Genomic DNA, 144,179 nt, shown 5'->3' on the forward strand with positions numbered 1-144,179 from the left:
AAATGCTTTGATGCATCGTGAAATTCAAGCCTAGCCTATTAATATTTTAAAAAGGCCTGCATAAAAATCAACATTTTTGTTACATTAAATTAACATGTGTTCTTCTCCAGTTGTGCATGTTTAATTAGCCTGCACTCTTCTGTCAAAGGAAATATGGAGGCTGCCATATGATTTGCTGTGATTACTTGAGAACTAGCAAACAACACTTCACAAATATATTTGTCTGGTAGATTCGAATGCCTCACAGAGGATGTGCATACGAGAGGCCTCTATTAAAACCTCATTTGAGACATTTCCATATCTGCAGGAGCCATGGAAATACGTCTGATGTGTTTAATTAATGAGCGATACATTTTTAGCCGAAATCTAAAGAACCGTGTCTGTGTTGCTCCATGAGATTTAACACCAGATGAAGAATCAGCAAAACATCTTCTTTTTAAACCATGCACGAAACAGCCCCATTGTAAAGTCCAGAGGGTTTCAGCATCACTGCAGGGTCGGCGTAAAAAAAGAGAAAATGACATACTGCAAACCATTATGTGGCAGGAAACAGAGGATGAGGTATTTTAAATGTCAGTGGTTGGAAAACCCAATCCATTATTACCTTTTGAAGAGTTTATGAGCATTTTAATTAAATATGTAAGTATTGTAGAGCAGACATGTGCATAGGATTTGTTCTAAATAACATAAGAATGCTCTGCAATATTAATACCTTAAGATTTCAAACTCTTTGGAGTTAAATGGTCCACTGAATCATTATCTTGCATCTCCAAATCGAAAGATCAGAACAATTACACCTTTAAATAGTTAGTTCACACCAAAATACCAATTGTGAAATCATCACTGTCAGGTCATTCGAAACCTGTATGTGTGGAACACAAAAGAAGATGTACTGTACCGTTGCACTGTAATAAATCTGTAAAATAACAGAAAAGGTACTGGCTGCTTATTACCTGAACATTATCCATTCATTTTAATTAGCAAAATTCAAAATACAGGTAAAACACCAATAAAAATAAACAAAGGTCCTTTAAATTAATACAGTACATTAATTACATTTATTACAGTGCCCTATTTGTTCTTTTTTAATATTACAAATTAAATTGGCACTAAACAACATCGGACCCCAGTGACTCTATTTTAGTTTATGGAGGGAAAAACTCTTATGAAAAAAAGTAAGCAAAGTGACATCGTTATACACACACACACTTGTCTTGTATGATCACTCATAAAAGGAACAAAGAGAGTGTATTATAACTATTTTTATTTAATTTTTTAAGATAGAAAGTGTTTCAAAACTGTTATATCAGAAAATTTATGTGATTTGAATAATGCACGAGTTGTAAAACCTATGATGTTTGGTGAGAGCACGTAAGATACATCCACAAGATTTTTCAAACATTCAGTTGCTCTCAAAAAAGACTGTGTTTTGTTCTGTAAGCACAATCTTTCTCTAAGCTTACAAAGCGAGAGAAGAATGCCAGAAGAGGCTTGTGAGAGCAGTCATTATAAACTGGGCATGTTCCACAAGGTCAAACATAAAACGGTTTTGTCACTTTGAATAGGATGACAAAGCTCTCCATCTTCCACATACTCCAAAATACAGTTAGCACCATAATCTCTGACAGGCCCCTTATAAGAAGCAAGAACAGCCAAGAAAGCACTGCACTTTTACAGTAAAGTTATGTAATTAATACATGACTCATTTGCATACATGCAAATCAACCCCGGTCCCATTTGGATCTGCAAAGTGGGACGCTCTGTTCTCATTTGCTGACCTAAATATCACTTGTCACTCTACATTTCATCAGAGTTTTTATTAGTATTATCATTTATATTTCCTTTTAAGTTAAGAAGGAACAGTTGATTGATTAAATGTTTAAATCAAAGAAAGCTACATGCTCTTAATTGCATCACGACTGAGGGCTTCGGCTTCTTTACTCTACGACGGTTTATGAATATGTTCTTTCCAATTAGTGTAAATCTACATAAATGCAAATCTAAATGACGGCGTGCCAGATCCCCTGTCGAGACTTTCGAATTTGATCCGACTTTGATCAAACACCAGTGGTGCAAGACTTTGTCCAAGTTTTACATTGGGACAAATCAACTTGCCCTGTGTCTCTGATCTGACAAATGCAGATTCATGGTTCAAACACAGCAATAACACAACATTTCTGGTCAAATTTGACTAATGTTTCTTAATTGTGCTTTTTCAAACTGAAGCTAACTTTAGGCTTTTAATATTGACCCTGGAAGACAATTTTCAATACAGCAACTTTTGAGAGTCTTTGTTAATGGAGGGTAAATATGCATATATGAACTTCCCATCCCTTCTGAAAACCCCCTTGAGTAACATCTAGCGCAGAGCTGGTGCAGAACACTAGAAGCTTTAGGTGAGCCTCATTAAATGGTTTCATCAATGATTAATTGGCAGGTTTCGCAAACACAGCAAGAAAACGAAGCCGAAGTGTTGTGTTTTTCTGCCTTGAGACAGTGCTTTGCTTTAATTTGATGTGAGAGGTGCAGCAAAAAGGCTTCCTGAAGTTAAAAGAACTGTTGGATCGACTGAAAAGCCCAAGGACATTTACCTCATTTATGTTTACAAAAAGCCCAATTCACTGTAGGTATTGTAAATGCCGGGCATTTAGGGAAAATGTCTCATTGCTTTGTTGCAAACAGCACTTTTTACACATGCAGGAGTAATCGTTTGTCTGAAACGGTTGCGTTTTCCCTCTCATCTTGTTCGCTTGTTTGAATCAGAAAGCCGAGACGTTAGGCTCGGTGAATGGTAACATCTTTATTGTTGTCGAGAACAAACAAAGACGGCTTGACATTTCAGATCGCGGGTAAATCTTTGCTCTGCTGTACTACTGAAGCTGTGGCGGGACTGTTCTAGTTTCATCTATTCTTCTGTTAGATATGCAGGCATGTGTATAAAAGAACACTGAATGCTGTTGAGCCGACCTCCTCAATTATTCAGCACCTCTCTCCCAAAATATAGATAGTAAATCAATGGTGATAAAAGAGCATAAGATACCATTTTAGATTCAAAGTACCTTTTGTATTAGAATCTCAGCCTCCCTTAGGTGAATGCATAAGTCAGATGCAGGCGTTATGAGAAACCCTGCAGTGTTGGGAACGCCATGTCGAGACAACACGAAGTCTTAAAACACCGTAATTGTGTGCCTTTGAATTATTAGTGCCCGAAGAGACGTGGCTGGATCCAGAGAGGAGTGAATTTGTGATTTCATTGCTTGATTTGTTGGGTGCACACAATGGATATCGCAGTGATTTCTAAGAGTAAGGGAAAGAAACTTATTGAGTGTAGAACAGGTGCATGAAAAATCATTAACGAGCATATGTTACTCGCCTTGGATGTATAACGTGGCGGCTTGTCCAACTCTATATGCATCCATACAGGTTTGGCTACAGTGTGACTCCTTCCACAGTCTGGAGGAGCTTCAGGGACTGGAGAGAAACTGAAACTAGTTCAGAGACACCAGACAGGGATTCTTCATCCTCACAGAAGTTCTCAGAACATGAGTCCCTCCTCAATAAAATACTTTATATGTATCAGTTACATGTAACCGTGTGCGCAAGAGAACGATTGAACAGTGAATGATTGTCATTATTTGAAAAATATGAGCTGACCTCCCACTTAAGTTTAATATTTACCCACTACAATATGCATTATGATAGCATTTCACGAAAGAAAAAATATACAATTCAACCATTCAAAAGTTTGATGCAGTAAGACTTTTATATTGTTCCCAAAAACAAAAAATAAAAACAAAAAAGATGCTCAAAAATATAAAGCAGCACAACTGTTTTCAACTGTGATAAGAAATGTCACCTGGGCATCAGATCAGTCCATTAGAATAATTTCTGAAGGAACATTTGACATTAAAAAGTGGAGTAATGACTGCTGAAAATTCAGTCCATCACAGAAATTTATTACACTGTAAAATAGAAAAAAGTCATTTTAAATTGTAATAAATGCAGTCTTGGTGAGTAGAAGAGTCTTCTTTTAAAACATCTTACTGACCCAACACTTTTGAGTGTATATATATGTTAGTTCTGTTTTAATGATTACGTTATTAATTAATATCTTAAAAAAAAAATAATAATAATAACTGTATATATTTTACTGGAAAAGGAATAAACTATACCTAAATCTATGTAATACTATATTATAAACTGTTTCTAATATAAAATGAATGTATTTAAAAATAAAAAAACAAATTTGATCAATCCTTAAACATCTAGGCTTCCATTATTTTTTTATGGCTTCTGATAAAAAAAAAAAAATATAAAAAAAAAGACTCTTGAATTACATATTGCATTTTATCCCAATGAGCCAAATTTTGTCATTTTGCCAAAATGCAACATCAGAGTACTGCAAAGTCAGACCTTATTTTGTGTAAACTTTACGGCATGGTTGCATCCACATATTAGGTTCATGGATTCATTGTGCCTTTGACCTCACTGGGGCCATCTGTAGTGTCTCACTACTAAATGCTCTTTGGCTTTCTTTGTGCACTGTTTATTCCACAGCTGAGCAGCAGTTTTCTGAAGCTTTGTCAGGCTCGATTCAAGAAAGCAAAGAACAGAGCTTTTTGTCAAGCTGTCAAACGTCAGGGTCAACATAGCTTTCATTCCTGAGACAAGGTCGGAACAGTTCAAAATCGCTCCGGCCGCTCAGATTTCACTTTGAAACAGGTGGCCATTTGCAGAATGCAATCATTTGAGCCACTCCAAAACACATCACGTTTTGACAAATTTATGGAGACTCGTAGAGAAATGCTGCACACAGTCTTACGCTAATTAATTCAGTCACTTCTAGACATTTAGTAAACAGTCGCCTCCAATTCACCAGAGAGCATTTGGAGTAGTCCTGTGGAGAGAACACCACCCAGATTCATGTCAATATTGACAAATAGTCTATACTCAACTGCATATTTGTAAATGATTCTTGGCATAGACTACAGCTCTTGCCATGGACATTATTGCTGAAAATCCCCACAATCCTCCTGAGAGTTATCACATTTGGTTGGGCGGTGAATAAAGAGCAATGTTTTTTTTCCCCTCCAATCTTTTCAGTCTATCATTCATTCATTCAAATGAAGGACATTTATAATATTCGACTTTAAATACAGCATTCCTTCTGTGTTTCCAAGGAACTTCTATTCTATGCTAAATAACCACGTATTCATCCAAGAATTGAATTTCATCGCGGACACAATAGGACCTGTGACGCGCCACAACTTTGATATGGAATAATGCAGTAGATACTCAAATGAATTGGATTGAACAAAGGTTAAATGTTTTTCAAGCACTCAATGTCGCAAAAGCCTTGGACGACAAAGCGTCTAAATACAGTTGTAGGCGTACATACATTTAATTTTCTTTGAACGAGGGTGAAATATTTTGTGCCGCATTAGTGCCTGAGACATTCAGTGCATTTAACAGAACAGGGCAGAATTTGCATAATGGGTTTTTTCTTATTCTCTTTGAAATCCAGAGTGCGGAATAACAAATGTATATGAAATAGCAGCCAAACATCAATAAATGGAAATGCCACAATTCTCTGTGGATGGTCTTGGGTGGATTTCTGCTGGAGGAGGAAAAACAGCCCGCTTATTGCAAAATAAGCAGAAAAGCGGATGTGATCAAACTCATGCCCACCAGGCTCGCTAATGCACGCACACACACACACACACCGTATAGCCCACCTCTCACTTCTTCTAATCAGATGCAGTGAGATGTGGCAGCTCCTGCTGTGGAGCTATGGGAGGAGCAGCATGTCTCACAGGTGCTTTCAAAGAACAAGACATAGCAGTGGAGAGACTGTAATTACTCTCCAATTACAGATAAAGATCTCACTTGAGGGCTGCAACATAAAGTATCCTAACAGCCGTGCAGACCCACTTACACTACGACTTAAAAAAGTCCAATCAAGAGTGTCTAGGAAATGCCCTTTGCAGGTACAATGGTAATCACCATCACGAAAAGGACGCTTTTTAATTGCTGTGGTTTTCGAACTGACTCACTAACACATAGACAAAAGTGCCACTGAATCAGTCAGCAAAATGTGTAGTCGAGAAAAAAAAAAAAGCATTCTTATACTGTACGTACTTTTTTGGTCAGCATTTAATATATATACTGTATATACACAATACACACACACATGCATGTTCGTATATGTAAATATTGTGTGTGTGTGTGTGTGTGTGTGTGTGTGAGCGAGAGAGAGAGAGAATACAGTCTATAAATATCTTAAAATACATAATCATATAAATATTAAATATAATTTATTTTGACTATATTCAATAAATTAATGTATAAAGATGCGTACAGGTATGTGTATTTAAGTATGCATATATGTATGTGTGTGTGTGTGGACATACATTAAAAAGTGTAAAAAGCTGTGCAATTAAAATGCTTTATCTTTATAGCGTCTTACAACATAAAGAGGTCAAAACACTTAATGCACATTTTAAAGGAAATCCTTGAAGCAATGACAAGAGCACATTTCACATTCATGGGCAAAAGCCTTTGTTCTTTATAAAAAATAAGAGGTTGTTACAGAACATACGTGGAAAAGGAATTTCCAAATGAGGTTCTCTCTTCATGTCCTTATATTTTAGTCTTTTATTCTTTTAACCGAATATGTATAGAAGGAATAAAACACAAGGTGAGATCAGAAAATATTCACAAAACGTGTCATTTGGAATTACTTTGTGAGACTGAAGTTGACGACTGCTTATAATGCGATGCAAATGTAAAACCTTCAAATCATTGCATAAATTCCTTATTTGACATCATTTTTTTCTTCTGAAGCTGAAATTCTTTTCTCTCTTTCCTTCATTCTTTGAGAACACAAAAAGAAGACAAAAAGCGTGTTAATATCTTTAATATTTACAGTTTCTTTAAAAAAGTATGTGGCATTTCCCTCCCCAACCCCTTCCCCACAAATCCTGTCTGAAAATATTATTTCATGTTATTTTTTCCTTAACTTTTGTCAACAAAAATAAAATGCATTTAGCAAGCTAACTGGAAACTGGCAGTGCTGGATACATAAAAATAATATTTCAAGTGATTTGGTGTAAGAATATCATCTGAATTGACAAAATACAATCGACATGACATTTTTGTACCCTTCATGTTCTTAATGTATTACACATGTATAATACTTTTTTCTTTTTTTTAAGCTATAACGTTACCATTGTTTTCAAACTGAACTCCATCCAAACATATGTCTTGCCTTGAGAAGTAAAACATGAGCTTTGAATGTTCTCTACAATACGGTGCATATTAAAAGTGCAGTAATGTATACAGTATAAAATGGCTATCTGGGTTATCATGGTTAGATTTTGTACAGCATATGCACAGCAGTTTCCACGGCAAAAAGTCCTCTACAAAAATGCATTTCAGAAGTGAGTTCCCATGTGAGTCCAAAAGTGCGCTAACGTCATCTCTAAATGTGAGCGATGGGATTCGATAAGCTGAGTTTAAGTTTGTCCACCGCTAGTGGGGTTTTCAGAATGTGACAGCACCTCAATACCCAGACACAGCTTTGGCTGGAAAAGAGATAAAGAGAAAGAGATGTGAAATGTGAAGAAATAAAGCAAAACAAAACAATACAATAAACTGAAAAAAGACCCATACATTAGAGTGTACTAAAGTAATACATTCCTCATTGCTGAAACAAAATAAAGGTTCATTAAAACCCATATGGTGAAAGCACCTACACTGCAAAATTTTAAATACAATTTATAGTTTAATTTAATGTTACTAACTTCTTTGTAATTATTTGTGAAACATACAAGCAATTTATTAGAACTCTGTTTTGACACTACTTTTTCCCCAGTGTAGTCTCTTCAACTCAACTGCCTTTTTTTTTTTATAACCCAAGAATTACCTTACTTAAATGTAGACAGGTAAACACTCTCCACCCTCCTTCTCTCTGTGCAGCATGTTACATAGAGAAAATGCTGCGTTAAACACACTTTAACACATGCATGTGCGTGACACATGCAGCATGCAGTTCACTTTCATACATTTCATACAAATGCTGCTGAAACAGCAGAATAACTCGGCCAGCTCAGGCATTCAGTGATGAAATGGATTGGCTAATAAACATGTACAGCTAAATGTAAAGATATGCACTGACTCAAATCTTTCGTATAGTATAATACAGTACAATCATGTCACTGTCCAACAGAATATGGTACAAACAATGGCAGAAGATCTTTAATATATATATATATATATATATATATATATATATATATATATATATATATATATATATATATTTATATATATATATATATATATATATATTTTTTTTTTACTCAGTGGGTCAAACTTAGTATTGTTGTTAATGAGGAGTTTCATTTTCTATTCAATTAAAAAAATCCTCCTATATTTGGGGCATGTCTGAATATAGTTTAAAACACAAATTATTTTATTTTCTAGCAAGATTTTTTTTTTCTTGTTTTATATTATTATTCTTATATATATATGTGTTTGACCCTGGACCACAGGGTCAAAGTCGCTGGGGTATTTTTTTAGCAATAGCCAAAACAGAAAAAAAGAAAAGAAAAAACCTTGTACGTGTCAAAATTTATACCAAAAAACATTACCGTAATTATGTGTACGGAAGTTAACCGTAACTACCGTAAATATATCAAAACTTTATTTTTGATTAGTGATATGCATTGCTAAGATCATCATGTGGACAACTTTAAAATAAATTTTCTCAGTGTTTACATTTTTTTGCATCCTCAGATAGGAATATTCAAATAGTTGTATCTCGGCCAAAGATTGTCCGATCCTAATAAACCATACATCACGTAAAGCTTATTTATTCAGCTTTCAGATGATGTAACAACTAAATTTTTAACAAACTTAGACTTTAAGGTTCAGGGACACAAATATATACAGTAATGTTCTGTCAACTCAGTAGGAGATCTATAGTTATATTTATTTATTTAGTTATTTATTTTTCAGTATATATACATAACCGGGATCAGGATTTCTAAAGGTAAGACTAGCTAACTTTTCATGATGGGGTTATTTACATGTTAGATAATGATTTACAATCTAAAAATCATGAAAAAAAAAATTGTGCCTTTAAGACCTAATGGGGCCAAAAGTGTACTGTATTTTTGGACAGTGACTCAGATACTGCACATAATAGCTCGTAATTTGCATGTGTCAAATGGGAAATCATGGCAGTTCACTGATTTGGGGCATGCTGAGAAGCAGAACACACAATGCAGGTGGAGGTCATGCTCTTTTTAATGAACTGCCCTAAAATAGCTTTGGAGAGATGCGCACACATATAAAGTGTCCAAAGACGAAGTGCCACGTTTTTCCTTTTTTCCCCACAAAACCTTGATAGTAGTTCGGCTGTTTATTTCAGCGAGTCACAGACATTGAAACACAAAAGCTCTTTACAGATTACAGATGGCAAAGCAAGTGGTGTTTGGCAACACAACAGCATGTGCTGCCTTAGCGATGCCCTGAGTCTTTGGTAATTACAAACAATTAACAAAAGACAGCATTTGTTTATGGCTTTTTAGGCTTATCGGCAAACAAAAAGCCAATTTGCACACAATTCACACACCTCTCCATCTCCAGATGTGGAGGCAGTTGTGTAGAGGGGGGCCAATCTACACTACTCATGAAGTTCCTCGATACTACAGCACAAGCCCTGATGAAGCACAATCATGCAGCATGCAGTCAGAAAAGGTGCCAAAACACACAGGGAACAATTAGCAAAAGCGCATTTCCGTGCTAAACGGTTAGCAGTTAGTTCTTACTTTGTTGTTCTCTGATTAGACAAAGGTGTAGTGAAATCCATTGCTCAGGGGAGGGGGGGCAGACTGAGCCGTAGAGACGGCAACAGGAGCGGGGGGAGGAAGAGGAGGAGGTGGTGGAGGTGGAGGGAGTGAGGTGGGACTGTTAACCGGCGGTGAAGCTGAAGCAGAAACAGGAACAGGGGAGTGTAGAAACACACAGGGAGCTAGTGACAATGTTACAGTAACTGCTACTACCACACACTACAAAGTGCTACATGTGAGTACATAACTACAAGAGCGATCGGAGGACATCAAGGTAGTCAAACTTATAGGAATATTTAACAAAAACAATCAAACCAACAAAGAAATTGGTTTCCACTTTATATTAAGTGGCCTTAACTACAACATACTTGCATAACAAAATAAGTACAATGTACTTATTGTGTTTGTATTGTATTGCAAAACACTTGCTGCTATTGAGGTGGGATGGGGTAAGATTAGGGACAGGATTGGTGGTGAGGGTAGGTTTAAGGGTGGGTTAAGGTGTAAGGGATGGGTCAACAGTGTAATTATTAATGTAATTAGAGAAATTAATTACAGACGTAATTACATGCAAATATTCTTTTTATATATAAATTTATAAGTAAATGTAAAAACATGTTAATTGTACCTCTTTTAAATGGTAGTACAAAGTAGTTAAGGGCACTTAATATAAAGCAGGAACAAAAATTCTTTCATCACACATAACCTTCATGCCATTCCAAACCTGTGTGACTTCCATTCTTCAATGGAACAAAAAGAAGGACCTCTAAAAAAAAATTGTTTTCAAACAGGAAGAAAAAGCACTATAAAAGTATCATAAAAACGATATTCATGATTTGTTACATATAAAGCCATAAGAACCAGTAGCAATACAATAACTTTTGATGTGGACAACCTTTTCTTACCAAGCCCAATCTTTCGAACAGTGATTTATTTTCAGTGAATCAGAAGATCCAGTTCACAAATCTGAATGCTGTGGCTCTCAAGTTCAGCTCACGGACTCTGACTGATCCAGTTGCAGTGGTTAACAGCTCACTGAAGGAGATTATTCTCAGCTAATAAGGACTTTGGTCGGCTCTTCGTTTGACTTCAGAAAGGCTGCGTTTACACTTGGCATTAACATGCGACCTGTAACTGGATGTTGTCCACATACACATTGAAAAGACAAGTGTAAACGCTTCTGATCAGAATGTAATCCAATCAGTGATAGTCAGGTTTAGTGATAGTCAAGGAGACATTGTGAACAGAACGGATTGTAATTAGGAATATAGCACACAAGTCACATAGACCACCTTGATGGTGCTTTTGCATACGTTTAGAAGACTGAAATCCTCAGTGCTCTTAGGCACTATGTCCTCCTTTTTTCAAAATAAAAAAATCATAAAGTCACATGGGTTTGGAACAATATGAGGATGAGGAGTACATTTTCACTTCTGGGCAACCATTCCTTTAACCAAGGTGGTCTACCAGCTTAAACCAGGATGTCCTTGGCTCCTCCAGCTGGTAGTCCACCTAAACCAGTTTGGACCGGTTGGTATCAATTTTAGCTACATCTGGCCTTTTCTACCATTTTTATTCATAGAACAGACAAGACTGTGTTAGTGGAACCAGGCAGTGTCTCAAGCCAAGGTGCACTGCCCACATGAACACCACAATTCGCTATGTTACGAAAATGTGCTTACATCCCATAGTTCTGACTATTTTAGATGATTTCTGTCTGCACTCATAAACTCAAAATAAAGGCTCGAAGTGGTGCTGTGGTTGATCAAAACCCTGACCTGCCTTCACAGATGAGATCCCTCACATAAGGTATTCTGGCATGTCCTCCATTGGAAACACTGTGATAATTGTTGACTATGCCATACTGCCAGCCTCACACATTATGATCCATCACGTCAGGACGAACTGACTGTAAATCTGTGTGACTAAGAGAGACATGTTGCACCCTGTCTGAAGGTTAGACCTGGCAGAGCGAGTGAGGCCTCTGTAAGAAGTAAAGATGAAACGATGGTGTGCTTTTATGCCAGTTCAGAAAGATGTTCAAAGTGCTGCCACGGGATGCAGAGTGAACAAGCCCCAGTGCATATTCAACTGGGTCATTGATCGGCTCTGAAAAAAAAAAATGGCCTCATCAAGAGATTCCTCCCAGCCTGAAAGATCCGACATGTCTCCCAATTAGCAAGCATCTTTACTCGTCAGATCTGCGCTAATAAGGAATAATGTTCAGTTATTAACGTTGCAGCTGATAGGCTTGGCTTTGCTCTTTCTTTTTCCTCATCACGCCTCCAATGTCGATGTTTTGAAACAGGGAAGGCCGTTTCTCCCTATGTTCACAGTTAATCAGTAGTTGTCAGTTTGATTATTCAGGAACTTTTATCGACACTGTCAGATTTGCATTACAAATAACAATTTCTGAAGTGTTTTCTTCACATTTACCTTGATCTTTTCAGAGTATCTGAACCTGTCAAGGTGTGCCGCAGAGCATATGTGAAATTAATCTATTCAAATAGAGCTCTGGCAGTCATACAGGTGTGAACTGTTGATTGTATGTTATTATGGGACTCTCTCAAAGCGTCCTTAGCACTGACGTGGATTGTGCACACTGAACTCCCTGTCCTTACTCTTGCCATTTTAAATCTTTTGTGCTTTTTACAATAAGTTTTAACTGTGTTTTGTAAAAACCCAGTATATGCTTCCATAGAAAATGGAGTGTATTAACAAGATAATCTGAGGAATCAGTAAGAATTTAAGGAATCAGTTCAGGTAAGTAGTAATGCTGCTGGTTAGTTTACCTGCCACTTGTTTGCTCTTGAGCGAGGCCTCTGATGCTAAGGCATAGGACATGGTGATGATTCTCTCTTGCTCCTGTAGAGCTGAGTCTATGCCCAGCAGCACTGGCTTGTCTACTGCTGCAGGAGGAGGTATATTCTGGACACTTACATGCACACAAGAAACAAGTACATTAGAGTAAACTCTCAGAGAAAACTGTAACAAATGTTCTCAGCATTTTGGGGTCGGTACATTTTTTTATTTTAAGAAAGAAATTAATACTTTTTATTTTAGTAAAGGATTCATTAAATTGATCAAAAGTGACAGCAAAGATATTTATAATGTTAGAAAATATATGGATGGACATAAGAAATCATTCTTGAGCACCAAATGCTTTGCCATAAACAAAATAAATTACATTTCAAATGCTATTTAAATATAAAACCTGCTGTATAAATTGTAATAATATTTCACAATATAAAATGTTACAATATTCTGATCAAATAATGATACTTCGAAACCTCAAACTTCTGAATGGTAGTATATATAATCAATAAAGATGATAATAAGAGCAGCTGGGTTGAACGAGACTGATCTGCCAGTACCTAGACTTAGCCAGGATGCTCTTGATTCGTTCCACTTTACGATGTCTGGCCTCCATTTCCTGTGGGCTGAGGGGCTCCTCTGGATCCATGTCCACATAGCGCTCAGGGATGGCCACCTTTTGTGGCTTTGCCAGCTATACAGACATTGAGACCAAACACACACCATCAAATCACTTAATTCTGAAATCTAACGTCCAGTCATTTAAGTTGAACATTTTCTTTAATTTGATAATTTTTTGTTCTCTTGAAATAAAAAGCCTATATTTTATATAATATTAAATGAACTCTTTTTATTTAATCCCTTTCATGTGAAAGAAAAGGTGAATTAAGGCAGTGTTTTAAGTACCGTCTCACTCAACATTAACATTTACCACATCTTTTCTCTATAAAGCAAAAGCACATAGGGACTGAGGCTTTTGTTCCACACAACAAGGAAATTATGTCAGAATCAGTTTTTTTGGGGGGGTGAACTATCCGTTTAAGCAGTGGGGTTACCTCTTTGCTGAGGTCCAGCTGGTAGTCCAGAGGCTCCAGATCTAGTTCTCTCATGGGTGTGCTGCTCAGGGTGAACCATTCGTCTGAGTGAGAGCGCTGTCTCTCTTTGTGCTCGACTGGTCTCCCTTCACCCTGCACGGCCCGCTCCAGAAGCTGCAAATCAAAGTCCTGCTCTCTCCTCCACTGAAGGCACACAAACACACAGAGCCCTGAGACGGCCGATCTAGACCTCACATACATACAACTCGGGATATGAAAATTTAATATTTTGGTTCTGTAATGGTCTTCACCTGAATTACAGGCCAGGTTAAGCGTAGAATAACATTTCCAATAACACTGGGACAAACCAAACTGAGTATTAAAGCCAAAATGACCTCTGTGCTCCACATATCAACTTACATCCAACATTCATTCTTTACATGAAATAAAAAGTTTAAAGAGGACAGCCTTGCACATAAACAACACACAAAACTGGGTTAAACTGCAACCTTGAGGGTAATGGTATATTGTCCCAGTGCGCTCCTGTACCTCTGTACCATGTACAAGTGATTGGACTGATTGTGTGTGAAGTGTCTCATGTTCAAGCTCTCAAACCGTAGCTTACAACACTCCTGCAAACCAAGAAAGACGCAATAAAACGCTCCATCTGTGACTTCATTTGCATGCTTCATTCCCAGGCTTTATTGTGCTTACTGAAAAGAAAAGAAACCAGTGTGTCGTGAAATAAACTGTGGTTTCACATTCACAGTCGAGAGAAAAAGAACAATTGCCTTTTTACCTTTTTTCCTAGCAAAGTGTTTATTTGCTTATATGCAAAAATCTACATAAAAGATAAAAAAAGCAGAGCAGTGCAATTGGTTTTCTTTTTGCAAATTATGCTACAGTCCGCTGTTATAATATTATGAACATACAAGTGATTAAAGAAAAACATGCTCCGTAAGTAGTACAATTATAAACAAATAAGTCATTCATATATTACCCAGGCCATTCACTGTGTACACATTCAATACATTTTGGTAAAACAAGGTGTAAAATTATAAAAGTATTCATTTAAAACAAGCCAGATAAGCTAAATCAAGTTATACAATCATGTTTTGTAGAATGACAGAATTGGTAAATAAAAAACAAACATAAAATGATCATGTCATAAATTCTGTGCACTCAAATCAGACCCAAATTGCAGGGGAAAATGATTTTGCAGGTTTCGCAAGACTTGCAAGATTATTAGAAAGCTGGATGTGAAAAGTGAAACCGGGTGAAATTAGTGTAAACCAAAAGAATAAATGAGTGAGGTAAACACAATAAAGTCTGGTTTCACACTTCAGTTATGCTATAATTATTGCGGTTGAGTGATGAACAGCTAAAAGGTTTGAGAGCTTGTGCTTGAAATTTAGTTTGGTTTAAGAGCCCACTAATACAGCAGACCCCGTTTCCAACAACTTAAAGCATTAGGTTATTGTTATAGAGATGTTAAAAGAGCAGTTTGATGTTAGTGTTGGCTTTTGCCTATTCAAAGAACCCCAAGTAAAAGCAAACTACTTTGATTCACTATCCCAGATGAACATGGGCGCCATGTCCCACGGTTAAAATGAAACACTCATACAAGTCATTAGAACATTTTGAAACTACATTAAGAGTGAGAATCAGTAGCATATCAACTTTCCTTATTAATCCTCTAAACACATTAGTCCACGTCTTTCATTGGCAAATAGCATAACTCTCATCCGTTCTTACTCTATAACCAATCCATGTGGCCCAACAACATATAATAAAATCTCTCACATCTCCTTCTGCAACACCTCCCACATACCCACTTACCTGCGGCAGACACTACTTCACTAAAACGCTGATCGTGTTAACGCCAAATCTTACAGTTCTCCATCAAAACAGTGTAAATAGCTGAATGTGCATTTATGTCAAGGCGACAGACGGTTCTCTCTGGAGGGTAATGTGTCATTGTGCTCTAACGTACTGATCCCAGGTCTGCAGACACGGGTCTGGATGTGGAGGAGGAGGAGGCACGAGATGAGGATGCCTGCCGCTCGCCCTGGCTGAGCGTTCTCTTGCGCTCTCGTACGAGAGCCTTTTGATGACGCTTCATCCTCTCCAGCTGCTCTTCGGCGCTCATGCGGCCGCGCTGCTGCACGGGCTCCCCAGAGTACAGCCGCTCCAAGGCACTCTTTGGTCTCTCCTAAGAGACACCAGTGGATGTGTTAATAATGCTGAAACAAACCGCACCAAAGAACAGTGTGGAGAGAGAACAATCAGAGAGAAATGTGAACAATTTGCAAAAGGGAGGAGAGGAAGGAAAAAGAAAAGACCCAACCAATATTCACTAGATGTCTGTCTATGCCTTTACTATATTCTTGCTGTTCTCTTACAGTTTTTGCATGTAGTATTGCAATGTATTGTATTTATTGTTAATTACATTTCCATTCAAAAGTTTAGAAATTAGAATGAATTAAATCTGAATTAATCTGAAGCTGAAATTAATTCTACTTTAAAAGACTTTCGATTTATTAAAGAATGCTGAAAAATATATACAGCTTTCTCAAAAATACCAAGCAGCACAACTGTTTCCAATGTTGACAATAATTAAGCACCAAATCAGTATATTAGAATGATTGAATATACATTAAATCATTCTAATGATTCTTTTCAAAATTCAAGTTTTTTTCATTTTGCATTCCAATTAATCTCAATCAAACTGCAGTTGGGTAACTTTGATTAGGTAAAAAAAAATACAGCTAACTAACACAATAAAACACAATAAACATGATTTTTTAAAAGTTATCAGACTTTGCAAATAAACTCTTCATATATATATATATATATATATATATATATATATATATATATATATATATATATATTTCTATTTTAATAACTATGTTTTATAGGGATATATATATATATATAAGCGTGTTCAAGTTTATTCAAGTGTATTTGTATAACGCTTTTTACAATACAAATCATTACAAAACAACTTCACAGAAAATTACGTTTCTACAATATTTAGTAGTAGCTTATAAGTGGTGACTGTCAGTTTGTGCATGTATGACAGGATTTTTCAGAAAAATGAATACAAGTCGTATATATATATGTGTGTGTGTGTGTGTGTGTGTGTGTGTGTTGTTATTAATGAGTGTATAACAGTCAGTCAGAAAGAGAGAGGCAGAAGCAGAAAATAAAGTATCAGAAACAGAGAAGTTCATTTTGAAGCTCTGCTGTGCTCATTTCTGTTAACATTTTCTGCATGAATCCATCAGGGTGGGAGACACACACTGTGTTCACAGTCTGCATGGCAACACTACCGCAGTAATTCATTCGTAAAGTACAGTCTGGCCCAAGCCCACACTGGCTGCTTTTATTTCATGTGCTCAGCGGTTTGTACTGCTGCTGCATCTAATCAACCTGCTGTTTGTCAGCTCTGCCAAAGCAAACTATGACGGACACTTTACGTCCCCCCTGCCTCTCAACAGACTCTTTCAGGACTTTTTTTGGCTTCCAACCTTCAAGCTTGTGGTGGTGTGTCCTCTTCTGAGGGTGACAAATGATGAAATGTTAGATGACTCGTTCAGTCTTGAAGATGAGCCTGTCAAACCTAACAGAAGTTGAACTGGATTAGACAAATCTTATAGGTTTCTCAGGAAATCCTTTCTAAAATTCCTAGCTGGGAGTTCGTTCTTTCAAACTACATGATTAATTGTCAACTGTTGCCCACTGAGCAGCCTGATGTCACGTACACACTTGGTACACTTGTTTTGTTCAACTACAGCATGGTCAATTTTGGCCATGTGTACTCAAATCTTTGAACAGCAGTGCAATAAGCGAAAATTCTGTCATGTACAGTACGTTTTCACCACAGTATCATTTCCATCTCAAATTATGTACAGTACTGGGATGAAAATCAAATTATATAATTACCCCATTTTTGGCCCCTTTGTATTGTTAAAGCTAAATTCACTACTAGCTTCTTATATAGCCTAAGCACAAACAATGAAATATAATTTCAACATTCGCAGAATTTGTCAAAATGTCTGCTCCCATTGGGAATGGCGGGAACTAGGAAGCCTCCACAGTATAACTAGCAATATACTAGCAGACAGTTTTCATGTGATCAATAAACTGTAGTGGTTATCATGAACCAAACCTTGTATCCCCTTTTCAAACGAGTGTTGTACACTAGACATGTAGGGGTCTCTGTGTACCTCGGTTTGGTAGAGTTTGGTAGCCACTATCACGACTCAAGCCACCAACTACCAGCAGTTCAGGCTCACTCAGGAACGCTCGTATCTCAACCTAGGGTCCCAGGAAAATAGAACTCAGAACTATATTGACATTTTCCCATATACACAGATGAAAACTGACTGTGTCATTGATTGGCGCAAACCTTATGGTCTCCGTTAGGGTACTGTCCGATCTCACGATCACGCTTCCGCTCATCAGACTGTCGTTTCAGGCCACGTACTGATGTGTGGCGGATGACGGAGGTCTCTTTGGGGAGAGGGGGCACAGCCGGGGGGTGTTCGTCTGGACTGTAGAGGTGAGGAAGAGGGGGTCTGGGTGGAGCGTCTTCTTCAGGCTGCATTGTGTAAACATGAAATGATAAATACAGATAAATGAACTGAAGGAGTATCTTGATTACTCTGTTTCACTCACTCACTCACTCACTCACCCATTTTGGCTTGTGTGCTGTACGTGAGAGCTGCAAGGGCTGCTGGGTAGACTGCACCGGGCTGAGATGGGGGCTGGACTGAGCAGCTTTCAGTTCACCCACACATGGGCTCGCAGAGAGAGAAGGCACTGCGGACAATGACGCTGAAGGCACGAGTTTCCTCTCTGGGTCATGCAATAATTTCGATATTATTGATATTATATGGGCAAAAAAACACATGTATGATGATCAGTTTCCTCTGTATGCAGTAAGCAGTGTTGCATTTGGTGCTGTTTGACCTCAATACCTCGGTCTGTGTTCCAGTGCATGGGGGTGAAGGCAGGCAAGGGCCCGCTCTCACCTGGATAGTGAACAGAGTCAATGGTCACTTTGTAGTTGGCTTTGCTGGAGCTCAGGCCTGCAAGTACGTCCTCGATCCGCCACAGCTCCTTCCTCAGCTGAGATTTCTCCTGCTACAGTAGCACAGAATATAATCATTTGTATTCATTTAGAATGAAATAAAACAGACTAAAGCTGAATAAAACAGTCAATATAAGAGACTGGAAAAGGAAGGAACAGAATACAGTTCAGTATTTAAGTAAATGTAATGTATTTAGCCAAATAGGAAATAATTCTGTAATTATATAAATCTCAATATATTATTAGATACCGCATAAACATACAACTAAATTAAGTTAATCTTAGTTTAAAAACTCCAACAATATATATATATATATATATATATATATATATATATATATATATATATATATATATATATAAATGAAATGAGCCTCAATCTATCTATCTATCTATATATATATAGATAGATAGATAGATAGATAGATAGATAGATAGATAGATAGATAGATAGATAGATAGATAGATAGATAGATAGATATAGAAATCAGAGTATATAAAAGTAACATTCTTCTTCAACCATTTCTTGAACAAAACCTAAAAGCTAAAAATTAGAGTAGAACAGAATAGAATAGAACAAATATGCTCATATCACTGCGATAATTGTTAAAAAAATATGACAACCCTGAGGCTTGTCTTTGATTTTCTAAGAGGCAAATTTAGAGCTCAAAGGGGCACTGAAGAAAGGATAGGATTTTCTCTTATTTGTATTTTCAGAACAAGCCGTAATTTATTGACTGTGTCTGTGTGTGCTCTCACACAAACACTTGAGAAATCAATAATCTTAGACACTGTATGCCTCGTTCTTACGGCTCTATCACGCTGATCAAAAACTGACATTAGATCTTCACTCCGGCTCCGAGAGCTCCATATCTCTTTCATCACTTTGTTCTTTCTCTATCAATTACCGGACTGAGAGGTGCGTGCTGAATAGAAAAGGAGGCTGACACGGTTTAACATCTTCTGATACACTCTGCTGCACAAACAGTATTGATACTTTAGTTTGGAAGCACACATTATAGAGATAAAAGCTGAAATACAATTTTGGGCTTGAGAAAATAAAGATGTGGCTCATTTTTCAACTTCTTTCTCTGGTTCTGACCTGAGAGAGAGCACTGTGTGTCATCTGGTCTTGAAGGGCTGAACGCAGTCTGTCCACGTCTCTCTCCAATTGGCTGTACTCAGCCCAAGCGTTCTCCATCTCCTGTTTAACACAGAACAAGCCTCAATACAAGTGCAATGAGCTGATATAAGTATTGCATTGAGATTCATTTTTGGCTTAATGTGATATTATTATTTCATGGACGTTCTCGAGTCTTCTGTGAGTGTTTAACACAGGTACAGTAAGTGTCCTCACCGTGGACACCTGGGAGATGTCCGCCCTGATGTGGACCACGTCCTCTCGTAACAGCTTCTGTTGATAGGCAATCTTCTCTGCATGGCCAGGCTGATCCTGGTACTGCTCCATCTGCTGATGGGAAACATCCAGAACTGACTCGAGCTTGTCCTAGATTTGGGTGAGGGATAGAAGATGATGCAGATCAAGAAGTTAGAAAAAGAACTAGCACTAGGGACCAAGACATCAGGTTGGACATTAGGGCTGCACAATTGTTCAGTTCTGAAAACAGCATTCCACTGAGGTCTAAATTTTGCTTTATGTTGAAACATCTAAATTACGTATTGGTTAAAATTGGTTCTATTCGAGTCAAAATTGTGGTAAAATCAATCCGACTATATTAGGTTGCAACAGTAAAAGGAATTTTAAAGGGATGGATCAACTAGAAATAGATCTTCAAGCGAATGACATGAAAAACCACAATGTATCCATTATAATCAACAAGGCATAGACACAGAATAAATCATAATTTTATTGTGCAGTGTAGAGATCTTTGGGGTATTCAAAAGTTTGGGGTCTGTAAGATTTTTCAATGTTTTTGAAAGAAGTCTCTTATTAGTCTCCTCAACAATAAATCAGTTATATTGAAAAATTGGATTAAAATTTAAAATAACTTTTCTATTTTCGTATATTTTAAAATACAACAACTTTTTTTTGGCAAAGCTGGAATTCAGGAGCCATTATTTTTATGGAAATTGTGATGCATTTTTGGATAGAAAAAAAACAACATACCTTTTTAACATTATTTTGTAACATTAACATGATCTTTAGTCACTTTGGATCAATTTAATACATCCTTGCTAAGTTCTTAAAGCCTTTTATGTATAATGCATCATAAAGAGTTACTAAAGGGTATACTGCATTATAATTATTGATAATATGCATTACAATACAATATTGTCGTAAATAATTATAAACAAATTTAAAATGTGTAGTGTAACAATGAATTCCTGGGATTGTACAGTGCATACAATGCATAAAACTGCATTTATAATGGATTATACATAAAAGCTTTAAGTGTTACCAATAAAAGTAATAAAAAATAATTAAAATATAAATCTTACTGTCTCCAAGCTTTTAAATGGTAGTGTATACAGCTTAATTGATATGAAATGACAATCATGCTAAACTGGGTAGCCCTGCTGAAAACTAAACACATTTTTACCATTCAGTTGATACACAATTCAATATCCTCAATGCCTGATTTAGAATAGTGAATTTAGATAAGGGAGAAAAAAAAGGCACCTTATCTTCTTTGAGTGTGCGTATCCTGGCCTCCAGCTCTTGTAGGATCTTGTCTTGCTCGCATAACCTACTAAGCTTCACCTGGAGAGACAATCACAAGCAAGCAGCAATAAAACACGGTCACCAAACAGAGGCCACGACTGAACTGAATCCATTAACACATACAAACATATCAAACAGAGGGCCGACAGAATACATTCTTCCGCTCTTCCATATTCAACATTTCCCACTATTGAAGATATCCATTTGCATAAACTCCATGCACCCAAGACAATTCTGGTGTCATTATTTGCAGAAACAAACAGCATTTTCTCAGCGAAAAATGGGTTAGGGTGCGTGTGCGTGTGCAGCAGAAGTGCCTTGTTTACAGTCTTCTTCACACTGCCTGTTTATTCTCCGCTGTTTATCGTTCCCTCCGATTAATTATTAAGCTGTTATTATTTTACAGCCATATATTGTTGTTTTAACCACATTAAATATTCATTACGCAGATAAATCCACCAACAAAATTCTTATAAATTGTTAAACTGAAACAATGTTAATGATGAAAAGCCAGGACTTCCAGATTATTTACCTCCAATCAAACGAAAAACAGTGAGAGCACTGCAATACAAAAATCAAACTGAAAAATTTACAAGCCCAAAGTATAAAACTCCCATTGCATGTATTTTTCCCTTTAAATTGAGCGTTGAATATAAAAAGCCCTCGTCAATAATTTCAATTTCTTCTTGACACCGAGAGAGAGCTTGCTTCTCCCCACACTGTGTACCACCGACTCACTCCGATGCCTGTGTTTACTTGCACAAATTCAGGCTTGACTAACAGCTTTCTGTGCAAAGCCAACAGAGAAATCTAGAGGGGGAGACAGGGCTCAGAAAGTGGGCTTTAATAAACAGAGAACAGAACTTACATCTATGTCACTTTCAGCTATTTTAACCGGCCGAGGCGGTCGATCTTTAAGCGAGTCACGTCCAGTTACCTGTTGACGAAATGCAAAAGCTCATACACTTTCATAGACATTGGCATCAACATCAAGACTAAGAAGCTGTACGGTTGCATCGATCTAGCAACCATCAACACTGCACAGCCTACTGACAAAGGGTTGCTGAAATCATATAAACAAACTCATAATATCTCCAGATGAACAAAACAACAACAACAAAAAAAACAATCCAAACACTCTTTTTGGAAGCTCTGCGATGTGTTTACGTACAAACAGCAACTGGGGTATTTGGGGAGAGCCGCAATGATCCACCCAAAGCGCTGCTCTTGATTTGGCAAGGTATCAATACTTTTCATCAGTGGTGAACTTGACATGAACCGTGTGGGAGTGAAGCCTATGACAAGCTGCAACCCACTGAAAGACTATCATTTAGTTATAAACAGAGGTTAGCTAAAGGATACATTATAAGTAAGAGCAGCTGTCTATAAACGTTCACTCATTAACAGGAAACCTCACACTCTAGGGTAATTCCTTGATGCCTAATGTCTAATGGAAATAATTAGCACAGCCTTTACTGTACATAATGTTCCCACTTACAATGCAATCGCTATAACATTCCCTCATCAGAGCAGTATTGATATTTTACCTAAAGAACAACCCTGGGCGTCCTTGGAAAAAAAAATGAAGCTGTCAAAGTGGCACATGCGCATAGAAATGACTCTGCAGAGCAATGATAACGGTCCAGCGGATTTACATCACTACAGCAGGTGAAGGCATTAAATGATAACATTACGCACACCGTCCTTACATTCAGACAGAACGCACTGTGTACTGAATAGATGAGAGGTTCAATACTTTTCATCTGTTTGAAATGAAGATAAAAGGGTTTTTTGTAAATCGTTGGTATAAATTGAGGCAATGTATACATTTGAATTCTGAATTAATAATTAAAACAGGTAATGCGCTCCATATCAAACAGGATCGGAAAAGTCGGTGAACATAAAACGTTTGTGACAAAAGTGGAGGAACTCTAATATAAGAGCTCTAAAGGCCACTGATGCCACTGGGAATGAGGAAAACAACTCCGAATCCGATTCTAGCAAAATCAAAGATAATAATTTTATTGCTAAACTGCAGCATAAAATCAGATTTTTAGCAGTAAAAGCTTAAAATCACATAATGCTCTCTGTAAATACTGACTGATGTATTTAATCATCGATTTCTAAATTCACTCTACACATCCTTCAGGGTTAGAGAGCAGAACAGCTGTTTTAGAGAATAAGGAGAGGGGGAAATCAGGAAGAATTTATGCCTTAAGGAGAGAGGGAGAAGATAAGAGGAGAAGGTACAGTAGGTGAAGGCAGATCCACTAGAGCCCACCTTCAGGTCTAGATACTCCAGGTTCTTCTTCAGCTGGATGTAAGTGTCATCTGCCTTTAAATGGGAAATGAAGAAACAGGTCACATGACACATGCTTGAGAGTACGACGTGCAAGACTAAGACTGATTTACATGCACACTATAAATCCAAATGCTGGTACATTATTACACATTGTGCAAGTGCATCTTATCATGGTGGTTATTTAGAAAAATACACTACTGTTCAAAAGTTTATGGATTTTTTTTTTTCGAAATGAATACTATTTTTTAGCATACAATGTAACTTCATTTAGCAAAGATGTATTAAACTGATCCAAACTAAAAATAAAGATATTTATAATGTTATGAAGTTTTTATTATTATTATTATTATTCAGTTTCTATTCACCACAGAATGCTGAAAATGTATCAGAGTTTCCAAAAAACATTAAGCAACTTTTTTCAATGCTTATAATAATCTCAATCGATAATAATCTCTAATTTAATGCTTTCTTGAGAAGCAAATCGGTATATTAGAATGATTTCTGATAGTTTATTCACAATGAAGACTGGAATAATAGCTGCTGAAAATTCAGCTTAACCATTGCAGGAAATTACATTTTAAAAGAGAAAACATTTATTTTTAAATTGTAATTTAAAACAATGACGTTTGAGAACAGCACGTGAGTAGCGAATTCGAGTTTCCTTTTGTTTCTGCAATCTGTGTAACCTCTAATAAATATAGGACAGACCAGAGCAATCGCATACAGTCAAAATTCAGAATACTTATAAGAATCATTAACGCACAATAAATAACAAATTGTCATATCTGTACACATTTTTTCCCTGAATGTTCTTGTGACCCGATAGCAACTCTTCCACAGCCTGGTACTGGGTTGTGACTCGGTTGTTGGGGACCTCTGCTGTAGCTTATGTACTGACAGATCTAGAGAGTAGAATGGGTAACAGCTTACGTCTGTTCTATCAAATGTTTACACAAATTCTTGTGTACTTTCTGACATTTCATATCCAAAACTGCATATAAACAAGTGAGGTTTTTAATACGTTTTCAGTTCATAGAAACATTCAATCATGTGAATGCAGGCAAATCAACAAGCAACATGCTGTTATCTGAAGAGCAATCTGACGATCCAAAATACAAGAGAGGAAGAATCTACAAAAAAATGGTCCAAAAAAAGCAAAATGTGGAAGAAAAGATCTTCAAAAACACAAAACAGACTGTTACATCAAATTACGCAGCCCAAGCTGTAACATTGTACTGCAGACTCCATGCTAACGGAGAGCTAACACCAAACCAACACAATCATAACTACAACCAACAGCGTACGATAGTAAGATGAGTACGGTATGAGAGTTAGAAGAGGAGGGCATGGTATGCTCAGATGGGAGGGGGGCTCAGGGTGGGTTGAGGGAGAAATGTGACCCTCTAACCTGCAAACTGGGGCCTGAGAGGCCGTTGTGCTGGTGCTGCAGGTGTGTGAATGTGTCGCTGCGCACGCTGGCCATCTTGGCCCGGTGTCTCCTGAGCTGGATGAGCAGCAGGGTCAACTCCTCCGGCTGCAGGACAGCGGGGAGACGGAAGAGAAAGCACTTCAGGAGGTGACCACCAGGGTGGTGCCAAGATGTTTCGAAATTTGGCCAATAGAAGTGGACTAAGGCGAACTGTGACTGCATGTCTTTAATGACAAAGCTCAACTAACTGTATCAAAACTAGAAAACAGAAAGCTCCTTGTGGCCAAAATGTCATCTATCAAGCAGATCCCCTACATTTCCTAGATAGTTTGTCTGAAAAAAATGCTCTCTCTGTAGAAGTCTTACCGTTTTTCCATGCAGACTTGGTGCACTGACTGTGTGTGTGATGTATCCCATTGTGGGCATGGATCTCCTCTCTATTTGTGAGGTCTGTAAAGACACAAAAACATTACAAATGGTGACGTTTACAATGAAAATCACAGTTCTATCACTATTAATCACAAATTCTCTCTTTTAGTTAATGGATACTGTACATCGAGGGGTATGATTCTCGCTTCGGGTGCGAGAGGACCTGGGTTCAAATCCCGGACGAGCTCACCTTGAGCATCTTAGGGAAGTCGTGGCCTAGCGGTTAGAGAGTTTGACTCCTAACCCTAGGGTTGTGGGTTCGAACCTTGGGCTGGCAATACCACGACTTAGGTGCCCTTGAGCAAGGCATCGAACCCCCAACTGCTCCCCGGGTGCTGCAGCATAAATGGCTGCCCACTGCTCCAGGTGTGTGTTCACAGTGTGTGTGTGTTCACTGCTCTGTGTGTGTGCACTTTGGATGGGTTAAAAGCAGAGCATGAATTCTGAGTATGGGTCACCATATTTGGCTGAATGTCACGTCACTTCACTTCATCACTACATTTTTAAAGTCAAGTAAAAGTCGGTTTCAAAGTTTAGCACAAAACTAGGGCTCAGCAGAGCACATTTTACTCATTCATCTGTTTATTTAAGCTAAGCAACTGTGTGCTTGATTTCAAATGTGCCACAGGGCTTTGAGGGTTTGACAGTTTTGCTTAACATACAAAATTCTTCATCTAGGCCCATCGTAGCACCTCAAAAGGACACAAACAACAAGAGATTTAATTAACTACACATAAATTATCTTTAACCTTCTTTCTTAAAATAACATTTGTTTGCTACCAGCAGAGTAGCACTGTAGACTCTATTTCCAATGCGAATCCCACGGCACTGCATTTTTGCTGTATAATAGGTTTTTTATTTAAATACAAGATCAGAAGAAAGAGACCACTGCTGAGGAGGTTCACTGGGCGCATTGCTTAGCCTTTGGCGAATCTTATCAGCTAAAACCAGTCTAGTTATCATCCATAGAGATATGCTCCACGACAGCAGCTATGAAAACACACTCTACGAAACACAAAAACTCAACAGCACTACAAAACACACTCTAGTCTTTAAGATGCATAGATAGACATCTGCAGCTGGTTAGTTGATATCACAAATCTAGCAGTGACAGAGAGTCCCGCTGTGTGATATATAAAGTGCCTTGCGAAAGTATTCAATTCTTTTTTTTTTATATATATATTTTGTTGTGTTGCAGCCTTATGTTAAACTGCTTTAAATTACTTTTTTTTTCCACATCAGACTTCACTCCATACACCATAATGACAAAGCAAATAACAGGTTTTTAACATTTTTGCAAATTTATTAAAGGTAAAAAACTAATAATTCCAGGGCATAAGTATTCATACCCTTGTCTAGGACAGTTCAAATTTAGCTCAAGAGCATTAATTTTGTTTGTAAATGTTATCACACTTTGAGTGAAGCTTACCTGTGGGAAATTCAATTGGATGGGTATTATTTGGAAAGGCACACATCTTAATAAAAAATCTAAGAGCTGAAAATGCATATTAGAACAAAGACCAATCCCTGAGTTAAAAAAAATAAAAATAAAATATTTTTTTACAAATAGACAACCCAACCTGCCTGTAGAGCTCAGAGACAGGATTGCATCACACCACACACCTGTGGAAAAGTTCAGAAAAAAATGTGGCTGCACTGAAGGTTCACAAAAGCATGTAGCCTCCATTATCCATAATGGAAGACATTTGGAACAACCAGGACTCTTCTTAGAGCTGGCCTCCTGGCCAAACTGAACAATTGATGGAGAAGGGCTTTGAGGGGTGACCAGAAGCTGCTGGTCACTATAGTTAAGCTCTATGATCATATGTGGAAATAGGAGAAACCTACAGAAGGACAAACATCGCTGCAACACTCCACCAATCTGTGCTTTATGACAGTGTGGCCAGACTCAATCCTCTCCTCAATGAAGACACAAGAAAGAAGACTTGGAATTTGCAAAAAAAGCACCTAAAGGACCCTCAGACTGAGAGAAACAATGTTCTTTGGATAGATGAACCTCAATTCCAAACATCATGTTTGAAGGAAACCGGCTGTGTTCATCACCTGCAGAGTACCATTCCAAAAGTAAAGTGTGCTGGTAGCACCCTCATGCTGTGGGGATGTTTTTCAGCGACAGGGACTTAGGGACTCATCAGAGTAGAAGAAAAGCTTAATGCACCAAAATATAGAGATAAGCTTAATGAAAACCCAGTCCAAAGCATTCAGAACCTGAGACTGGGCAGAAGGTTCACATTCCAACAGGACAATGACCCTAAGCACACAGCAATAGTGGCTTATAGACAACTCTGTGAATGTCCTTGAGAGGCCCAGCCTGAGCCTGCAGCTTGATCCCAATCAAATATTTCTGGAGAAACCTGAAAATGTGTGTCTGCCCCCATCCAACCGGACAGAGCTTAAGAAGTGAATGGGTAAGATGAAGAATGACAGATAATTGCCAAATGCTAATGTGCAAAGCTTGTTGCATCATATCCAAAAATACCCGAGGCTGTAAAGGTGCTTCAGCTAAGTTTTAAGTTAAGGGTTTGAATTCTTATGCAATGTACTCATTTCAGTTTTTTTGTTGTTGTTTTTTAATACATTTACAAAGTTGTGACAGTTCTGTTGTGCTTTGCCATTATGGGGTATGGAGTGTAGATTGATGTGGAAAATAAGTCATATAAAGCAGTTTAACATAAGGCAACAACATAACAAAACATGAATATATATATAGCACTGTATGTGTGTGTGTGTGTATATATATATATATATATATATATATACACCGTAGTTCTGATGTAGAAATCAACATTTCTTATTCTTTTCTAATTTTTTACATGCAGTACTTATGACTTTCAGTTAACATAGGGATAACACTGCAATATCGGTACTTTTAAAAATTTATGAATACATTTCCAAAAAACAAATAAAAAAACAGTAATATTATGAAGTAACATTACAATTTAAAATGACACTTGCATAATTTAATATATTTTAATTTTTAAATTCATTCATTTTTTTTGATTAATGTAACGAAACAAAAATAAAAATTTTCTCTAGCAGATTTTTAGATTCTGCTGTATATTTTTTGTTCTATCACTGCACACAGACTGTATGTTTTTTTTGTTGTTGTTGTTGTTTTTTCTGTCTGGTTTTTGACAGCTTCTGAGAATCTTTCATTTGGAGGCATGTAATTAGTGAGTTCACACGAGTCCTGACGTATGCAGAGCAGAAATGGTAGTGACAGTATGTTAACTTGTAAGAGACACAGAGGCTTCTATGACTGCTGTCGCGTGTGAATGTGGCGCTGGGAGCGGCGCTCTCATGTGGGGGGTGTAGCTGGCAGATGCTACTATTTGTCACACAAGCATCTTCTTCAGCGACACACATAAACAAAAATGCTTTCTTTCAACACACCCTCTGCACCTAGGAATCAAGCCCTGAGTGAAGACTGTGTGAATCCTGTCACAAAGTCCAAATCAAAGCTTGAGTAAATGGAAACTCGGTTTTCTCATAACCCTTAACGCCTTTGGTAGTCAACACTTCTGTGGTCTGAACAAAGAGAAGAACTCGCCACAACTAATTTGAAATTGTGAGATTATGTGAACTGCTCCACGTTCCCTACCTTTGAGATCTGGGAACATATTCCTCTGGGAGAACCCAAACTGGGAGTGTCCACGGTGGAGAAGTCATCCAGCGGACGCACCGTCACCCTGTCTGCGGGCGTGTGGGGCCTGCGAGGGGACAAGGACTTTGAGGGGTGACCGTGTGGGGGTATGTCACATGGTGATGGTGGCACAGATATGGATCGTGGCATTTCCAGAGTAACTCTGAAGGCAGATGTGTCCATGTAATCAGGGCCGGTGTAGATTGGTGCAGTGGGGCTTCCATGGCGGAACTGTTGGCGCTGCTGCCATTCGTACAGTTGCCACACCATGCCTTCTTTAGTGGCCATCCGCTCATCAGTGGACATACGAAAGTGACTAAGCCGGTCGTGGGCGTACTTGTAGTCACTAGGCAGGTTGCGTGGCACTGGTGGGGAACTGCTTCCGGAGTGGTGGCGAGTGGTCTTTGGCAACGACTGGTACGTCTCCATCATGACGGACTTAGGCTGGAGAGGTGGTGTCCGTCTGGGTAGGGTGTACTCAACAGTGGGATGGCTGCAATTTTGCATAAATAAAAAGTTATTTTTCTGTTAATATTCTGTCCTTCCCACTGTCAGTTAGCATTCATATGCTATACACGGTATTTATATAAAAACATAATTTTTTTAATGCTATATTATATGTTCTATTATTATAGGTATGTATATATGAACTGTTATACAAACTATAATAATATTAATAATACAAATATTAATTATTATCACTATGCTAATAAACTAACAAAAATGGAAATATATATATATATATATATATATATATATATATATATATATATATATATATATATATATAATGAATATAATAAAATTATAATTTATTAATATATTACAGATATAAGTTTAAGTGAAAAAACTTAAAGCTAAGGAATTGTTTTGCTGGCTGTTTTTCTGCTAAAATGCAGATGTAAATGTGATTATTGGATGTTTTTTTTTTTTTTTTACAAAAAAATAAATAAATAAAACCCTTGCTACAACATGAAACATTCCCTTTAATATTTAGTGTGTTTACATCATAACCACTAGTGGGAGCTCCTTCATAAGAAGAATCTATATGTGAACTGAATCCTACAATGGCTAGAGTTCCCAATGTTACATCATTTAATTAGAGTATTACATATAACCCTGTATGCTTTTCCAACATTTTTTCCCCTTATCACAGCACAAACACACAAAACTGACCTTTTGGGGTCTCCTTTCTGCACCTTCACCCAGTGCTCAACCTGAGCCAGCGCAGTTTTCCTTTGCACCTTTTTCTCTGTGTCAGTACGGGGGACGAGACCCCTCTTATACACCACGTTCCCGTTCTGATCAGAAGGTATGGCCGAGGGGGGCAGCCCGTTCCTGTGAGTGGGCACTGTGGAAGGTGGGCGAGAATGGGCACCTGATTGGGAAAACCCTTCCATCTCCAACTCCCCAGAGGAGATTTTAACAGGATCCTCAATCAGTTCCTTGCTGTAAACGTAGCAGTCCTCCCCATCTCGCTCTGGCCTCAGCTCTGCCACCTCCACATGTACTGTCTGCTGGAGGCCCTCAGCCTGGGAGGAGCTTCTGATGCTGCTGCTGAAATGGTTGGTCTGGGGGGTTGCTTGCTGCTCAGATTTGAAGCTTCTTTCAGCTTCTCTGTGGATGTAAAATAATTATTTAATAGTAGAAAACAAACAGTTAATATTTGACCTTTAATATGAGATTTAAGACTCATTTCCGAAGATGAATCAGATCAGGAAACAAACAGGACAGACATGATTCTTGACTTTTGCATTAATTGTACAGTAACTGAATGTACAACTCACTGTACAGATAACTGACCTTGAACCGACGGTCTAGCTATCAAAATAGCAACATGACATTTCAAACATTTACTGTATGGCATTCTTTCTTCTGTAGAATATCAAAAGAAGAATTTAGCATAACATCCAAGCTGCTTTCTACTTCACAATAAAAACATCACAAAAGAAGCCAATGTGACTCATGTACTATTATATATACTGTATTATATACACTACTATTCAAAACATTAAGGTCTGTAAGATGTTTGATGTTTTTGAAATAGGTATCTTATGCTCAAAGTAACGAAAGACATGGTTACATTTTAAAATAACCTTTTTTATTTTATTTTAATATATTTAAAATTTAGTCCTGTCAAACGATTTATTGCGACTAATCGCATCCAAAATCAAAGTTTTTGTTTACATAATATATAAGTGTGTACTGTGTATATTTATTATGTATTTATAAAAACAAACACATGCATGTATATATTAAAAATATATATGTTATGTTTATATATTAAATATATTTAAATATAAAATAATATAATTAATCCAGCCTTCAGTGTCACACAATCATTAAAAAATAATAATTATAATATGCTGATTTGCTCAATAAATATTTCTTATCATCATCAATGGTGAAAACAGGTGCTGCTTAATTTTTTGTGGAAACAAAACTCTTTTTGAGGCCAAATGAAGACAGATTTGGTTTCAAAATGTTAAAATTTTTTATGACATTTTTTATTAGACTTATTACTTCTTCCTTAACAGTTACTAATTTGACAAGATATGGCACAAATGATAAATAAATGTATTATAATTAATATGTACCTATAATGTATCAATTAATTTAATTTCCTAAATTAATTTAAGGTCATCATTTCAGCTACTCGTTTTCTTACTAGATCAGCCTCAACTGACAAAAGCATTCCCTAATATAGAATTTATTTTAACAAAGCTTTTATTTAAAACACATTCATGATACATTTACAAAGGAAACTTGAAATGCATCAAAGGACATTCAAATTCTAACTGATAAAGGTAAAGTCATCATGTGCAATACTGTCAAGCTATCCCTAGATGGCACTGTTATATTACATTCAAAATCTCCCTCACACAACTCAAGGGCCTACAGAGGAACCTCAAAAGGGTACAGCATCACTAACACTGACATATCAACCCTCATCGTGATCAGACAGGTGATCAGGCATCAGATTGGCAAGTATAGCAAAACTGCCAACCATCCACATACTTGTGTAAAAGCTTTTGCCTACAAAATCCAACAAATACAGCCACTACACTAGCCCTACCAACCATAAATGACATTATAAACCACCTACTCTCCTTTTTATGTATTGTACCATAAGAGCCCAGCTTTTATAGCTGGAGAAAAGCCCTAGGGACAAACCCTCTCTCCACTCATGGGGCAGCACACTAACATCACGCCCCAGTCTGAGTGCTGTGTTCTGGGCTGGTGGCCCACAATCATCTGGCTGCAGCGTGCCGCAGTGATCCTCCTCCCCAGAGCTGCAGTGTCAAAGGGTACACAACTATGGCACTGTGCCTCTGCACCAGCACCACAGCAGCAGAGGAGTGCGTACACCATGCTGTTTTTGCTGTACCCCTGATCTATACATCACATCAGACAGGAGCTTAAAGGAATAGTTCACTCAAAAATTCAAATTTGCTGAAAATATACTCAAATGTAGACAAATTTGTTTCTTCATCAGAACAGATTTTGAGAAATTTAGCCTTTGATTACTCACTCACCAATTTATTCTCTGCAGTGAATGGGTGCCATCAGAATAAGAGTCCAAGAGCTGATAAAAACATCACAATAATAACATTAAGAAATGAAACCAGTCCAAAATAGATCTACTGGATCATGTGGATTACTTGTGGACTATTGTGATGTTTTATCAGCAGTTTGGACTCATTCTGATGGCACCCTTTCACTGCAGAAGATCCATTGCTGAGCAAGTGATGTAATGATCCATATCTCCAGAGGGTAAGCAAATCTTCATTTTTAGGTGAACTATTCCTTTAAATAACTAGTCCACAGCATTAATGCCATCAGTATTTCCAGTGACTTGAATGGCCATCTTAAAAATGATCCAAATACTTTCTAGGACAACAAATTGTCCCCATGAGTTTTCAAAAAGTAGTAGCAATTTCAAATACACAACCAAGTCGGCACAAAGAGCAAAGCTGCGGTCATTCGAGCCTAGAAAATTACTTTAGACCACAAAATACTGCAAACCAGGCAATTTTTAGGTTTGTGCACGCTTTGAATTCAGCGAAGAGGTCAATTTGTGATGTTTAGATGCTCTTTAGATCCGTTATAAGATTAATGTTTTTATGCTTTGTGAATTCGCAGCTCAGAGTTTACCAAACTTAAAATTGTGTACCTGGCGAAAGACAGTTTTTTATTTTTTTTATTTTGCATGTGCTTGCCAGCCTCCCTAGCTGAATACAATGAATGGAGCTCAAACTTTGACAAGAATGAACCCCGACAGATGGCTGACATCATTGGACAGCCTTCACTAGATCAATTAAACTTAACAGTAGTGCAGAAACCATTTAGACCACTTTACTTCTATTGTGCATGAAATTATCATAGTTCGAAATATCAATCATCACATCACGTTACACACAGACCAAGGCAAAAAAAACATAATATCAAAGAATTAGGAAAATAAAGTTTAAGTGACATTAATGAATGTTAAATAGAGGAAATTCAAGTGTGAGGGGAAAGCAGTGGAGAGAAAAAAATATTAATATACTAGGTTATTATCTCAAAATGTCTAAAACTGTAAGCCAGTTCTTAAAAAAAAAAAGAACTTTTGACTTCATTAATGTGACATTTTTCAGAGAAATAATATTTAAGGGAACTTTTAAGGACATCTGTGGGGAAATCTGTACAGACAAAATCCATAAGGATTTGACTGAACCATGAGGGAGATTATTGGGTAATATTATTTTCCTCCAGCCATTCACTTTTGGCCATGTCAGCAGAAAAGAAAAGTTTTTTTCAGAAGTCCTATTTATTAAAACAAAGTGTTTTTTTTATGAATCCAACACAATCAGGAAGATTTAAGGCAATTTTTTTTTTCAATCCATCAGTGGGTATTATTTTAGATTTTTGCATTTTCATGTATTTTGGATGTTTTTATGCATTTGCTGTCTGCTTTTTCTTGTTTGTATTATGTCTGACAAATACAATCACTGTTTGAAAATAATAATAAATAAATAAATAAATACCGTATGGATTACCCTGTTGTATTTAATGGAATATAATGCCCAGGTCTCTAGATACTGATCTTGTTTCTAGACACCAGCCCTGAGAAAAGATTTGCAGCAGCAGGAGGTGACTGACCTCTTCAAGCCATGGCTCTGCATCAGTGCAGCCTGGTTCATGGCCCGGATCCAGCCATTCATGTCCTCTTGTGTGTCAGCACTGAAGAAATAGGTCCTCATGCCACAGTGCTCTGCCTGCGAGCCAATCAGAGAATTCTTATTGTAAATGTAGGAGCGCATTCCCGTGTGGCAGGCCTGAGGGAGAGACAGAGAGAGAGAGAGGGGACCATCAGCTCTGACCATACATAGAGGTTGCACACGCACGCGAGGCACCGGACCAGCGGGCCCCAGTATTGTTGTGACAGCATCACTGTAGCAAACTCAGAAGTCATGCTCAACTGGTCTGTTTATTTTGTTCATCAGAGCTGAGGAAACGGCCTTTAAGAGGATTACCAACCAATGATAACTACATTATCATTGTTACAAATACTACCATGCAATTCAGTCAAATGATCTGCACTAGCAGTCTGTACTGTGCAAGCATTTGAGATTTTGTAAAAAAAAAAAAAAAAATTAATAAATAAATTCTTAATTGTTGTACTGCAGTCAGACTACGCTTCAGAATATGGAAGCCCATTATGCCTTATAGTATAACAGCTGATAACTGTCAGAAAGTTTTAAACAAACTTTGTGAGACAGAAAGTCGCATTTGAGAGATCTACAATACAGTAAAAAAAAAAAGAATTGGGTCTGTAAGTTTTTATAATGCTTATAAAAGAAGTCTCCTACTCACCGAGGCTGCTTTTATTTGGAAAACAATAAAACAGTAAATTAAATATTATAATGTAATAATTGAAAATGTTTTAAAATAGCCATTTATATTTTAATAAATGTGATTCTTTGGATTCTTTGTCTAAAAAAAAAAGGTCTAAAGAATAGCAGTTATTTAAAAATTGAAATCTAATTTCAAAATTACTAATCTTTACGGTCAATTTTGATCAACTGAATGCATCCTTGCCTAATAATAATATTAATTTCTTTCATTAAAAATGTGGGAAACAAATATGGGACATAACATTTTGAGGTCTAAAATTCTAAAGTTTACAGCTCTAAAGAATAAAGTTGTAATTGGAAGAAATTAATTTATAATGTGGACATCAAGTCGCTATTTTGAGTTAAAACATCAGTAGCCTTTTACTTTTTTTAAACCTGAGGTAGAAACAGGCTTCCATAGAATAAAAACCCATCAATGTCAAGAACTCAACATTGGATATCTGAACCCCGACCTTCAGTACACAGCAAACACATGATAAATCAATAAACTGAGCTATTCCTGCAGAGAGGAAAGATGATTGAAATTCTTTCCTACTTATTTCACAGGAATATCATATAATTTACTTCAGCAGAGGGTTTACACACAAGTGTCTCTGACTGTACATGCCCTCCCCCTCTTCATTTGATTATCAAGTGTACACATAATTGTTCAAATACTTTTCGGGTCATTTGCCAAACACACCACACAAATGTTAAAAAACACAGCATTAAAGACGCACACAAATACTTACATGAACAAAGCCGTTAATTCTCTTACTCGGTTTAATGCCTAGGGTTAACAGCCCCCCCCAGCTAAACTAGCTCCATGCACCTTCTGTTCACTAAATCTGCTGCTGCTAAAATGCAACTGTTTGTCTAATCTCTCTGATGAGGGTACGGCCACCACTCACACATCTAAACGCTTACAAACAGAGTCCAGCTCAGCACTTTTTCCAGTCCCACCCTGACCCATTCAGACAGGCGGCAGACCGTCCTTACCACCTCTACAACAACAAACACGCATAGCTTACATCTGCTAACACTGACTCATTCTGTAGAAAGTCAATGCAGAGGCCTCTGGGCTACATCGAAGGTGCCTCTTAATTCACAGTTTGACTTGCACATCTCTTCTGCCTCTCCAGGAGTCTATTATCCCACCTGTCACACACTAATGACTGAAGCAGCCCCTCCAATATCCGATATCGGCACCTGAAGTCTTCATATTATCCTACTGTGTTCTCATCTACTTTGTTGCAGTTCTATGTCTGATAGCACACATGCGTTGACTAGAGAAGTCTATGTGATGTGTGCGTTGTCATCTGAAAAAAATATCAGCAAACCCGAACACTCAAAATGATTGACAGACTGTTTAAACAACAGTGTCTTGCATTCCTCTGCAGTTTACAGACCCTAGGGCTGTCAGGGAGACACGCGTTATATCTCAGAATACTTGTTTCAGTGATCTGTAACTAAGGACGTAATGTTATTCTATGAAAAAATGCTTTTAGTTTAATATAATAAAATCTCCTACTGCCATACACACATCTACACATACAAATAGGAATAAACAAAATAGCAGAAAAGGAAAAATAAGGCACAAATCTCGTACCCATTCATAACATTTTATCATGACAAAGAATGAGAAATGGAAGACAAAACCTGGGTAAGAGAAAAGTGATTTCAGTGCCTGTTATAATATATCAAGTTTCAGCTGCTGAAGGAAAGCATGGCTGCTGATATATATGCTTCTCACATTGCTGTCTTTAAGAAGTTAATGACCTCAGATTACCCATCTAGTCCTGAGCTTTCATTCAGCGTTATCCCTCTAAGAGGGATATGCAGTAATTAATCAGATGAATTTGCTCAATCACTCAACCGCTTCAGAGGTTAAAGGAATATTCAGGGTTATTTACTACGTAGTATCTATGGACGGCATCTGTGGCACAAAGAGCAATGTTCCTAAGGTTGTGAAAAATGACCAAAAACAGAACTGTAGTTTAACTGTCATGTAAGCAGGGATGCCAAAACATATAAAATATACAAATATTGCAAAAGAACAGCTATAAAAAAAAGTTAGTGTTTCCATTTAAGCTATGTCGGATATGCTTTCTTTACTATTTTTTTATTTTTTTTGTCAGAGGGACAAATCTTATAAAATCAAAGTAATATCCGTGGTATTCAAAAACATGCCACAAATGTTGTCCACAGATTATAAATTGTAAATTACGTGGAAAATTCCTCAGAAAGAAATTATATTTAAGTTAAACATTCAAGAATACACTGGATGCATACATATCCTTTGGCTTTAATGTCTCTGAGAAATTCACATTTGGTTAAAAACATACATAATAGTACAGAATAACAATTCAGATGTGTTATACATTAAAAGTGGGGTCATTAATTTTATTTAAAGAACCCAAACTTTTGACCAGTAGTGTACATACAAAAAAAATGCTAATATAATATACATACTGTATATTTAACAGATGCACTTCATATTATAGCTACAGTACTAAAAATTAAAAAATGACTGAATAGCATGAGAGTGTAGAAATGTGTGGATGATAACCAACACTGGAAATACTGATGCATGTGATGAAGTGAAAAGAGGAATTAAGCAATGCCAGTCTGCAACAGTCCCTATCTTTACTATGAGATCCACACATTCATAAGGAAGAATCAGCATATCCAATATTCACATCGGGGAGATGAGTATGAAGACAGGATTGTCGAGCTGGCATTGCCTGTTCCTGAGGAAGCAGAATGAGTTGCAGAATGCATGCTGAAACACATCGATGCACATGGGCTATGTGCATTTTTCATCTGCCTAGGAAAATGCCATACAGGGATGGTGATGGAGTGGAGATCCGCTGATAGTAATGATGAATGGAAATTAAAGTACCTATTCATGCAAGAGGCTGACTCAGGAGACGGCCCTTCCACCAGATGCACCCGGTTCAGCTCCCATAATGCACCAGGTCACAACAGGAAGCAATAGGCCAATAGGAATGAGAGAATAAGTGTGAGTTGTGCAAAAACAGAGGGAGGGGAATCACGGCCTATGTGAAGAATGTTAACCAAAACTAGAGGATGTGTTGAAATGTCCCTGGTTGTGAAATATTAGTCAGATAAGCAGGGTGAGTGGAAACGCAATTAACATTAGAGGCAGCAAAGCTAAGCAGTAATACACCTCTGGGAGAGCAGAAGTACAACACTCCAGAGAACAGGACAAGATGAGTAATAAACATCATAATATTTAATTGTTGTAGCTGAATAAAGAAATCAATTGCAGCTACATTGTGAGTTCTTCTATGCTTGAATTCAAATGTTATATCTTTCCTACATGAAATATAGGACCTTTCATAACTTCATGCTTCAACTTCAACTGCATTCTCAGATCTGTCAACAATCAGTCAGTTGAACATATTCTTAAAAATTATTGATTGGGTATTCAGTCAGCACTGTATGTTTTTGATTCAGTAAAAAGAATTGCTCATACTCAAAGATGCAGATAAATTTACCATTGTTCTGTGAATTCTTGTGTGCAAAATCAGGCATTTCAATAGAAATTCACTTGAATTTAGCGTGACAGCCAAAGTTTACCCAATGCAGATTTCAGAACAGGTTCCAAGTTGTTCACTCGAATTTGCCGTGTAGACCCACACATCATATTTAAATAAAGAAATTAACCACAGACAGCTCTAAAGATATCTTAACATTACAGAAAATAAACATGCAAAAATCTTCACATGTACAATATGCAGACAAGCTAATTAATTGCTGACTAAGAGAAGACAGTTAGAGCAGAAAACATTAGATAAACAGCATACCTTAGGGTCAAATTCACATGAAAATAAAGCAGCCAGATGTTCAAATAGCTTCTGGCTAGTTTCACCGATGGAGATCTCCTAACTAACAACCTGCTAATTAACACCCAGAGCGCCAATGAGAGAACAGGGCCTCTCACCTTGCTCTGGTACATTACAGACTGTAGGGCAATAAGAGGGAGGATATTAGAAATAGAGTAGATGTATAATTAATCTGCCTGCTGGCACAATAGTCAAACAAATTCCAGCACTGGGGAATAATGGAGTTCGAACGATGCACTGTGTACCTATAGGGAAGAATGACTGAGCGGAGGAAATGAATAAACTACAGCAGTGATGGGATCAAACATTCCTGGAGTATTGTTCTTCAGAAGAGCCTTTGCTTCAGGAGGAAACTGAGGTAGATTAAGCCGAAACGCAAAGCTTGATTCACATTTCAAAGTTAGAGGTTAGCTATCAGTGTGGATACAAGGGTTTAAGCAAGACTATTTTCCAGAGCATTAGGTATAATATAAATGGTGTTAAGCCTTCTGGGATATTCTGTTCTTAAACATTATTTCACTGTCCGCCAGACCGCAGTAAACAGTGGGAGGAAGTTTGTGAGGCTCAGTGGAAACTCGCCATCAATAGGCCTCACTCAGAGAAGGGTTTAGATAAAGATGTTGCCATGTCCGCTCTGTGAAAGAGAACAGGTCTGTGGAAAACTTGTTGAACGAGTCGGGCGGAAGCTCAGTGTGAATTCCTGTGAGCAAACAGCAGCTTCGGTGATGACAGCGTTGTGATAACAGACATCGAGGGGAACAGCGCCAGTCAAAAAGAGATGGGCTATTCCAAATGTAAAGAATTAAGTCATGAGAGGCTGCAAGATACAGCGTTTTAACACATTTAAACTATGCTGGTGGATAAAACTAAGCTTAAAAAGCTCGACCTAATCAACACTATGATCAAAAAAAAAAAATTGTTTGTAATACAGTATAGTGATATAATAATATAGTTTATCACCTACACTGATAAGAATTTTAATAGTTTGCAAAATGCAATGCATTCATATAAAATATGAGACACTTCTAACTTGGCTTGTTCTGAGGGTCTTCAACTCAATGACAAGAATATATTAGATAACTGTGTATAGGAACATGATGCTATTAGTTAAAACAAGCAGAGTTTTAGTCGAGTGCCTTATGAGTTTGTGAGCACCCTGAGAAGAAAAAAGCTTACTTAGTGGCCTGTGTGGTCAGAAGAGGGCAGAGAGAGGAGCCAAACAACTGCCACATTAATCATTCATCCCTGACTGCTGCCCACACAACACCACTGATAATAAGCCACAGGACACAGACTTCCTGAAGGCGTAGCCAATGAAGCCAGTGAGGGTGAGCCTACACACAGGAACAGAGTAGCATTAGAGCTCAGATTATCACCATGCTCTTACCTTAAAGGCATATTTGCGGCTGATGTGGTCCTCAGGTCCCACGGGGGAAATGACATAGCTAGGCAGAGGAATGCTTCCCAGAACCGTCTCCTCTCGACTATCTGTGAGCAAAGTACAGATGCAAGGTGAAAATATTTGAAAAGGGTTCAATTACAATTGAACGATGGTTAGTTTGTTTTTCGGCAATACTCTTTAACACAGATGACAGAAAGTAAGTGAGACTCCACTCTGCCCACCGAAATGATTAAAGATCAAAACAGTGCTCTACTTAATGTGAACTGTGTTTATATGATTATTAAAAATGATGTGTGCAAGCAATAGGGATAAAGATAGTAAATGAAAAACCTGCTTTTGCGTATTTAATTATAGGCACTCTCATAATAATGTATTAAAGAAGTTGAGTGTTTTACTTCTAAAACATGATTATTGTGCAATAAAATTAGAGACCTAAATTTAGATCATTGCAGCTAACTAAAGCGGAGTATTATAACTCACCTTTATAGTAAAACAGGCAGTAATCAGACAACACAAACCATTTCCTCTTCCACAGTCTCATGCCTGAGCTGTCCTGATGGTGGAAGAATAATAAATCAGCCCACAAAAAACATTTTCAGAAAATTAAAGAAATCTAATAAAATAACAGACAGTTCATCATCCAACATTACTTATTACCAATTTAAATATTAGTATTAGCATTTAACTGAAGGCCCCTTTGTTAAGACTGAATATTTATTTAATATGCTATGTTGAATAACATGTTCAGTTAATCAGCTTATGGCCTGTGGGTCTCAGTTCATCATAAGGCCTAATTAAGAACTAATCTAACATCTGAACACCACTCAGTTCAGATCAAAATTATAATTCTGTAATCACTCGCATTAGGGTTTCACTCTTGAGGGCCGTACCTGTTTGTAGAGCCATCCTCTCACCACCACTGGGACATTAGGGTTCCTTTTGATGGAATGGTCACGCTTGCCAAAGCAATGCACCTTCCCACTGGGTTTCAAACTCTGTGGTATTTAAAAGAAAAAAGTATCCACTTGCTTCATTTGATTCGATTAAAATGCTGCATACACAGGCATCAGTAAGGTAAAGTGGCATCCAAAAGCATTTGGATGTTTGACTTGGTAATGTTTTTTAATGTGGTCAAATTGTCAAAAAAAAAAAAAAAAAACATTCTGAGAACAATTTATGTTCAAGGAAAACATTTTTACTGCAGAATGCTTACAATAACAGGGTTTGTTGCGTTTATCAACCTTGATCTGAATAAAGTTCAATTTAATTGATCATTTGTCAGCCCAAATGTGCATTTATCCCAAATGAGTAATAATAAAAAAAATAAAAAATAAAATATATATATATATATATTATATAATTTTTTTAAGCGAAACAATGACTGATGCCCACGAGGAGACTGGTTTATTCCCAGTAAAGTGTGTGTAGTCATGGTAAACCCTATATTATGAGGACACAATGTTTGACAAAGATGGCAATATCCAAATAGAAATTGTTTGGTCCCAGTTAGGAAACACGCTTATAAAATCTATTTATTTATTATTTTTAGATGCTAAACGTTTCCTGTGAGGGGTAGGTTTAGGTTGACATTATAAAAACCATTAGGCCTATGGAATGTCCCCATAAAGCACGGAAACCCAATATGTGTGTGCGCGCAGAGATGAGGGCCTCTGGGTTGGATCGATCGGTTTGTGAAAGCTCATATGATGCTGACACAGTCCTGTCATTGACAGGGCAGCATCAAACTCTTTACCACATAGTGACACAGCCAATGTGTGTCTGGCCAGGCCATTAAAACTTCAATGTGTCAAAATGGTTTTCTCTAATAGGGAGAAATATCTGCATCTCTGCATTGCCATTACCAGTGAAACTTGAGAAATCTATGGATGCATGCCAAATGACTTGAGTGAATGAATGCACATCCACACAATTAAATGTAAATAGATATAAACACCCACTTTGGTATAGATATTAATTAAAATTATTTGTAATTAATTATATTTATAATACAATTGTATTTGTATTTCTATATTTTAAATGTATTAAATTTCCAAAGAAAAATGCTGAACACCCAGCCTGTGCTTGTCAGTTCTTTGACCTCTAGTGCAGCTCATGTTCTTTAACAGATGGAAAAACTCTACATATGGCAGTGTATATTAATGCACTAGACCAAGACAGAGTAATAGGAGCACCAATAAAACAGTTCTGCTGCATTTACACCTAGAGTGTAACTGTGCCACACACGCTCAGATTTAATTAGCAGGAAGTAGCGAGAGACATTCTGTGCATTTCTCAATCCCCTGCAGATGTTCTCTGCAGTATTACCTCATGACCTCTGCACAACGCAGCCAAGCCGCACAGAAGATTAAGCCCAGCTTCTCTGGTGCTAGAAAAATCAGTAAGCTATTACACCTTCAGCTTGGGTCATTTATCAAATTTGGAGGAATATAGCAAAAATAGATGAGGCCAATTTATTCTCCCTATTATCTATAAAAACATTATCAGTTCTCAATGATTTAATATGAGATACACACACACACACACACACACATTAGTAATGGTGAGGCTCACTAGATAATTAGCCAGTTTGGCACTTTCAGGAACCGGAAGTGCTCTGTGTAAATGTTTGGCTTGATTGAGAATCAGTACTACTGCCACATTAAAAAAAAATTTAAATCAGCACTAAGCGAGGCTGGGCTTCTCACCCTGGATCCTGAGGTGGTGTCCGCAGGGGATGAGGAGACGGCGACAGAGGACTCGCTGACCATACTGGGAGGCCTCGGCTCTGGTGGTGGCTTGGACATGTGTAAATTTGCCCTGCAAGAGTTAGAAATAAAAGACACAATCTTTACCAGGAATTAAGTGTGATAACTAATACAAGTGAAATCATCAATGAAAAAGGTACATTTTTGTAATTTAATAGCCAACAAAGTAAAGAAGACCCTGGGGATGCATGCAAGTGTTCAAAAGAAGAAGAGACTCAAGTAACACATTGATGAACACATTCCCTGAGGGCAAACTACTCAACAGACCAGAACAGAAGGAGTAGTCAACAGACACTATCATAATTCAGCATTCACAACTCTACTGAGAGCATTAGATCTATCTATCTATCTATCTATCTATCTATCTATCTATCTATCTATCTATCATTTTATTAATCTATCAGTCTATCCATCAATGTATATGCATATCTACATATTATATATTTATCTAACATTTATCTATGTACCATATAGTACCTATATCTATCTACTAGCCTACAGTATATCTACATACCTATCTTTATCTACCTACCTAGCTATATCCACCTATAACTAGCAAAAAAATCTATGTATGTTGTGCGCAATTCCCTATAGCCTATATTAAATATTTGGAATATATATTTTCATATTTTATTAGGTTCTTTGATAAGGTTGCAATACGAAGGTCTATGTAGCAACGTAACTTGGTGATGTCCCCGATGCGCCTGTCGTCTCATAACCAGCTGACCCCGTAGGTCGGGACGGGGCGGGTAAATAAATTGTTCTTTATTTGCGGGGTGGGCTGGGACGGGCCAAATACTTACCTAAAAGTGGGACCCACGGGCTGGAAAAAAAACGACCCCGCGCATCACTACTTGCAATCTATATCTATCTCAGCGTATTTACCAGTTTAAAGGGAGAAACAACATGAATGAAAGTGAACTGTCTTCAGAAAGATTCAGTTGACATTTTTTCATGTTATTTCCATATAATGCCTATTAGAATAGTGTTTATCAGTGGAATGCTGTTTTGTTTACAGGGGTAAACATAGTAACCATTGTATTGCTACTTGTCCAAAAGCGCCATCTAATTTCAGAGAATGAATTTGCATTTTTTATTCAGCACGTCTGCTGCTTTTGTTGCTTTCAGTGTTGTAAATTTGAACAGATTGTTGTACTAAATCACTACCTATCTATCTACCAAGATACCTACCTACATACAGTATTGTTCAAAATAATAGCAGTACAATGTGACTAACCAGAATAATCAAGGTTTTTAGTATATTTTTTATTGCTACGTGGCAAACAAGTTACCAGTAGGTTCAGTAGATTGTCAGAAAACAAACAAGACCCAGCATTCATGATATGCACGCTCTTAAGGCTGTGCAATTGGGCAATTAGTTGAAAGGGTTGTGTTCAAAAAAATAGCAGTGTCTACCTTTGACTGTACAAACTCAAAACTATTTTGTACAAACATTTTTTTTTCTGGGATTTAGCAATCCTGTGAATCACTAAACTAATATTTAGTTGTATGACCACAGTTTTTTAAAACTGCTTTACATCTGTGTGGCATGGAGTCAACCAACTTGTGGCACCTCTCAGCTGTTATTCCACTCCATGATTCTTTAACAACATTCCACAATTCATTCACATTTCTTGGTTTTGCTTCAGAAACAGCATTTTTGATATCACCCCACAAGTTCTCAATTGGATTAAGGTCTGGAGATTGGGCTGGCCACTCCATAACATTAATTTTGTTGGTTTGGAACCAAGACTTTGCCCGTTTACTAGTGTGTTTTGGGTCATTGTCTTGTTGAAACAACCATTTCAAGGGCATGTCCTCTTCAGCATAGGGCAACATGACCTCTTCAAGTATTTTAACATATGCAAACTGATCCATGATCCCTGGTATGCGATAAATAGGCCCAACACCATAGTAGGAGAAACATGCCCATATCATGATGCTTGCACCTCCATGCTTCACGGTCTTCACTGTGTACTGTGGCTTGAATTCAGAGTTTGGGGGTCGTCTCACAAACTGCCTGTGGCCCTTGGACCCAAAAAGAACAATTTTACTCTCATCAGTCCACAAAATGTTCCTCCATTTCTCTTTAGGCCAGTTGATGTGTTCTTTGGCAAATTGTAACCTCTTCTGCACATGCCTTTTTTTTAACAGAGGGACTTTGCGGGGGATTCTTGAAAATAGATTAGCTTCACACAGACGTCTTCTAACTGTCACAGTACTTACAGGTAACTCCAGACTGTCTTTGATCATCCTGGAGGTGATCATTGGCTGAGCCTTTGCCATTCTGGTTATTCTTCTATCCATTTTGATGGTTGTCTTCCGTTTTCTTCCACGTCTCTCTGGTTTTGCTCTCCATTTTAAGGCATTGGAGATCATTTTAGCTGAACAGCCTATCATTTTTTGCACCTCTTTATAGGTTTTCCCCTCTCTAATCAACTTTTTAATCAAAGTACGCTGTTCTTCTGAACAATGTCTTGAACGACCCATTTTCCTCAGCTTTCAAATGCATGTTCAACAAGTGTTGGCTTCATCCTTAAATAGGGGCCACCTGATTCACACCTGTTTCTTCACAAAATTGATGACCTCAGTGATTGAATGCCACACTGCTATTTTTTTGAACACACCCCTTTCAACTAATTCAACTAATTGCCCAATTGCAAAGCCTTAAGAGCGTGCATATCATGAATGCTGGGTCTCATTTGTTTTCTGAGAATCTACTGAACCTACTGGTAACTTGTTTGCCACGTAGCAATAAAAAAATATACGAAAAACCTTGATTATTCTGGTTAGTCACATTGTACTGCTATTATTTTGAACAATACTGTATCTACCTATCCATCCATCCAGTTACTTATCTATTTACCTTCCTACATCTATATATATCCACCTACCTGCCTAGTCAGAATAGGGTTAATATCAATTGTAACAGTGCCTCATTCGGAAGCTAGAAAAACCCCATATTTAGCTCATCTTGTTGTGAGCACCCTGTGGTTGAGGAGAGCAGAGGAATGCACTGCAGCTGAAGAATGCAGGGTGTCTGCAGAAGTCACATTACAAGTCACGGTCACTACACTCAGTCGAACTCTGTATGAGTCAAACAGTTCCACTGGAATTACAGTAAAAAGTGTGTAAACACTCATATCAAAAGTGTTGTTTAAATAGGTGTCTAATAATAAATGATTAACCAGATGTTTGTGAAATGCCAGAGCCACAATCACTGTGATATAAATGCCTTAATGCCAGGCTGCTTCCTGGAACTATTTGGGTCCATTTTTCTTTCCATATAAGGAGAACTGCATAAAAAGCTGCATTGAGATTCAGGTAATGCTAATGTAAATCAGTAGAGAGAAGAGTAGAACAACAGAGACATGAGGGAGAAGGGGGGAATAGAGGACATAAGAAAGTTGAAACAAACTGTCAGTGCTGCCACTGCAGGCAACAAATAAAAAAATTCTTCCAAACACTGTCAAAGAGAAGTGTCAGATTCAGAGACCGCAGGGAAAGGTATAACCTAGAGCGAACGCCACCAGAGAGCTGCACCGTTCAACCAAACATCTGTCACATTCCTAAATCTCCTTCCAGTAAATGACAAGGCATTTTGGACTGGTACCCAAGGAGTTATAATTCATTGGATAGACAGTTGCCTTTTCCCATAAACATGCACAATTTATTTGTTATCGGGTAAATAGTTTATACGATGGGAACAAAATACTATGAACAAATTCTGGGGGCAGACCTAGAATCAGAGCCAGACAGCACAGCCACAGAGATGCAAATTACACACAAAATTGCCAAGTGCTGGCTGAAATAACCTACTGCAATGGGATTGGCTGGCTCAACACATCTTTCAGAAATAAGGCTGCATAGGGTTTTTTATCAGTGTGCCTGGAAACAAAGTTGTTCACAAGGTACCAGACTGCTCACATCTCATTTATTTTCCCTTCTTCTACCTTGTAAGCTCAAGCTCTGGTTTCAGCTTTGTATAACACTAACACCTCAACTGTGTTGCGTAATTTAATCTCTGCAAGTTTTAAGTTTAATTACAGGCACTCACTAGCAAGAACCAGATATATGAATAATTAGATCTTTATTACTTTCCAGATGCACTACAAATAAGCTTCTGCTTTTTTATGCTAGTCATGCCGTCTCTTTCGGTTTAAGTGGGTGAATTAATAGCAGAAGTGCACCAGACAGCCAAAAGTCTGGCTATGAGAGACCAAGGCCTACAGTAAGTGAAATAAAAACAACGCCACTGGTACTCGAGCATATAATTGAGTCTATAAAATGTAGTAGACTCTCTTCAGAGTAGTAACAAAAACCTCTCTTTCTAACAGCTCTGTCTCTCAGGGACACTCTTTTAGAGAATCATCTGAAACTTACACCATCACTGACATGACACAGAAGGTGTGGACACATGTGTGAACTGTGATGTATGAGTGGGTTAAATCTAGAACACACTGAGAGAGCAGATAAGTGAAAAACCTACTGCTCTTAAATCATCTGCTTCATAAATCAAATAACATACTCGGGACATAGGGGTATAATTGACCCAATGTGAGGGGAGAAACTTTGGGAAATGCAGTAATAGCATATTATATATAGCTGCAATAGAGCTGTTGCTGGCAAAATATGATTTATTTCACTCTGACAAAAAAAAAAAAAAAAACTTTGAATTTAAAATGATTTTAATAGTATGTAGTACATATGTAGACAAACATAACATTCAGTTATAACCCAATAAAATATAACAAACTTAACCAAAAGATTTCTAGGAATCACATTTTAATCTGAGGCGATTTTATTTTTACCACAAATCTAGAAATACAAGTGCTGATTATAGAAAATAAACCAGTAACAAAAAGAAATGCATGATGCAAATAAACAAGATCATCAATCCAAAATGTATTTATTTATTTTTAAAAAATTGATTATGCTGCTAAAACTCACCAAAGCAAATAGATTTCCAAGCACGTGTCAGGCTGACTCCACTCTTTTCATGGGTGCTTGCAGTAAAACACAATCACCCTGTCCAAATACTGACACATGCGTACACACAGGCAGACCTTCAACAAAACCATAAACAGCTTTTTTTTTGGGGTGGAATGTGAGGGGTTCCTGTAGTGTGACAGAGTCAGGAGGTGTTTGTGGCCCGTGTACAACATCAAAACAGCAGGAAGCTACAGCAGCATTGTCATGGGAAGAGCTGCGGACAGAAACAATGCTGCTTTTTTCTCCCCCTCATTTTTCACCTCACAAACTGGCTTCCATCCAAAAATTGTTTGAAGTATGTTTGCACCCTGGGACTTACTAGTGTTTTATCTCTGTTTCATATTATTTACCTGCACTGTCTTTTGAATGGATAGGCACAGAGGGCCTTCATTTTATGCTGGAGAGACGAGAAAGATCCTGGCTGAAGCTCAGCAAGATTTTAGTCTAAAGAAAAAATGCCCGCATTCTGTTCCCAAAAGCTCAGCCTCAGACCCAATAACCTGGTTAAGTTGCATAATACAAAGCATACAGTGGTATATAATGAGCTCTACTTACTTTACATGATGATACAGCAGTTCTCAAACTGCTACCAAAAAAACAACAATATGAGTGCCATAACTGACCTTTCATTATTCATATTTATATCCAACATAATATAAATAAAAATAATTCTCCAATATTAAAAATATAACATATATTTAATGTAATTGTACCAGTACAAAGTTATTTTATATATTAATAGTTTTGTTGTTGTTCTTTAATAGACATTACATAATATTTTACAGAAACACTGTTAATTTTGAAAGATAAATATTTGAGAGATTTTTCAAAAGTGAAATTAACTGTATTGTAGATGAACTGAGGATCTGTTAATGACCTAATGTTTATTAATTATGTTAATCAAAGTCACCACTAACTGTTGTATGCAGTTTGGCCATTAGAGAAATGAATAATTCATAGAAAAAGACAGTCAGCCTTTGTGGCAGGCATTGCACCATGCCCTAGTGTGTGTTGAGATGTGCAGTGTGTTCAAATTAGCCATTCAGATCAATAGTGCTGCACTACCAGGGGATCAGAACACTTCTATCTCTGCACATGTTTCCACTGACATCACCACCAATGGGATCGCAGAACACATTTTAGCCCTTCACTGAGAAGGGGTGAGAGTATGCAGCGCTATTAAGGGCACTCAGAACAACTGAAATATCAGCATACTACATATTTAGGTAAGGTGTGTCTCTGCCAGTCGACCATAGTAAATACATATTCTCCAGAATTTGAGATCTACAACTTACAGCTAATACACAGCCACGGCAACCTGCAGCAACATACTGGTTATGATATGTCTCTGCTTACATCATGACTTATTTCAGGAGGCTTTTCCCAAAGTTCAGCACTTATCACAGCTGTTAGGGTGAGGTTAGTTTCCATAGCTAGATTACTAGAGGAAAAGGCAGGGTTGATGGGGAGAGAAGAGCGAATGAGGCCGGACTTGTGCTTAAAATAGCACTTATGAGCAGCCAGGAGTGGTAAGTATTCCAGTTATGTCCTGCAACTTCACTATCTCTCTCTTCAACAGACCACAGGCATTCAAGGGCCCACAGAACATTAAGATTTTCGCCGGCTTATCAACACAGCTGCATGTGACAAACTTCCTCTCTCACTTAACACGTTTGGGCATGATCTTTATCTTTTGGGCACTCAAACAAGAGGTCTGTAAGCTGGTAAACTAATAACTAGATCCCTCTGTGACACAAAGCTCAAGTGACTCTACAGATGATGGTTAATCTGAGCCTGAACCTGGCACAGGGCCTCCACGCACTGTGCCCCTAATGAGAAGCATCAATCAACCCTGGAAGCAACATTTACTTACCTGTCATCTGCATGAGAAATGGTCTTCATGGCCGTGTGCGATATTCCTATGAGAGCCCAACATTCTGAATCCATGAGCCCACCTCTATGTGGAGAACATGGAGTGATAACAGGGAAATGGAGGTAGGCGGCTGAACTTCGTAACAGTTTTCACCTGGGTTTTTGTTTCTGCAGGCAGCAGAACATTCAAAATAAACAGCAAACGCTCAGCTCGTTCTTTCCTCTGGCGTTAGCAAGTAACAGAATGAGATCGGTCTCAGCGGGGAATGTAAATCTGAGCTCTCTTAACCCTCACAGCAGTGATGAGGTAGAAATCCCAGCTCAGCTTACTGGCATATGGGAAGACATAGAAATTAATGGAAAGGAAGAGAAGAGGAACAGGTGCTGTGGTACGCATTTTAATGGAATACTGAAGAAAATGAACAATTATTAATATTATAATAATTTATCTTTGATTTACTGTATATTTATGGTTGATAACGACAAATAATCCATAAGTGGAAATAATAATTCCACTGAGTTATTCAGGTTGCTAATTGATCCATTAACATTTCCCTGGTTCTCGGTTTATTCTAAGTTGGACATGAAAGTATCTGTGGATCAGGGACTAAATCAAGAACCGCTCTGAACGAGATGATTGATTGATTCAAACCAGTAATTAAGGCTGGAGTTGAAACTGAATACTCTACGAGTAGGTTCTTCTTTTGAATAAGTACTTCACAAGTTAAAAAGTCACATATAGTGTAATTGTAATCCAGACATTGTTATTGGCAGTAAAGCAATTAATTTGTAATATTGTCTTTGGCAGTAAAGCAATGCAATCCTCTCTCGATGCCTCAGGGGATACTATAAGCACCTTTCAGAATCTTGCCAGAAGCAGTAGGCATCCAGGTACTTTTGTTCTACTGTTTTATTTGGACATACTATTTTTTTTTTTTTTTACCTACAATATGGTACAAAAGTATGCAGCCTAAGTTTGAAACTGATATGCATTTCTTTTGATCAGCTGATTAAAATAATCAATTCATTAGTTTGCAAATTGTTCTACATTAATGTTTTGTGTTTGCTACCTTTGAGAAGAATGCAACAAGAACATGTTGCCTACTTACACTGGATGTTTCTCCCTCATCATGTTCAATTCAATCGGAAAACTAAAACAATTTCCTTTTCTGCACATGTTTCCACTGACATCACCACCATTTCCAAGATAATAAGAAAGAAATTTGTTGCAAAATCTATTTAAATCATTTCTGTTTGTAGTTTACAGCATACTGTAGGCAGTTTCAAATGATCTTCCCCAACACTGTACCCACCTGCTTTGCCATCAAAATAAAGTACAGGTTAGCAGATGTCTTTATTTCAAATACTATCTAGTAGTGCAGCTTCAAGTAAAAAAAAAAACACCCACATCACCTTCACAGGAAAATGCAATAACAGTAATGGCCATCATTAGCATTACCTCTGGACATTTCCAGCTGATTTGCTGATTCCAGCACAGGCATATGATATCAGTGGCCTGTGAATCATTACTATACATCTCATTACTCACACATCTGTTAAAGATCAATTAAAAATCCAAGGCCCTTAACAACCTGCACTGACCTCTTAACCACATGCCCTCAGAGAATGCAGGAAGTGCGTATCCTAAACTACATTTTTTTTGCAAATAAAAGGAAGAGAAGCACTCACTGGTCTTGTAAAATGAAGTCAGTGTTTTCTGAGGATATATGTCCCGTCACAGGATGCCTGAATGTCGTCGTCCTTAGGTTGTGGCTGGATCCAAGAAAGGAACGGAAATGGGGAAAAAACAAGAGAAGAAAAACAAAATGAGCAATCCAATATCAATCATATTTAATTTGGCACTTCCCTCCCCTGCTGTGGGTACTGTAGCTGTAAGAGCAACATTCTACAGGAATACACTAAGTTTGAGGGATTCTGATGACTTTCCCGCAGGAGCGCAGAATGTGTGGCAGTGCTGAAGCCTGGCCAAGCCCACTCATATTATTTAACACAAAGTGTGAGGCTAAGCACAAACCGCTGCAGAAACTTTATTGATTTCAATTATACAGGGTCATTCACTGTTTTAACTAGAGCATTAAAACATCTCACTGTCATCAGGTGTAATAAGACAGAGAGGGGGCTTCTAAGGGTGAGAGAACTGTGAAATAAGACACATAATACGCCTGCTGTCATCGATTCAGTTATTCATTCTGTCTTCACACTGTGTGTTTGGCTAAAAGGGAGTGAGTGGTGGAAATGTGATGAGAAAGAAGGATCCCCACATGAGTAAATGTGGTCCTATATGAGGGGAAAAGGCTCTACCACATGTCACTTATCTGTCTATCATTGTTTCCATTAAAAACATCTATTAAGTCACTTTGCCTCAGCGACTCACTGAGGCTGATAGATAAAGCTAAAAGAACAGGCATAGTCATACTTCAGGTTTGTTAGCAATTGTATAGATTGTATTAGATGTCATTCACAGAGGTAAGAAAATATGTTAGAAATAAAACTAAACTAGTAAAAAAGTAATATATATATAAAAAAAAAAAAAGTGTACAAGTGCAAATCTATAAACATTTTTAAGGACATATTGCTTGAGAATTTCTGATATAAAACTTTTTTTGGGATTAGCCTACTACTTGTGTCCTTTATATGTAATGAATCTAGAACATAAGAAAGTTTCACTTTTTGAAATAAATTACAAAAAAAAACTTTTTCACGATATTCAAATCTTTTGAGATGCAGCTGTACGTATATATATATATATCTTATTTTTCCCAAGAGACGACAGGAAATGACATGAGCTGGACTCTAACCTTCTGCCTGTATGAGCAGCATTACTCAGAACACTTAATCTGCTATGCAAAACATTAACAGCAAGTGATCTGTCTCACAAGAGATATATGTCAACATCCCCTAAAAACAGCCTCTATTACAAGCCTTCCTTCCATGGTGGTGGCACGTTCACCATGACAAGAATGCTAAGGCATGCGCCTTTCACAGTACACTATCAAATTTAACATGGTGTGGAAAACACTTTTTTGCCTCTGTGAAACATGCCATCATACACCCCCAGTGACACATTCTTTAGTGAACAATCATACCGCAGGAATCTGAGGAACAAATGTCCTCATAAGATAGTTCAGCTGAATGCAAACATATGTCTCCAAACACTACAACAAGCTTTTATCTCTAATTGAACATTTAGTGCATCAGCAAACTCTGCTGCATAAAAGCTTTTCAGCGGCTGCATGAGAGAACACTTGACATGAATGTATGTACTACAAAGCCTTCACTACAACAATGGTTTCATGCAGTCTGATCCAGTTCCTGAATAAACAATATCCTGAAGTCAATTCTGCTAACTCATCTGTGAAATTAATGTATGTAATCATCAATATCATCATAACAAAACCAAATAAAGATTTGAATGCAAAAGAAAATGTGCAATGGACTTTGGCAAAAACCATAGTAAAACTATGAAAAAAAAAAAAGCTCACATTAAATATTAGCAGCAGAACCAGCAGAAGTGCTTCTGAAATGCTGTATCCTTGGTTTTGCAGTGAGCATGGTCAGTCCATCACTGTTATGAACGTTAAAAGACCCTCCTCTGAAAGGTTCTCCATCACTACAGGGCTCTTAGCCCGGCAGACTGACTGCAACCAGGCCTCTCTTTTTTTAGGTATGCCATCCACATTTAAAAGGAGACAGCCGCAGACCTGCCATCATACTCCATTAAATTATATTCACCATTTTTTCAAACTTCATGTCCCTATAGAGTCAAAATGAGTTAGGTATAAGAAACTAAATAATGCATTCTAATGGATTATAATAGCTGGATTTGATTTCACAAAGTGACTTTAAACCACAATCATTGTAAATAGATAGAAAGAATGACTAAAATAGCAACAGAGTAAAAGCGCATATATATATATATATATATATATATATATATATATATATATATATATATATATATATATATATATATATATATATATTTGCAACTTTTTTCTCTCACAATTCAAACGTATGTCTTCAGAGTTTCAAGACATAAACTCAGAACAGCCTGAAACAAACGTCCAATTGCAAGACAAAAGTCAGAATTCTGAGAATTGTTACATGCTTGTTTCCACCAAGGATTAAAAAAAAGTCAAAGACAAGTGACTTTTTATCTCGCAACTCATTTATTCTCAAAACTATGAGGACCTACATCTGAAGAGATCTACAAGATATAAACTCAGAATTCCCAGAGAAATTTGCAATTACTTTTTTTTTTTTTTCATGGCAAAAATAAGGTTCCATACTACTGACAACACTATAAAAACGTCATAACACAACCATAGTAGTTTAGACCACCGAACACAACAAAACCAAACATAAGTGCTGATTATCTGAGAAGCAGCTCTCTAGGTCACAGACTACAGTAAAACAAACCAGAAGTGAAATCTGTACAAAAACGATGATGCACACAAGGTACAGTACTGTACCTCACTCAGTTGTCATCAGCCTGGCAGGCACAGACTGGGGCACCTTCCTGCAATGGGCTACAAAAACACAAGCACATTTCCGCTTTCCCTAGCTTTGTTCCAAAAGCATCATACCATGCGCTTTGCTAAACTACACTGGCCCTATACAATAGTTTTGCTATTTTCCACTGTTAATTAGTAATCTTTAGCTCTTTTGTTCTCATCATTACTTCCGAACTACTTGCTACGGAATTCCCTGCATTAGCATTGGAGGATAAACAGAATGGCAAACAGTAGTGCTGTTTGTTTAGCAGTGATGCAGGCAGCATATTACATTATTACTGATGCCTATGAATTAACACTTGTTCCTGTTGGACTGCTGCTTCGTCTTAATTCTAAAAAGACAAGAAAAATGGATATGCATATGATAAATAGGAAAAATAGAGGTGTGTCAACCCCTTCTATATTCTCAATATCTTGTAACTGTCACATGACCATAGATAAAATAAAATAAAAATAAGAATAATAATTACAAGTAATAAAAAAAATGTCTAGCATTTCAGAGACCACAAGAATGCTAAGCTGTGAAGTGGTTGAGTCTGGCCTGTTGATATTCATTAGATTAAAGTCCACATACAGAAGTATTACCTCACATCTCCACTCCCCTATACTATGACAGCTCTTACCCTTGGGATGAACATATCATTTGGCATCTCACAAGAGCCAAACAGGCAATTGTGAAACCAAAAGCAATGTTTATATAGAGCTAAAACACTACATTATTTAACAAAACTGCTGATGACAGTACAGCTACTCCAGATTTCTCCTAGTACTGCAATTCATGTCATAATGCAGAAAAAAAAACTCCACTGGCACTGCATTGCATCAACAATAACTTTATGGGACCTGTCAATGTCTCATACGATTTAAGGTCTGTATCTAAAAAGATTTTAGAAGAAGACTTAAAAAGGAAGAATTTGTTCTTAAATTGATGTTCTTAATTCTTCAGATAATTAGAATGTTCTGCCCACTAAGACAAAATTAGTCTTTTAAGAACTGTTCACTGAAGATTCTTTGGGGAACCCAACATGCTCTTCGTGTATAGAGATTTTTTTAATAGTGCATATTTAAATGTTGTGTTTTTCTAATGGTCACCATTAATGGCCAAGACCATTGCATGAAAACACTTTAACAATTAACAGGTATTTTTAATGCCAAATCAAGATAGAATTAACACAAAGCTCTATCACGGGGTTTGTATCTAATCAAATGTGGTTTCCCTGACTGATTAACCCAATTTCACTTTCCATCCAAAACTTAAAAATAGCAATAGCAAAAATAACAGCACTTAAAATCCAGAAATATCCAAAGTTTTAAACTTCATATTTAAATTCATATTATGTAAAATCATGTTCATATGATGTAAAATTCCTTCTCTAAACAGGCCACTAAACAGTTATTACATTAAAAAAATATACAAGTTTTATTATGTCAATGCAGAGTCTAACGGTCAGCTAGCAGGCTGTACTTAATTTCACACCAAACAAACTCAAGGGTAATTCTGTATCAGAGCCTACTGTACATGGCTAATCTAGATACTTCAGCACTTCAGTTGTACTATACTAGGGAAACAAAGTACAGTACATTTTTCACAATATACACAAAATGTTATATGTTCTCATTCAACCTAATTCAACTCTTGATCTTTTTGCAGAGCATTCTAACCTAAAGTTGTCTCACCTGCACGAGTGCAATATTAACTACCTCTTCCTGCGAACATTCCGGGTTTGTTCCCTGAAACGGTGACAGGATGAGAGAATGGCTCTGATGGGAAAGTTGATATCCTGCTGAAGTGAAGTAGCCAAAGCTCTCCAATCTCCACGAGTTCTAATGAAAACAGCCTGCCAGGAGTTTCACTCACCACTAAGTATTTGACGGCCGTTCAGAGATCAAACTCTTTCATGACCAGAACTGAGCTGAGCTACACAGCTTATCAGATCTAGCCCTCTTCTCTCTAACTCCCACCCACTCTGTCTCTTGCCAAACTACAGCCTATTAATGAGGACGTCAGTGGGCAAAAAAACTAAATTGGGAGGAGTTGTTTCTGTACCAAAATAAATATTTCCCTGAGCTTCATAACCCAAACCAAACCGTTTCTATCACACTAGCCTGTCGCCTTCCCAGAAATCATCTATTGTTTCTACTGTATTGCCATTTTATTTGGCAAAAGCACAGAGCTAATCGTTTTAATGTTTTGACAGTTTCCTGTCATTGCAAAAATGATGGACAATTAGAGGGGAAAATCATAATGTTTTGACAATGTCACTATTTTTACTGTAAATTTTACCATTTTCAACAGCCAACAGAGGAATGTGTTTCCCCTCTGTTAACCAAAACCTTGTTCTGAGTCAAGGCACACACCACTGCACCTGCGTCAGACTCTCTCCGACAGCATGTTTGCCACATTTCAACCTACTGGCCAGACTGTGGGCTGTAAATACTAGTAGGTTAGCTCACAGGAGATAAAACATGAGGTATGCAGTCCAGGAAAGCAGGTTTTATTTGCACAGCTCGAAAGCAAATATTGAATCAGATATACAAAAAAACCTTCAGCTCAGTGGAACAATGGCCTTTACAGCCTTATTTCAATTACCTTTGCACATTTAAAATAGCTATAAATTGCATTTGGATGTTAAACTGTAATGAGTTTGCGTTGATTAATATGTATATTTGTTTGTTGCACTATAGGATTTGATTTTTAAAAATGGTGCAACAAAAGCTCTGAATAAAATAAAGCCCAAGTCAGCAGCAGAATAAACATTATGCAACTTTATACAAAACACATCACATTAAGCATGAATTTCACTAAGAAATATACTCTAAATTATAATAATCTATAGCTTTATGAACATTATATATCTTAGTCAAGAGTAGAGACTGAGGAAGAAAAGATCAATTGTAAGAAGAAAAGCACAGTGGGATTTGGTTACTCAGCCTTGCAGTGGATTACTTTAACTGTGCTATTTTTCAGAAGAGAAATTGTCCAATTGTGATTCATTTTGCCAGGCCGGTTTCACTGGATGATTTTAAAGGTTTTATTTAGTGTATTCAAAAAGCCATTTCTTTACAGCTATAGAACCTATTATTCACAAGTAGTTTTTTCCCCATATATTTTAAGGGCTATGGAAGAGTCACATTAGGGTTGTGCAATTAATCGCATTCGATTGTCGTGCGCAATCCCGTCAGTGATTTACTAATCACAGGACAATCACAGTGAAGCTACTGACAAAAGAATGCGATTAATTGCACATTCCTAAGTCACATAAGGTAAAACATATTACAGTATTTTAAATATATATTTTGTTATAATAATGTTAACAATAATAATAAGATTTTTATTTGAAATATTCAAAAATTACAATTATAGACTTATTAAAATTAGGGGTGTAACAGTACACAAACATGATGGTTTAAATTACAATTTATTTTACTATTTACTATTTATTTTAACTATAATAATCAACATGTAAAATACACATAATGCAGTTTCTAAATGAACGTCTAAATCATACAATTTCTATTTGTTGGCTGAAATACTGTATAATCCTTTACAAAGTGGCTGTTTCATAAAATATTTATTTAAACATACATTAAAAAAATAAGACGTCTCTAACAGGTAGAATAAAATATAATTAAGTATATAGTTTAATATTTCTCAAAATGTTCTTCACTAGACTTCATTTCTCTAGCAAATAACGAGCTGGAGACACAGGTGACTTGCCTGAGGTAAATGAATTGCTATGTGACATTTTTTTTTACAAGCTGTTTTTTGATGTCTTTCCACATTTGAAACACTGATTGAATGATTACATGAGATGTTTATTCATGTTTATTTCGCGTTAAAACTAGACAGTAATAAAGAGGAGGATATGAATGTGCTCACTCGCAAACTGAGGATTCTATACAGAATTCTATTGCCAAATCAAAGATTGCCAAAACAGCATGTCTTGTCTGAATTTCCTTAAAAAATGGAAAACACATGCATACCAAATCAAAAGACCCGTACCGAAAATGCTATGTGTTTTCCATTTTGAATATGTTTACCGTTACGCCTCTAATTACAATGGATAGATCAATGCCAAGGTCATGAGTTTGTTTGTATTAGGTATTGAATGGTTCAACTTACTCAAGGTTCGGTTTGTATTACTCTAATTGTTTTAGAGTTCAACTTTCGGTACCGTTTGGTATGTATTATGTTTAGGGAAAAAATATACTGTCAAATAAAAATAAAGAAAATAAAAATAAATCTATCTAACTACATGCAACATCACAAATAAATACAATGGTGTAAAGAAATTAATACAGGTCGACCGATATATCGTGCTGATATTTGTCATTTTCTAATATATCGGCATCAGTGGATATCCGTGTTTAGTAGCGCCGATTTAAAGGCAGGCACGTCAGCAGGCAGCCCCTTGTTCTTGGTGCGGTGGAAAGTTCTGCTGTCGCATGTGAAGGACCCCAAGCCAAAACTTTTGGAAGATTCAACAACAGTCCTGGAAGATAAAGGTAGTCAGAGAATATCACTCTGTCAATGGGGTGGAGAAGCTGGCAGCTCTCACAAACACTGCAGCGTGATTGAGGGCTATGTTACTCCGCCCCGCTCACAGACAGCACCGTGCTCAGAGAGACAGCTGTCCTGGAGCTGCCCAGAATGGTGAATGACATTTTTTCTGAAGCATGGTTTGATGCAGACAATAGCCAGGTTTCCATCCAACTCATTTGCATTTAGGGATGTCAATATTCAATAACTGATCGTTGTTTAAGTTAACGATCAATTAATAACCTTAATGCTTCAAAATGCGTCTGCAGCGGTATTATTATTATGTGCAAAAGCCACTTGGAAAAAAAAGGTTTCTCACCCAAATTAAAGGGGTTTTAGTCTGAATAAAATGCTAGTAGCAGGACTGTAAAATTAATAGATGTGATTATGATCAATTCATAAAATGGAGAGAGCGCGCCAAACGTCTGAGATCATTTTACTTTGTTGACCGTTTCCCTTCAAGGAGACCGCTGAATGCACCTCTTTAAATGGTTTTGTGGTGCTCGTTGTTGTATTTTAAAATGCACTTGCAATGTTTTTTAAATGACACTATAGTTTTAAAAATAAAATTATCCCAAATGTAACTGTAGCGCTTGTGGCTGTGCTGCGCAGTCAGTGAACCGCTTTTTTCACATCAAACATTGTATGCAAGTATTATGACCAGTCCTTTATTTGCTCCTGTTCTGCAAAATGTTCGATTTTGAATTTTTGCATTCCACTAGGCACATTTGTTTTAAAAAATCCGGCATTTACGGTGCATTAGATCGTAACAGTGCATGCGTGCGTGCGTGCATACGAGGACGAGCGAGTGAGGGTTTGGCTAGATGTGTATGAAGGTTACTGCTCACGTCTCGTTCTGCACATATCCAAATGTTTCCATATTCCCAATGTTAAACTATAATATTTTAAAAAATTACGTAAACTAGACGAAAAAGATCATCATCTTCACATGAGCAAAAACGTCCTTGGAATAACAGCAGAGTGGACCGGTATACTACAGTCCATTTAAACTGACCAGTGTAACCTTTTATATGTTTGGTTGACTGTACTTTATTTTAATAATGAACAGACTGCGATGTAAGTTTGAAATTAGAATGCACTTTAGATGTTCTGTGTCATTTATACCAAACACAAATGTTGCTGGTTGCTAGTGTGTTTGCAGCACTACTGTTATTTATTTTTTATTTATTTAATTTTTCAGTTAAATTGATTTTTATTTATACAATTGTATTTATTTTATTTAAATGTATATTTAAGTTTACATTTATGTACCAACAAACTTGAGTGCACAAAATTAAGATTCGAGAGATGGTTCAAGTCAGTGCTTAATAAATGATGATAAGTTAAATGTTGTGCATCCACTTATTATTAGTGTGACATTTTAGCATGCAAATGAAGGGGAAAACTTCAAGATATCGGCCCTAAAAATCTAAACATTAAACTTAAATATACATTTAAATAAAATAAATACAATTGTATAATTGTATAAAAAAATCAATTAAACTGAAAAATATAAAAAATGTAATATATAAAAAATAAATATTAGTAGTGCTGCAAACACACTAGCAACCAGCAACATTTGTGTTTGGTATAAAAGCATTGAGGGCTATCTTTTGAATTGTGATGTTTAATGAACAGGCTGGGTTCTGAGTACCCTGTACCAAGGGTTGTGACCTTGGCTTGACCTCTAAACATCGGCACCGGCATCCGCTGTAGAAAAACCCATATCGGTCGATCTCTAGATACAAATAAAATAAACTGTGATTTTTTTTAGGTAGGTCTAACATTAGTTTTTAAGTTAATTAAAATTACATTGAAAAAATTCAAATTTAATTTCTGCATTTAGCAGACGCTTTTATCCAAAGTGACTTACAGTGCATTCAGGCTATCAATTTTTACCTATCATGTGTTCCTGGGGAATTGAACCCCCAACCTTGGGTTGGATAATGCTTGATAACGTAATGCTCTACCAATTGAGCTACAGGAACACGTACAAGAAGTTCAATAATGTAATGAAATGTAAAACAGCATTGCATATTTGACTGTATAAATTAAAGATGAATCTTTATTAAAGTTACCAAAGCTATTCATTTCAAAAGCAGTGAGATTAATATTAAAGGGATAGCTCACCCAAAATCAAAATTAAACCCTGATGCTTGTGACGACACATTGATGTGTAAAGACACAAAACAATTGGTCTGTGCAAGAAACTGAACAGTATTTATATCGTTGTTTACCTCTGATTTTTTTTTTTTTTTTTTTTTTTTTTTAAATCGCCGTTGTTGTAATGTACTGGGAAGCAGGAGAGAGCATCCATCAACAGAAACATACATTAGCCAAACCCTGTTTGTTTTACATGTTATTTAAAGCAAACCATATTACAGATGTGTTTTTAGATTTAAGTTGGACCACGGTCCTAGCGTGTGCTGAACCATATTAGGAGAACCGTATGGTTAGATTTTTTCCACGAATCGTTCCAACCCTAGTTTGAATGTAATATTCAGTAAGTCACTTAGGATAAAAGCATCTGCCAAATGCATGAATGTAAATGTATAAATGTTCAAACTAAATATATAAAACAAATATTTCTACTACAGTCTAACCTGCAAAAGTGACTGCTCTTTTCCTGTTGGTGGCACCGAACACCTCTTTCTGAACACACTGACCATCCTTTCAATAACAGCCCCTAATCTGCTGCTGAGTGACATCATGATGCCAGTCCTAGTAAAGCATCCCTCTTATGAATAAAAAAGGTTGCTTCAGCGTGCCATCACTGTGGGGCAAAAGAAAACAACCCTTCCATTCTGGCTACCTCAAACCTCCATGATACAAAGGACAGTTTTCCAATATAAGGACACTTGGCATATAAAAGACCTCACAGGCCCAAACAAGCCTTGGTACAGGGGACTCAGAGCCCAGCCTGTTCATTAAACATCACATTTCAAAGGATAGCCCCTAATGCTGAAGAGTGCCCCGGCAGAAAGCTAATTAGAGCGGAGTGAAAGGACAAGAGTCCCGGAACAACGAATGGGAGATTTAGTTGGCCACAAACACAAATACTGTTGTTCACTCCGCCTGGTTGCTCACAGGCTCAGCTGCAGTACCCTGTCCACCATGAAGCGTAACGGACTGAAGATGAAATACTAAACGACAAGCAGTGAGTGTAAAGAGACACTTAAAAGGAAACAAATGCTAAGACATAATTACAGAAATGATTAGGTCAGTTTCCTACACAAACAAGCAGCAAAAGACAACAACTACAACCCACGTAATATATGAAATACCAAACCTCTAATTAAGCAGAAAATAAACCCACATGTTTTTGATGTAACCCATTTAATTTGAGACGAAACAAATTCAAATGAAAATCGGATCCGGCGTTTTGCTTGCTAACAGAGCATTACTATGACAACAATTGCTCAGATGAACTCCTTCGTATTTCAAAGCCCCCGGAAAAGCTCGTTCCAGGGCGCCTGGAGGGGAAACTACAGAAAAGTCTTCAAAGTTTGAGAAAAGCTACCAAAACAAAAGTTGAAAAAGTTGAACCCTTGGCCTTGAAACAGTCCTCGTTTATGAGGTAGAGCTTCGTATGGTCAGCACTTCTGAAGGGTCTTTTAATAGCTTAATATTAACAAGCCCATCAAACACCTTGTCATTAGTCGGCAAAAAAGTCTTAGTTAAATAACTACTGATCAACAAAGCACTATACAAACCCCCTTTGTCCATATACCGAGATCTTCACGATGGCCTGAGGGAAAAGTTGCACCCATAGGAATACAGCAGCATCAGCACTTCCATCACTTCTCTGGCACAAAATTTGCCTGCTAATAAATATTTATAAAGAACTATTTCACAGCAATTTATCACAGAAATAGCTGTTTTATGACCACCCAGACAGTAACAATGAAACGAATTTCAAAAGCACTTTGAAGATCAATAGTGACAGCAATTTGTGTTGGGTGCGGAAAAAAAAAAAAGTTGAAGTTACCCGGAATGAAAAACAATGGGGGATCGATAGTGGGCTCTGCAAAATAATAAACAATTAGTGATACACACCAAAATCTGCTTTATCCAAATCAGGAACTGTAAGCTGTGCAAGGGTTCATTAAGAAACTGTGGCGACCCCAACGACAGCCTACAACACGCCTCCTGAGTTCATCTCAGCTTGGCACAGCCTCTCAAACTGCCAGGAAATTTTAGCTCCACTTCTGAAACACTGATTCACATCAGCTAACAGCTCACGTCTCATAGCAGAGGCATAACATTAACAAAAGTGTCATGTAGCTTTTATGGCTTTGCTAACACATGTGGCGAGATGGGACCTTATGACAGGAGAGACGGAATGAGATGGACATGAATGGCTTTCATAAGTAACTCTGAGTCAAACAAATGTCAGACAAAGGGGGAAAAAACAAATAAAGTCACAAACCATAAAGTTTTCACATCAACCACCCGACAGATGCCATGTCTAGGTTTAGTACCTCAGCATCTGCAGTAATAGCTGCAGGATAGGAGTGACGTGCCCTGAGACTGCAGCAGAGCAGCAGCACATATGAATATCTTCATCTTATTTCAGTAAAGTCAACATTCTGAGTAGAGAAAGACATCTTACAATAATCAAATAACAGCTGAAATGTCATTATAGTGGTGACTATTCAAATTCATGAGCTATTCCAAGCACTGCAGTAACAAATTTGCTTTTGGAATCAGAGCAGAACACAAGATATACACAAGCATATGCTTGTGAAACTGTGTTTAAGTTCCTTCCTTTGGGACCGCAGTTATTCATGGTTAATAACAATGCACATTATTTTCTGGCTTCTATTCCTTTCCTTGGCTTGTTACTTATTGCATGATGTTGCATACTTTACTATTAGTTTAAGCATTCTATGTTGAAAATAGTTGTGCTTTTAAATATTTTATGTGTAAACTGTGATAAATATTTTCCCCCAGAATTCTTCAATGAATAGAAGAAAAAAAAAACATTTATTTAAAATATAAATCTTTTGTAACATTAGAAATGTTTTTACACTTTTGTTCATTCTTTGAAGAATAAACGTATTGGGGGAAAAAAAAACGTTTTAATGGTAGTTTACACATAGGGCTTTAAGAAATCTGTTTTATTTTTTCCCAAATTAAGTTTTTCTTTTTTTTTCTTGACTGTTTTAATGGTTAAAATTTAATTGTATTAATCAAAAAGCATGTCTAATTAAAATCATGACACTTACACAATTTAAAAGCAATTTACTAACATTAACAAAAATTACATAATTATAAAATATTATAAAATGTTTTTTTCTTAAATTTAATTTTATTTTGATTAAAATCTGTGATCTCTATTAATATTCTAGATTCCATTTTTATAACCGCCATTTATTACATACATTTAATACATTTAAAATAAAAGTATTTTAGAAATAAATTATTAGTCAAAAGCATCTCTAAATAACTTATTTTATTAAAAAACACTATTTTTATTCCGGAAATACATTTATTTTTATTTACATTGATTACATAAAAAAAACATTTTTGTAAATATCCTTAAAAATCAAGTTTCAACAATAATTGTATTATTAGTAGAAGTCTTATGATTACATCAAGTAATATATTTCTCTCACAGTTTCTTTAAGTTAACCCAAACTTTTATTTTGACAGGTTGTTGTGAAGACCTTTAAGTTTCTCTGTTTATATGACGTGACCATTTTTTTTGTTTTTTTTTAAGAAATTGCAAAATGCTCATGAAGTGACTCTCAGAGATTAGGTTCATGTGTTCATGTACTCATATAGTTAGAGGGCAGAGGCTGAAAGCACCACAAGCATCGTGTGCACTTAGGTATGTTTTTTAGTGGTTCAACGGATAACAAACCTCACAGTTCGGATCACATTACGGTTTTTGACCCACAGATCAAATCTTTTTTCGGATCAGCAAGAAATGAAAAATATTTTAATTTAACTTGCTTTCCATTTATTACTTAAAGCGAAGTACTTCTTTGATACCACAGCAAATTCGGCTACATTCTGCATTATACAGTAAATTTAATTTTTAAGACCGGATTCCGCAATTCCATCTGCGTTTTCCGCATTTCAGAAATCAAAGGGCCCTACATATATCACAAAGGTGTTAGCACAAGGGTCATATTCTTCACAACTGCATTCTCTGGGCTACAATAAGATGCTCAATCTTGATTGTGTGTTGTTTGTAAGTTTGGAATTGAGTGATTGTGGCATTCAGTGATCTGACGCAGTTAACCAGTAATGACAGAGCGATTGGGCTGCACATTTGTCGCAGTAACAAGAAAGCATGCAGTCTGTAGTCTTAGACAGCCCCAGGCAACACATCACCACTGCCATCCAAATGAGGCTGTCATAGAGCGAAATTAGAAACGCTGATACTGATTGTAATGCTGCAGATTAAATTCACAGGTGCTTTGGGGAAAAAAAAAGAGAAAAAATATCAGATTCTATTAAAACGCAAACACACAGGCTCATTTTTCTTTGTAAATAGGACTGTTACTACTTAAGAATTTAAGCCCCCTGTGTGTTTTGTACTAGCCTGAGAGCACAGACTATAATTCCTTCTTCCTCTAAAAGCCACAGCAGTAAGATTCATTTAATGCCTCAGCATCAGGAATACACACAAGAATGCAACAAGGCACAAACTAAAATTAAAAGGAGCCACTTAAAACATCTGGAAATCCTGATCTAACAGTTTGAGACAAAAAAACATACAAACCTGGATGAAGTAATCGTAAACACAAGCAGCCAATGAATTACACGACCTCCTGTTTTAATGGAAAAGTAATAAAACCCAGAACAAATATGCACTTACCAAGAATGACTATCCTCAACATTTACATTATTATATATGTGAGATGTGGGTTTCATATTATCAAATAGATATGTAAAACACTGACTTTGTCATCAGACCATGTGACCGCATCAGTATTCTTGGGATCAGTGACATTCAGAGTGACCTGCCAGTGACCTGAGAACATTTTAACCAGAGATTAAATCTGAGATCTTTCTGACTGTTGGAGTGAAAATGAGATGAAGATGTGAGACAATACATCGTCAGCAGAGTGCTGGAGAGGAAAATATTGCTGTGGCAGTTGTTCTTTGGGCATAAACATGTTCCTGTGGCCTCTACACAGTCAACATCACAGCAGCCCTGAGAATATCTGCAGCAAGGACACAGTCTCAACCTCTGCAGGAGTGCAGAGTCATACAGGAAATACACATTCCTCTCAGGGAACGCTCTTCCTACTAATAAGAGCTGTCAACTGCCCATCATACAGAAGGCATACAGAGAATGCTAATGGTGTACTTTAACACTCCGATTGAAAACTCTTCACAGATGTCTTTTTTTAGGATATTTTGGAGGTCATAGAATGTAAATATGCATTGTTCAAAAGACTGGGGTCAGTAAGAAGGAATGAATAGGCCTATTTTTATTAAGGAAGTAATCGTTTAATTGATCAAAATGACAGAAAAGACATTTTCTTAGTTAAGTTTTCAATTACAAATAAATGCTATTGTTTTATTATGCTATTCTAATGCAATTCTAAACTTTCTATTCATTAAAAAAAATGTATATCATTGTAGACAGTACAACATTGATGATTAAAGCATATTACAATGATTTCCGATTTTCTGATTTCTGAGTAATGGCTCCTGAAAATTCAGTTCAGCCTACCCACCACAAGAATAAATTACATTATAAAATATATTATATCAGAAAAAGCTTAAATATTGATACAAAAATAAATATTATATTTTAATATTTCACAATGTTTTACTGCATTTCTAATCAAATAAATGCAGCCTTGTTGCGATTGAGATAAACATTTAACATTTTTAAAACAACTCTGCAGGAGACAGTGAGATTAAAAACTTCTGGCTTTCAACTATTTCAAAGTCTAACTCTAGGGGAAACTGAAGCTAAAGAAAAGCAACCCAAGGACAAAATGAAAGAGCAAGACAGGAAGAATACACTCCCCCTGTCATTTCTCAGGTCAGATGAAGGCACTAAATTATCTGTCTTTCTGTAACTTCAGTCATCTTGTAATCTCAAGCGCTTTGCTTTTGACAAGTCCTCTGTGCAGTTTTCAGCTCATCTCTTTAGATTAGAAATGTAAGGTCCTGTGCTATTTTTGGGATGCTCTGCAGATGAGGTTTCGACAGGCGATGGCTTCAGTTTAGCCAAACACTTAACGGAATTTATCACTGATGGATCTTTTCCAAATGTAAGCAGACTCAAAACGTTAGGCTTCACATTGCAATAAAACAGATTTACAGCAGCCCAAATGCAGCACTGGCATCAGAGCCAGTGTTCAACCATGCTATTTGCCACGAACAGTAACTATGGTAACACCAGTGATGGGGCATTTTTCTAAAATGTTTTAATTCAGATCAGCCAAAAAAATTACCATTTAGACGGTGACCTCTTATGTTTGGCTGTTAAACCGAGTTATTACTTCCTATTAGCTAAGTCAACGGGCCATTTGACTTTCTAGTAGTAGCAACGATGCCTTAAACAACCAATTACCATGTGGAAAATGTTAAAAATATGGTTTTCCTCAATCTAGGGACAAGGACAACTGTGCTGCATTTAGCAACATGACCTTGTTTTCTTTTTACTATTGCACATTGCAATCCATTAGACGCTGATGCTGTTAGACTGAATCCACAATGTGGAAACAGAAGCAAGTTTTTAAATGCAAATAATCCAGTCTCAAAGAACAAGCAATGACTCACACAAAGCTGCACATTGTTCATACTGATGTAGATGTCATACTAATTCTGCTGTCCCTGAGCAGCTGTTTTCTGGCAAAATGCTGTTTTCTTCCATTTTTTTTTTTATTTAAATGAGTAAAAAAGAGCTAAGAAAGTGTGCTTTATATCATTTTTTTAATGTTTTCTATCACAGTAAGGAATTTCAATTGATCTGCTTTTATAGCTATATTCCCTATCTATAAAATTTACTTAGACAAACTCTTCTACTTTTTGCTTCAAATACTAGATTATTCTGTATGTTTACTCACAGTTGGTGGACCACTCTGAGGCACAAACATCTGGCATCTGGATTATCTGATTCATCTATGGACTAAATCTAAATCTTAGGGGAGGGGTGGGGTGGGGGATATGAACATAATCCCTACAGAAAACATAAGTAATTTCAACTTTCTCAATCTTAACCAAGTCTTGAAAAATGTGTGTTATATTGTTGATACTAAAAATGTTCCTTCAGCAATATCCACTACACATAAAGGCCAACACAATCAATTATGTATAAGGAGAGGTAGCTCACTCTAAAGCCCCTGACTCCATGCTCCCTGCACTGAACAATAAATAATCACTGAGCTCAAATGGAACTAGCACTAACAAGTCAATTAAAAAAATCAATACATTGCCAACTCACACTAAAGTCACATAAGCCACAGGACTCTCATGGTCTTACAGGTTAATGTTTGCATTCACTATCTAAATAGTCTGATTTTGGATTTTCATCATTTGGAAACAGGAGCTCACCTACATTCACTGCATCTACATGAACTAAGGAGCTGCAGACTGGCATCTCCTGCTGTGCAGGACCAGAGGTGAGCTGTAGAACAGATGCAGACTCTATTTAATGGGCCCTTAAAGACATAGACACAGACCGAAAGAAAGCTGTCTGGTGTCAGACACAGTATTCGTTTCAGTGAGTCTGCCAGAAGTTTCTCTGTCTTCTACAACTTCTCTTATAAATGCAAAAGAAAGGAGAATGAACCCACCCTTTGAGATGGGTCTTTGATCTTAATTATAAAGATGAAATACGTATGGGATGGGATGGGTTAAATGCAGAGCACAAATTCTGAGTATGGGTCACTTTTTCTTTCTTTCGGTTTTCAAATGGTATCCTTTAATCCTTGTCTGCCTTTGCTGACACAAACTCACATTTGGCACAGCATTTCAGCAAACATTAAAGAATGCAGAAGCACTGATAGCAGAGTCACAGTTAGGGCTGTCAACAAATATATATATATATATTTCCTTAACTGAAATTATGCCTTTTAAATTTCTATATAATTCAAATTTGGATTATATTTAAGTAGAAAATTCTAATTTAGTTTTTCAGTTATTCTGACAGCCCGAATCACAGTATTTAAGTTTAAGAAAAACATTTTTTAATACTGAAATAAAATACAAAATTGTAATAATAAAGGCTGAACAGTTTATTGAAATATAATAAAAATTGTCTTAATAGAAATGAAGTCATTTTTAGTCAAATGTTAGTATAGAAATGTATCAGTAGTCACTTATCAGAAATAAAAATGCCTTTTTAACTCACAATTAATTTTTTTTTTTTTTTCAGTGCACCCCTACTTTCATTGTGTATAACACTGAGTTTTCCCTTTAGACATGAACTGGCAACTCTGGTAACAAGATTCGTTTCACTTCACACTAAACTTTACCTAGTATATGATGCATAGCCAATGTAGCTATGAAACAGTCATGCAAGATTACTGAAGAACAATAACCATGTGACCTGCAGCCAAGATGCTACCATAATAGGTAGCATTTCTGGTCTGTTTTAGGCAAAGATTTTAATAATTTTCTCATAAATAATCTTTTATTTTTTTTCATCTCAAGTGTAGAAAAGAAAGATATACAACTGGACTCACAGAGACATACAACTGGTAAAAACAGTGCTAAAGTGCTAAAAAAAAACGAAACATTCACAATCCTATTCAGATTCAGCTGTTGGCCTTCGTCCTTCTGTCACCTCCAAGTCAATACTGTCACACAGACACAACACACTGAGCGCTGTACACACCAATCCAGTTATAAAACCGCCAGTCTGGTTTTAAAGCATATAGATATGTATTAGCCTTGTGAACACTCTCCCATACACACAATCAGCTCTGACTAAAAACAGCACCGATCAGATAAGGACAGGGACACCGCAGAAAGGTCAGTAAGTGGAATGCTGGGGCTGAACGAGGTCTGATGGCCACAATGCAATAGTTTAGAACATGGAAATATCAGGCATATAATAACCAAACACAATAGTAAGAATAGGAAAAAACTGCTTGATTCTAACTGTTTACTGTACTCGCTCTCTCTCTCTCTGAGTTAAATCTCCAGGATGAGTTGTGATCAGCTAATAGAAGGAGAGCATTCACACGGATCAGTGACACTTCCTTAAGTTTCTCCCTATTCTCAGCTTAGACTACAATGGGGAAGACATTCTTTCCTTCCCAGAAGAACCCTGTCTAACCTGCATCAGTAACTCAACCTGTGCTTCATTAGATAAGACCGCAAATAGAAGTCACGACTGAAATGCTGGTGAAGAAGATAATAACTACACATCACATCAAGAGATTATTACTTGAACAAGTGAAGCTGTAAATGTAAGTGGCCAATCTGATGAACAGACCTGAATGTGACGAATTCCTGAAACAGAGCATTAATAAATGACACCCAATATAGAGTGCAGAAAGTATACTCCAAAACTATTAACCCAATATTGTCAGATTTAGCTAAATAAAATTTAAAAAAGTCAATTTTAGTCTTTTTATACATATTTCAAAAAGTACCCTTGTATTTATATCATTATTCTATATTTAAATGTTTAACCTAAATGTAAATGTTAAATATGAATCTTAAAAACAAATCTAAATGTAAATTTTTACTATGAAGCTTGATTTATTAGCGACCCTCGACCTTATTTGCCACTAGTGACATAAAACCAGTGCTACAGGCAGCAGAAATCTTGTTTTATGTAATGTGCACTATTTTACTTTCAGCACCCCATAACACAGTGCCTGCTAATATAGTGGTTGGCTTTTATGTCGAAGCCCAAAGCACTTAAAGTCTAACAAAGATAATAACACTTAATCACATAATTTTCAAGATGTTTACTGTGAGTAATGCACTATTGAGTAACGTTATATAGTGTATGGCACTGCATAAAGCCAAAACAACTGATGCATGTTTAGTCAGGACAGCAGACTAAAATCATATCAAAGTGGAATGGCATGTCATCTCTAGCTTCATATTATACCCAGGCCCGTTCCCTCCCAGGACCTCATCGAAGACATTTTGGAAAATTTCCTGGAATTCCAGATTCCACTGTTAAATCACTTGAAACAAACACAGGTTTCATGATTCTATTCTAGGAATATCAGATCCAGGCCTCTCCTTAAAGGGTGTTTTTCGGTCTCAAACCAAAGTACCCATGACTGATTGATTGAATATCCCCCAGTAAAAACAGTCTCTGCAGTTCCTTCCAGGATCCACTTTAAGACCCAGTGGCTGTACCACAGATGACGGCTGGAAAATGACATGAAGTCTAGGCCAGAGCTGTCACTGCGGTTTCACAGTAGAGGTAACAGGAAGGGCAGCCAGAGGGGGGAAATGAGAAATAGATGGGGTCTATTTTTTCATAATCTGCTCTGTGTCACGACCCTTTCAGCATCATAACAATGAGCAGGTCAAACAGTATAATGAGCAGACAGGTGAAAATAAAGTTAAAAACAAATATAGTAAGAAATATTATAACCAATGTAAAGACATGAGACATATAAGAGATTATAACAATGGGACCTATACTCCATTGTAGTTTACGTGGATTCAATGTTTTCAATCAGAGTTAGTTTACGTTATTTAAAAAGTCGGTGTGATTATTCATGAGATGATACAAACTATACAACACTGATTTAATAAAGAATTATTCATGCATTAAAATACCCTTATAATGCATTGCAAACATATGCTTCTTCGAAAATGTTACCAAACAAGTTTTTTTTTTAAATAAATTAACGAGAAAAAGCAAAGCTATCATGGCCAACCAATGGTAGATGGTTGAGTTATCAGGAAAAATTATTGAAAAACAACTGTTTTTACAGTTCCATAATAAAGCTATATAAAATATCAAGCTGATATTAAAGCTTCCCTAACAACTCTGGTCTAAAAATTTGAAAAGTGCAGTTTAGAGCTATGTTTGCAATGATAAATAACAGGCCTATAATTATACAAAGATGAGAATTTAGGAAAGTGTTTCGCAAGTGTGTGAGAGAGAGATTAAATGAGAAATGTGTGTAAGTAGCTCTCAAACAAGAAACAATCTCAGCTTGAATCTCACTAGATCTGCCTGCATATCCCAGGAGTATCTCATGGCTGTATCAATAAACCAGAAGCCTGAACAGATCCCACACAGATCGTTCTGCCAATGACCCTTGAATATTTCACTTGCATAATTCAAATGATCAAAGCGGATACAAACAGAGAGCACACAGCTACAGCAAGCATGAATAAGCAAAGGCTGTATTCCTAAAGGAAACCTTAGAGTTAACATCAGCAGTCAATTAAAAGCTTAACAGTAAGACGCAACAAGAGATGCATCCTAACATTAACCACCATGACGGGACAGTTGTCAACGTTCACGTATAAATCGACACATGCATAAGACTGTATACCTAATACAGGTCTAGATCTGCAGATCTGTGCTTCTGAAGCTGGAGAAACAGAGCAGATACACACCTGTGTGGCACATTGCAGGAGCGCTGCTCAGATTGAGGGATGTGCTCCGAATAACTCGCCCGGTTCCACATGCTTGCCGCAGGTTTGCTAGCTTGTGATAAACACTCCACTGAGCAGAGCACAGCTGCTGTTACTGCTGCAGACGAGCACTGCCCAGCTCACGAGTTTCATTTAAACGGCCTTCCCGCTCCCGGGATCTCCCACTCACAGAGAGACACAGGGGGGATGGGGATGGAGCACACGCAGCTAGCATGCACATCAAAACACACAAGCGCAAGAGCGTTTCACCTCTGCTGAACCTCGTACTCTTTCACGCTCACGTTTGTCACGGTTAAATGATGAGACGGTCTCTATATACTGCGGAATAGGAAACAGCGGTAACATCAGCAGATATTGGGATGATAGAGATGCAAGATGAGGAAAAAGAGAAGGGGAGAAGGACAGAGAGGTGGGAGGCGGGAAGTGGAAGAAATTAAATGAGACAGTGATAAAAGGGATGAGACTCAAGATTGAAGTAGGCAGGGAGCAGAAAGGTTGAGACAGAGAGAAAAGAACTGATTAAAATAGACAGAAGGAGAGAACAAGAAAAAAGCCCTTTTAAAAGAACAAAAAGGCACGTTTTAAAGCTGCAGAGGAAGGGAAATGGCATGGCTCCAACTGGCGAGACTGATTATAGGCTGTGCAAATGGGCGCTATCAGCTAATGAAAGAGCGGCTGCAGGTGAAGGATGAGTCTCCAGCCTTGAGGTAATCCAGAGGAGTAACAGGCAATGGCTCTTCATTCCTAGTGTTCATCACAATCCCCAAATGTACGCCACCTTCTTTCTGTTCTGTTCCCACAGCCCAGATGTAAAGTGAGATTCAGTGAGCATCCACAAGTATGGGGTCCGGCCCTCAATTATAGTGGGGTCCAAAAGTCTGAAAAACCACACTGAAAATCTGCAATTCAATATTATAGTTTAAACCTGAAATAAACAAAATTTTAGGATTTTGGAAAAAAAAAACAATGCAATATTATTATCTTAAATGACTAAGAGATTCTGCACTTCAGGTCACGTGACCAAATAAGCAAAAATATATAGACCAATGATGCTATTTTTAAACCATAACAATTATTGTTGTTGTTGTTGTTTTGGAAAAAGTGTAGAGAAAATCTCCAACAATAACCAACAATTTCTACCTTTCTCACACAAACTGAATGTTCAATAGACTACAATAAAACATAACATGCATTTTCATTTTATTATATATATCCATTTTAATTCTTTCTTATGTTTTTATTCTGGAATTTGATTTAATCTTGTTAGACATTTAAGCACATAAGGAGAAAGACATTACATATTATTTAGCAATAACCACCTAAATCAATGATAAAAAAAATTAAAATAATGAAAATGTTTGGAAAATCCAGGCAATGGACTGTATAAATATGATCGTTTTACAACTTTCATGACTGTTATAGCAGCAGCTATGGTCTGATCTCCCTGCAATCTTGCATGCTTGTTTAGAATCACCGGTCACACGTGTTCACTGGGTTTTGAGTTTTTGTTTAGGCTTTTTGGGTACATTTGGACAGGCCCTTTTTATAAAGGACCCTATTATAGCTTCCCAAAGGGGAAATTTCAACATTTGTTTTTGATAAATAGTTTTTTTGATAATTTGATAATTATTGACCTAGAGAGTCCAGAGAATTGCACTGCAGTGTTTTTTGTCAGTATGTCATTTTGAATGCAAGGCAAGTTTCACTATAAATGGCAAAGGGCAGAAGAGGGGAAAGATGATAGGATCTCATCTGTTTGAATTATGAAGGATACTCAATCATGCACATGCATTTGGCACTCACCTGAGTGAGTAATTAAAATCAAACATCACATATGCAGCTCACTAAACCCATTACTGTCCCACAGCCCAAGGGGACCTTCAGCCATTAGCAAGGTGGCAGCCTCCTCGATATCAGTGCTGCATAAGCCGCTAATTTATAAGTAATTAAACAGCAAATGAGAGGTTATGAAGCAATTACTCCCACATATACGTGACATAAAAACACATTATTCAAATTATATACAGTTCCCTGTAATAACATTACTTTAAAATGTTTTAAACTTTCCGGAAATTAAAAGGGATTCATTTTCTCCTTTCTAATTTTGCAAAATAAAACAAAAAGTCGAATGGTAACTCTGGAAATGGGGCCTAAAACTCTAAGTAAAATTGCTTGTTTTTCTTTTTTCCACAATTTAATAGTTTTTTTTGTTTTTTGTTTTTTAAGTTTCACAAAAAAAAAAAAACATGAATTTCAAATACATTTCTTTGTAAAAAAAAAAATCTGATGTCAATGATGCCAAATTATGGCACTTTAGAGGAAGCAAAAAAATCTGACCATTAATACAAAATTCACATGGGCAACATGAAAAATTTTAATTGTTTAACACTGTGTGTGATTTTACAGTATAAAACACAAATTCAAGTTTTTCAGAAGTAAAAACATCTGGAGGCATTCACAAAGTGACATTTACTTTATTAGTTACCTAGAAAGAATTGGTAACATTTCTTTAATTATTATTTTTAATTGTTCTAAATACTAAATCATTCCAGGTTTCCAGTTTAACAAAGTTTTTTCTGTGTGGTCTCAAACTTTTGGACCCCACTGAATTTCTTGAGTTGCCCTCCAACTGACATCTGATGTCTGGCAAAACAAGAAAGTTGCAGATCTATACTCTTGGATGCCATGATGAAATCTTGGCAAATGAAATCCCAAATGCTTCTGATGATAATCTTACTCATCACCTGAATGCAAACACCTAACTATTCAGACAAACCACTGGGTTACCAGTGCTTACTGTTTTGTCTCATCTGCAAACTCGACCTTCACCTCCGTGATGCATCAGGCAGAATACTGCTGATAAAACACATAAGACTTTTTTGATACTTAAAGATCATCTGTCAGTGCCAAAAATTGTTTGTGTAGTTATCTGACAGCAGGAGATAGGAAATGAATCATCCGACAATATTCTGCTCAAAGCCCTTGACTTAGCCTCTACTGTCATACAGTCTTTCCAGGAGATGAGTTAATCACAATTATTACTGAATCATCTTCATTCTCACATCCAACAGTGTCAATATAGAATCCTTATGATGTTAAATTTAAGTCCCACAACCTTGAAATTGTCCTGAATTTAGTTTCTTCAGATTGTAAATACGCAACATATAATTTTAATTTGGAAGAAACATATATCTGGAACATTTGTATAATTAAAGATTTTAGATTATGTCTATCAATTTCATATTAAAAGACTTTAAAGGTGCCAAAATAAGTTCAGACGTCATATTAACATCCTGAATCTGTTTTTGCACCACGTTTTAAACTCATGCAATCCACATTAAGTGTGAAATAAACAGATAATGGTTCCATTTAGAAACTATATGATATATTAACCATTGCCATAGCCTTAATGAATTTCACAGCATCCTTTCGAAATTATAGTCATAACCATAACTTAAACACAAGTTTATTGGCTATCCAGTTAAGCTGTGGCAATATTGAGCAATAATAATAAAATATGACTTCCATCATGATTGCTTTAGATCATCCTTAGAATAAAGCAATTTAGTAATTTGGTAATTAATGATCCTTTGTTAAATATAATCTGCTGAGTCGACATCTTTCTGTCAATAAATCCGTTCAAGGGAATTATAGAGTTGTATGGTACTCACCACTTATTTGGCCTTGAAGACCTAAGGACACGCCACAAAAAAACACAACTATGCACAAGTGCTATCTTCAGTTTCCCTTATGTATATGCCTCAAGAAGGTCAGGACATCTGAAGATGAACTTTATCCACAAATGGTTATTCTCTCCTCCTTTATGTATCTTCTGGCACATGCTCTGGGCATCCAACACGACTGATAGTTCTGAGCCTCGCAGCTATCTAAACTCACTGAAATGTTACTGAAGGTATGTGCGTGAGCCGCCCCCAGTCACCCAGAGTCAGCCCGTCAGCACCTTCTCAATCTCCCTTGTGAGCCTCCACAGGATGAGAGGAACAGAAAAGAGGTCTCATCCCTAAATTGAGCAGAGAATGAAGGGTCTGACCATACGCCCCCCATCCTCAGTGGTCTCAGGTTACATCTGCTGCAGGGTTATCCATAGTGTGCTGCTTCAAATCAGCAGTAACTGATGAGCTTGCTGTCCGGATGCAACCAGAACCCGCATCTCCACTGCCCTCAGGTTTATCTGCCACAGAGCTGATCAACTGATGCAGAACAGAGGAATCCAAATTCTGCATTAAAAAAGTACTTGTGACCCGCAAAAGAAATTGTCAAATAAACCAATACCTTCTATATAATGTGGAGAGTACATCTGTTTGCATTCCTATTTACCCCAACAAAACATCCTGGAGGTCCTACGGTCTTTGCTCATCTGCACAACTATAAAAACTATAAAAGCCAACTATAAAAGCCACGTGAATAATAAATAAATATAAATCAATAATAATAATAATAATAAAACAATCCTGACAATAGCATCCCCCCACAATAACATTGATATATAATATAATATAATCTCATTTTAGAAATCATTCTAATATGCTGATTTGGTGTGCAAGAAATATTTATTGTCATTACAGCTAAAAATTTAATTTAATTGTAATTTAATTTACATAGATACTTCTGAATGTCAAAGGAGAAAGACGCTTTTTGTTCCAAACGTTGTAGTTCCAAGCATTTACCTGCAGGGGTCACACTAACTCATTTAGCCTTGACACCTTGATATAATTTCGAAAAGGGAATTAATCAAAACCAAAAAAAAAATAAAAAATAAGAAAAAGGAACTCCGATCAATTATTAAAAAGCAGATGGACTTTAAAAAATTAAAATTAAAATGCATCACTGCACTAGGTCAGAGATTAAAAAACAGTAGATGGTCTACTATCAGTCATGTAAACATTAAAAGAGAAATAGAAAAATTAAAGATTATCCGAGATTAATTTTTAGAGAAAGGGGAAGACACAGGTTAACTCCATTTTGAATTCAGTAAATTGGATATAAATTATAAATGAGCAAAAGGGAAAAGCCTCCTCAAGCTGTCCATTTAAATCCTAAATAAGAGTGGGTCCATTGAAAGGGAACTAATCCCCCCTCTCTGGGGCTGTCCACGTGTGACCTATGAAAGTCAAAGATTCAACAGCATTCCCTGGTGGTTGTCTTGAGCACAGCAGAATGTTACTACATTCCACACCACAGCTCTCACGCTGCTCTGGTCCGGCAGATGATCATTGACTTGGACAGAAATAACTTCATTCTCTCACCGTAGATATTTCTTCCAGGCTTTAATGTGGGCAAGGTGGGTAACTGCCGTAGCTAATGCTATGTCCTGTGATCAGTCCAGGCAGACGGAGTTCAGAATGTAAGTGTGGGTTAAAGCTGATGGACCTGAGAGAGCTACAGACATACACTGCATGGCTATGATTAGGAATATAAATTGTCATAATCAATGTCACCATTACAACTTGTTCTAGTATGAAGAGCAATCAAACTTGATAATGTATGGATAGATTTAGTATACAAAACAAAGACAGTATCCTACTCTTTAAATGTTCTCCACAATAAGCACAGAAAAGCGCATAGTGAAAATAAGTACCAATATAATGTTTGTTTTTTATATATTAGCTTTATATAGTAGCAACATTTCAACACTCAATGTTTTTTGAGCAACTGAAAAAAAAATATTTACTTGGTTATCATCACTACTGTTCACACTTTGTAATTCTTCCCACACAATCTGTGCTAGAGACATGAATAATAATTCAAATACTGTTGCTTAATGAGGCGTGGTATTACTTTAAGCAATCAGACTTAACATTGTCACCTGGTGGACAATAAAATAGACCAAAATAAAAGTAGACGAGAGTTATGGACTAGAACTAGAGCAGTGTTGAGCCAGTATTACAAAGGAGCATGAGCTCACCGAAAATTTATAAAAAATATTATTATTATTAATATAGCCTTGAAAAATGCATTATATGCAGTACTCACAGTGCCCTATGCAATTATGACTCCGATTTCATTCAGAAAAATGTACAAATCTAGTTCTGTTCATTATAATGTGACAAACAACAGGACTGGGGTTTTAATAAATAGCATAGCATGCAATTTAACAGCAGGCTGATCGCTTCAACTCAAAATGCAGTCTTTAGTGCGGTTGTCTGTTTTTGAAGATTTGGCCAAGTTCACTGCTCGCTGTGGAGCCTTGTGATCATGGGAAGAAGCTCTGCCATACAAAACTAGACATGCATGCTTATACTGGCTGATAGTGAAGTGAAGTGACGTTTACATTCAGCCAAGTATGGTGACCCATACTCAGAACATTTAACCCATCCAAAGTGCACACACACACACCAGTGAACACACACCCGGAGCAGTGGGCAGCCATTTATGCTTTGCTCAAGGACACCTAAGTCATGGTATTGCCAGCCCGAGATTCACACCCACAACCCTAGGGTTAGGAATCAAATTCTCTAACCACTAGGCCATGACTTCCCGACTTCGGGACTTTCACGATTTGAGAAAACTTGTATGCTTCCTCGGCCTTCTGAGATGTCTATTTTCTTGTTTAGAGAAGTATCGTTTACTCAGCATAACTGTACTGCTAATACTGATTGGTTCATGTTGCTCCTCTCAGCTTCCTAGAACCAATTATCAGATGCTTTGAGGAAAAGGCTGTTGTTCCTACAACATACTGCCAGCGAGAACTCTGTAAATCATGTCACTCCAACACAGGACACAGCACTACAAAAAGACTAAAGTACTGCCCCAACAACAACACACTTGCAGGAACACTGCTCTCTCAAATGTTACTTGGATAAATCCCAAGTAGCAAAAAGAAATTAATGTTTTTCTAAATAGATGACCTTCCTAAGAAGGTCATCCAATGGTCCTCCACACCATTTTTGAGAGGACATATTGATTTTTTTATTCATCAGGGGACTCCTATTTATAGGTAAAATACAGACTATTTATGGTATCAAAATCTTAAAAACCTTATTTGGAAATGTTGTTCAAACTTAAAGAGAAAAACATTCGATACAAAAACAATCTGCACCTTTTGTATAAAAACACCACGTACAACCCAGCCATTTGGATTAAACTAAATATTTGAGGCTTTTCTTCAAACACGCACCCTTAAGACTGTAAAGATCATAGTTCGATAACAAAACCCCAAGTATTAGCCAGTGGAATTTCCTTTTCCTTTAAAAAAAAAAGGAGGCCAGCTTCATGGTCTGAAAAACAGAATTCCTCATTCTAAACCCAGCAGATTGAAATGGCTGGAGCAGAGGGGAAAATACATTGTTTACACGCTCAAGTCATCTCAGCAACTTCTGTTATGTGTAAAGTTAAGGCGAAAGAAAACTTCGAAAGAAAAAGTTCTGCAGTCAGGTCCATTTGCTGACTCTCTCTTGACAAAATACTGCAGGAGGCCTGACATCTGTGTTCAGTTAGAGAAAAATCTAACAACTTTCCAGCACTAGGCTTTTTGGGTCAACATCTGTGATTTTTTTTATTGCTAACTAATACTAAAACTATATAAAAAAAAAAAAAAAAAATATATATATATATATATATATATATATATATATATATATATATATATATTAAAAAAAATGTTTCCATTAATTAAAAAAAGTTGAAAATCAAGCAGAAAAAACAATATATATAAAATATAATATATAAACTAAAAAATAAATACTAAAACTGAAATAAGACGAATGAAAAAAAAAATAGAAAAACTTTAACTACAATTGAAATAAACACTATAACAGAATATAAATAAAAAAATAGGAAATAAGGCAAAATCAGAAATAATCATTCATAGATCCTGAGAGTTCGCCATCAACAGAACAGATTAATTCTGATCTTTCTACCACAGCTGTTTAGTTTGCCCTTGAGTATTGAAACTATTAACCTACTGTGTATAATATCCTCATACCTTTCCTCTTCTGATGTAGTTTCATCCTCTTCCTCTCTGATAGTTTCCAGTTGAGTCTCTGTCTCCTTACGATCAACATCCTTCTTGTTTACATGGCCCAGTGGCAGGCAGCTGCACGAGGTACCCATGTTGGTGTTGACTCTAGCATCTCTACGGCCCCTGTGTCTGCTGTTTCTCCAAGCTACAAACTTTCTCATGTAGTACGACTTGCATGGTTACATCTCAGAAACATTTATGAATTCAGTGTGGGCTGGAGGGTTAAATACGACAAGTCAAACTGCATCTGACTGAATGGTCCCGGTGACATACTGCAAAACATAAGCAGCCACTGTCCCCTCTCTCAATCCCTTCATTGTCTTTCCTCTGTCCTTTCCCTTCGTCAATGCTCTGTTATTACAGCCAGTCCCATTTGTTTCAACTAACACAAACAATGTGTTTTTAGCCTGTCATGGCTTTCATCTGTCTTGGAAGATGTGACGGTACCATGGCACTTTGTATCTGGTGCCTTCTTCTTTCTCAAAGGAAGTGACATACGGTGTCTGGACAATATGGATTGCTTGAGGCTACAATACAACAGTTGTAAGCAGAAAATCAGCACGACTGGTCTCCTACGCTCCAGATTAGATCAGAATGTGGCTGAGAGCTGCCCTCTGGCAAGTCATTTAAACTGGACTGGCTACTCCAAGGATGTGTGTGATTCATTTTGATTTCAGAATATGAATTGAATTTAGGTAGCAAAGGCTGCTGAAAAATTGTTAACAATGTGATGCCATCAAATATATGTTTATATGTTGAGTAAAATCATTTTATAAATACAATACCATTCAGATCTAGGGTCAGTAAGCTTAATTAATCAATTAGTTTAAATATTTTTAATACTTTAATAGAACACATTAAATTGATCAAAAGTGATTGTAAAAACATTTATAATGTTCCAAAAAAGAGTCTATATCATATAAATGTAGTTTATCTGAATTCTCTGTATCATGGTTTTCACAAAAGTATTAAGCAGCACAACTGTTTTCAACATTAATCATAATAATTTTTTTTTTATAACACTAAATTGTCATATTGAAAATAGTGGTTTTAAATTGTAATAATATTTCATAATATTGCTGTATTTACTGTAGTTTTGATCAGATAAATACTGGATGAAGTTCTCTATTCCAATTTTCATGTCAATGTTTATTTGTAAAAATACTGAGAACATACCGTGATGCACACTGGGAAGAAAGCATTTATATATCAGGAAATGAATAGGCATAGTCAGACAAAATCAACAATGTATATAATTAAATAAATAATCGAAAATAAATATTTTATGCTGCAAAACTTATAAAACTAGTGAAATTTGTGAGACTTCATTTATCCATTTATCTTCCTGTCATTCTGATTCAAATTCCAATTCAACCTCCTGTGAAACATGGCCAATTCAATTGTAATTCCTGCTCATGAATGGAAAGGAAGCCAATTCTTACATCTGGCCCAACCCTGCACTTCTCAAGACAATCAGTCATGGCTGGATTCATAAGCAGACCCCCGCTGTTGCTGGTGAGATACAAATAACGCGATATCCACAAGATAAATGATTCATGCTGCAGGTAGTTCAAAAGGAGCACTTCTCTTTTTTCTCATGAACAGTCCGGTCCACTGCGGCTCCACTGCGCACAGCCCCCACCGCAACAGAAAAAACATTAAGCAGTCCCGTCACAGCGAAAGGCTCCTGCCTCACTGAAAAACGCAGCATAATCACTTTATCCCCTATTCTCTTCAGAGAAAGAGGGTAAGGGGGAGAGAGAAAGAGAGTGAGGTAACACTGGCACAAACATGCTGTCTCATAATGCCTCATGCGTATGCTGAAAAACATCTGAGGGATCAAACAGAACTAGTGAACAAGTCGAGACACTTCGGATTTCAAATCAATCTAACTGAAGTGAACATCTGCTACTGAGTAAGCATCCATCCATCCTATGTAAACATTATAGTATGAAACAGCTGACTGAGATAAGCCAAAAACAGCTACTGCACCTATAATATTTGTAATACTTTGCTTTCGCTGCAATATTTTGTCTGACATACTGTAACGAAGCACAACCGCTACTCGGCACTGAGGTGGACTACAAAAGTGAGCCAATCACATGTAGGGATTCCACAAAGAAAACAAACACAGGTCAGTGGAGCAGATGTCATGTAAAGGTCACGGACATTCATAGTATTCCTGACATGGCCTAAAAAAGTCCAACAATGCATAGCTATAACAAAAATCACACACAGACAGAAAATAAACCAAGTAACTTTAAAAGTGAGGTTGTATCTACCTGGTAATAAACTGATGAAGTGTTTATATGACTGTTTATGCTTTATCTAAACACTCTGGAGGACATTATTTGTTAAAGGGGCAACATCTTCCAGTTAAGTAAAAGAAGATAATGATAGTTAAAAATATATTTTTAAAGACTAAAGGCTTGCACAAAACAAAAATTTGCCTGAAACAATCAAAGTTTCTACAAATGTTCCTTTTTTAAAACATATGGGAGCTCTTGGATTTCATCGAAAATATCTTAATTTGTGTTCAGAAGATGAACAAAGATCTTACACATTTGTGTGAGTAATTGTGTGAGTAAAGTGAGTAATTAATGACCAAATGTTCATTTTTCGTTCAAGGCAGAATAGTAATAATACTGAAAAACTAGTATTTGCACTGGAACTATTTTGTGATTTCTTTTCCTAAATACACCCCATACTATCAATTCTCAATAGCATCAAGTCTAATCTCAAGCTTAATTTATTAACTCTGAACTGTGAAGAAACTCAGGATGTTTTGGGTCATACCAATAGGTCTCTAGATTAAATTAAACACAATATCAAGAGTAAAGAATGCTATTAATATCCAAAATATGACAGTTCACCTCAAAAACACTTAGCTGTAGCCCGTTCTGCAGAGTGAGTGTATCTCCACTTTACTTCAAAGCCATGTGACAGCAGGTAATGTAGCATGACTCTACACCATCAGAAAATAAAAAGTCAAAAGGTCATTTGCCTCTGAAATAAAGGTATGGGACTGCTTAAAAACACATATCCACAAGAACAATGACACGTGGAGGGGGATTGCTGGTTTGGCACAAATGCTGCTCCACTGACATTGCTGGGAGATGGTGCCTATAGGGAAATCCATCCTCTTTAATCAACATTTAAAGTGTTTTGCCTCCACTCTACCGAAACACATCATTGTTAATTAACTGACGGCGTCCTAAGAACTGCAGGAGACTGAACCAATAATGGGGGGTGGGCTCAACGCACCGTGAGCAGATCTGAAGAGAAAGGGCAATTGAGGTAAAATACCAAAAACCGAAATTCTACATTTTTTCCCAAGAGTTCCAACTGTGGGAGTGTCGGAGAGCTGGTGTTTGGGAATCTAATTCTCTGTATGCGGTCAGTTTAGGGCTACAGTCTCATGGAAATACAACACTTCCACTGCAGCTCCAGTGGGATGTAAACCCAAATGACAAAAAGGATATTGTCCCAATAGGACTCCATTGTGTCTAAGTGCCTTTGGGGAGATCTAGAATTGCACAAGATCAGTACAGAATTACTTTTCTGAGTATCCATTGGCTTTTTGGGTCGGAAAAACTGGGAAATCCACATTGCACAAGGAAAACAAACTTTTCCTATCCACTGGTGCGTAAAGTAAATCATATAAAAATCTTAATAATCAAAAGAGTACACAAATATATAAAAAATAAATAAAAATAAAACTACTGACCACAAACGTTTTAATGATAGTGTATATTCTCAAGAGGAGGCTATTTCTCCTGCAACAGGGCTTATGTACTGTAAATGAGTTTGATTTTACTATGGCGCTCACACTCAACAGTCCCGCCATTGTTTTGCCTCCTCTTATTTCCAAAAACCTGCTGCACAAGCAGCGGCTGTTGTCACGGCAGCGACATGTAGACTTGGCCTGAGCTCAGGCTGTTGGATGAGCAGTGAAGTGAAAGAAGGGGGTCTGGAGTGGGGGGGGTCCTCAAACAGAGTCAACATGGACCTTATCACCAGAGATATTCATTTTTAATTTGATGTTAATGAAACTGTCTGTTCAATAGTTAGTAATGAAAATACACCTCTCCAAAGAAACATTGATGTGAAAATCAAACTTTAGCTAGAACAATTTCTATTCAAGGTAACCTGAGAAACTCGTTCTGAGAGAAAATAATAAAGTAACCGACTGAAGAACTGGCACAAGAACCTATCAAACTCAAGCAAGCAAACTTATATAATATTCATCATAATATCATAAGATCATAATATTCTATTTCGCTTCTGTTACAGTAAACACCGTTTCTCATGGCTCTGCCAGAGTTTGATATACCACTGCCCAGCCAAAAAAATTCTGCCACCTCACAATTACATAGCCCAAGTAAGCAACCCAGCACTACTTATCAATGAAGCTTTTGATCATTTATTCTCTCAATCTGACAACTGAATTTCACTCAAGTCCTCCTCAGCCCCACACATTAATTAAGTTAGATCCCAGCTCATGGACATTTGCAGATCCCATTGATCATAAACACAGCTCAAATGCTTCCTACCAGTGGCCATTTAAGTCAAAAGTAATTTAGGCAATATTTCAAACATTTAACCCATGGGGGGAAATCGACCCACGGCAGCAGTTCAGGGGTGTTTTCACATTTAGTACACATGGACTTGACAACCCTGCATCAAACATGAGCAAATAAAGTCAGAACTTCAATTTACAGGTGATCTAAACTGCTAACACAATTTCAGAATCATTCAGGAGGACATGAGACAATAAAGAGAATGTTGAAATACTGCCAATTTTCATTCATAAGCCAAGGACTACACAACGCTTTAACTATAGGATATCACAGTATGCACTAATTAAGACCTCTGTCCCCTGACTGTCCTAGTAAAGACTCTCTTAGTTGTGAACCTGCCAATATAAGCCCTTGGTAAGATGAAGGACAGACAGTCACTCTGATAAACAACACTGACCCTCAAACCCTTCTGAAAAGCTGCTGAAGTGAGACAGATGTAGAGTGGAAAAGACATTTCTGCACATGCACCATTCCTCACACAGCTGATCGTCCAGGCTGGAGCAGAGGCCTGCTGAGACCTCCTGCCATTCTCTATCGGAGGCTCCAATGCAGGCTATAGAGATGAATCACCTTGACTCTTTATGACTCAGCCAAACCCTTCTGATGTACACAGAGTTCAATAAAGCATCCCTCACGCTCAGCTGACCTTTGTGGACCTTTCAGAGATCATTTGTCATGAGTCACAACCCTCTAATACAGTCACATAGGTCATTCCACAAAACAGGTGTATTGTGTATTGTGAACTATATGAAAAGAATTAAATGTTTTTAAAAAACGTCACTAATACTAACCAAGGCTGCATTACAAATACAGTAAAACTGTAATGTTGTGAATTATTATAACAAATTAAATACCTGTTTTCTATTTTATTATATTTTAAAGTGATTTATTCCTGTGATATCAAAGCTGAATTTTCAGCAGTCATTACTCCAGTGTGGTTCCTCAGAAATCAATCTATTATGCAATTATAGATTAATTATTTTTGTATTGTACATACAATATATGTACAAGACCACAAACACCTCTTAAAAAGTACTACAGTATCTTCATATCAATTGCATAATATGAAACCTAACAGAAACATTTTGTTTTTATTATTTATTTAAAAAGTCGACTCAGGATCCACCTTCAGTCGTCTCTCCTGCATACACTGATGGAAAACATGTGTCTCTGTATTGGCAGCAATCTCTCAAAATGAGTGGGAACATCTGAGATGCTTTCCTTCCATTCATATCACTTAATTAGATGAATGATGGATGTGTACAGACACATGAGTAAATCCATTAGCTATACATTTTATGGGACTTATTAAATGTTTGGCATAATTCAAGCCTGCAGTATATCAAATATAATTTGGATAATAATCCAGTATGCCGGATACAGAGCAGTCCCTCATGAAGAACAAAAATAATAATCACATCAGCAGAAATTATGGTCTGCGAGTGCCTAATGCAACCCAAGCGTGCTTTGTCTCAAGGACAGTCGAAGCATCGCTCTCTCCATATTCCCTACTGCTCCACATTTAACAGCATTCAGTACTCTACACTATGCTGTCTATAGCCATTAAAAGTTGATTTATAAAATTACAAGAGGATAAAAGAAAAATAAATAATTCTCAAAGTTTGAGTGAAGGAGTGCACAGACTGCAGTAACTTACGACTGCCAGTTTTGACACAAATGGTGCATGCTAAATTCTTTGGCATAAGTGAGTCAAATAACCACAGACAGTAAGCAATGCAATTTAAACCACAAAATGGACAGATTAAAGGGCTGGAAAGGCACTCACCATACCTAAAAAGGCAGAAATAGGCAACTGCAGCCTTTCCCCTTTTTTAGCATTCTTTAACTAAAATTACAATAAGCCCCCTTTTCTAGGGTGTTAACACAAAATGACACAAAGACATGTCCAGCAGGATCAAAACAGGAACCGTAATGTCATTTAGCCCACAAATAAGTGCATTACTTTACAGTCTTGACATTTCAGCTCTCTAAGGCCTCTGAGCTGCACTGTTCAGTATTTGACTGTGCCCAGACGCAGCACAATGAGTCCCTTCACATGGCCCACAATAAAACTGTCAGCAATAACACATTTCTAAAATCATTTTCTTTGACCTTTAAAACACCCCCTCTCACTATAGCAGCTTTGACGAGATGCAGTTTTCTGGCCAGACACCAGTGGAGCATTGAACTAACAAATAAACAGCTTTATGGGAAAGTGGTGCTTTTTAGATGCAAAGCACAGAGCAAGACACTAAATGCATTCTGGATTGCACGGACTACATTGGTGGCGTTTTGAGATAACTGGGTGATTGCCGTGATATTCTCAATGGAAGATCTGTCAGATGATGTGGCTCCCTGATATTTTGGCATCTGTGTGAAATGAGACTTAAGTTGGATAAAACAACTTAATGAGTAATACAGAGGAACAATAAATCACAAAGCAATTTTAATAATAAAACTGGGTTACCAAAAGCACCATCCAACAGCACAATCTTCATCAGCCCTGTTCCATCACTACAGGATTGTGCACTTTATATTTACTCTGGTGAATGAATTCAAGAGCTCTCCAAAGCTAATACTGAAAATAAGCCACAAGTAAATATTTGTTTTACTGCAATCCTGCAACAACTAATTGTGCAGTGGCAAAAAAAAGGCCCTTTTACCATTTAAACACAAATCCGTTAGGGGATTCTACAATCTTATCTAGTAGCTTCACATTGCCTCTTATTTGCTCCTGCTGCCCCAATTAGTTTGTTAATATTGCATTGTGCAGCATAAAGTGCAATTACATTGGCTGTTTACTGGCAGCTGTCGCGTTGATTTCTCAATTTGATTAAACAAGAGAGCATGCAAATGATTTACAGAAGTACTGTAAACAAACTAATTATCAGTCAGGCAAAAAAACATTCTTACAGTATATGTCAGATGGAGCAAGTCCTACAATGAAGCACAGTAAATGGCAAGATGCATTGGCTATGATGATGGTAATCTGGTTGTGGTTTCCACATTAGCGGAGCCAAAATGGGTAAAGTGACTTTGGAAAGCAAAGCTGCAAAGCCACCATGAATTGGCTGTGTGATCGCACCATACATCTCTGTCATTCCACGGCATATGGGCACACGCACGTACACACGTTCAGACAGGGTACAACATCCGCTAAATGGGGAAGGTTAAGGTCCAGCACTTTGCCATACATGAGAAGAATTTTAATGGGAAAATCCATTCTATCTTGCTGGGCAATGCCCTTCATTTCCTCCATTAGTGGGCACAGAGAGAGGTAATGGGCTGCATGGGTGACTATAAACAGTAGTGAGGGCTCTATAATTAACTAGCATTGCTGCAAAGACAATGGTAACAGATTCTGCTAACTGTCACATTTAAGCTCTTTTTGTCATAATATACCTTAGATCAAAGAACCAGATCTCCTTGCCATTATCAACTGCAATCTAAAGTCAACTAGACAGGTAAAGCTATAATACAAAACTTCAGGGCTAATGCAAGCAATAAGCAAATGTGGTATTGTGTCAATCTAAAATTCTAATAAAGTTAAAGTATGTTAAATTAGATGTTAAGATGTTAAAGTAATTAAATGTTTAAAAAATGTAATACTAAAATATTTCCCATATTCCATCTTGAATACAATCCATTTCAGAGGAAAGACTGAAAATAGAATCTACTGGTTCCAAGGGAAATCATCTTTCAGAGCATGAGCTGGTTCATTAATACAAAAGTATTTATTACAATTACACGAAACTATCTTGGGAAACATTACATAGGGAACAGCTGCAACGTTTACAACATTTAATTGCAGGGAGGATATTACATATTTTGCTTTCATTTCTGTGCTATTCATACTACCGAAGCATCTCTAGAACAACTTTTTTTCTTAAAACTGATCACACCTGAAAGAAAGAATGTCAAGATCAATGTAAAAAAAAAAAACACTGACAAGCTGTGCCAAGCCACACATTCTGTCAAATTCAGGAGATACAGGCATCATGCTATACAGCAGCACTGACCACGGCCCCCGCAGATCTCCAATACTCTCACTCTTATTACCACCAATTTTATGGGATTGCATTCTCTCTAAGTTCTGCCTGCCACCGTCATTGAAAATGATTAGTGTCCTATAGCAGCTTTTTTTTTTTTTAGGCAGCTCCCTAAGCAATACTCTTCTCTGCCTGCCACAGTCTACTTCATCTCACTTCTGCTGCTCACTATCTGCCCATGAGTCTCCTCATCTGCTGGACATGGTGGAGATGGATGTTGACGAATAGATGGATTCACGGATTACTGGATGTGCAAACAGAGAGATAGACAGAGACATAGACAAACAAGCATTTTTTGCATTTTTTTAAAGAATAATATACATTTCTAAATATGCTTTGTATTATTTTACCTTGGCATTAAATAAAAATATATATATTTAACTGCTGGGTAAACATTAACGTCTCAGGGAAGGATAATAATTTTGAAACCTTTGTCTCTTCTGAGTGCCATAATAAATCGCTCTATATTTTATTTCAAGTTGTGGAAGTGCTAACGATTGTGTTTGTGTGTGTGTGTGTGTGTGTGTGTGTGTGTATGTTGAGCAAATCAGAATGCAAATATCATATTTGTTACAGAAATGTACTAATCAATGACAGCTTCCTCTTCTGAGAAATCCAGAAATGTGAGAAGATCTAGATGGATGGATGGATGGATGGATACATAGACATAAATATGGATGGAAGTGAATATAAAATGATTTCCACACTGATGGATGAATAAATAAATGACAATCAGATGGACCACTGGATAGATAAACTACCAGACGTTTAACTGGACAAACAAATGGACAAACAGACTAATAGCTGGAAATCATTTGCCCGATGTCATTGCCTCACATAATCTACACACTGAAGAGAAAATCAGCAATAAACATTAAGTCAAACCTCTGACTGGATTCAGTTAACTGTCTTTTCTTGACTCGAGAAGGTACGAGCAGACAGCGGACACTGATCCCTGCGAGAGGCGGGAGTGAGTGAGCGCTCGTGGGGAGGGCTTTGCAGTTGCACTCGCATCCTCGCGGTCTCACAAGGACAAAACCAGAAATTTACTATCGCTTACTTTATAAAGTAGCTGGCGCCTTCCTCGGTGAAGCCCTCTTCCCACCCCCGCGGTAAATCTAAGGGGAGAGAAATATTTGTACAATAACGTTACTCGATTAAGTTTTCAATGAAACAGAAAGTAGCCAACCATCAATTATGCAGAGGACGTGTTTCCACTGTTCACTTTAAACACACTGACCGCAGTATCCGACTACGGGGTGCAAAGTTTAGACTAGAAAGAATAGTTTACTACCCTACCTGATCGTATCATGTGTCCTGAGTTGACAGGTTCACCAGTGCGGGGATGAAGCCAAGTAGTGCCGCGAGTTTTGTCGCTGGAAAACAGAAACACCTGTTACGAGACCCATCGGAAAAGGTGCAGATTCACCAGAACCACGATAAAAATGCAACGACTGTGATTACACCCTTCATTGGCTGCCTACTTGATGAAAAAGACCCTGCCATCCCCACACACTCCGTAGGACCAGTGCTCAGGTAGTGTGTCCCGCCCGAGCGGAGCCGCCATGATCCCGGTTTAAAGTGAGAGCTGCGCCGCAGAGTTTCCAGGGAACCGGACAGTCCGATAATCACCACTAGGGCTGAACTGCTGTTAAAGGGGCAGGCCAGACTTGGAGAAAGTCTTTGTCCTAGTTATAAGCCGACAGAAAAGAAAGGGGGCATCATTAATCAGGCGGGATGTTGATGCTGGGAGTGCACAGATGTCGCCGACGAAATTCAACCTTTTATTAAAGCAAAGCCAATTCTGTAAGAGTGTAACTTCATGCAGATCGAGTTACACTTTGAAAGCATGGTCAGATTAACATTCCCGCAAGTCACACGCGCATTGTAAAACAGTTGGATAAGCTACTTGTTTATACCTTGTAAGAGTTGTATTAAAGCCAGACTGCATTGGACATTTTGTTGTGTTGCGGTCATGACAACAGTCTGCACATATTTGAGCTTTTTGGCAAGTAACACGTAGGCGAACAGTGGCTAATGATTTAAATAACAATAGTACTAAGTGAGTGATTATTTTGGTCAGGTTAAACCTGTCTATGAACCTAAAGTTTCTCCTACGTGTTTCCCAGCCAAAAATACCCGACAGAGAAAACATATCTTGCGGAATAAACATTTTTTCTTGAGTCCTAGACATGCTGAGAAAGCCTTGTTGGCTCCCTGCTGACAAAAACAGCGTAAAGTTGCTTTGTTTACACTTTAGCGTCACTCTGTTCGCGCCACTTTTCGTGATTTGCGTCACTGCGTGTGCGTGGGCAGGGCTGCTGGTCTAATAAGAAAACATATTAGTTGTTCTGTTTTGCATGCTTTGATATGTGCAACGTTTCCCTGTTTGCATAGGTCCTTTGTGTGATGTAACTGAATAAGAGGAAGAAGAAAAAATAAAATATTAGGTCATTTGCTTTAAATATACCTAGACAGGAATATTATTATTTAGCTACCCAGATATGTTAATAATATTTAATAAATGCTCAGTGGTAGTTGATCATATGCAAGAGCCACTTTAAAAAAGTGTCTACACTGTGTTTCATTTTATATTTAAGCGTACTCAAGAAGATATTGATATTTAAATAAATCTAGTAACTCAAATGTTTATGGTAATTCAAAAAAGGTTTTATTAATTAGCTAGGCCTACACATTTTTACATTTAAATAGCCTACTTAATAAATAAACGTAATAAATAAATTAAATCATTTATTATTACTGATAACCATAACATAGGCTATGATTTGTATTATTTAATATTAACTAACTCCGCTATCCAAAACATTTGCTGGAATGGACACATGAGCTTGAGCTAATATGTGGACAAGAATACACTTCCCCATGAAAGCAAACGTGCCAATACGTCTGTATTGAATGAGAAATCTCTGACTCAAAACTCATACCTAAAGACTCTCCCATACATTCTTGATCATAACCACAGGAACACACCCGGTCAAACCTCTCACTGAGGCAGGGCAGGGTCACTACAATAGAAACAATCCAACTGCAACAACAGCTGATTATCCTTCCATTAGCCCATGCTATTTATAGCCACCTACAGTCTGTAGTCTGGCTGACAGATGACGGTTGACCTTATACTGTAAAATACCTCCTTTTCTGTACAAGTATGTGAAAATATGTGTATAAACAAGGTCAGTTGCATCTTTCTGCAAATAAAATGTCTTCAACAATTCAGTAATTATATCGTTTGAAACATTTGTATTTATATTTCAGCTATACCTACTATAACTATAACAGGGGGAAAATATACTTTTTGGGGAACAAAAGAAATGGGAAACAAACTAATGTGATTAACAATGACATTATGTAGGGTGCAGTTCAAACAGCAGGTGGGGATATTTCACAACTGCTATTAGTGGTTAAATGAGAACTGGGAAATTCATGACTGGATTCTGGAAATAAGATAAAAAAAAAAAAAAAGCCATACAAAAGTAAATGTGTTTTATTACTAATGTCATTGTAGAAATGCAATATTCTCAGTAAGCCATTTTTAAATTATGTATAATTCCCCCTGCCAACATGTCCAAAAATTGAGGTTTACAGAAAAAAAATTGTTCAAGTGTTCAGCTGTTCATGCAAGTTAATTACCGAAGTTAATAGGCAATCGGTTCAGTGTAAAACAAAGCAGCTTTTTAAGACAAAGAATCACTCATGTGAGTGTACATCACTGTAAACATAATTTAAAAGTGATCTTGCTTTTATACAACAGTGCAGAAAAATCTCTGAGTGCATCTCTGAGGTCATTCCGTGCAGGCAGCAGTTAATATGGAAGGTCATGATGTTTGTTCTTGTTTGTGTGTGTACCAGGGTGAATATAAATGACACAGCAGAGGGTTTCAATCTATCAGCTCCATCACTTATGACTGCCTTTGGCTGCACTGAGAATGAGCCATCTCAACCATGACATTAACAATAATGCTTACACTGCGCCAAACTGGACTTGCCCTGTCTCCTCATGCCATCCATAAATTTCATCCTGGTATAAGAGACACTGCTCAAAGTCACACCACATATGTCAATGGACCACAAGACAAGGACTGTATTAGTGGCAAAGAGGCAACAGTAAAATAATGTACATCTAGTATATTCTCACTATTAATAAATTAATTTTCATCATAAGATTAGTGTGTGCGCGTGTGTTGAATTTTAAAATAGCTTATACACATCACTTCATGTTCAGATGTGTGGATTTAGATTTTTCAAAGAAATCTCATATGCATGAACATGATTTTGTCATGAAAAGACATTTTCCTGGTCCTAGAGCATTTGTTTAAAAATTTGTTGTTACAAAATATATGAAGCAGCAGATATGTTTTCAAAGCTGATGATCAAATCAGCATATTAGAATGAGTTATGGAAGATCATGTGACACTGAAGCCTGTCATCACAGAAATAAATGATGTTTTTAAAAAGGTTAAAATAGCAAACAATTGTTTTAAATTGTAATAATATTTCACAATATTACAGTTTTTACTGTATTTTTAATCTTACAAAATATTCAAAATGAATGTTGTTGCAGGACCAACAGGAATGTTGATCCAGGAACATATCCGATTTTGGTAAAATCATGGTTACCATATCATATGAATTGGCTGGGATGAAAGCATGGATTAAAGGGAATTTTGTGAACCATTTCCCTTGAACAAAACAGGAATTATCCCTTGTATCCCCGATTTACACTCTGTTCTCGCCAAGAACAGCTATTTGACTCCAGTTGTGTATCTACATCAAACACATGAGAGCTGTATAAATATTTTAACACAAAATCCCTTTGGAGTTGGGGGAACTTTTGTCGGCAAGCCTTTTGTTGGTTTGATGCAACATTTCCCCCTAAGGATGACTTAAACTCAAACAGAAGAGACATTGATGAAACACTGGCAAAAGATGCTTGTGGCTGCAGTAATATGCTACAAAGTCAGCTGCTGGTATATTTCCGTTTATTTTTTGACAATCATTTCAATTTTTTTACTGATCTTAATAATAAAGCTTCAAACATTTCACCCACTATTGTTATACATAAATAGGCTAGATTATTTCTAAAGAAGATATTGGCATTCATTCTAAGACTCCTAAAACATTTACATTTTAATGTAAAATGAAACAAAAATGACATCTGCAGAGTGCACTTTGATATTGTGTCAGCAGTTTTACACAGCCGTGTCCCTTGGCTTTGACGGACACTTCTTAGAGGTGGTCGAGTGGATTTGGGAGTAGCATCCTGTGACTGACAGAACCGTAACCCTGGGCACAACAGCACCGTGGTGGGACGTGACTGCGTTCCATGTTGTTGCCCTACTTCGCCTGAATAAAACGCCATATGCCTCCAACATAGAGCACAGCACATGTCCGGCTAATAAGCTTGTTTGAATTAGGGGCTTTCTGTAATACCACTTAAAAGGTCTTCCGTCTTCTCTTGTCTGTCCCTCGCAGTCACAGACCTTTAGTAATGGGGTGCACTCCTGCAGCTCTGCAGTACTGTGCTGCTGATGGTTTCCTCACCACGGCCAGCAGCTCACAACGCTGCAAGGTGACTCAGTGTTACTTTTCTCTCTCAGAAGTTCATACAGAGGCAACTGCAGTTAAATCGCTGCATGCAGAATAAAGTGATCTGCAACAGGTGACTCTCAATGTCTTCTTCCTCTCTCGTATTAGAGCTGCAAATACAAGTGCGTGCTAAACAGTGTCAGTGCGTCAGATGATATAACAGGTGAATCTCAACAAATTACAATGTCATGGGAAAGTTCATTTATTTCAGTAATTCAACTCAAATTGTGAAACTCGTATATTACATAATTTCAATGCACACAGACTTAAGTAGTTTAAGTCTTTGGTTCTTTTAACTGTGATGATTTTGGCTCACATTTAACAAAAACCCACCAATTCATCTCAACAAATTACAATACTTAATAAGACCAATAAAAACTAAACATTTTTACTGAATTATCCTTTTGGAAATTATGTTAATGTACTGTACATGTATACTCAATACTTGGTAGAGGCTCCTTTTGCTTTAATTACTGCCTCAGTTCTGTGTGGCATGTATTTGATCAGTTTGTGGCACTGCTGAGGTGGTATGGAAGCCCAGGTTTCTGTGACAGTGGCCTTCAGCTCATCTACTTTTTTGGTCTCTTGTTTCTCATTTTCCTCTTGACAATACCCCAACGATTCTCTCTGGGGATCAGGTCTGGTGAGTTTGCTGGCCAGTCAAACACACCAACCTCATTGTCATTTTACCAACTTTTGTGTGGCAAATCCTGCTGGAAAATGAAAATCAGCATCTTCAAAAAACTGGTCAGCAGAAGGAAGCATGAAGTGCTCCAAAATGTATTTTCAAAAAAACACAATGGACCAATATCAGCAGATGACCTTGCACCCCAAATCATCACAGACTGTGGAAACTTAACACTTGACTTCAAGCAACTTGGGCTACAAGCTTCTCCACCCTTCCTCCAGACTCTAGGACCTTTCTAAATGAAATACAAAACTTGCTAACTTGCAATACAGGACTTTGGACCACTGGGCAACAGTCCAGTTCTTCTTCTCCTTAGCCCAGGTAAGATGGCTCTGATGGTGTCTGTGGTTCAGGAGTGGCTTTACAAGAGGGATATGACAACTGTAGACAAATTCCTTGACACGTTTGTATGCCTTGATCCCAGGCTCAGATTGTGTAGCCTAGCCCTAGTGAACCAAACTGAGAGACCATTTTGGAAGCCCAGGAAACCTTTGTTTTGAGTTGATAAGCTGATTGGCATGTCACTATATACTAATTTGTTTAGATGTGAGACAAAATCATCACAATTAAAAGAACCACTTAAACTACTTCAGTCTCTGTGCATTTAATTTATTTAATATGCGAGTTTCACAATTAGAGTTTTCCACTACATTCTAATTTATTGAAATGCATATGCATCCACGGTGGAAACTCTGTAGGAGCTACAGTTTGTGGAAAGTGTATGTTATTTCATTTCACAGTTTAAAATAGCTAATCTCAGTGATGTGACCTCTATTAGTCAACTAATGACTTTGAATCAAACTGAAAACTAGTTATTTTGCCGTTCATAATAGACCGCCAGAGCTTTTAAGAAAATGATTAAAGCGGGTATTTAAAGGCTTTTTACATAAAAGCCAGAGTGTTAATTGAACAAAAATACAAATCAAGTTTTTAAAGGATATAAAAGGTGTCGGTTATGAAAGGCCGACTAAAAACATCCTTAACCGGGACATATTTAACTAATGCCCATTTGCTTTCCTTATTAAAAAGAACATACCCTGCACACCAGGTGATTATTTTTAATAGAATATTTTCGACGGCAGGGATTAATGCAGATGCACTATACAAATTTAGCCATTTAACACTTTTGGATTTTTTTTTTTTTTATTACCGTTAGAACGCATTTTAAAAGGTGAGTGAGCACTGACCTCTAGTGGACAAGATCCTTAGCGCGGTTACTTACTCACAATCAAGTCTCCCCTCTCTAGTCTTCCTCTATATGATCTTCTTAATCTAATTTCCTTAGAATAACTGGCATTTCATTTTATACTAATGACACAAACTTAGTGATTCAGCTAGTAAACTTTTAGAAACTTACTGAGCCATGCATCCATTCCTCACAATAGCTTCTCATGATGTTGTGTTGATTTTTTTTTTTTCTAACAAATAATGGCACATTATAATGGCATTTCTTTTTAATCTTAGAGCCAGCTAGACATGTATTTAGATAACTGGTCATTTACTGAATTTAAAGTCCATGAAACAATACCAAATATATCCACATGCCTATTTTTTTTTCCATTTTGAGAAATACTTTTAACTCAAATATTTTCAATGTTCTTTACACTTTCAATAACACAAAAGGATAATGCACACACACTACAAAATGCTGGCCTCAAAACTTTTTAATGACTGTAAAATTATTTTAAATATAACTTAAGATTAAAATTTTTCCAACTGCATAAACCATAAAGGAACTATTTTTGAAAAGAGTAAAGTGAACATTCAGTTATGATGGATTCTGAATGAGACGTTTACGTGACAATACACACGTATATCTGCTGTATTCTACAAACAACAAAAAATAATGCAACTGCATCAGTTCTATATCCAGCTGGGGTAAAGAATCGTTCTGATAGAATAAACAAACACATTAATTGAACCAGATATTTTATTTTTTCCAAAAACTGCAAATTTATGCCACCAGTGCAGAAGCTGTGGAGGATTCGCTGTGGATGAAAACAAACAAATCAATCAGATAAATTCAGCAAAAACTCATTTTTTAAAGCAAGTCGTTTTTTTTTGTGTGAAGGGGACTGGCAGTGCTGGCACATTAAAAACCAAACTGCTAATTTACCTCCAAGGTTTATCTAGCACATCAGAAATATCTCAGTTCTTACAAGGGAAGAATGGGACAATGAAACGTGCACTGCATATTAGCCAAAGAATTTATTGTATTGTCAAAGTCAAACACTCACTACTTCCAGTTGGGGGCAAGTACTCTCTTGGTCTTGTAGTAGCGGGCAAGCCTATGGATTCTGCTCTCAACCAGAATCAGGCGGAACTTAGCATCCTTGTCCTGCAAGAACACAAGTGACAATGATGAGACAAAATAGCTGAAACACATTTGACAGATTCTTCCATAAAAAAAAAAAGTTACCATCTACACTGAAAAGATGCAGGACGTAATATGACCGTTTTATTACCTTTCTGTTCCTTTCCAAGTGCTTCCTCACAGCGACAGCCTTCTTGATGAGGTGGTAGAGATCCTCAGGCAGGTCAGGGGCCAGACCTTTGGCCTTCAGGATCCTAAGGATCTTGTTGCCAGTGACAAAACGCACCTGAGCAACACCATGGGAATCCCTCAGGATCACACCTAAGGAGAAAATGGCAGGTGGTATTAGTTCCGTAATGAAACTGTGCAGACACACAATACAGACATCTAATCCACAAATATGAAGACAAGATAGAAACGAAAGAAAAAAGATCTAGAAGCATTGAAAAAAAAAAATGAACAGAAGCATTCTCTTCTAGTGGAAAGCAACTTACAAATGTGGCACACTGCCATAACCATTTTACTAATTCAATTTATTTTATTCCTATTAGTTGATTGTTTCCTTTAATGCTCTTAATTGATTTTAAACTTGTCTTTGCATGATCACGTAAGAAAACTGCGCTGTAACAATCTTGTGAAATTACTGTTATACAATGGACCTGACTGCACTTGGTAAGATTCATTTGCTATCAATAAGAACTTACCGATCTGTGAGGGAGTCAGACCCTTCTTGGCCAGTTTGAAGATCTGCTCTTTAACATCATCGGATGTCAGCTTGAGCCACTAAAATGCAAAACAACGGACTATTTTAACAGCCTTGACCATCTAGATTTTCATTATTTGTTCCACACGAATCTGAATGAGTGGACTTACTGTGGGGACACTTCGTCTATAGGGCAGCGCCGACTGGGACAAACCCTTGCTAAAAAAAAATAAAGCATTTAACAGTTAAACATTTACTGTAAGGAAACTGTAAATTACAACTTCTAAACAATTTCCCTTTTCCTTCAGTAAGCCCCAACGTAAACGTGTTAACGGACAACAGGTCATATATATAAAGCATAGATAAGTAAACAAAAGGTTATCCCAAACCTAAAGGGAACATGAAATTAGAGTTGGACTATTAAATGTTCTGACGACTGCATAAATACATTTAGGTGGTGGTCTGATCAACCCTAATAACCGCCCAGCACATCTGACACACAAACGTAGGTTATGTTAAAATAAGCCAAATGATACCAGAACAATCAGAGCGCAGATAAACTGTCAATGTGAACTGAATCAGCGTGAAACGATCCTTCATGTGTCCGTCTTGCAGCGCCTGATTCTACATGTGCTGCCCTCGCGCTACACAGGGGAAGAGAACGTGGGACTAAATGTACTTCTCAAAACCTCTTTTCTAGCTCCAATGGAAACACATATTCCAGACTCAACGTGTGTTATAAGGAGTTAACCGTATTTTGGGTTGGTAGTGTGGCCTATAGAATGTGTTTTTAGCATAAAATAAACATTTACCCAGGAGCGTGCATACGACCCATGATGGCGGTTTTGAGAGCGAAGAAAGAGAAAGACCGAGCCGAGGCCGAGAGGAAGTGAAGTATGGAGGCGGAAGTGATGTCAAATATCACGTCCTGTCTGTTGATTTCAGGATCTTTTAAGTCTTTTTCATTTGCTGTTCTTTTTCTTTAACTCCCTTTTCTTTCAGACTTTAGTTTAGTATGTTAAATGTGATATTTGTATATTATAGCTTTTTCCTATTATTTTTTTCCAAATGTTTTACGGACGTCTATTTCTGTCATCGATAAATGCAGACAATTTCTCAATACATTGTATATAAAATATATTTAAATGACTTTTTTTATTCAAAAATGATATTTTATACTTAGTCTCTTCTCTCTCTAATTTCGAATCAACATTTTGGGTTTGATCAAGACAAGTTCTTTGTCATGAAATGCTATTATAATTCTGTCCATTATGTGATGTAATGGGTTTATGTTTTCATAATTTAGTTTATTACTGTCTGTCATCCTGTTATACGTGCTGTGTTTTGTCGTTTAATAATAAAATAAAATAAAATACACTATTATTTTTATATCCACCGGCCGGTGGCGCTATAAGAAAAGCCCACCTGCTTTAAGCGTGCTATGGAAATAGAACAATCGCATAGAACAGTAGCATCGTAGCATCTACAGAGTTACAAAATGGGCGGAGTATAGCCACCCTGATGAATAATAATTATCTTATTTACAACGCTTCATTGTGTACTTTTAAGCTTATTATCTGTTTAAAGCTTCTTGTTGTCTGTATATGGGTTTTAAGTATGATCCAAACATCTATTATTATTATTCTCCAAACATACACGCATAGTTACCACCTGTTACCCGATACATTTTTCAGCGCTGGTCAGGATGGACCAATCACAGGCGTTTGCGATTAATAAATAATGATTTTAAAATATTTGTATAGATATTACTCGGAAAATATTCTATTAGTATGAAATGTACTAACCATTATACGCAATAATTGTTAACTATTATGATTCTAGTGAACAAATGATTTAAAAGAAAAGATTATTATTTCAATGCGCTTGAGCGAGGAATCGCTTTCTGAGCCCCAACGCGCCCCCTTCAGGAAGCCTTCTATCCGTGTCATGAAAACAATATCACTAAACCCCAATATGAAAGTCAAGCGCTGTAAAATGATCTACGTGGACGGGCTCTCTACCTCCTCCTGCTGCTCTCTGCTCTGTTAGCTGAGCTCGCCTCTGTAAAGTCATCATCATCAATCCGAGATAGCGGACAGTCAGGAAGCCAGTGGTAATGAAAGGAAGCAGAAAACAACCGAGATAGCTCGATAGAAACCAATCTGACACCGTAAGTGCCATTATTTCATTGCGAATGGCCTTAAACCCAAATACAGCATCGATAATTCAACTTTTCACTAATAAAATGTCCAGCGAGTTTCGCCATAACGTCTAGCGTAGACTTCAGTCAAATGAAAGCTAATGAAATTAGCCTGTATGTGTCGAGATCAGCCAGTCTTTCGAAACACATTTCTGAAATGCATATGGCTTGCCGTACAAAACCATGTATATTTTGAGCGTCAGTTTAATACAGTGACCCGCTAACTGCCTGTTAATGTTGTTTATCCTTAGTAACGGGTTTATTGGAGAGCTGATCTGCCAATCATTGGCTGTGTCTCGAGCCCTACTGGGTTGCCTACCTAGACGCTTTTTCGAATTGTGCTGTCGAAAATATTTCGAATTGAATCTTCAGATTTATATGGAACTCCCAAAAACGGTAGTCGGGTCACTAGGGTTTGCGACATAACCAGTCAGTATCGCTATCTAATATGATCGAGCTGTCACCTCCGTCTAATGTTTCATCTATATGTGTGCTGATTTTTCCAGATGTCCTATTTAAAGGGGCTCCTCAGCAGCTGCCTTGTGTTGGCGAGTTTGATGTCCTTGGTCAAGGCAGTGCCGATAAGCATAGATAAAACTAAGGTGAAGCTCCCAGAGGAAACAGTCAAAGAGTCTCCCCAGAATGTGGTAAGATATTTCAAAAGCTAATTACAAAACAAGCTTTGGCTGCAAGTTATAGTAAGTAGACTTTTAGTGTGTGGATGCATAAATATGCATGGGTATTTCTGTGTGGAAATAAGCTCACAATTCTGAAAGCATTTACAAAGAAAGAAAAAACTGTTGTATTTAATGTATATACACTCATGTTATTTATATTTGTAGGACACTGGACTACATTATGATCGCTATCTCAGGGAAGTTATCGATTTCCTTGAAAAAGATCAACATTTTAGAGAAAAGCTTCACAACACAGACATGGAAGATATAAAGGTAAGAAATGGCATGGGTTTATTTGTGTCGTGTTGTACAATACAAAGGTCACGCAGAGCTAATCCGTTCATTCCTGCTGATTTCAGCAAGGGAAGTTGGCTAAAGAGCTTGACTTTGTCAGCCACCATGTGAGAACCAAGCTGGATGAACTTAAAAGACAAGAGGTCAGCCGTCTGAGAACCCTGATCAAAGCCAAGCAAGATATTGAAGGAGGGAATGGTAAGAATGACTGTAGAAATAATAACAGTTCAGTAAGTGGTCTTTTCTCCTATGTAGGTGTATTAATGAATGACCAGACCATAAACATAAAATGGGTCTTCAAAACATTCTCTGAACACTGTTCTCTCTCATGTTTATCAGATATTGCAGTAGATCACCAGGCATTACTCAAACAGTTTGAGTATCTGAACCACATGAACCCACACACATTTGAGGTTGAGGATCTGGACAGACTTATCAAATCGGTACGTCATTACTTCCAGTTACCCAGCTTCTATTATATTTCATTTAATTCTGTGGCTGTCACTTTAAATGCTTGAATATTCTCTTTATTTGATACTTGATTTTGGTCCTTAAGATAATCCTTACGGACAAGAACAAAGACTTTGCCAGGCCTGGAAATTACAATTTAATAATTTCTTAATATTTTCAGGTTTTCTTTTAAAAGTGGGACTAATATTACTCATTAAATATGGTACATACTGGTTAAAAATGTTTTTGAACTGTGTTCTAGAAATACACTCTAAAGGATTTCTGGAATCTTCCACATGCGCTTAAAAAGAACATCATGTAATACTCTTTGTTTTACATCCAAGAAACATTTCATGGCCATTTTCCTTCTTTTTTTTTCGCATTCACAAGATAATTGAAGACGAAAACATGTCAAGCAATTATATTTTAGTCATATTTATGATCTTGCAATATAGGCTACAAAAGATCTGGAGAACTATGACAAGGAACGGCATGAAGAATTTAAAAGGTACGAAATGATGAAAGAGCATGAGAGACGGGAACACCTGAAGACACTTGATGAGGAGGGCAGGAGGAAAGAAGAGGAGCACTATGAGGAGATGAAGAAGAAACATGCTGATCACCCTAAAGTCAATCATCCAGTAAGTCACCACCTATTTACTTATCTTAAAGGTGCTGTATGTAGGATTGACACAGAGTGGTTGAACTAGGTATTGCAGTCCAAATTAAAGATATTGGAGAGGGTTTTTTTCACCTGGCACCACCTCCTCAGACTTCAGCACACGTAAGTTGCCAGATTGACTAAACCAACATGAACGAGCGCATTTGATGATGAATGAAATGAAATATGCTGTGTTTTCTGCCAGCTTGCAACCCGGGGAGCAGAGACCCACATTCAGGCAAAAACACACATTTTCAAAGGAGAATAACTGACTGTAGCATTGTTTTTCAGATAAACAAGTATGTTAACCTAGCATGTTTCTTAAATATCTGCAAACATGTTATGGTATTTTAATGCTTTAGTAGGGTCAAAAACGTACATACAGCACCTTTAATGTTTGTGATTTCATTGAGGATGTGCTCATGTTTGTCGGGTGTTCTGTTATGTAGGGTAGCAAGGATCAGCTCAAAGAAGTGTGGGAAGAGGCTGATGGCCTGGACCCTGAAGATTTTGACCCCAAAACATTCTTCAATCTGCATGGTAAAATATTTTTGCTTGCTTAGATGAATTCTGCATATGAGAAGGTTAAAATGACATGCTTAATGTTGGTCTTTGTGTGTGTGTGCGTATTGCAGACACAAACGGAGATGGCTTCTTTGATGAACAAGAGCTGGAATCCCTGTTCACAAAAGAGGTATACAGTGTAATTATAACAGTTGCATAATTCACCACAGAATACAAATAAAACATAATTGTAGTTATAACATGCTCTGCTATTATATAGCAGCAAATGAAATGGCTTCTATTGTGATGTTTTATTATTTTTTTCAGCTGGAGAAAATCTATGATCCAACTAACGAAGAGGACGACATGGTTGAAATGGAGGAGGAGAGGCTGCGAATGAGAGAACATGTCATGAACGAGGTTAAATGATGAATTCTCTTTGTATGACTTGGCAACTTGTGGAAGACTGACGATATCCCTGGGGGGGATAACACATTTTTCTAAATCTGTAATCTCCTGGCCTTTACAGGTTGACTTTAATAAAGACAGACTGGTGTCCTTAGATGAGTTTCTTGTTGCCACAAAGAAAAAAGAGTTTCTTGAACCAGACAGCTGGGAAGTGAGTATGGTCACTCACTTAACAGATATTCAGACCATTGCTTAATACCCACTAATACACGCTTTCATGTTGGCCTAATTGATTGCCTGAAAGCTTAGTCCTCTAATTAATAAGGAACAACTTAATAATTATCTTGGATGACCCCAGACTCTAGAACAGAACCAGGAATATACCGAAGAAGAGATGAGAGAGTTTGAGGAGCATTTGGCCAGGCAGGAGGAAGACTTGAATCTGAAAGCGGCTGACCTTCAGAAGCAGAGAGAGGATCTGGAGCGACAGCAGGAGCAGCTCAATGCTCAGAAAGTAGAGCTGCAGCAGGTGACTGAACTGATTTGTCTCATACCTGCTCAATGTATTAAAAAAAAACAACAACAAGAAGAGTTGTTAAAAACAAGTAAATGAAAAAAAAAAAACTGTTCTGTGCGTCATCCTTATCAGGCTGTGGAGCATATGGAGCGGTTCAAAACACAGAAGGATCCGCCTCTGCTTGAGATACAACGTAAGTAATACTTTCACTTCAGACATATAACCAGATACTTGAGAAGGTTACACTGGCTAGCTATTCTTACACTGGCTTTTAAAGGTGAGATCCACTGACATGTTATTCTAGGTTAACCGTATTGTGAAGACGGTTAAAGAAACATTATATCAGTTATTTTATGCAGTGGGTTAACATGGTTTCCAGTGCCGTGGCTACATGCTGTGAAAGAACAAAATATTTTAATAAATAATATACCAACACCATTATTCCAAGCCATACTTGAATTTTAACCATTTACATTTAAAATGAAACATGTATTTTAATAGTGACATTACTGAAATGTTTTTTTTTTTTTTTTTTTTTTTTACATTTAAACATTTTATTTCAAAAGCAACATTCTTGGCAAATATACTTTAATGTTAAACATGTAACATTCTTGACAAATGCACTAGAGTTTTAAACATTACATTTAAGTGTAACCTGTTATTCTTGGCAATAATACAAAACACTTTTATAGGAGTTGAAGGGAATGCTGTTCCTGAGTCACTAGGACATGACCAGCCTCCTGTGCCCCCCGAGCACCAGCCTCTGCCCCCAGGACACCAAGATATCCCTCTAGAACAACAACAACAGGATGCACCCCAAAATCAACAGGATCTAGGACAGGAACGCCAAAATGTACCCCAAGAAAATCAGCCACTGCCTCCGGGGCACGATAGCCCACCCCACGATGGGCACGATTCTCCACAGATGCCCCTTGACCACAACAATGTGCCATAGAAAGGTCACATGGTTACTGACCTCGCACCAGAGACTTCAACAAACAGTACCTCCTGCCCAGTCAATGATTACCTGCATTTGTGTGCTGCGGTTTTAACTAATACGGAATTGGCTGGGTTTGTAAGCATAATACATTTAATGCAGACTTTGCTGTGTGATATAAGTGTTTGATTTTTTTTTTATTGAAAATATCTTTTTCATACGTTGTGGTTATTTTCTTTTCCAGCACAGTGGATTGGATGCGTGTACGCTTTTGTTTTGCACATTTATGTTTCTGGAATTTTAATGACCATAAAGAGCTACTTTAAACCTAGTTGTGTGGTATCAGAATATTGTTGAATTGTACTGGACGTTTTTAACTGATTAGGGCTACTCTGGAGTTTAAATGTTGCTTACAGTGGGAACTTTGAGAGTGAGGTCAATAAAAAAATCTAATTGTAAAAAGTTTTCTTTTATGAACAAAATACATAACATCGCAGTGAGGAACATGCAATGATGGTAAATGGGTATTTTAAAGTGTAACATTAAAATGTAAAGTATTTTTACAAATGCACATTCATTCATTCTGTTCAATTTGTGCATAGAGTTGTAAAAATATTTAAATAAGCATTTTTAATGTTTATGGTTTTGTCTTCTAATGGTGCCAATTAAATTAACAACTTTACACAAAAAAGGGTTAGGATGCAACCCCCCACACTAATTGCTTACATCCTCTGCCCATATTAATTAAACTGTTATTGTGATATTACTTCTTCTTTTTTTTTTTTTTTTGCCACAAGTGCTGTCTCCTGAGCGTGACTTGAACAGAACCCAACACTAGCTTCACAAGTTTCCTGTTATACTTAACCAGTCACAAAACATTGAGAAAAAAAAACCCTGTGCTGCAGCAACTGTGCTTTAAGATATTAAATGCACAAGTGTGCTTTAAGAGTTTAAGATATTAAATGTGCAAAGGCCATTATGGCTTCAAAAAAGATCCTCTCTGCTCTCATATCATACCTAATGTGTATGAATAACTTTTAAAGTGTCTTGTCCTTCAAAAATCATTTATTAGTTAGCATTAATTCTAATCAACATTGATTGGAAGAAATACAATGAAGCAGTCATTCAGCCACATACAGTACAATGCATTTCCTGTAAACCATTTGGCTGAGCCAAAAAAAAAAAAAAAAAGAGAAAAATCATGTTACAATACAGTAAGTACAAGTAAATTTTTCACATTCACTTAACAGTTCGTTTGGCCAAAAACTAAGTGCCTTTGGTATACGGTGTACTTCACATTAATGATCTAGCGGCTGTTTCCAGCTACCAAGTCGTCATTCCACCAAGCTCAATTAAAATCCAGACACCCATAATCAAAGGCACGTGTTCTGTCTCAACTGTGTAAAGGCTGTGCAATAGCATATGATTGAGAGAAAGCTTTGAGAGCTCTGAGCAATTACAGTACTGGGAGTGCTATCGTCTCATTGATACAGTGTTTTTCCCAAATCCATTGGTTTTGTCCTTACTTGCTAAGATGCGGTCATCTAACTACATGGTCTGGAGTGGCATGGCTCGTGTTTGAGAGTCCAAACGGGTGGAGCAGATAAAAGGGTGGAACAGTGCTGATAATGGCTAAAGGACTGGGTTTAGCTGATCTGTTGGGCAGCCATGGGACCCATTCCTCTGCTGGACCGATACAATCCCCCTCGTCCTGAAAGCCAAATACATCAGAAAATCAATGTGGAGTTAAATAGTCTGGACACATTCCATGATGTTTTAGGGCCAATAACATAGAGCTCTTTCCACACTTTTCAAATGGTATTGTTTTCATAAAACACTCATGACGTATGTACATTATGTATCTAAAAACCACAAATGTTAAATGCAAACCATCAATCCCTAAACTACAACATCAGATCAGCTTCATATATATTTATAGCATTTAAATACGGTCACAGTTGGTCTGTAGTGAAACGTGTAGCAGTCTGGCTGTTCTTAACTATGAAAAAGTGAAATGACATTATGGAGATCAATTTGGACTGCAAATTAAATTAAATTCAACAATTTTAAGCAGCAATTAAAGCTAACGTCAGTAGCAACATAAGTATTCTCAACAGGACTCTCTGAAATAATCACATGACAGAGTATCAGATTTATTTTTATAGCTTTCCTTAAATTATGTAAAACCTACATAATAGCTTCTAATGTCCATGTCACAATAGATTATTTAAAAGCATATTCTACCCCAAAATATATATAAATGTATTTTTTTGCCACGGCAATTTGCCACAATCACCCTCACATTATTCCAAACCCATAACTTTTTTTCTGACAACAAAAGGAAATATTTTGCCAGATGTTCTTGCAACTCGTTTTTATACAGTAAAAGTGTATGAAACCAGTAAGAATCAAAAGTGACAGTAAAAAAGTTTATACAAATTTTATAATAAACTTTGTATTTTTATCATGGTCAAAGCTGACTTCAATTGTACATAAAGCAGTGTCAATCTGGTAATAAATACAGGTTTGGCATGACAGACATTTTTTGTTAATTTTTTGCTATTTTTTGGCTTGAGAGAAGCAGGAAAAGCAGTGCATTGGCTATGGATTGATTTGGAACAGCATCGTAGATCATGGAGCAACCTTAGGGCCATTTTGTTGCATCAATGCTTCGCACCCAATTGAAGGAAACTCTTAATCTTGTTTGAAAGCAGGATATAGTACATGACGCAAGAGGCAGAAAAGCAAACAGCAGAGAAAAACGGACCGATAAGCGGACCAATCACCTGCCTCCCCTTGAGAAGACTAAAGGAAACAAAGTCAACCTCCAACACTTTAATAGACAAAGGGTCACAGGACAGGTGAGAGGATTCGAGCATGGAGAGCAAAAAGAAAGCAGCAGCAGACAAGCAGGTAATGCAACACATTTTTATTGAAACATTCTCTCAAGGAGTGACATGAGCATACAAAGGGCAGGACAGCTGAAAAAAAAACCTCTTTAAATGAAATGGGGTGAAAAAAAAAAACAAACAAACAAAAAAAAAAAAAAAAAAACAACAAAAACAAACAATTAATGCCTTCAGTACCCTTTACACAGGCAAAGACCAAGTATGGGAAGTGGGGAGGGTCAGGCCAACAAAATATCAAAAACACTCCTATGGTTTGAAACCAACAGTGGCCGTTATCTTTTTGCATTTTATTTTATAATAAAAATAAATTAATGAAAATCTTTCAAGTTTACAGGAATATTTGTTTTAAACGAACTGGCTGAAAAATCACAACACTGACAGTTTCAGCTCTCCATTGTGTCTCTGTAAAACACATTAGTATATTAAAACTATCAAAGCAGGCTTACTTTAATCAATAAGCCAAAAAAAATAAAAAATAAAAAAAAACATCAAAACAAAACCACTGATAGGAGTAAAAATATAGGCTGGGGGAACCATTCTCAATAACTGAATGTTCAAAGTGGCCAAAAAGAAACAAGTCTTCCCAAAGATTTTAGGATCGCATCGCTTGAGCATTACCTCGAGAGCAACCTCGAGGTCCCTGGGTAGCTCCTCGCTTGAAGCTTTGCTGATATCCATCCTGAAAAAAAAAGAAAAAAAAGAAAAAACACAGGACTTTAAAACATACTCTATTATGGTAACGCATACATGACTTCTCAAGTCTCCACAAATCTGCATGGTGTTTGTTTTCTTGAAGTTACCCGTTGGTAGGTGTTGTTGGAATAATCTCGCGGAGTGCTGAACTGAGTTTGACCGTATCCGGTGTTTGAAGTGTTGGGGAATGGAGCACGGTACGATCCATCGTATCCACCTAAATGGTTAAAAAAATAAAATAAAAAAATAAATAAACATAAGGGTGTGATTTCACCCTATTTTTATTTTACATTGAATTTCAGACTAGCCTGTCCTTTCTCACCTCTAAATCCATTTGATTGTCCACGGTAGCCGTTCAAAGCCCCTCTGGGATTTCTGGGTCCACCTCGTGGCATTGCTCTGTTGCTGTAAAAGGACTGTCCTGGTCGCCCAAACCCTGTGCCCTGCCCCGAGGGCTGCTGAGATGCAGCCTGGTGTCCCCCTGCAGATGGAATACCTTGGTCTTGAGCATGGAAAGGGCCAACTACAAAGAAACAAGCATTTTTTTATGAACCAATTAGTTATAATAGTTTACACTTTTAAAGGGATACTCCACCCCAAAATGAAGTTTGTCATGAATTTTGGAGAATACAGGCAGCTTACTCTTCTGTGTCAGCAATGCCTCAAGGATAAATTTGACGTATATTTATGCTTTGATTTGAAAGAAAAATGCGCATCCTTGTAAGCTGCCTGTGTACAGCTCATGTTCTCAAATGGTGCTACGCTGATATGGAGAGACACAAAGGAAGCAAATTGTTGAATTAAATCGTTATTTTTGTTTTCTTCGCATACAAAAAGTATTGTCACCGCTTCATAACGTTACGGTTGAACCACTGATGGCAGATGGACTTTTCTGACGATGCTTTTCATACTTTTCTGGACTTTAACAGTATATTTTACTTGGCAGTCTATGGGACATTCACAAGCCTCCTGGTTTTCATCCAAAATATCTTTTGTGTTCCGATGAGGAAAAAAGTTTTTACGGGTCTGGAACAACATTGGGGTAAAGTGATTGACAACATTTTCATTTTGGGGTGGTGTATCCCTTTAAAACTATTAAATGGCATGAATGTAGCAGCCATTCTTTTACCTGACTGGAGGGCTTCTTGAGGCATTTCCTGCTGCTCAGCTGGAAGCGTGCCTTGTGCACTGAAGCCTTGACCGTAGCTACCCTGATACTGACTGGAAATCTTTTGAGAGTCCATCTCATTGGTTGGAGGAACTGGAGCATTCATATTGAATACCTAGTGGAGGAGAGAAAACAGTTCATCTATATTTGGTCGTATCATGCCACATGCCAGCCTCTAAGGCTGTTTTCATGGCACAAACAGGTTTGAAAAAAATATGGTAAATAAATGATTAGACATTTAAAAGGAGATAAAGGATAGACCAATAGATTTTATACTAAGATAAAAATTCAAAGACTGTTTTGGTGCACTAGTCGATGCTTTACTAAACATACTTCAGAAAACATTTTTCGAATGTTCACTGACTGACAGTAACACCTCATCCACAAATGATATACAACAGGCTTGAACACGATAAACTCAAAAGTTTCACATCCTTAAAAAAAACAAAACAAGCCTGTCAAGGGCCATTCACGCAGAATGCGTTCTGGCATGTAAAAACACTAGATGTGGGGCAGTGGAAAGAAATAAGCCTAAGGTTTAAAGTTGTATTTTTTTTTACAGATTTTTTTTTTTAGAACAATGCATCACGTGTGAGACAACTGCAAAAGCTGCAAGACATGAGCAGAACAATCAAACGTGTCAGACACTTGTTTACAGAGAAAACCAACGTGTAATGTAATGCAAAAGTGTGTTCTTTGTGAACGGCCCCTTACACAACATGAAAAACCAAACAGAAGCAGAATGGAGAGACAAACTCTGAGGGGGTGAGTTTGGAGAGGGTGGGGTAGACAGGTTGAGGCCTACCGCTTGCATGGACTGGAATGGAGCTGCGTTAACGTTGATGCCACTGTGAAGGGGTTTGGAGACAGGCTGAAACACCTGGGGCTGAGAGGAAGGGGTGGGGGTCTGTTCAGACGACAGGGGCATGGAGACCTAGGGTGTATATCCTACATCACTCACATATCTAAGCCAAAGTGTACACACAACTGCGTAACGGCTGCGGTGTTCGTCATTACCTGCAGGGGGTCAATGGAGTCTGTCTGTGGTCGGGGTTCAGAGTTGTGAGGGGGCTGATAGGGAGGGGGTGTGGAGGAGTAGGTCTCCTTTTGAGCGGAGACCATCGGGACCTGGAAGGCCAAGGAGAGATTTATGAAAGCCATTTCAGTAATGCCGTTTCAGACAGAAACCACTTAAAAGCATGTTTCTGCTAATTGTACGTACTTGCGTGGGTTCAGGCTGCACAGAAAGAACATTGTGTTGGGGTAGTCGAGATTCTGTGTGAGCAAAAAAAAAAAACATTGAAAGCGTAACATTTTAGGATTCTACTGGCAGGAAATGTAGTAGTATACATAGAGAAAAAAAAAAAAAAAAACGATAGTTACTCCTAAATTCTAACATGCTGGCCACACACCAGACGATTTTCAATCGATTTTCAATTTTAAAACCATGGGATACCATAGACATGACAGTTTCAATGATTTTTAGCCATGGGTTGTGTTCTATCTCAGTACTCTGCTTTGGTTGCTGCCAAGTTTCTGCTAACATGTTTGATATTTTATAATTTGAGTTCGAGACACTGACTCGATTGGGAACAGTTAAATAATCGTAATGACACCACACACAATAGAGGATTTATTTTGCCTTCAATCGGGCCACACCACCCGATCATTTGGGAGAGCAAATAGACCTTAAAACTTGTTTTTAAAAATGTATTGTGCAGACAGCCTAGCTGAAACAAGATGGAAGTACTAAAATTGCTTTAAAAAAGTACCAAAAGCCCAAAAATATCAACAACCTAAACTATGATATAAAAACTAAGACTAATTCCAAATATTAATAAATGCGGTTACACTTAAAGTGTCCTTGTTGCAGTCTAATTGTACATTTAAGTACTGAGTAATATTAATTACATGTACTTTATGTTTAAGGTAAGGTTTAGTGTGTTATTATGCATAAGTGAAAAAAAAATTTTTTTTAAAATAAAATCAAGCCCTTCCAATGTGAGACACCATAAGGGCGAATATATAAGAATTTTACCAACCTGGTGGACAGCCCATCTGCACAGGTTTCATGGGCTGCGCAGACACGATAGCAGGATCTAGAGGCGGACCCTCAAACTCCAGCATGGAGTCCTGTGTCACATTACATAGGAGTTAGAAAAGACCACTGCAACCCTTGAAGTATTATGAATTCTAAATTCTGCAGTTTACCTGCATGAAGTTGAAGGTACCCTGCATTTGAGCCATGAGATCTTGGACTGCCTGCTTTCGGACCACGGGATCGCTTGCAGGGGGTGGGAGGACGGCGTTCAGTGTGTGTGGTTCTGAGCTGACCAGAGCCGGGCTCATGGCTGAAGGTGGCTGCTGTGGTTGCTGGAGGGCACTTACTGCCTAAAAAAAGCAATGATCAGTGTAAACACCATTTGGCCGAAAGTTGCTAACAATTCTGATGCTTTCTTTGACGAATCAGGTCTACTATACCTGAGAACTTGTGTTCCACTCTGCTCCTTGTTCTTTTTCGCTGCTGTAGGTGGTTTCTGGAATGAACTGTCTGTTTACAAACTAGAAGAATAAATAAGTGTTGGTCATTAAGAACATATGACTGCAGTTGTGTAGCTTGGAGAATGTTTTCTTGCTTTCCACAAAATAAGGATTTACATAAATCATGTATATCTATTTAATGCTATGTCAGATTCTTGGTCTGTTTTCATTGCAAAAACAATAAAACAATACAAGTATAGCAAATACAATAAAAAACAGCAAACAAACAAAGTTATATCACACACTATTTATTTTTAAAGCATGTACATAATACAGGGCTTTTCACACTGTGCGTAACATCGGTTAAAAACTATTTTTAAACACTAGGTAGAGGAATGTTTCACACTTGTAATTCGGGTTAGCACTGCTTTTTACCTATGGTTATGAAACCCAGCTCGCAAGCATTGTTAGCATAGCTTTTGCCAAACTTGTGTAAGAATGTTTCAGCTAGATGCTTGGCAGCAGACACTAGCATTCTCAGCTCTGTCAAAATGAAAGCCCCATGCGCTGTCAAAATAAAAGTTTGATGAATCGGCTAAACTTAAGGCAATAAAAATTGCGGTGTAAAAACAAAACGAAGCAAGATAGCCAGGTTTGCCCATAGACAGTAAAAGAAATGGACACAGCGACCCCATTGGATTCAACGGAGAAAAATGGGGTCAATTGGAAGCACGTGCTTCCTGGGGGTCGGGCGTACTGTGCAGACTCAAACTGAGCTGGATGACGTAGATGTCACGTGAGCAACCTGTAAGTCTTCTAATCGCTGTGCCAAGAGAAATCTGAATCACCCACTGAATCTTGCAGATAAGGAGAGCGTGAACAGGAGCAATTTTGGTAAGTATTCTGATTAATTATCGTCCTTGACTTTATGCCTCCACGTCCCTCCGATTGCCTCATAGACAGTAAAAGATGGTCTGCAAGCTTCTCCTCCTCTCCATACGGTAATTTCTCTAATGTGTGACAGAGTTGCTGGTTATGCAATCGTTAGCCTATTTATTTATTTTTTCTACAAAAACTGCTTCTACAGGACCATAATGTAAGATACAAGGTAATGGAGCCTTTTACACATTTTCGTGTTCCTTTAGAAATAATTAATGGACAAATGGAGTCTTTAAACGCCTCAGATGTAAAGTTATTCGCTGTCAAAGTGACGCCAAAATGAATGGGAGTCAATGGAATGCTAACAGCAGGTGGGGGTCCGCTAGCCAATGGCGGCGCCCAGGGGTGCTTCAAAAAAATATGAAACCCTGCCCCCTTGGGTGTGCCTCACATCCTGAAAAGTGAAACTTTGGGCTCTTTGATCGCCCCCTGGTGGCTGGATGCAGTACAGGTCATAAACCCCGCCCTCTCCATGTAAATGAATGGGACTTGAGACAAAATAAATAATTATGCTTCCAATACATTTTTCAGAAAAATGATTTTGCTAATTTAAGGTAGTTATCATCACGCTGATATAGGTTAAATTGTTCATTATTGTGATAAGTTTGATTTTAGCAAGTAATTTGATTCTATAAAAGCACTGTGGGTCATTATGATTGACTGGGTCTGAGGGAGTGAGGGTGAGAGTCGATGATACTGTGGCTTCACCTCAGGACTCTACTGCACCGAATCGGGCTCCAAATGCATCTCTACTGCGCAGACTCAGGCTCCAAATGACACAATTTACTCAAGATGGCAGCCGCAATTCTGAGATGATTTGACTTCACTTTTCTTTAGTGGAAGGAATAGGAGACACGTAGTCTGTCTTTTTTACGGCCTATAAAGATAACCCAGGATTCCTTTACCTGGTGTATAGAATGACTCAGAATTAACGTTTATAAGTGTGAAAATCCCTAAAGTGTGGTAATATAAATTCACACCTCTGTCGCTTCAACCTCAATAGTTTCTGTGTATTCTTGAGTGGTTCCCTCTGTGAAAAGACAAGAACAGTGATGTGAGCAGTCAGCTGTGGGAGGAAGCATTTCTTTGCTCTGAAATTTGATGTCTTTGTTTTTACCTGGCTCAGCAGGGCGTTCCTCGCTCTCTGATGACTCTGCTGCTGCGGCTCCTGTTTCCTCTTCACACACTCCATTCTCATATGTTTGAGCACGATCAAAGTACCCACTTAGCAGCATCTTGTCCAAGCTTTCCTTAAGGGCTTTGTCTGTTCAAGACACACAAAAAAAAACAGGTTAACTTAAGGGGTCAAAGTTTAGCAAGCCCCAGTTAGTCTGTTGGCAGATTAGAACCACATCATCTGGACTCAAAATGCATTTTTCTTCACTGCAGGTAACTTCAATTTAGCCAACAAAAACTACAACAATATCAGCAAACAAGGTCTCATTGGCTGAGTCTGCAAAATTTGATCCTATCATGATTCCCATCCTCTCTGTAGGACTACGCAGACAGGCCCTGTCCATCATTAAAACCTCCAGCAGAGAGGCTTTGTGTAGACCACTGGCTGCCTGCCCAGCTGCTGACGTGGGTCACAAGTCAGCACCAAGCATTGCTGCCCCTCATGGGGCTGAGACAGAGCACAGTTTTCAAAAGCCATGGCATGTGCCACTATTCATAGAGAGGCCAAGCAAGGGATGGACCAATTGGTATTCAGACTCACTGGAGAGCAAATATTGGTTTGATCATACAGTCAGCATTGCTCAAAACCGTTCTGACAAGTGTTAAATGCAATTTAAAAAATGAATCTGATAAAAAAAAAAAAGACGAAAAGCAGTGACTCACAAAAAACAAAACAAAAGAATCTTTAAAAACAGGTTCTTAACTTTCATGAAACTATCTCAAACTCACTCTTGCGTTACCAAAAATCAGAGTCACTCAAGCTATGAATAGTTCAGGAGGAAAAGTTCACAACCGACTCAATTTTGTTTAACACTTTTGGATTTTGTTCAAAATAAAGCAGAGACATTTAATGTCATGCAAGTCCCACTAGCCTAAAATGTACATCACTCAATTGAAATGTTAATAATGTACATGACTGGAGTAAAAAAAAAAAGAAAAAAAGTTATTGTTCTGTTTAATAATATTGGTATTCTTATTGGTAAAAAAAAAAATTAAAAAAAAAAAAAAATACACAAAAATAAAAATCCAATTTATTTTTATTTATAAATTTTTTTAGATGTATAAAATTTTAATTGTATAGGACATTTTTATATATATATATATATATATATATATATATATATATATATATATATATATATATATATATATATATATATATATATATATATATATATATAAAATCACGGTTTAAAAAGTAAATATTTCAGTTCCAATTGTAAGGCTTAACTGTAAAGTCTGGGGGAAAACATTCCTTACATGTGGTTCCAGCCACGGCTTTATCCCTTCCTTCCAAAAGCTCCCACAAATGCATGGATGCTTCCTCAAACTGCTCGGCCAACCTGGAATCAAAAAGCATTTTGATAAAGATATTGAAAAATGCTAAATCTCCAAACTCAAATGAACTGAACAGGATAAATGAACGGTCCTCACCTTACACTAGAGTCCCGCTCAGGCCCAATTAGCTTATAGAACTCATCCAGGCCCGATAGCTCTGACTCAGTGAGTACGGGGGCGTCCCCACTGGACTGAGTCAGGTCCTGCCTCACGCCTTCCTCCCCCAACTGCTCCAGCAGGTATTGCACCTCCAGCACTGCTTTCAGTCGCTTGCGCTCCACTTCCTCCCTCTTCAGCTGCTCCCGTCGTGCCACCTTTTTCACCGTTTTCTGGATCTACATGCAAGCAATCAAAACATTTTATATAAACTCAGCAAAACAAACAGAGGCGAGGTGCTGTCCCACAGCATTATCGCTTTGAGAGGAAATAAATACTGCATTGCATTAACAGTTTTAGATTAGTAGGAGTAAAAGTGAATATAGATGCTGAGATGAAACTAATGCTGGGTGCCAAGTACAAAACAGGGTCATGTTAGGTAAACTTCAATCACAAACACACACATACCTCCACATTTAAAGCCAGGAAGTTCTTCTGCAACTCACGGGCAAAGTCCAAGTTGTGTGCCACCTCTGGAGCTTTAGATAAAGCCTCCTACACATTTGAAACAAAGAAGCATATGTATTTAATAAATAAAGGAACAGAGCTGTATATGTGAGCACAAAAGACTAGAATTGAATAGAGTATAGTGCACATACCAGCTGATCCTGGTTGAGACGTTCTCCTTTGTTCTTCCTTGTCTGGTAGTCATCCAGCTTGCTCTTAACAGAGAGTTTGCTTATGTTAATGGCCAGGAGTGCCATGCAGATTAAAATGTAAATTACAGATAATTCATCAGATGCAAGCATCTTTATGTCAAGCTGACACAAATTATACCACTGAGCAGTCCACTTTCACACTCTATTTCTGGCTTATACTCATAGAAAACTAAAACACATCAGTCATTTCCTTTTTTTTTTTTAAGAAGCGTTCATTAAACTTCGCTAAAATAAAACAATGAAAACTCTAAAAAAAAAAAAATAATAATTAATCCATGCCCTAATTTTAATTGCATTACTGCCATTTCTAATGTGACATCAACTACAAAGTATTAAGAAGAAAAATGAAGATGATAAATATCCAAGTGAAATAGGATATTTAATGATGAGGGGAAAAAATGGATGAGATGGGACTTGATCCATCGTGGCCATTTCATGCTATAAATGGAGCCAGTTACTTTAGTTGATTGTGGTGATCAACTGGCCGACAATAACCACTTTTATAAAACTCAAATTATATTTAATAAACTCAATATCCATTAAATCAATCCTTATTTGCGGTTATCACCAAAAGAATTCATTGATTTTATGCTAATCTGTATTACATTACTGGTAGGGCTGCAGGATTATGACAAAAATCTTAATTGTCAATTATTCCCGTGAAATTATAATTGTGATTATTAATTACAATTATCACAATTTACATTGAATGATGTTTATACCATTGTTTGACGCAACTGTATGACATTTTTATATGATAATAAGCAGAAAACACTAACTGAAAACTTTGTGCTCTTTAGTATTAAGCCTCAAATGTTATACTTAAACTAAAATAATGGGAAAAACCCCTTAGATAACACGTACAAAGAAAAAAATGCATCTTATGCACACAATAACATGAGGACTATGAACGATTTATTTCCACTTTGAACAATTACGTAATTGTGGCACCAATAATTGTAATCGTGATTAGAACTTTGATTTATTGTGCAGCCCTAATTACTGGATCAAGTACTGGCAAGATTTCCAGTGAAGCACTGGTGAGATATAAAAACAAAACTTTTCTTCAGAATTACATGTATTAAACTGTGCACAATATTCCCAAGACTGGTGTATTAAGTAAGTAAATAGGGTCAAGATTGATTACACATTAGCAGTGACTTACCTTTTTCTTTTCCATGTTGCGGACCTTCTTGTCAATTACACCAAGGACTTGCTTGAGGGCTTCAGATGGCGCAGCGGCCAAATCAGGACTGGAGGAGTGAACAGCATTTTCGCCAGTGGTCACTGATGGCATCTGTAAAGATAAAGCCAAAAAAATACTTACTTTGCTCAGATGACAAAAACAATAACAAAATAATAATTACCTACATAATGCATGGAAATAAATCATATTTAATCTAAGGTATCTTCAATGATACACTATATACATTGGTCAGAAACAATCAGATTTTGTTTTTCTAAAACTAGTCAAAATCTAAACTTACTTTATGGTCCAGAGAGCAAACAAAGGTCTATCAGTTATCCCAAATGAAGACTCAGAAACCCACATCTGCCTGGGACGAACCTCAATTTTCCCAAAACGTCAATTCAGATATACTTTAATTACCACTCATCCACAATACAACAGAAAGAGAACGACATTTCTGCAGCACATTTAACGTAACTCGGCATAATCTAAAAAAGCTTTTAGGTCTAACTAGCAGACTCGATTCTTTTTTCTTGGCCGGACGGTCAGACTGCTGACCAGCAGCACATCCCTTGAGCTCTATTAGCGGCACAACAGAAGAAATGAGCCATCAGCCATCACATAACACACACGTAAACATATACACACAAAAGCGCTGTTAGAGAATCATACTTCAATCGCGTGCTATTAAATTTTCCAAGTTAGCGGACTGTGAACGTTAGCCGCTAGCTTCAGCCCGTCGTGGCTTTCATGGATGCAGAACACTGGTCACTCTTTTGATGGTAACGTCTTACCTTTACTTTCAAAGCTTTGAAAGATATATTTGTATGATACAGTTGGATTTCAGCGTTTTAGATGATATTTTCTGTAAGTACAACAGACGCTCCCCGGCAACTCGAGCAGCGTCGCGAGTTTCGTCTTAACAATGCAGAGGCGCTGAAGGACCCTTATAGGCGTCTGTGTTTGTGCCTGAAATCATCTCCAAAGGCAGGTACCATTTTGAAACGGATTTATAACCAAGTTGACTTTCGTTAAAATATTATATATATATGCAAATATATAATATATATGGTGGAGTGTCTATTTAAAAATTTATAAACCCCAATAAATATCTGACAACGTAGCCTATATATATTGGAATAAATTTATACAAATATTTCACCTCAAAATTTGGCCTTGCTGCAAAACGATGTGTTATTTGGTTCCCTCCGCTAGAGGCCAGACATAGACTGAAGCTGTGCAGTGATTCATGCAAAAGCTCTGTGAACGTTTCTCATTAATGGTTACAAGCTTCTATGACAAATAACCAATTTGGTGTTTAAGTCATAGTTAAACACTTTCCACCAAGGCAATATCCTACACATAGACACTAATATCAAATATATATTATTATCATTTTAATGTCTAAGGATAACACCCAAAAAATATTATTATGATATCAGTTCACAGATGATATAGTTCAGTGGCTTGAAATATTAGATATCGTCTATGAAAATCATGTCTTGCTTTATGTGCAGGGGTACTCTCTTTCTTGATTCGGTATGCCTGATGGCCACAAGCTTAAGTTGCTCCGCCATTTAGTGTGCTATAGTCTCGCCGCAAAGTGCAGTGGTAAGAGAACACTTTCATCTGTGGAATAAGGAATTTATTTGCAACGACAGGAAAGGGGACTTTTTTTTTTGAGCCTGGAGAAAAATGACAACCAAGAGTAATGTAGCCACCCACAAACATGCACGCCTGCACACATGCATGTGTCTCTCATGTATGGCCTTCTGAAATGAATCTTTTATGTGGATGTCTGTGTTCTCTGAAAAATTATCTTTGCTTTATTGGTCAAAATCCCTGATCAGCCCCAATATTCGCCCAGCTACGTCAGGCCGTTCTTGTGTCTTACCCAAATATCTGGGTCTGGCACCATCACGATTAATGATGTTTTAGAGAAGAGCTAGTAAGCTTCTTTCTGTGTCCCACATGTTTTCTGAAAAATGTTCAAGAGAGTCTGTGTCTGCATCTTTTCCATAAGAGTGCTTATTTAGACCGACTAATCTCTAGATATCATATTGTCCTTGGTGAATCATGAATTGACACTGAGAGAACTATCCTGCCCTACCAAAGTAATGTCTATAATGCTATATAAATCACTCTCTATAAAGCTCAAAGACGATCCCGTCAAGGGATTTGAACAGCTCTGTGTCTCTTCCATGATTCAGTAATTTATGTTTTTGTTATTCTTCAATATGGTCTGGTTTTGGCTCACCATTTTTTACAGTCTCATCACTGAAAAAGACTGTGTGAGATATGAAAAGCTGTGTGTGGGATTTGCTGTCATTTTTGACATCAACACATTATTTATGCTATGAACATGCACATAAAATTTGTAGACAAACTCGACTGCAATTTTGACACACTGCAGCCTGCAAATATTTTTTATGATTTAGGAAAAGTTAGTGCGAGTGGTCTCTATCAGGAATTACATATGTTTTAAAATTAGTTAGTCCCAGACAACAAGAGTTTATATATAACCAAAAAGATATAAGTAATCTAAAAACTATATTTTATATGGCATTTTCACATCATTTTAATATTTTGCAGGTGATAATATTCTAAGACAGGGGTGTTCAGCATTTTATATTATGGTCGATAGAGAGACATAAATAATTTAATAGAATAAACATTATAATAATTATTGATATACTACCATTTGAAATGATATGGGGTTAGTAAAAAACTTGTAAGAAATAGCAAGGATCAAATGTGTCGGTAAAGACAATGCAAAAATCGATTTCAAACAATGCTGTTCTTTTGAATTTTCTATTTGTCAAAGACTATTGAAAAAAAAAGTGTCACAATTTCCACAAAATATTAGTCAGCACAACTGTTTTCAACACTGATAATAGGGTAAGAAGAATATGTTTCTTGAACGCAAAATCAGTAGGCCTATATTAGAATGATTTCTGAATGATCATGTAAGACTAGACTGGGCTAATGGAGTAACAATTGTGGTCCATAGACACAAAACAACCAAGTATAATCTTCATTAGCCCTCCTTCTTTCACTCTGTTTTCTCATTTTCACTAATATTAGCTGATGAGAGCGATATGAAGACTGGAAGACTGAAGAAGAGGATAATTGCATCCATGGTTGCGTCGCCGCCATGTTATTTCATTTGCGTGTGAGGTCCCAGAGAGCATTTAAATCTGTCGTAGTCAGGAGTGGGAAAGATGGCAGCAAAAGACACAAACAAATGGTAAGAGTTTGGATTGTGAAAAGATCCCAACCACATGAAAGAGCTCGATTACTGGTCTCTCTGAACAGCTGATGAGCCCAGAAAAAAGTAAAGTGAAAGCTGGGCTGAAAAAACGCAAGGAGAAATGCAAAGTCGTTGAGGCCACTCCTCGCAAGCGTCTTGGAAGCAGGACTTGATGATGGCCCACAAATCTCCAGGCAGAGTAGTGACATATGGAGCTACAAACAGACTGAAGCTGAGCCTGAGCCAGCAGCAGCATCTCAGACGCAGAGAGTTATGATGGCAATCAGCACTGTGTCCAAAAATGTTTTCTTCATGCTTCACTTGGGAGACGAGAGACAGAGAATGTCAGAGACATCATATGATCATAGCAAGTTCAAATATTCTAAGTTTGTTCATAAAATCATAAATCTGTTTTCTGTTGTGATTACACTGAAGATCGTCAGTGTTGCCTACAACTGTGTCCGCCCGTGATGATACTGTATTTCAGCGTATCCTTGAAAACACTGGCCTCGAATCTGAACACAAAACAAATGCACTAGCCAAACATGGATTTGCTTGAATACAATAATCACTGGAGTTCATCAGACTAATATGCAGCCACGTGAGAGCTGGTTTCATCTTAGCAACCTGAATATAAACAGAGAAGAATCCTCTAATAAACTGCATGAGAACGTCTGGATTCAATGCCCGTTCAATTCTATCCCCTTATTCATATCAAAGACAGACGTCTTGTAGTACGAGTCCCATTACAACATCTATACATTGGTGTGCTGTTGTTAACTGTATACTCAAGACGTCAAGTTACACGCGTAAGTTTTAGGGAGAATGGTAAAATAATCTTGAACAGAAGATGGCGCTAATCTCTCAAGAGACACCTTTACCTCCTAAGAGAATGTAAACATGAACAGCAGGGTAAAAATTACTATCAGAAAGAAAATAAATGTAAAACATACATAGGCTATTGTATGATTGGACTGTCAATGGTGCATAAAAGATCCTGTGCTTCATAACCGGGGCCATAAAGGGGACCTAAAAGCTTAAAAAAAAAGGCTTTAAAATCAGCTAAAACAACTAAAAATCAAGATATTTCTTAAATTAATTTACCCATAAACTTATGAAATTGTACAGTTTAGTTGTTTTAAATGGATAATTAAATTATAATAAGTTTTGCAATTATTTGAATTTTGTTGTGGACAGTAAGGGTTCTTGGAGTTAAAAGGGCAGAGAGCTACTGCGTTATATTTATGCATTTAATAAAAACTCTTATCCCAAATAAATTATTTTGCATTCAAGGCATGGCCTACACTATATCAGTGTGTTCCTTGAAAACGAAACCTTTGACCTCTGTGTAGCTAGCACCAGCTGAGGTACCAGCAGAGATGAGAGGAAAAATAAACGGGTCAAGGGAAGATGATTTTGCTTAACTGTGACTAGCAGAAATGTTGTAATGATGAGAAGCAGATAACAGAACACAACCTGTCTGTCATGACCCGGAAAACAGTAATAACTTCCAGCATATTAGTCAAATTTACTGACATCAGCATGACTATGATTCAGCTTCAGGTAAAGACAGCTGTGCTGATATTTCTGATCAACAGCACATGAGAGTTTTAGTGCTTTTATAGTGCAGTAAAATAAAATAAAAAATTACTTTTATGTTTTTGCCCTGCAAATAAAAACATTTAACATCCAAACAAAATCAAACCATGATCAGCCATTTCCAAGCATTGTTTCCGAAGGATCAGTGTCGAATTTGCTGAATTCAAATAGGTTGAGTAAATTATTCAGTGACTCGCTCATTAAGAATCAGAACTGTTTATGATCCACTCAAAAATGACCAGTTGTCACCATCTTCTGGTGTAACAATTTAAAACTGCCAACGTACTTCAGTTTTAAAAAATCTAAAATCTCAGTTTTATACAAGCTTCAAGGATGGCATTCTTCCATAGTAAACTGTGGTAGTAGCAACCCCTTTCTGCCATAAACTATAATGTTTTATAATATTGCATATGTATATTATACTATATCATACTAAAACATAACTTCCAATGAGTTTCAGAAGCTTTAAATACCTTAGCTTAAAGTAGGATTTTATTAATATTTCTGTGTCTTGCTGTTTTGGCGCTTCCTTAAGATATAAATTTGTGCTTTATTTTTTGTGTTTATTTCCATACACTGCACTCTACCCAAAACTGCAGTGGGAAAAATTCTTGCTGTTCAGGAATTGAAACTAACTATTGTTTCATATATGAACATAACAAATCTGAATAAACAAAGTCAACAGATTCAGCTATACTTATATTAATACAGATATGCTCTCACCCTCGTTTTTTGCCCCACTCAGAAAAAAAAACACTACACTGGCCGTCATTTAGGCTATACTGTAGTTCAGTGGCCTGAGCTTCAGGAGATCCATTCCTTTTGACACCTCAGCAGAGCTGTGACCGTCTGCTCGTAGTCTGAGGAAGAGGAGGGAGTTGACTGCGCCGTCCCGGGCCAAGCTCTTTTCTTCAGATGTGGGCCGCTGAGTAATGGCCATACATCCTTCAGCACTCCTCTGCCTGCACATTCTGCCCATATTAAAGACATGCAGTGGATTTATTGGTTGAAAAACCACAGGGGCCCCACAAACACTTCAGCTGAAGCCTTGCTCCCACTACACTGCAGACCAGCGCTGGAATTCACCAGATGCCCCTCTGATTCTGCTTTGTCTTCTTCATCCGTTCTCTCTCAACGTCCAGCCATGCCTCCCTCTTCTTTTCCGTCTTTCCTCTCAGTCTGTCCATTTCACCCCCATTGACCTGCCATCCATCTGGGCTTGTCCTCATATCTGTGAGCATCACTGGCAGCGTATAGACTGGTTTGACTAAACATCTGTCTTCACAAGGGTTATAGTTTTCATTTTTATTGTGGTTATCTGTTTCTGTTCTTTAATCTGCTGTGGTTTGTTCTTTCCTCATAATCTACATATTCACGCTACCTGTTTTCTAGAAGACCTCAAGAAATTACTTGGTGACACTGTAATTTTTATAAAAAAATAAAAATATCCAGTAGTCTTTAGTTATATACAGTTTTAAGAGTATTTCATAGGAAAAAAAAAACCTTTGAGAGGAAGTATTGAGGAAAAGAGCATGACACAGGTTGCATTTGAAACCAAAACATCTTTCTTTTTGAAAGAAATGAATTGTTTTATTTAGCAAAGATTCCACTAAATTGAGCAAAGTTCATTTAAAATGTTACAAACGTATTCTACTTTTTCTATCTATGGGGTGCTGCGCCAGATGACCTGGCCTCCACAGTCACCGGACCTGAACCCAATCGAGATGGTTTAGGGGTGAGCTAGACCACAGACAGAATGCAAAAGGGCCAACAAGTGCTAAGCATTTCTCTGGGAACTCCTTCAAAACTGTTGGAAGACCATTTCAGGTGACTACCTCTTGAAGCTCATCAAGAGAATGGCAAGAATGTGCAAAGCAGTAATCAAAGCAAAAGGTGGCTACTTTGAAGAACCTACAATATGACATATTTTCAGTTGTTTCACACTTTTTTGTTATGTATATAATTCCATATATAATTCCACATGTGTTCATTCATAGTTTTGATGCCTTCAGTGTGAATCTACAATATTCATAGTCATGAAAATAAAGAAAACTCTTTGAATGAGAAGGTGTGTCTTTTGGTCTTTTGGACTTTTGGTCTGTACTGTATATATAGATATTTTTTTTCTTTTCTATTCATCAAATAATCTTGAAAAATAGATTTGTTTCCAAAAAACTAAACAAAAAAAAACTGTTTTTGACTGTGATAATAATGATAATTTTCATCAGATTATAGTGATTTCTGAAGGATCATGTAACACTGAAAAAAAACTGGCTGCTGAAGATTCAGCTTTGCTTCACATGAATAAATTCCAATTCAAAACATACAGTATTAAAACAGAAATTAATTATTTTCAATTATAACAATATTTCACAACATTACCATTTTTTATGGTAATAAATGCACCCTTGGTGAGTATAAGACATTGTATTGCCTCTACACTTTTAAAGGTAGTATATGGATTTTTAATTCATACCTCTTATTAACCCGTGTAATATCAGTAGCCAATGTAAACTCTGCACAGACAGTGCATTATTCTACAGAGGTCTATGAGTCTCTGTGTGTCCAGATGTCACAACATCCAGCTGTGGGGGGTCATGACCACTAATACATTCATCAGGATGCATAAATGTCCATGCACAGGTGGAAACAAGCTCATGGTCAGCTAGCTTTTTTTGTTAATATTGAACTTTTTGGTTCTTTTTGTACTTGCCCTTTCTCTTTCTGTGTGAGGATGTTTACCCATATGGGAGAGAGGATCTGTATTTGGTGCCAAGAATGAAATCAAAGAGAGAAATATTCTTTTCCCCAGGAGGGACCAGAAAGAGAGACAGAACGGCAAACGAGACAGAGAGAGAGGGAGAATGAAGGCGCTAGCTGGAGTTCTGACTAGACGTCTGCTCGCCAGCTGCAATGAAGGCAGATCTGCTCTTCAACACTTCTCAGGGGTCTTCCAACGCCTCAACAATCTGGTCAGCTCTCTTCCCCTGGTGGCCCTGTTTGTCACCAGTGTAGACTTACATGCATGCTGACTGCACGATTTAAATCAGCCATTTTCCATTTGCTATTTAATGAAAGGTCTTTGCTTGCAGCCATGATTCACAACATGTGTCATGTAAACTTCAGTGACACTTTATTTCCTTGTAATGCACACATGGTGAGATAACAGCCTGGGGGAGGATAAAACATAAAACAAAGGCATTTCGCTCTTAAGAAGCACCTTTTATTAGAGATGGCTAGATTTCTTTGTTACTGTGGAAAATGTTGTTGAAGACTCGGAGCACCATTTGGGACTTTTAATGTGCATAGCCTCCAAGCCTATATGAAAGTGCTACAGTGCTTTAAAAGTGCTCATCTCCATAAGGCTGTTAAGGCACTCAGAGTTTGCCAGATGAGTTGGCTGAGCGTGGTTTTGCAAGAATAGTCCCCCACATGCCCTGCACTCTTCATCCGTGGCCCAAGTGCACACTTTCCACTGGCTGTAAAAGTGGAGCAACTGACATTAAAGCAGGGATCACTTCACTGCAGAGCACACAGTGAAAACCTTGTTCTCACATTGGCCCACCTGTACCTTAAGAATCTGTCACATTAAAACAATATAGTGCATACTTTAAACTTTCTCTTCATCAGTGAATCCAATGTAAAAAAAACATTTGTAAAAATCACAAAAATACTGATATTAAGAAATTCTTCTTAAGCATCAAATCAACATTTAATTTTTTTTTTCTGAAGGATTATGGGACACTAACAATTAGAGCAATAGCAACTGAAAATGTAGCTTTACAATCACAGAAAACTACATTTTAAAATATATCCAAACTCTAAATAGTTATTTTAAATTGTTTTAATATTCCACAATATTACTGTTAGTGTTTTACTGTTTTTGATCAATCAAATGCAGGGTAACACTTTAGAATACTGTTTATTACCAGGTGATTATTAATTAACACTTAACTCACTACTGTTAACTACTAAGGAAGATGTGTTAATTAATCAGTATGTAATATAATTTTACGATTATGTTAAGTAACAGTTAGCTAATCAGTAACTAATGCATTCTGTCATAAGAACTACTATTAATTATCTACTGGTTAAGGTTCAAGAAAAAGAACTATAAAGTAACTACTAATGAACAGTTTTACACAATTACATTGAATTGTGATCCTTTCATATAAATGTTATTAGCAATAGTAGTAGTATGAAAATGCAATATTAATAAATGCAATACATTTTATAGAGGTTTTGCCTATGTAAATTGTTTTGTGAGTGTGTTTTGTAAGAAATCAGCTTCCAATAGGAGCCTCATCATGACTCCAGTGCCTTGTGATAACTTACCTTAGTTTTTATATTTTATATACAGTACTGTATGAGTGCCTCATCAGCATAAACCACATTATCATTGATTAAATTTCTGTATGTAAGGCAAAGCCCGAGGAAAAGTGAAAATACAGGTATCCTATTTGTAATTAATAAAGAATTATAAAATAATTATGCAGGACTTATTTTGAACCTGAAACATAAGGCCTATTCTAAAGTGAAAATATTGGGAACCCATTAGTAATTATTAAAGAATTATCAGATAATTCCTGAAGAATTAAGTGAAAACATAGGCAACCCATTAGTAATTGATAATTAATTATCAAATAATTCTGCAGGACTTATTTTGAACCTGAAACATTAGGCCTGTTCTAAAGTGGAAATGTTGGGAACCCATTAGTAATTAATAAAAAACAAATATTAGATAATTCCTCAAGAATTATTTAGAATCTGAAACAGTATTCTAAAGTGAAAACATAGGGAACCCATTAGTAATTAATATTTACTGATCAAATAATTCTGGAGGACTTATTTTGAACCTGAAACATAAGGCCTATTCTAAAGTGAAAATGTTGAGAACCCATTAGTAATTAATAAAGAATTATCACATAATTTTGCAGGCCTCAGAATTCTAAAGTGAACCTATTAGTAAATAATAATAAACTACATCATTTTGACTAAAAACAACCTATAAAGTAATCATAAACTTTGTAAAATACTCTCATCTGTTTATTTCAGATGAGAACATTTCTTAATACAGCATATTTTATTCCATTTTAACATGTATACTGCCCACATTTCAATTAATTTAACAAACATTTCATAATCAAAAGTTAAACATTTAGAAGCAAACAATAATGGATTTAGGCTAATAAGTGGGCTGTAACAAAGTTGCTACTGTATCTGTACTTTTACTCAAGTACTTGATTTGTGGGACACAGCCTGATTATTATAGTGTTTTTTCGCTTATAATTGTTCAGTAGTAGTTATTTCATAGTTATTTTTCTTGAACCTTAACTAGTAGATAATTAATAGTAGTTCTTCAGGAGGTATCACAGAATACATTAGTTACTGATAAGCTAACTGTTACTTAACACAATCATAAACTTATATTACATACTGATTAGTTAACACATCTTTCTTAGTAGTTAACAGTAGTGAGTTAATGAAGTGAGTGTTAATGAATAATCACCTGTTAGTTCTTCAATAATTCCTTATTAGTTATGTAGTAAGTAAGAAACAGCATTCTAAAGTGTTACCAAATGCAGCATTGATTAACATAAGAAACTTCATACACTTCATGCAAAAACATATACACTGCTGGTCAGAGGTTTCAGAATAATTTATAATGGTTTTGGAAGTCTCTTATGCTCACCAAGGTTGCATTTATTTGATAAAAATATGGCAAAAAGTGTAATAAAAACATCACTCTGTGCCTGACACACAGTAGGATTCCAGCTGTTGTTACTGCTACACGTATCATGAATTCTGGTGTGGTGAGCTACTGAAGAGTTGGGAAGCAGATCCACGCTGGAGATGTGAGTCACTAATGTGTGTGCACGTGTGCTCACCTCACTCGTGACCTCCTCCTCCTCTCTACCACACCTCCCTTCTGAGGGAGGTCAGAGGCCCTCACTCACTCACTCACTCACTCATTCCTCCCTTCTTCTATCTCTCAGTTACCGCAGCTGATCTTCTTCCTTTGAAGCAGTCTCTCAGGACTGAGACTGACAGAAAGCAGACTTCTTCTTGTGTGAGGCAGCGGAGTTACAGAAGCAGTGCATCTGTCTCCTGTGACTGAGAGAGAGCAAGAGAAAGCATCTTGATTCATCACGGCAAACAAGTCCATTTAGTATCTGCCTTTCAAAATGAACACAATAAAATATATTATTTTACTCAATCAGTGCCAAACTGCACTTTTTGTACAACCTACAATGATAGAAAAGCTACTCTAATGTTCAAATGTTTCAGACAGAATCAGGAATGAGTTTTGTTTATTTGTTTGACTGATTCATTGAAAACATTTCGACCGGAAGGAAGGGCAACCTTTGACCTTGGATCCTTTTCTTGTGTAGCGTGACTGGCTGTAGTTTGGACTAAAATGCACTTGGCGCTCGGACGTGAGGTGATATTACATCTACTCTGGGGGGGTTATGCACTGAACAGCGCTTGTTGCTGTACACAATTTACACAAACTTGATCTTATCTCCCAGTATGAAACCTGAGCACACCCGTCAGTCTGCTAAAACAGAGCAAAGCACAGAGGGCATTTCTTGAGCGAGGAGCTTCCCAGATGTCTAGAGTCATCACTTGAGCTGGGTTTTCACTGTCAGCTGTCATTCCAGATCGCAATGTCCTTCAAGGATAGATTACTTATAAAAGGACTAATATCAGCTGCAAGCTTCTATATCATGAGCCTGCTGCTGATTCATGAATAATGGCTGTGAAAAAAGCTTGAAAGTTAGTGATTTTTGTGGGAAAATACACAGCTGCTGCAAAAGAAACAAATATAAAAAAATAAATGACAAACAAAAAAAACAACAACAAATAAATTTAAATCTAAAGTATAATAATAATAATAGCTATAGCAGCCTCTGCAGTAATGCTGAAAATGCCACAAATAATATATATTGCAAATAAAACACACACACACACAAGAAATTGAATATGTACAGTATATATATATAAAACATGGCGCCTAGTGTCTTCTATTGATAGTCTTGGCCAGATGATCACTGTTAAGTAGTGATACTTTCTGGATCCATCTTTAAGTTTAGGTTTTCATCTGAATGTCCTCAAAGTATCTTGAAATAGAATGCATCAACATGCAAATATCAAATCAGCCATTCACAGAGTGTAGGAGTAATTTGTAATCAAAAAATATAGGGCCACAGAGATTAAAAAAAAAAAAAAAAAAACGCCAGACACAAGGATCTATGCTTGAGAGGACAGGGTAAGTCAAAATAAAAGTTGTTAAGAAAGGTCTTCTTTAAAGCATTCAAGAATTTCATCAAACTCTTTCCACTCTACAGAGAAACAGATGGCGTCCGCCATGTTTACTCTAAATTCAGATTAAAATCAGTTTAGATGGAAATCTAAACCCAAACTTGGAGCAGAATCGCTTGCACTACAGTTCCATGTTTGTCTTTAGGCTTTATGGAGGGTTTTAGGCTCCCACTGTTACCTAGGGTGAAATCTATCCATATTGGAAAAGCAAAATAGGAACTGATGAAGAGATAACAGAAATTGACATTTCATCCAAACAACACAAACTGGAAACATGTTTGGATGTCTCCTCCTTCCTGCTGAATGTGATGGTATCGGCCAATCACAATTACGTCAGGATGAGCAGTCAGCCAAAATTCCGATCTATCTTTGTAACAGGACCAAGGAGAAAATGGGAAATGGATGAACTTGGAAGCAATGGAATCAATACATTGCTGTATATTAAAAAAAATGATTCCACTTTGCATTGACAATGGATCAAGGTTTTGCCAGTTAGTGTGGTCCAGTCAGCCCCTGCTGGTACATGCTTTAACTACAGCACTATGAGAGAGAAAGAGGATAATTTGCCATTCAAAAGCATCCTTGCATTCTGAAACATTTATATACTCTGACCCAAACTTACCTATCACAGAAAACTCTTTTAGATTAAAAAAAATATTTTTTTTTAACCATTTGATTTACGAGCAGGAAGTGTCCTCATAAACCATATAAACCTGTACACACACACACATGCACACACACACACACAGTGTACCGAAAAAAGACGCAGTGACACAGAAAAAAAACAATCACTACCTTGAAAAGTTTGATGGCTGTACAGAAATATATAGAAAATTGTAACATTGTGAAACATTATTGCAAATGTTATTATCATTATTGCTACAATTTATAATACGAACCAAATCAGCCTATTAGAATGATTTCTTAAGGATAATGTGACTGGATTTATGGCTGCTGAAAATTGAGCATTCGCTGAAATACATTCAAGTTGAAAATATATTCAGAATATAATTTTACAATACTTTTTAATTGTAATTATTTTGTAATTACTATTTTTTTATTTAAATTTTATTTTATTAAAATTTAATTAATAATTGCTGAAAGTGAATACATGAATTGCCATAAAGTTCAAATCTATAAAATACCCCCCCCCCACACCATATATATGCATTATTGGTTTCGTGTTTGCCCTTGAAACTTTTCACCATCCATCACAGACCCAAATCTGAACTCCTTCGCTGAAAAATAAATACAGTTCATTTTCAAAATAGAGGAAAGCCATGAAAGAGGCCACCAAATGTAGATACGTTTGGAGAGAGAGCGTCCACGTATAGTGGCACACGTGCATGTCAGAATTCAGCAAAAGTCATACCCATATGCTGCAGTGGTATCTGTCACTAAAGAGTCTCTGGAGTCTGTCACTTTATTTGCAGAGAAAGTTCAGTAATGAGGCAACTTTAATTCAATCAACCAGGCCTGTTGCTGAACTCCTGGCAAAACATAAACCCTTCATCCTCCCAGCAGGTTTAATGCAGAAATGACGAAAACAACCTCATGTCCTTCTCCACCCAGCCCAGGCAAAGCAGGGCAGCAGACTGTGGCTTACTAATGGGGATGTGGCTTGACATGCCAGGGCTCTGTAGACAATCTAAGGTCAACTGGCCGATTGAGTGTGATGATTCAAACAGAGCTCTGCGTTACAGCACGGTAAGAGACACGAGTGATCCAGACATGCAGAACACCCCCACAGGCCACAGGGGTCACTGAGTATGACACGACACGGGTGATCTTGGGAGACGCCTTGTCAAGATTACTTCAGATTGGTATTGTTGAAATGAACATGACACCACACAGTGCAGCAGGCTTCAAGGTTTACTTCAATGGTATATACACATGAAGGTCTGATAAATATTCAGAGAAAGCATTGTGCGTGATCTTCAGTGAAAGCATTGTGCGTGGATGTCACATAAGGACTGTTTGAAACGTGTACTGTGAGACACATGCTTGAAAAGCAAACAGCTTAACATCAGAGCTCTTCTCTTCTATTAAGTCATTATGGCTTTGGTTAGAGCCTTGTTACTCTTCTGCGTTTGTGACTGTGCATTCATTGTGGCCCACTGTTTCCAACAGGTAAAGGAAATAAACAAGCTATTTTCTGAGCAATTCAGAAAACCTCAGATCGCTTCACAGCAAAAATCCACAGCTTTGTTTTCCCGGAGTTCCTTTCTACTTAGATTCGCTGCACATTTTTCTGTTTTATTAACATTTATCTAAAGTATATATATATGTATATAAAATGCTTTCTGTACAAAAGTAAAAATGAGTAAACAATTATTAATCAATTAATGTGTTCTACAAGAACTAGAAAAATGTGAAACAATGTGACGCATCCCAGCAGACATAAGGATGCCTCATGCTGTTGTCATGGCAACACAAAACTAACAAACAGCAAATAAACATAAGTGCAGTCTTCCAGATCATGCTGGAAAAAGGAGATAAAATATGCATCATCTCGGAGAAGGAAAAAAGGCCAGGAACAATTATATACTCTCACACAGTCTCCTTACATTAATCAAAATTGTGCAAAAACATCCTCACCATATGTCCGTAATGAAAGCATGCCTTCATTGTTTTGTCTCAGCTATTGCTGGAGGTTGTGCGAGGCATAGACTATATCTAATTGTTCTGAAAATATTGGTTATATGCATATGGATTTCATTTACATAATCATCAGTATACACAAATGAGGACTCAATCCAATTACAAAATACTGGTGGCTTATGAGGATCAAGGATGATCTGCATGTAAAGGTCTAATCACTACGGTTTCATCTCAGACTACAGATTTCTCCAGACACCAAGATAAATCTTTGAGGGCCCCTGAGTTGAGACCCCAAAGAGTGTAGGAGAGTTAAAGTTGTGATTTTAAATATGGCACTGTTCAGCCAGGCCAGCGGCAATCTGTGCAGCGTAGAGAATGCACAGGCTGACCCGCATGCCAGAAGAGCTTTTTTCCTTTGAAAGTGAAAAGAAGGTCTATGAAAAGCATAAACAGAGAACTTCCTCTCATACTCTGGTTTTGATTCTCAATGCAGCAAGTCCCCTGACATGTGGATCAGCTTAAGGGCATACTGAAGTTAAGTGACCTCTGACACATAAATACACAAACACGCACCCTTGCGGAACCTTATCATAGGCCTTTTGTGAACAAACATGATAGAGGACGCTGAAAAGTGTCACTGGCCTTAAAAAGGTCCAACAAATCTCACATGCCCACAGTAGTTTGTTTATTAATCGGGTGGTTCTACAACTTCGAGGACTTTGGCACTGTGTGCTTCTCAGAAAACAAATACTCTTGAAGGGATAGTCCACCCTGAAAGATTTTGTCATAATTTACTCACCCTCATGTTGTATCAAACCTGTGTGACTTTGAAAGACAAAAGAAGAGATTTTGAAAAATGTTGATAACCAAACAGCTTTCAGTTCCAATGGACTTCTTTTGTATGGATAAAAAAAAGAGACGGTGGAATTCAATGGAAACCAAAAACATTTGATAGAAAGAAAATCGTACAGGTGATATGCACATGACATGAAGATGAGAAAATGATGACAAAATGTTCATTTTTTGGGTGGAGTATCCTTTCGCCATTTTTCACACTCACACTAATTTAAATGACTTACTTCTATGCCTTGCTAGAGCTTTGATTTCATGGAAATGACAGTTTGAGAAACTGAGAAATCTTTTTCACACAAATATTAAAAGAGTTTAGGATTACTTAACTCATTGTTTAAATCAGTTTTGTATTTTTGTTGTTTGAAAAGCATATAGATATTTACATAAATTATCCATTAAAAAGGTAAAACTTTTCTAAGACAGTTTTAAGGTTAAAATCTTTTTGTTTTAATAAAAATTGACACTAATATAAAACTTTCCAAAGAAGAAACACTCAAAAAAATCTTTTGAGGATAGACTACATGAGTTAAAACCTCGATGCCTGGGTATGTCATGCTCAAGAGTTTTGGAGGCCCCTGGGTTTACAGCTCATGCTTGCTCGCTGTTCTGCAAGACAAACAGAGCATTGCTGGGCAGGGGCATGGATTAATGTTCCCAAACAAATCAGCCACAGGAAGTGATGGCATGGGCCTCTGGGCCAGATCATGTTGTTGGGAAAGTGAGTCAGGCAGTGAGGTTTTCAGCTGAGGGGGAGACAGGGTTTAGTCGAGTGTTGTCAGGGGCTCCTAGAATTAGAGGTGTGAACTGAACACTGCAGTGCGGCCCGGCACCATTCGCTATACCATATCCATCATGGGAACATCATCTCTATTTTCTTTTCATTAAAACACCAATCCCTCTTCAAGCCTTTCAAACAACAGTGCAATAACAGCTTATTTGTTCTGTGTGGCCTCTACAGAGGGCGGAGGGATCGTAGCTTTGTGCTAAAGTCCTGTCGGATCCACTTCACTATCCATCATCCCTTGCTGAAGGTGGAAACAATCTTTCCTCTTAGTATAAACTAGGAATCAGAAGAATCAGTGAACCATTACAAGATTTCAGTTTTAGACCAGATCTTTCCTGGCGCACACTTGCACTGATTTAACCTCAGCTGTCTGCTTTAACTTGATAATGTGTATAATTATTTTCCAGGACAGTTGAGAAAAAAAAAAGAAAAAACACTACGAGCAGCCTGAAATGTCAAATGCTATAAAAAGAACCTGCTTCTAAGACTTGATTTTTAGAAAAATTAACTCCTGATTTGATAACACTACATTTTAGACAGAGTGAGCTAGCTAGAAGATCAGGTGAATGAAAGGAAAGGTCTTGGCAGACTCAGTTACATTTGGCAGAGCCCTGGTTTGAACATGTCTCCCGCCGGCGGCCTGCTTTAGATCAGCCTGACATGATGAACGGTGAGCAGCGGCGGCGGCCACAGGAGACAATCTCTACTGTACGCATCCAGCGCTCGAAACGTTTGAAATCTGCACAGTTGCAGTGAGAATTGGTTTATGATGCGTTTAACTTCACTGGCGAATTTAGCTTTGAAACCTGGCAAGAGCAGCACCAGTCTATTGAAAGAATATGACCGCTTCTGGTGTATTACAGTGGAAGCAATAATGTTAAGTGATGTCCGCCGATCATATTTCACTAGCCAGACTAGGGTTTGAAAGTTATGATCAAGAACAAGCTGCTGCCAGGCAAACATTACAGCTGTAATGTAATTCAAATGTTACATTAGATAAATGTTAGTGTGCAAATTATACATTTATCTTCAATATTTCATACTTTCAAGATGCAATCTTAAAAATCTTTTAAAATTTCTTTATTTGTATATATATATATATATATATATATATATATATATATATATATATATATATATATATATATATATATATATATATATATATATATATATATATATAAGCTATACAATTGTTGCCTACTTTTGCAGTCAAGAGAAAATCCAGACCTTGAAGACTTATTATCTTCCTTCTGTGGTTACTGGAATGTTTGAAAACCCTGTTGAAAAATATATCACACATAAATTGCACCCATAACTCACACCTCTCCTGTTAGTAAAGGGATTCTGCTTTTTAATGGCAGAGAGCAATATTATCAACATTATCTATTATGAAGCTCTTTTCTCTCAGTAACAGTTTAATCTATTCAGGAGCCTACATTTCAGTTTTTAAAAAAGGCAAAAAAATGTTTTAACAAATATGTAGTTGTTTTTCAGCAGATTGTAGGATCCTAATGACAATTGTCACTATCGGGAACCACATTTAAAAAAGCATGCATAGAAAATAAGGAGCAGATCTGGAAAATATCTGTTTAGAAGTATCACAGGGACAATCAAAGGCTATTTAGCATGCTTTTAAAACTCCCCTCAGCATGCTTAGGTTTTAATATGTAGGCAATCACCACAACAAGATTTTTGAGGCCCAGCCTTCATCCTTTCAAATCCCGCCAAACGTGAGTAATTTTGGAATTCTGGAATGCCATCCCAACCGTGAAGCCCCTCTGCCTCTCACCCGGTACTTCGTGGAGGGCAATTTTCCTCTGGCTGAGCCTCCCAAAGCCGCCTCACCTGGAACCAATCTGTAACACAATCGAAGTGTCCTAACTTGAAAGCCGGCTCCCTTCCTTTGATAGTCTCCTCCTGGTAGTCTGCGTGGCGCTGGAAATAGTCCCTTTGTAATCTTCAGATACAAAAGAGAGCAAAGATGGAGGGCTAATATCGTGCCATCAAAGTGAATTATGCAAATGTAATGCTACAAAGCTCAGACACTCTCGATTTTCTTGTGAGGGAATGGGAAATGGGGCTGACTGGGGAAATTCTCAGAGCTGTTGTCATCTGCAATGTTCCCTGAAATACATCAGAACTTTGCCTGGTAATTGCTGGAGTAATGGTAAAGGACTTGGCTGAATGCTCATTACAGGCAGGTGTCGCTAACCTTGGGCTCAGCCTCTTTTTGCTCGTTACCTCTGGATAGCCACGGCTATTTACTTCACATGAACACGTGATAACTTCCCAAACAGGCAAGACAGGCAAGCAATTAAACTTTAATAGCTGTCCACTGAGGGGTCCTAGGGGATTTTCTCCTGAGTCAACATGCCAAGCTCCATTTCCTTTTCCTCCACTCTTTTTCTCTCAGCAACCTCTCGCAAGAACTTTGGGGTGCAATGTTGCGGTTTCATGAGCTATATGTGAAAAATTTGTGAATTAGCACTTCAATTTCAATATATAAGCACATATATAAACTACCATTCAAAAGTAATTTTTTTTTAAACAGAGGTAAACACTTTTATTTTACAAGGACGCAGTACCTTGTAGAATAAACCTGCCTCAGGATATATAAAAAGAATGTAACTATGTCTTTAAGTTTAATAGTTGCACTGATTGGGATGTTTTTGCACTGACTGGTGCTATAGATAGAACAATGACTTGAAGCCGTTCCCTTAACATTCCACCAACAGAATGTTTCAGAGGAAAACAACAGTTTTTTTGGCCCGTCGAGAGGCCTTATTTACTTGCTGGGTGCATGTGATTTTAATTGTGTGATTAGCGGTTATTGAATTAGCAATTAAAGGGCAGAGTGCGTGGATGTAAGGGAGAAAATAAAAGTAAGCATGCTGAGTGGAGCCTTTGTCTCCCAGCCACAATCGTTACCTTTGAGCGCAAGTCACAAGTCTTGATGGGCATATGGCCAGGACGAGCGGCTACACTCCAGCACAGCCCGTGCACCCTCTATACAGGCCTAATCTGCTAATGACTCCCACTTTTATTTCTGCTGTTGTACACATACAGACGGCCCGCATCTGTCATCTGAGCGTGTCTTCTGTAATCGGGTTTCATACTTGCAAGTCCAGTTAACTCGTGCAAAGTATTAAATTAACATTTTACCAGACTTTCATCTTGGTAACGATCGTGGGCCGTTTTAATTTCACACTGCCTCATGGGTAAACTCTTAGGAGTCTCTATTATGCCGTTAAAGGAATCTAAAGCTTTTAATTGGAAGAGAATACACACGTAAGCTTGAGAAGATCTTAAAAGGCGTCTCACTAAGCTGAGTAAAAAATGACCAATCCATTAATAACAGAAATGGCCTAATTATATATAAAAAGCAACAACTGTGGCAATATAAAGTTTCACACTACTGGTCACTGTTTTGCTAAATCATAAAGTCGTACAGTGAAAACATGTGTTTCTAGATGTGTATAGCTCATTACAGTAATAGGCAGCACGTTAAGTAAAGCCTGTTGTGTCTGAGTGCATACGGCAAAGGCTTTCTTTTTCGGATTGGCAGTAAAGTTTTATTTCAAATCACTGCTACTGATTCCCAAGCAGGAAGTGGGGCTTGTTACAACAGTTGGTGAGGAAAGGAAGAGGGCAAAGTGGTATGCTAGGGCACCACATGGTGCTTTTCTTAATTTTCCTGTCATGAGATGGAAGCCTGTTTCTGAAACAGAAGGCAATTGTGACATAAAAATACAAATTTTGTTACAATACACAAGTAAAAGAAGACACTGCCATATGAGATGAAATGGCAGTTATACGAATCATTGCAAGAAACATTCCAAGATATATAATGTTGAAATTGTGAGGTATAAAGTTGAAATGCGAAAAACAAAGTCACAATTACAAAATATAATGGCATATGGTCATACAAAGCCACACTGAACATTGTAGACATAATTCTTAGCAAAAAATTACAACATAGCCAAAAGTCACTCTGTGAGACATAATATTTTACAAAGAGATGAAATAAACTTTTATTTTTTTCCCTCTCTAAAGCATAAATGGGATTCAGTAAGAAATAACCATATTCCTGAACTGTCTACTCCAGCTGAAATAACCTACCTACAGGAAAACTTTCAAACAATAAAACAAAAAACTGAACATTCCTAAAAAAAAAATATATATATATATATATATATATATAAATAAAGTCTTAATAATGTCATAAATATCATCAAAACATTACATACATATCATATCTGCAAACAATAGCTCTACACAGAAATGGTAATATTTTTGCAGTTTAGCGGACAGGATAAGCTTGAGGCAGTTCTGCCAGCTCTGTCATGCCCTGGGTCCTCATCATATTCTGTTGTTGACAGGAAGGCCTGTAGCCTTCAGGCACAGCAGACCCTCACCACGGCTTCCTCTCTTCTCTCTGGCTATCCCACCTCTCCCGCCTCACTGGCGGAACTCTCCGCATACTAAAACTAATTGATTTTACTTGCCTCTTGTGCTCTGAGGTCACATATTAATCTGATTAATTGGTTCACATTGTTCTAGTGCTGTTTGGGAATGTTGGTTATGTTTCAACATACTTCAAGGAGGAAGTGGGTTTTGGAGATCTTTGGGGAAGCAGGGGTGAAAGGTCAACTGAATCTCGTTCTCAGAAACTTTACTTTTACTAGATTAAGGGGTCTAATATACAAAGATGTCTTTTTTAATAGGACTACAGAATGCAATGGTGGCATAGCATCAATTATAAAAAATGTCTTAAGATGTTATTTCTTTCTTTCTATATTTCACCCATTTTCTTTCTTTCATTCTATCCATCCATTATCTCTTTTCTCTCTTTCAAACTAATCATTTTCTGTGTGAGAAAAAAATCTCAATATATGACGTTTCCCCATCAAGCGAGACCAGTTCACTACTTTGAGGATCAGACACGCTCACAAATGACCTTTTGACCTCAGCCAGTAAACAGCAGTCGCAGCTATAATTGGAATCACTTGCACCTAGGCAAGATGAAGAGCGCTTTGTTGAGAGCAAGTTTCCTCTTCACTACCTGCATTATTTCAGCTGGATGCACCATCAAAGGGTATTTTTAGCATAACCAAGAAATATAGAAATATAGAAACCTATAACAACCATCATTCGCTGCAACTGATCACAGATAAAATTCAGTTACACTGCATATTCATACTTTTTTGGATCATACTCAGAGTTTCAGCGTTTCTATTTATTGCAATTGCATGGAAAAGAGTGATAAGTGCATTCTTCAGAAATTGTCCTTCAGTGTTTTCTATGGAAGAGTTTCCATTTTTGTGTAAACTATGCCTTTAATTCTGGATGCTATTTTAAAGTATTGAGCTGTAGTCACTCACCAGACACTCAAGATTGCGCTCTTACACGAAGCTCTAAACATTAAAACGAAACAAAGCAAAGACTGAAATGTATAAAATAGAAATGTATGTGCATGTGTAGAATATGTACCATCTGGAATAAATACAGTTGTATGGTAGATGGGCATAGTAGAACCAAATGTTCATTATCACAGTCCTATGTGAAGAAAAGACAAGTTCTTCCATGTAAGTGTCCCCCTAAATTAAATAAGGAACATGACTCTGATTAGGACTCTATTTGAAAGAGCTTCTTTCTGTCCATTCCAGGACATTCTGGGATATTAGTGGCAGACAGACTCCCTTTGTTTCCTGCTTTGGGTGACCTCTGCCATATGAGTTGGCGCTATTGCAGGCCTGACAGCTCTGGTAAAACTTTGGCAACCAAGTCCACAATAACTGCCCGAGCTGCACAGTGTGGTCCGGGAGAGCTTCCGAACAACAGCATTTCAAAACATTCGGGGTTAACTTGACTCAGGTGCAGGTGATCCATGTCACACTGTCTAAAATTCAGAGCAGAGACCGAATTTCCTGGAATCATTGTTTATAAGACTGTATTTTCTAATACAATTCCAGATGCAGCAGAGACAACATCTGCTAGACAGAATCAAACAGGAGAAGATATTTTTATGACATAAACAAAAAACACAAATAATTGGATCCATCCCACATCCTTATATCTAAGCCAAAAAAGAATGAACTTCGCTGCGAACTTCAAACGTGAAAAGCAGTAAAATGAAACAATTCAATGTGGTGATTAAGTTTTAAAATAATAATATTAATAATAAATTTATTATTATTGTTAATATTTCACTTCCAAGTGTTTCTTATGGATCGGAAGGCATTATGGAAATTGGATTCAGTTTAATTTAAATTTATATTTTACTTTTGGTTGGCCATGCTATAAAACGTCCCAAAAATTAAAACACATTTGAAAATATATGAAATTCAATGCACTATGGATTGTTGGGGTTAAGCTGAAAGGTTTATCTTAATTTAGATTTCCTTTTTTCCCTTTAAAACCTAAACCTTCTTTTTTTCAAATAATTTATTAATTTTTTAAGATTGTCCACTTTTTGGGGTCACTGTACCAACACTTTATATATTTTGTTCTATATGCCGTTAAATTGCTGAGGAACTTGAAAGCGATATTTTACAGACCAAAAGGGTATCCAGACTGTGCTTTGCTTAGTCTCAGAAATCCATGATGGCAAAATGATGTCAGCACCATTTGCAGCGGCTGACCAGAGAGACTTGTGGTCCATTTTGAGTCACCAGACAACCTTGATGTCACACACTAAATTCACTCCAGCCAGTTTATAAACCCCAACTAACAACAAAATGTTCACTTCGAAGAGTGTCCTTTAACTGCCTGTAAGAATAAAAAAAGACTGCAGCTAACCATGGCCAACAGCTTCTGCCATCATGAAGAGTTTAATAGCAGTGTTTTATGTAAGAAACACCCACTCTATCATTAAAACACAGGCAAAGATATCCATAAAATTTGCAGCTTGTTGGGCTTCCTACAGAAGCTCCTAAAATTGGAGCAGCCACTTTTCACTGTGTCCGCACTCTGAGAAGACTGTGTTTTTTTTTTTTTTTTTTTGGCTTTCCCTCAGTCTAGACCCAATAATACCTCAGCATTTGGTCCACTGAAACTAACTCAGCAAAGTGAGTGATGTGGCCCATTGCTTGTTAAACTGGTGAACATAGTGAGAGCACAGTGTTGAAACACCCCAGTGTGATGCCACTTGGCCAAATCTCCATCTCCAACTCCTCACCAAATAGCATAAGCCTTTTTCTGTGGCATCACTTTTGAAATGATTTATATGGAAAGCTTTTAACAACTGTTTCTCTTTTTCAAAATAAATGTTCTTTTGGTCATGGTAATTATCCTGTAGCAAGACCAAAAGAGAGAGGCCACAAGCCTTCAGTGTTACTGCAAGATGCAAGACAGACAGGCGTCTTTCTTCACCACTACACTAAAAGAGCAAAAGATTTTAGTTGAACCTTTACCAGGACCAAGAATTGGAAAATTCTTGAAATTATCAGATTTAAATATCGGTTTATGTGACCAAATTGCCATTAGATAAAAACTTTTTTCTTTTGTTTGAAATCCGACTATAGTGTATCATTTCAATGTATTATTTTGAGTATAATTACACAATGAGAGAATTTTTTTTTCTTCATGAGAACATACTGAATAAAGACAATTTTAAAATGAGCAAAAAAAAAGGTCCGTTACAAAATTGCTGTTTTCCAAAACCAGTGAGGTCAATGGAAAACCTACTTGAGACTAGACTCTGGAAATTACTCAAACTATCATAGCCAGAATTCCATGGAAGAACTCAGATATTAGGAAAAGACTTGAAGTGTAGAAAGACAAGATTTCAAAGACAGTTTGTCCAGATTCTATAAACCATAGACGGTTTTAATTCTCGCCCACAAGAATACAGCCAGAAAGAGCTAATGACACCTTACAGGCTTCACTGTGGATTTAACTCTTTCAGATCATGCATCTATTCCAGTAGACATTGAATTTTGAAAAAATGCACAACAAAATTACATTGCAGAATCTTACATATTTTTATTTGGAAAATTGTAACGCATAATGTTTCTTAATGCGTGTTCAATTTTGTCCAATCTTCACCAAAATCGAGTCAGATCATCACATTTGTCATCATTTCTTAATAACAGGCTGCACCTGCAATGACATTTTTTTTATTTTTTAAATAACTTACAAAGTCTTATTTTGAATTTTTAGATACTATAAATTTCTGTCCTGTAACATAATTTGGGTATAAAAGGGTTAATGATTATAGATACCGCTTCACAGATAATACAATATTATAAAAGATAAAAAGACTAAGTAACCACAATATACAGGCAATATTTTTCCGTTCTGAAGATTATATTGATAAAAATGTGCATCTGCCAAATGCATAAATGTAATATAAAATTTTTATGACATAGAAGAAACAATCAATCTTCTCTTCTTGCAAGTCAAGATATTATCACATACAAGTCAAAAGCGTGCATTCAAGTATTTAAAATATATGTGCACTTGAATTGCTCCACACAGAAGCAGTTCAGTTTAGCTGCATTCTTTTGTCCTGACCTGTGTGTGACCAGACGGTCTCTTCCTGCATGATCCTCTTAAACGAATGTTTAATTAAATTACAGCCAAGAGCCCGAGGGGAAGGCAAGAACAAAGGGGAGACACAAACCCCAATGATAACGTTTCCACTTGCAGCCCTGATGGCAGTAGTGGCATGAGAAGGGCACGGAAAGGAAGAGAAAGTGTAACCTGGTTTATGTCGAACTGTCAAAGGACAGGTGGGTGTCCTGTCGCTCAGGTCTATTTGTGGGTATGTGTGCAATTATGGACCTAGGCTTAGGTCTGTGTGACTAACTTAACAAAATGGCCAAAATACAGAGGATGAATGCAGTGAAATGCTGCATATCTTTCAGATTCTGAAATGGGGAAAGCCTGGGACTCTGCCGTGACCTCTTAACCCGATTCAATCATTTTGAAGACAGACTGTAGATTTAGCTCAAACAAAAGTATCAGATTTTATTACCATTGTATTAGTGGAGGCCACAATGAAAATACTACTAATATGAGACGATCTAGCAAAAGTTCACTAATGTTTAAAAATATGGGGTTAGTAAAATTTAAAGAAATTATTTTTATTTTTATTTTTTATTAGAAAGGACAGCAAATAATTTATAAAAATTGAGAGTAATAATGTTATAAAAGATTTATTTAAAAAAAAGATGGTTATCTTCCTAACTTTCTATTCATCAAAGAATCCTGAAAAAAAAATCAGTTAAAAACAATTAAGCTGTTTTCAACAATGATAACAAGAAATGTTGTTTTAAATTGTAGTATTTAATAATACTTTACTGTATTCATACTGTATTTTTGATCAAATAAATGCAGTCTTGGTGAGCATAAGACACTTTTTTCAAATTCAAAACCACTTCGAGCCTGAACCTGTGCAGAGTTTTACATTACATTGTCATTTAGCAGACGGTTTTATCCAAAGCAACTTACAAATGATGACAACAGAAGTAATCAAAACCAACAAAGGGCAATAATATGGAAGTGCTATGACAAGTATAGTGTATATATACTCTCACTGGCCACTTTATTAGGTACACCTTGCTAATACAGGGTTGGACCCCCTTTTGACTTCAGAAGTGCCTTATTTCTTTGTGGCATATATTCAGCAAGCTGTTGGAAATATTACTCAGAGATTATGGTCCATATTGACATGACTGCATCACGCAGTTGCTGCAGATTTCCCATTCCACCACTTCCCAAAGCTGCTCTATTGGATTGAGATCTGGTGACTTTGGAGGCCATTTGAAT

General features: G+C 37.2%; 4 protein-coding genes and 1 non-coding gene across 14 annotated transcripts; 1 reads left to right on the forward strand and 4 right to left on the reverse strand.

Annotated features, from left to right (window-relative positions):
- Window positions 1-6,902: 6,902 nt before the first annotated feature.
- LOC113105754 (pleckstrin homology domain-containing family A member 7) lies at window positions 6,903-91,338 on the reverse strand. Of its 7 annotated transcripts, none has more exons than XM_026267023.1 (30): window positions 91,248-91,338; window positions 90,813-91,016; window positions 90,628-90,704; window positions 90,389-90,446; window positions 51,773-51,856; window positions 43,160-43,271; window positions 41,345-41,449; window positions 40,935-41,007; window positions 40,440-40,540; window positions 34,450-34,625; window positions 30,484-30,924; window positions 29,266-29,800; window positions 25,581-25,664; window positions 25,194-25,319; window positions 23,765-23,818; window positions 22,352-22,420; window positions 21,442-21,522; window positions 20,158-20,307; window positions 19,903-20,004; window positions 18,688-18,853; window positions 18,402-18,565; window positions 18,117-18,308; window positions 17,935-18,025; window positions 17,236-17,327; window positions 15,696-15,914; window positions 13,724-13,906; window positions 13,229-13,362; window positions 12,647-12,789; window positions 9,834-9,991; window positions 6,903-7,583 (listed from the first exon to the last, which is right to left on the reverse strand). In XM_026267023.1, exons 2-29 carry the CDS (start codon window positions 90,893-90,895, stop codon window positions 9,849-9,851), a joined length of 4,038 nt encoding a protein of 1,345 aa, XP_026122808.1. In that variant the 5' UTR covers window positions 90,896-91,016; window positions 91,248-91,338; the 3' UTR covers window positions 6,903-7,583; window positions 9,834-9,848. The 7 variants fall into 7 exon arrangements, 3 of the variants coding, with proteins under 3 accessions (XP_026122808.1, XP_026122810.1, XP_026122809.1); XM_026267024.1 differs by lacking the exon at window positions 6,903-7,583 and adding an exon at window positions 8,801-9,724; XM_026267025.1 differs by lacking the exon at window positions 9,834-9,991 and having other exon boundaries at window positions 91,248-91,335.
- Window positions 91,339-97,535: 6,197 nt separating this feature from the next.
- On the reverse strand, window positions 97,536-99,553 carry LOC113105755 (40S ribosomal protein S13). The gene is made up of 6 exons (XM_026267026.1): window positions 99,453-99,553; window positions 98,811-98,859; window positions 98,642-98,720; window positions 98,089-98,258; window positions 97,861-97,961; window positions 97,536-97,611 (listed from the first exon to the last, which is right to left on the reverse strand). The coding sequence occupies exons 1-6, from the start codon at window positions 99,473-99,475 to the stop codon at window positions 97,578-97,580; spliced, it is 456 nt and encodes a 151-aa protein (XP_026122811.1). The 5' UTR covers window positions 99,476-99,553; the 3' UTR covers window positions 97,536-97,577.
- Window positions 97,683-97,812, reverse strand: LOC113106671 (small nucleolar RNA SNORA19). The gene has a single exon (XR_003292544.1). It is a non-coding gene; the product is annotated as a small nucleolar RNA SNORA19 (small nucleolar RNA).
- A 1,075-nt stretch (window positions 99,554-100,628) lies between the features above and the next one.
- Window positions 100,629-105,750, forward strand: LOC113105757 (nucleobindin-2). The gene is made up of 13 exons (XM_026267031.1): window positions 100,629-100,810; window positions 101,347-101,487; window positions 101,683-101,790; window positions 101,877-102,009; window positions 102,151-102,254; window positions 102,717-102,902; window positions 103,372-103,462; window positions 103,558-103,616; window positions 103,754-103,846; window positions 103,956-104,045; window positions 104,193-104,363; window positions 104,484-104,544; window positions 105,044-105,750. The coding sequence occupies exons 2-13, from the start codon at window positions 101,347-101,349 to the stop codon at window positions 105,304-105,306; spliced, it is 1,500 nt and encodes a 499-aa protein (XP_026122816.1). The 5' UTR covers window positions 100,629-100,810; the 3' UTR covers window positions 105,307-105,750.
- A 585-nt stretch (window positions 105,751-106,335) lies between these two features.
- LOC113105756 (caprin-1-like) lies at window positions 106,336-118,954 on the reverse strand. 4 transcript variants are annotated; one of them, XM_026267029.1, is made up of 19 exons: window positions 118,791-118,953; window positions 117,973-118,104; window positions 116,748-116,810; window positions 116,557-116,643; window positions 116,089-116,327; window positions 115,915-115,997; window positions 114,596-114,742; window positions 114,459-114,508; window positions 112,540-112,620; window positions 112,270-112,449; window positions 112,101-112,191; window positions 111,281-111,333; window positions 111,076-111,186; window positions 110,864-110,944; window positions 110,020-110,173; window positions 109,213-109,413; window positions 108,998-109,107; window positions 108,816-108,876; window positions 106,336-106,999 (listed from the first exon to the last, which is right to left on the reverse strand). In XM_026267029.1, the coding sequence occupies exons 2-19, from the start codon at window positions 118,102-118,104 to the stop codon at window positions 106,935-106,937; spliced, it is 1,989 nt and encodes a 662-aa protein (XP_026122814.1). In that variant the 5' UTR covers window positions 118,791-118,953; the 3' UTR covers window positions 106,336-106,934. The 4 variants fall into 4 exon arrangements, with proteins under 4 accessions (XP_026122814.1, XP_026122813.1, XP_026122812.1 ...); XM_026267028.1 differs by having other exon boundaries at window positions 109,213-109,371; window positions 110,864-110,992; XM_026267027.1 differs by having other exon boundaries at window positions 110,864-110,992.
- Between the last annotated feature and the right edge of the window lie 25,225 nt (window positions 118,955-144,179).

The sequence above is a fragment of the Carassius auratus genome, chromosome 7 (genome assembly GCF_003368295.1).
Source record: "Carassius auratus strain Wakin chromosome 7, ASM336829v1, whole genome shotgun sequence".
NCBI lineage: Eukaryota > Metazoa > Chordata > Actinopteri > Cypriniformes > Cyprinidae > Carassius > Carassius auratus.

Excerpts from the sequence above, each read along its gene's own strand:
- LOC113105757 (XM_026267031.1), top strand. The coding sequence starts at position 101,347 with ATGTCCTATTTAAAGGGGCTCCTCAGCAGCTGCCTTGTGTTGGCGAGT. Across the intron at positions 103,617-103,753 it reads AATCCCTGTTCACAAAAGAG|CTGGAGAAAATCTATGATCC; the intron begins GTATACAGTGTA and ends TATTTTTTTCAG. Across the intron at positions 104,046-104,192 it reads TTGAACCAGACAGCTGGGAA|ACTCTAGAACAGAACCAGGA; the intron begins GTGAGTATGGTC and ends GGATGACCCCAG.
- LOC113105754 (XM_026267023.1), bottom strand. The coding sequence starts at position 90,895 with ATGGCGGCTCCGCTCGGGCGGGACACACTACCTGAGCACTGGTCCTAC. Across the intron at positions 40,541-40,934 it reads CTGCCTGTTTTACTATAAAG|ATAGTCGAGAGGAGACGGTT; the intron begins GTGAGTTATAAT and ends CTTTGCTCACAG. Across the intron at positions 20,005-20,157 it reads ACATCTCCCAGGTGTCCACG|GAGATGGAGAACGCTTGGGC; the intron begins GTGAGGACACTT and ends TGTGTTAAACAG.
- LOC113105756 (XM_026267027.1), bottom strand. The coding sequence starts at position 118,104 with ATGCCATCAGTGACCACTGGCGAAAATGCTGTTCACTCCTCCAGTCCT. Across the intron at positions 112,192-112,269 it reads GTACCTTCAACTTCATGCAG|GACTCCATGCTGGAGTTTGA; the intron begins GTAAACTGCAGA and ends AATGTGACACAG. Across the intron at positions 108,877-108,997 it reads CCAACAACACCTACCAACGG|GATGGATATCAGCAAAGCTT; the intron begins GTAACTTCAAGA and ends TTTTTTTTTCAG.
- LOC113105755 (XM_026267026.1), bottom strand. The coding sequence starts at position 99,475 with ATGGGTCGTATGCACGCTCCTGG. Across the intron at positions 98,721-98,810 it reads ATAGACGAAGTGTCCCCACA|TGGCTCAAGCTGACATCCGA; the intron begins GTAAGTCCACTC and ends TTTGCATTTTAG. Across the intron at positions 97,612-97,860 it reads CTTGCCCCCAACTGGAAGTA|CGAATCCTCCACAGCTTCTG; the intron begins GTGAGTGTTTGA and ends TTTCATCCACAG.